Raw genomic sequence first — 144179 nt, forward strand, 5'->3', positions numbered from 1 at the left:
TGCTTGGTTTCGTAAGAATTCCAGTATTCTTATACAGGTATAATAATTAGTTCATGTGAACACTACTGTTAGTAAAATTTAGTAACTACAGTAATTAGTATATTTTAATACTAGTTTATAATAATACAATAGTATTGTATTAGTGTTGGAAATTTCCAACAACTCATATATTCAATTATTTGCTTATTGTACTGAATAAATCGAAGGACCACCCACTTTTGAGAAAAGAGGGAAAACGAATAAAAGTGATCATTAGAATGACACTAGAGAACCAGTGTCTATGGATACTAATTAAATGAATAATCACTTGAAAATAATGAATAGACTGTATTATTAATTAATTAAAGTCAAAGCCTCAAATATCAACATTGGGGGGGGTATTTCTAGAAGTTCATATATATCTAGGAACCAGTGTGGTTCGTCACTAGTTCATTGTTGAGTTAGTAACATAGTAAATCTAAACTACAATAGTTTCAAAGATATGATAACTCAAATTATGAATATTAAAGATTATGAATTACTGAGCAACAGTCAGAGCAAAACACATTAATTACCAACTCATCATTTCTGGCAATAATTTATTCAATGTAAAGATCCTATATGAATTATTTGGAAATCAGTAATAATATTAGATAAATTTGTACGAAATGAATGTCTTAGCTGTAAGACGATTTCTGTAACGCCATTTCGTCATTCGTCCTCGTGGTCACAGGATCCCATTAAAGAAAGAACCCGAGGTGAATATCACGAATGATGAGAAACAACTTGTCGACTCCTCGTATATACGCTGAAATTAGAGAAATTTAAGTAGCATTTGATTAGGCTACGATTTATTTCAAATATTCATGAAAACGGAGAAATTGTTGAAATTCAACTAACGTTGTGTATTAGGTATCCTTGCTGTATAACGACAGACTACTCACAAATATACAATCTAGGATGATGCATCAAACGAGAATGGTATACTTAACATGAGCGTATCAAATACTGAGGTCTGCTGAAACTGCGTCAGCCAGTCCCAGGCGTCCACTGCTGTGTACGTGTAATTACGGGTCGTGGCTTCAATTGTTGACGCGTTATTAACTGGCTGGGCACTATAGAACACGTGAATTAGTAATTGTTAACTGTTAACCGGGTATCAACGTAATTCTTGTCGATAAAAACTCCCCAGTCACTACCACGTGTCTCGCCACTCTTCACGCCAGGGATGCCTCGTGTGCAATGGCGTCTCCGCCTTCCCTCAACCCGTCTCTCGCATTCACCCCAGAAATTATTAATCACGAATAATTCTTTTCCGCGCAATTATGGATGTAATACGTTAATGAGAACTGGGTTGCAATTATAGGGACTTAAATATTATCATATTCTCGTTTAATGGTGTTAAACGAGAAATGGAGAAGATTTTATTCTCTCCATGGCATTCGCACGTAACAGATAAAACTGCTACTTGATAACAATTTCTGTTAATAACTCTCGGTTTTAGATTATCGGGAGTCAAATTATCCGTAGGTAATTATTATACGGAATACTGATAATTTTAGAGAACCACATTCAATTCTCTAACACATTGGTAATAAACGTGTCTAACTAGACATTATCTGACGTAAATGTTGCTACTCTATTTCATGAGAATTCTAGCACTAATACGAAGATGAAATGGTTTAATTTATGTTTACACTACCGTTAGTGAAATTAATAACTACTGTAGTTAGTATATAATGATGATGTATTATTATACAATAGTAGTTTATTAGTGTTGGAAATTTCCAACAATAACCGGGTTCTTCATAATCTCTATGATCCTACTCAAGTTCAGAGAAACCAAATCTTGGTGGGAATATAGTGTAATGTTTAAAGCTAAAAGTAAAATAACACTTAAAATAACCCATTATTATTTTCCCATCACCATTATAATATTTGCAAGTCTATGCGATGTCAACCGGATTGGCGTTGCTAGCCCTTACGCTAGCCTGCTTCACGGATGACGACCACAAGGTGCCTCTGATGAGGTCTTCGTGCGCACTGTTGGTACGCTCAAGCAACAAAATAGGCAACGCCTGACCAGCCCCACTGGCTGTTACCTTCCAGAAACGTAGTCTACAGCGCTCAACCGAAGCGTTCATCTAGTCTCACTGGTTAGCACCTCCGGGAGTGAAGTCTATAGCGCTCAACCAGCCCAGTTGGCTAGCCTTTGCAGGAGTAAAGTCCACAGAGTTCGACCAGCCCACTTGGCTAGTCCTTCCAAAAGTAAAGACCACAGTGCTCGACCAGCCTACTTGGCTAGTACCTTCCAGGAGTAAAGTCTACAGTGCTCGACCAGCCCACTTGGCTAGTCCTTCCAGGAGTAAAGTCCAGAGAACTTGTCCAGCCCAATTGGCTAGCACCTTTAGGTCGACCTACGTCTTCCACTGCCCCGGCTTCACTTACTTCCCTAGCCTGCCTCTGGTTACTCGTTACCTTTCAGCCAGGCAGACTAAAAGATGGGAAACTCCTTTTAATGGGAGGGTCAACTGCTGTAGTTTGGCCCCAGGATTGTAGATGGCGCCAAGGTCTTCGACAATTAGCATGCATGATGCAGTGGAAGGTGAGTGACTGGACGTTTGAATCAAGGAATTTTTATATTGATGTTTATGTTGTTGCAGCCTTAGGCTGGATTCATTGTGTATAATTATATATATTCCAGGGCTGATAGTGACATATTGTATTACAAGATTTAACCCACTAGTGAGGTTGGTAGCATAAGTGGTAAGCCAGGAGTTGGGCTACCACTTGATATAAGCAGCTGATAGAGTCCTGATGGGATTAAATGCAACCAGACTATAATAGCGTAGAGTGTTGGAGTCATATTATTATTCTTGTATGTATGTTCTACATGTTCACTGTCTAAGTAAATGTATATAGTTTCCTGGTGTTTGCCCATGTCCTAGTGAGGCTTCCCAGAAAGTAGGAGAGAAAGAACCACAGCTGTAGACAGGGTGGTACAGAATTTTTAGTTCAAAGAAAGGGGGATTGAGGAGGTCATACCAACCAAGGAGAGAATGCGGAGTCACAACGGCTCGAATTGGGTGTGTACACGTGACAACAAGGCCAGTGTTGGAGCCACACCCCCAAAATGTGTGACGCTGAGCCCCTCTCCTAGAGCAGAAAGCGTACAAGGTGATCTCCTGACCAAAGTACAAGCACTCTACGGGTTTTGGTTGGTTATACGGAAGGGACGTATGCACCCTACCTACAACACACATAATAATATTAGGGGGCCTGTATCCGGGAGAGTAAACTGACACACCCACACCCTGTCCGGGAGTGGATTGGTACACCCTTTGTGGAAATAAGTAGACTTTGTGCCCGCAGGTGTATATTCTATCTCTTGGGAAGACTCACAGGACACGATGGATAAGGTGCAAGCGTTTGTGGCATCAGGCAAGTCTGAAGACTTCAAAGGTTGCATCAGGGATCAGTTGAAACAGATAGCGGAAAGATGTGACATCAGGTTGAAGGCATCTAAAGTGGCTGAGATGAAGGATGAGATCCGAAGGCAGCCGAGAGCCAAGAGTGAAGCGACAGAATAAGGAGCCCAGAAAGGAGCTGAAAGGGGAAAGGAGGATGATGGGCAGGATGAAGTGAGATCCCAGGGAACTAGTAGGAGTAGTAAGAGTAGCCGCAGATAGCCGCTATTTCATCCCAGAAGCAGGAGTAGCCGGAATAGGAGCTTGGAAAGATTGCAGCTAGAGCTCCAGATGCAGCGTGAGGAGAGACAGTTCCAACTGGAAAGGTTGAAGTTAGAACTGCAGATGAAAAATGAACAAGAGAAAGAAAAAGAGAAAGCCGGACTGGAGGTGGAAAAGAGGAAACCAGACTGGAGGTAGAAAAAGAGAAAGCCAGACTAGAGGTGGAAAAAGAAAGAGAGGACCAAACAAATGCAGATAGAAGCAAATAGAACCTTGGCTGAACAAAGGATTGAACAGTGGTTGCCAGAGAGCATCACCCAGGTATCACACCCACCAGATAATATGGTTAGGGAAAAGAACATTCCCCTGTTTGTGCCCGAAGAGGCAGAAAGATTCTTCGAACATTTCGAAAAAGTAGCCAATATCAAGGAGTGGCCACAGGAGGAATGGGCCCAACTGGTTCAGTTGAGATTGACGGGCGCAGCCACTCGTTATTCAACAACATTGTTATAATCTACTTGTTAACGACCTGATGATCCGCTAGTTCAGTAACAATATCATTCTCGATCATGACAAACAAACCTCAGTAGTAAACATGTCTTTTTCAAGAATTTGCACGCATGCACGTTATAAACATCAGCTGTCTTACATCTGCGTTGAATGAGAACTCATAGACACCAAGTCATGGACAGCCAAATCATATGGCCATCAACCACCAGCTGGAGCAGCCTATCCTCCAAACAAAGACCCAAAATTCATTCCATGTAACCGCCAAACCCCCTTTTTATGAATGAAAAACGGTTTACGCATGACTACCAAATGGTGACGTCCGAACACTTCCGAAACAAGTGCTTCGCTGACGACTTTTGTTTGAACTACAATGTTGTAAATGCTTCACCCACATACTACAAATAATTGCCAACATAACGTAGACACCTGGCCTATCCTAACCAGTGCGTAAATATGACCAATATGCTAATATATAATAATATTAATTTATATGAAAAAGATCTTTTTTGAATAAACAGAATGTTAAAATTGATGAATGCCTTTTTGGAGTAGACCGCTGGATAGAATGGACTTAGTTTAAGCACGGGTTGACTGGTGTGTGTGTCAAAGCACGTCTTCGCTCGTCGGTAGTCACTCCCAGTTTCCTTCTAATAATTGCTAATTAACAATCTTTTTCTCTAATCCAAAAGTAAGTATAACGAATGAGTTTCCACCACTCGTTATTCAACAACATTGTCATAACCTTCTTGTTAACGGCCTGATGATCCGCTAGTTCAGTAATATTATCATTCTCAGTCATGACGAACAAACCTCAGCAGTAAACATGTCTTTTTCAAGAATTCGAACGCAACTTCATCGAGTCCCAGACCTAGTTGAATTTATAAGATTAACGAGTGAGTTATTAGCCAATTTACGAACTTAGCACCGAAAACATCTTTCGTAATCATGAAAGGAATGAGAATATAGTCAGAGCCAAAGAAACTGTAGTAGCAATGAATACAAATGTGGAATAACGAGGGCCATCCGAGGATCACCCATATCCTACCCTGTGAGGGGCCCAGGTAATGAACCATGGTTTCCAGGAGCCATTGACCCATCCTAACCACTGATGGATTTCCCTTTGTGCCAGATGTACTTAAGAAAAAACTCCCATATTTATAAAATTTAAAAGATTGCCTTCGTGTGGTAATTAAAGCTCTGATCTCCTAAGGCTAATAAGGGTGGGTTACACTTGACGGGTTCCTCACAGTGTGTACAATATTATTTACCAGAGTGTGAGACATAAATCCGTCCTGGCAAGATCAGTGGCCGACGAAAGCAATCGTCAGCAACTTATCAAAAGAGAGCTTACCAAGTAAGATGTGAACCTGACCATTAGTTACTTAGTAATTTTGTGATAATAATACATTTGCTTGGTGTTGTTTGGTGTTGGATTTATGACTTGTTTTTCCTTAGGAATGGTTTTATGGTAACAACAGTAGCTTATTTACCAACCAGCAAGTATTCTGTAGTTCAGAAAATAGTCCAGCATTAAAGTTCATTGCCAGAGTAGTTATCATTATGTGCCCTTTCTTTTGTGAACGGTGTTTATAGTGCAAAACTGTGTATACAATTAATGTTGAGTTTTATAACGAATAAAAATTATGTTGCAAAGGTTGCAAGTAGGTTTTATAGTGTAAAATAGAATCTATATGAATAAAAATGTAAATGACCGTTTGTTCAAAATTGGTAATCTCTGAAAGATCTTCACCGATTGCTTTGAAATTTTGACACAACGTTACATTCGAATATACGTGGGTTTTTATATACCTACTATATAGATGCCACGCCTGTGACAGGTAAAAACAATTTTTTTTGGGAAAAACAATGCCATCTTTTGCACGTAAAAGCAACACATGCTATTCTAAATATGTTACAATTCCATTTCAATGTTTCTGATGGCATTGATAAATTGAATTTTCATTGATTTTGATTTATTTAATTTTGTTTTAATTATTTTATACCGTTCATTTCGAGAGTATAGTTTTTGTTTATTTTTTTCGTTTTTTTTTTCATTTCGATTTTTTTAGCTGTCCTTATTTTTCAGTGATGGAAACATCAGGTCATTTGCTGTTGTCATTTTTCTGATCGGAACATCAGATCATTTGGGATCGCATAGGTCGAGGGAGTGAAGAATGGTGGGGAGGACAAGGGGGACAGTATTGGGGGATGGTGCAGAGGATGAGGGGACAGTGGTAGGAAGAACAAGAGTATAGAGGAGTGGGGGATGATGGGGAGTACGAGGGGACAGGAGAGGGGGGAATGGTGAGGAGGACAAAGGGATAGCGGAGTGGGGGATGAGGGATTTGGGGATGGTGAGGAGGACGAGGGGACGGGGATGAGGGAATTTTGGGGAGGACGAGGGGACGGAGGAGCAGGGAATAGTGGAGGGGACGAGGGGAATGGTGGGGAGAACGAGGGGACAGGGGAGTGGAGGATGGTGGGGAGGAAAAGGAAACATGGGAGGGGTGAATGGTTGGGAGGACGAGGGGGACGGGGAATGGGAAGTGGTTAGGAGGACGAGGGGATGGGGAAGGGAGGAATGGTGGGGAGGACTGACGGACAGGGAATGATTGATGTGGCTCAGCAACGTGCATGCGTTGCTGAACCACAACAACGCATTGCTGAGTAAAGCGTGTGTATCAATAGTTTTGTTTCTCTCCATAGGTGCATGCGCTGAGGATAAATTCAGCTGCTTGGATGGTTCTAGATGCATACCCATGAGGTGGCAATGTGATGGCGACCGTGACTGCGATGATAACTCCGACGAACTTTCTTGTGGTAAGTCGGGATGTGTGTTGCACTCGAAAGACTTCACTCAGATATCAACATTTATTAATAACTAATATTTCATAAATAATACTTCTAAATATTCTTGGCTTGAAATAGGAGCGGCCAGTACGCTCATTCACGGATCCATAGGTAACTTGACAAATGATTTGTTATTGTTACAATAAAGGAAATGTTAAGTTTACTTCTTAATTTGATAAATCAAACAAAAGATAATAACATTTTTGTCATATATTCTATGTTGTTGTCCTCTTTTCTACTTGCCAGTTTTAGTTGAGCCAATAATTTTGAATACTGTAAATGGGATTAAAATTTGCCACATCTCCAACTATTATCCATGATGCCATAAAGAGAAATATTGTATTATAAAGAAAGCAGAGTAAAATTCATCAGATTGTATATTGCTTCAGAACGAAGGCGACGTGACAGCATCATGCTGCACTGTGTAAATTTATTAAATCAAATTATTCAAATCACAAGGTAAGAGATAGAAATCTTACACAAGTTCAGTGTTGCAAGGTGTGAGACGTTTAAGTTTTGTGCGGGATATCCTGCACTATAAGTGGAGTAAGAGAAGATTATATTGCAAATTGAAAGCGTGAATCCTTTAAGAACGTCCTCTAATATATTTTGTTAAACAGCACGATAGGAATGCTGAAACATTGGGGGTTGGTTAAAATATGATAGATATTTACTTAAGGCTACAGCGAATCCTTGTAAAGATTAAATGACAATACCAAACTTATCTAGTTTAATACACACACACACACACACACACACACACACACACACACACACACACACACACACACACACACACACACACACACACACACACACACACACACACACACACACACACACACATACACACACACACACAGAGGAGAAAATGAACCAGCAATGCTTGATTTGATATTTACCCTAAATCAGTGGGATATAAGGGAAGTCAAGATGGAAGCACCCTTGGGAATGAGTGATCACACTGTATTGAACTTTGAGTACCTTGTAGAGCTATGAATTATTTCCCCCAAAAAAGAACCAGGGAACAAAAAGCTGGCATACAGAAAGGGAAATTATGAGGAAATGAGAAGCTTCCTAAGGGAAATACCTTGGGACACAGACCTCAGAGCTAAGTCGGTACAAGATATGATGGACTATGTCACCCAAAAGTTTCAGGTGGCAGTAAGCAGATACATCCAGGCCCAAAAGGAAAAATCCGAGAAGCAAAAGAAGAATCCATGGTATAATAGGGCATGTATAGAAGCAAAGAAACTGAACAAAAGAGCGTGGAGGAACTTCCGGAATAACAGAACACCAGAAAGCGGAGAGAGATACCAGAGAACCAGGAATGAGTATGTCAGGGTGAGAAGAGAAGCAGAGAAAAGTTATGAAAATGATATAGCAAACAAAGCCAAGACCGAACCAAAGCTACTCCAAAGTCACATCAGATGGAAAACAACAATGAATGAACAGGTAGTGAAACTTAGAACAGGCGAGGACAGGTATACAGAGAATGACAAAGAGGTGTATGAAGAACTCAACAAGAGGTTCCAGGAGGTCTTCACAACAGAACAAGCTGAGGTCACTATGCTAGGAGAAAGGGAAATAAACCAGGCGGCCTTGGAAGGGTTCGAAATTACGAGGGAGGAGGTCAAGAGACACCTGCAGGATCTGGATGATAGAAAGGCTGTTGGTCCAGACGGGATCTCGCCATGGATACTGAAAAAGTGTGCATGGGCACTTTGCTTGCCACTCTCCGTAGTGTACAGTAGGTCACTGGAGACGGGAGACCTTCCAGAAATATGGAAGACGGCGAATGTGGTCCCAATATACAAAAAGGGCGACTGGCAAGAGGCACTGAACTACAGGCCAGTATCCTTGACTTGTATACCATGCAAGGTGATGGAGAAGATCGTCAGAAAAAACTTGGTATCACATCTGGAGAGAAGGGACTTCGTGACAAATCGCTAACATGGATTTAGGGAGGGTAAATCTGGCCTGACTGGTTTAATAGAATTCTATGACCAGGTGACAAAGATTAAGCAAGAAAGAGAGGGCTGGGCGGACTGCAGTTTCTTGGATTGTCGGAAACCCTTTGACACAGCATTGCATAAGACGCTGGTACATAAGCTGGAGAGACAGGCAGGTGTAGCTGGCAAGGTGCTCCAGTGGATAAGGGAGTACCTAAGCAATAGGAAGCAGAGAGTTACGGTGAGGGGTGAGAGCTCCGATTGGCGTGAAGACACCAGTGGAGTCCAACAGGCCTCTGTACTCGGTCCTTTCTTGTTTCTGTTAAATGTAAATGATCTCCTGGAGGGTATAGATTCATTTCTCTCAATGTTTGCGGACGATGCTAAAATTATGAGAAGGATTAAGACAGAAGAGGACTGTTCGAGGCTTCAAGAACATCTAGACAAGCTGAAGGAATGGTCGAACAAATAGTTGTTAGAGTTTAACCCAACCAAATGTAATATAATGAAGATTGGAGTAGGGAGCAGGAGGCCTGATACAAGGAATCATCTCGGAGAGGAAATTCTTCAGGAGTCAGAGAAAGAAAAAGACTTGGGCGTTGATATCACGCCAGACCTGTCTCCTGTAGCCCATATCAAGAGGATAACATCAGCGGCATATGCCAGGCTGGCCAACATACGAATGGCATTCAGAAACTTGTGTAAAGAATCATTCAGAACTTTGTATACCACATATGTCTGGCCAATCCTGGAGTATGCAGTCCAAGCATGGAATCCATATCTAGTCAAGGATAAGACTAAACTGGAAAAGGTTCAAAGGTTTGCCATCAGACTAGTACCCGAGCTGAGAGGTATGAGCTACGAGGAGAGACTTTGGAAATTAAACCTCACTTCACTGGAAGACAGAAGAGATAGGGGGGACGTGATCACCACATTCAAGATTCTGAAGGGAATTGATAGGGTAGATAAAGACTTGCTATTTAACACAAGGGGACACAGGTGGAAACTGAGTGCCCAAATGAGCCACAGAGATATTAGAAAGAACTTTTTTAGTGTCAGAGTGGTTGACAAATGGAATGCATTAGGAAGTGATGTAGTGGAGGCTGACTCCATACACAGTTTCAAGTGAGGATATGATTGAGCCCAATAGGCTCAGGAATCTGAACACCTGTTGATTGACGGTTGAGAGGCGAGACCAAAGAGCCAGAGCTCAACCCCCGCAAACACAACTAGGTGAGTACACACACACACACACACACACATATATATATATATATATTATATATATATATATATATATATATATATATATATATATATATGTATATATATATATATATATATATATATGTCGTACCTAGTAGCCAGAACTCACTTCTCAGCCTACTATGCAAGGCCAAATTTGCCTAGTAAGCCAAGTTTTCATGAATTAATTGTTTTTCGACTACCTAACCTACCTAACCTAACCTAACCTAACTTTTTCGGCTACGTAACGTAACCTCACCTATAAAGATAGGTTAGGTTAGGTTAGGTAGGGTTGGTTAGGTTCGGTCATATATCTACGTTAATTTTAACTCCAATAAAAAAAATTGACCTCATACATAATGAAATGGGTAGCTTTATCATTTCATAAGAAAAAAATTAGAGAAAATATATAAATTCAAGAAAACTTGGCTTATTAGGCAAATTTGGTCTTGCATATTAGGCTCAGAAGTGCATTCTGGCTACTAGGTACGACATATATATATATATATATATATATATATATATATACATATATATATATATATATATATATATATATATATATATATATATATATATATATATATATATATATATATATATATAAGTATATATATATATATGTATATATATAGAACGCACTTCTCAGCTTACTATGCAAGGCCCGATTTGCCTAATAAGCCACGTTTTCCTGAATTAATATATTTTCTCTAATTTTTTTCTTATGAAATGATAAAGCTACACATTTCATTATGTATGAGGTCAATTTTATTTTATTGTAGTTAAAATTAACGTAGATATATGACCGAACCTAACCAACCCTACCTAACCTAACCTAACCTATCTTTATAGGTTAGGTTGAGTTAGGTAACCGAAAAAGGTAGGTTAGGTTAGGTTAGGTAGGTTAGGTCGTCGAAAAAACATTAATTCATGAAAACTTGGCTTAATAGGCAAATTGGGCCTTGCATAGTAGGCTGAGAAGTGCGTTCTGGCTACTAGGTACGACATATATATATATATATATATATATATATATATATATATATATATATATATATATATATATATATATATATATATATATATATATATATATATGACAATGTCAGACCACGGAGGAAAAATGAAACAGGAAATTTCCTGTTTCATTTTTCCTCCGTGGTCTGACATTGTCACATTCTTAATCACGTGTTTATTTTCGTGATATACACACACACATATATATATATATATATATATATATATATATATATATATATATATATATATATATATATATATATATATATATATATATATATATATATATATATATATATATATATATACAACTTTAGAACACTTTCCCACCAGGAGACTCGAACCCTAGCCAGCACAGAAGCCTTCCAGCAACTGGCATAACAGGTACCTGTTATGCCAGTTGCTGGAAGGCTTCTGTGCTGGCTAGGGTTCGAGTCTCCTGGTGGGAAAGTGTTCTAAAGTTGTATACTTCACTCTCGTGTTTAGGAGAGTTGTGCCATATATATATATATATATATATATATATATATATATATATATATATATATATATATATATATATATATATATATATATATATTATTAAATATGACCGAAAAAGTCAGATTAATAATTCTAACACGAATTTTCTCGATCTTTCTTATGTTTCTTTTCACTGTTGATGGTAATTGAAAAATCAATTCTCTAAAATTCATTTTTATTTCTAGTCTGACGCGACACTTGAGCATGTTTCGTAAAACTTATTACATTTTCAAAGACTTTAGTTTACACACACACACAACTATAACTGAATTGAGCTTAAACATCTTCGATTTTTTATACCTGCATTTGGGTGAGGTGAAATGTTACAACAGTTTTGGATGAGGTGAAAACAGACTTTCAACACAAGCCAGAACACGAAACAATGGGTATTGAAGGTAAGAATGGAAGTAATTGCAGAGGGCCTATTGGCCCATATTTCTTGAAGCTTCTATATTGGAGCGTTGTCTTGAAGTGGGTAGAATATAGTTGTGCATTAATTGGCTGTTGATTGCTGGTGTTGACTTCTTGATGTGTAGTGCCTCGCAGATGTCAAGCCGCCTGCTATCGCTGTATCTTTCGATGATTTCTGTGTTGTTTGCTAAGATTTTCTCTGGTGATGGTTTGGTTGTGGGAAGATATTATATGTTCCTTAATGGAACCCTGTTGCTTTTGCATCGTTAAACGCCTGGAAAGAGATGTTGTTGTCTTGCCTATATACTGAGTTTTTTGAGGCTTACAGTCCCTAAGAGGGCATTTGAAAGCATAGACGACATTGGTCTCTTTTAAAGCGTTCTGTTTTGTGTCTGGAGAGTTTCTCATGAGTAGGCTGGCCATTTTCTTGGTTTTTCCGTTAGTTAATAAGCTATCTACACTGAATTTAAATTTTGATTTTAAACTAATAAGTTTCGATGTGACGTCTTTATTCACTAAAGTACCTGTTGATGATCTGTTAGAATTTCTACGTGAGGAACTGCCTAAATATAATTTGAACTTGCAGACCAATAAAGTATTGGAACTTATCAAATTGTGTATAAAAGACAATTATTTTAGTTTTAATGGAAAATTTTTCAAACAAACATTTGGAATGGCGATGGGCAATCCCCTTTCCCCAGTTTTAAGCAATTTGTATATGGAATTCTTCGAAACAAAAATCTTATCCAGGATTACCCCGGCTAATGTAGTTTGGTTTAGGTATGTTGATGATATTTTGTGCTTATGGCCGTGCTTCAAAGACCAGATAGTTTTTCTTAATGAACTCAATTCTTTGATACCTTCAATAAAATTCACTTGTGAGACTGAGGAGAATGGTACTCTTCCGTTTTTGGATATTATGATTCATAGAGTCACTAGAAAGTTCAAATTTAATGTGTACAGGAAACCTACCAACGTGGGGTCGTATGTTCATTTATATTCGAATCATCATAGTAAAGTTAAACAGGCAGTATTTTCAGGAATGTTTCTACAAGCTTTGAGGGTATGCAGCCCTGAGATTTTTGATGAAGAGATTGCTAAAATATATGAAATTGGGAAGAGTTTACAATATCCTAATAGGTTTTTGGATTTCTCGTTTGAAGAAGCCAAGCGTACGTTTTATAATCACGTCCCTAAGACGAAACCGGAAATTATTAACTCATTGGTGGTACCTTATGCGAGTGGACTTGAAAAATTGTCTCTGATTTTTAAGAAACTTAATATAAATTTGGTGTTCACTAATAGTACGATCAAATCCAATTTAATAAAAAACTTCCCTGATACAGCAGGTTGTGTGTATTCAATTCCCTGCAATGATTGTGATTCTGTGTATCTTGGACAAACAGGAAAGTCCTTACAATTGCGGTTGTCACAACATGCTTATAGTATTAGAACTGCCCAAACGTCTAATGCATTGTATCTACATACGAGTTTATGCGATCACAGTATTAACTGGAATGGGGCAAAAAGCATTACCAATTGTGGAGATTTTGTGGAACGGAATTTAATTGAGTCTGCTCTAATCAGTCAGTGTCCAAATCTTCTTAATGTTAGTACTGGAATGTACAAACTTGGTCCATTTTTGAGTTATAATATTGCACAACAGTTTAAGAAAAAACTCTGATTGAGAGGCTTACAATGTCTCATTATAATTTTATATTCATATATTGCGTGTTCATGAGGCTTTTCTTTAATCTTTCATCCTTATTCTCTGACCGCTTAATCCTCTTTGACCATTCTAAGCTAAGCTATACCTGTTTCTGGTTAATTCTTTCCCTAGAGATTGGTTGGTCAGGTGTCGGCCTGTATATCCTCCCCCTTCTCACTTCTCCTCTAGTCAGTCTGGTGTTGACAAAGGCTTCAACAAGCTGAAACGTTCACCTCATTTCATATTTCTCTGTGGATTTTCCGCATAAAATGATCAGTGTTTTGTGATCGTCTAATTGCATATATATATATATATATATATATATATATATATATATATATATATATATATATATATATATATATATATATATATATGATGACATATATATATATATATATATATATATATATATATATATATATATATATATATATATATATATATATATATATATATATATATATATATATATATATATGTCATTTTTCGAGTCCCACTGGAGGGTGTTGTCCAAAGATTATTAATCTTCACTTGTGGTTTATGCAAGTATAGGCTTATAAGCTGGACACGAGTTCTCTCACATTGACAGTGGCTTGATGAAAAATGCAGACTGACCCCACACTCATCTGGTGCCTTCGGGAAGTGGAGATGTTTGGGATATATATCTCGAACTATCTACTTCTTTCGTAAGGTCTGATGGTGTAGTGGGTTCAAGCATACTAGTTATGGCAGCTACTGGAAGGTAGTTGTGCTTTCTCGGTTCGAGTCCCACTGGTGGGCGTTGTCCAAAGATTATTAACCTTCACTTGTGGTTTATGCAAGTATAGGCTTATAAGCTGGACACGAGTTCTCTCACATTGACAGTGGCTTGACGAAAAATGCAGACTGACCCCACACTCATCTGGTGCCTTCGGGAAGTGGAGATGTTTGGGATATATATCTCGAACTATCTACTTCTTTTGTAAGGTCTGATGGTGTAGTGGGTTAAAGCATACTAGTTATGGCAGCTACTGGAAGGTAGTTGTGCTTTCTCGGTTCGAGTCCCACTGGTGGGTGTTGTCCAAAGATTATTAATCTTCACTTGTGGTTTATGCAAGTATAGGCTTATAAGCTGGACACGAGTTCTCTCACATTGACAGTGGCTTGATGAAAAATGCAGACTGACCCCACACTCATCTGGTGCCTTCGGGAAGTGGAGATGTTTGGGATATATATCTCGAACTATCTACTTCTTTCGTAAGGTCTGATGGTGTAGTGGGTTCAAGCATACTAGTTATGGCAGCTACTGGAAGGTAGTTGTGCTTTCTCGGTTCGAGTCCCACTGGTGGGCGTTGTCCAAAGATTATTAACCTTCACTTGTGGTTTATGCAAGTATAGGCTTATAAGCTGGACACGAGTTCTCTCACATTGACAGTGGCTTGACGAAAAATGCAGACTGACCCCACACTCATCTGGTGCCTTCGGGAAGTGGAGATGTTTGGGATATATATCTCGAACTATCTACTTCTTTTGTAAGGTCTGATGGTGTAGTGGGTTAAAGCATACTAGTTATGGCAGCTACTGGAAGGTAGTTGTGCTTTCTCGGTTCGAGTCCCACTGGTGGGTGTTGTCCAAAGATTATTAACCTTCACTTGTGGTTTATGCAAGTATAGGCTTATAAGCTGGACACGAGTTCTCTCACATTGACAGTGGCTTGACGAAAAATGCAGACTGACCCCACACTCATCTGGTGCCTTCGGGAAGTGGAGATGTTTGGGATATATATCTCGAACTATCTACTTCTTTTGTAAGGTCTGATGGTGTAGTGGGTTAAAGCATACTAGTTATGGCAGCTACTGGAAGGTAGTTGTGCTTTCTGGGTTCGAGTCCCACTGGTGGGTGTTGTCCAAAGATTATTAATCTTCACTTGTGGTTTATGCAAGTATAGGCTTATAAGCTGGACACGAGTTCTCTCACATTGACAGTGGCTTGACGAAAAATGCAGACTGACCCCACACTCATCTGGTGCCTTCGGGAAGTGGAGATGTTTTAGATATATATCTCGAACTATCTACTTCTTTTGTAAGGTCTGATGGTGTAGTGGGTTAAAGCATACTAGTTATGGCAGCTACTGGAAGGTAGTTGTGCTTTCTGGGTTCGAGTCCCACTGGTGGGTGTTGTCCAAAGATTATTAATCTTCACTTGTGGTTTATGCAAGTATAGGCTTATAAGCTGGACACGAGTTCTCTCACATTGACAGTGGCTTGACGAAAAATGCAGACTGACCCCACACTCATCTGGTGCCTTCGGGAAGTGGAGAAGTTTGGGATATATATCTCGAACTATCTACTTCTTTTGTAAGGTCTGATGGTGTAGTGGGTTAAAGCATACTAGTTATGGCAGCTACTGGAAGGTAGTTGTGCTTTCTGGGTTCGAGTCCCACTGGTGGGTGTTGTCCAAAGATTATTAATCTTCACTTGTGGTTTATGCAAGTATAGGCTTATAAGCTGGACACGAGTTCTCTCACATTGACAGTGGCTTGACGAAAAATGCAGACTGACCCCACACTCATCTGGTGCCTTCGGGAAGTGGAGATGTTTGGGATATATATCTCGAACTATCTACTTCTTTTGTAAGGTCTGATGGTGTAGTGGGTTAAAGGATACTAGTTATGGCAGCTACTGGAAGGTAGTTGTGCTTTCTGGGTTCGAGTCCCACTGGTGGGTGTTGTCCAAAGATTATTAATCTTCACTTGTGGTTTATGCAAGTATAGGCTTATAAGCTGGACACGAGTTCTCTCACATTGACAGTGGCTTGACGAAAAATGCAGACTGACCCCACACTCATCTGGTGCCTTCGGGAAGTGGAGAAGTTTGGGATATATATCTCGAACTATCTACTTCTTTTGTAAGGTCTGATGGTGTAGTGGGTTAAAGCATACTAGTTATGGCAGCTACTGGAAGGTAGTTGTGCTTTCTGGGTTCGAGTCCCACTGGTGGGTGTTGTCCAAAGATTATTAATCTTCACTTGTGGTTTATGCAAGTATAGGCTTATAAGCTGGACACGAGTTCTCTCACATTGACAGTGGCTTGACGAAAAATGCAGACTGACCCAACACTCATCTGGTGCCTTCGGGAAGTGGAGATGTTTGGGATATATATCTCGAACTATCTACTTCTTTTGTAAGGTCTGATGGTGTAGTGGGTTAAAGGATACTAGTTATGGCAGCTACTGGAAGGTAGTTGTGCTTTCTGGGTTCGAGTCCCACTGGTGGGTGTTGTCCAAAGATTATTAATCTTCACTTGTGGTTTATGCAAGTATAAGCTTATAAGCTGGACACGAGTTCTCTCACATTGACAGTGGCTTGACGAAAAATGCAGACTGACCCCACACTCATCTGGTGCCTTCGGGAAGTGGAGATGTTTGGGATATATATCTCGAACTATCTACTTCTTTTGTAAGGTCTGATGGTGTAGTGGGTTAAAGCATACTAGTTATGGCAGCTACTGGAAGGTAGTTGTGCTTTCTGGGTTCGAGTCCCACTGGTGGGTGTTGTCCAAAGATTATTAATCTTCACTTGTGGTTTATGCAAGTATAGGCTTATAAGCTGGACACAAGTTCTCTCACATTGACAGTGGCTTGACGAAAAATGCAGACTGACCCCACACTCATCTGGTGCCTTCGGGAAGTGGAGATGTTTGGGATATATATCTCGAACTATCTACTTCTTTTGTAAGGTCTGATGGTGTAGTGGGTTAAAGGATACTAGTTATGGCAGCTACTGGAAGGTAGTTGTGCTTTCTGGGTTCGAGTCCCACTGGTGGGTGTTGTCCAAAGATTATTAATCTTCACTTGTGGTTTATGCAAGTATAAGCTTATAAGCTGGACACGAGTTCTCTCACATTGACAGTGGCTTGACGAAAAATGCACTGACCCCACACTCATCTGGTGCCTTCGGGAAGTGGAGATGTTTGGGATATATATCTCGAACTATCTACTTCTTTTGTAAGGTCTGATGGTGTAGTGGGTTAAAGCATACTAGTTATGGCAGCTACTGGAAGGTAGTTGTGCTTTCTGGGTTCGAGTCCCACTGGTGGGTGTTGTACAAAGATTATTAATCTTCACTTGTGGTTTATGCAAGTATAAGCTTATATATATATATATATATATTATATATAGTGTCGGGGTTCACCGTAAGAGGGGCGAGTGACAGTATACACAAGGTCACTCACCATAGCCCTGCGGGTCTTCACTCTATCCTCACGGCGCCACTGTACGCCAGGAGAGTATCCCAGTCAATCCCAATCGGCCTCTGATCGAGAAAGAGTGGGAACACAGCTTGTTCTCTTAACTACTGTGTGCCCGCCCCGGCATGGGCTCTACTACTAACCACAAGGTCGCCAACTGGTGTTTTCTGTGTCCAGTAACACGCCAGTGGTATGGTGGAATTGTGGTAACAGCGGCAAGAACACACTCAATAGATCTGATATCAGGCAGGTATTTATATCTATCACTCTATTTCCTTTCATGTATTATATAGCCACAAGAAATATGGAGGGGATGATATAAACGCCAAGGTATTTTGTGTTTTACTTAAAACTCAAGACATCACATAATTATATCAATAAGCAAACAGCTATCTCATGTGAAAGTCGCTCGTTCTCACAAATAATTATTAACTCGCCAAGCTGGCAATGCTCCCCCTCACGTCAATGTCAAAATCAGCTGGGCGACTCCCACCGCGCGAATGTTCGTTTATTTGTTTGCCTGGCGTGAGGCGCCTGTTTCTTTAAATTCTCAAGGATCACTAAATGTTCAAACACACAATATCAATAGCAATAGAATGTAAATACTTCGCTGCACTGATCCTGAGCTCAATCGAACATTTCTATATTAATGAACACAATAATTCACTATCATGGTATAACACACTGCCCTTCATTTAATGATAACGAATGCAATTATATATTACTGGAGTTCTCAGTAATTCCTTTCATGGCCGAATATTCAATTGATCACTGCACACATGAATGATTATTCAATACACAAGCATAGACATATATATATATAGATAAATCGTGGACATCAATAATAGTAATAATATAGTTACTGGGCACATAGCCTAACACCAAATACTGGTACATTCATATATATATATTCTCTCACTAAATGATCATATTAAAGTCTCATAAAAGACATTATCAACACAGTAAATTCATCAATTACTCCGGGTGCCTACACACACCAATAATAATAATAAATACCATGAGTGCTCTATGTAGCCCCACTCTGCACACTGGTGCCTTACTGTGACATAGGTGAGCCTTGCTCACGACATACAAAATACTCTGGCTAAATAATATAGCTGACTAAAGGGGAATTGGGAGGGAAACTAGAATCACCTACTTCCACCTATCCTCCGGTGAGAGTTGAGTTGTAGCTCCTGGTCCAGGCTCTTGCCTCGTGTAGGGAACGTCCCCACACACACCCTGTCGTGTCCTCCAGGAACTCAGTCAACGTCCCACAATAAACGCGTTGTCTCCGTGTTCTGTCCACTGCGGGTCCGTGCCCCTCCTCCAAATTCATTTTTATTTTTAGTCTGACGCGACACGGGCGCGTTTCGTAAAACTTATTACATTTTCAAAGACTTTAGTTCACAAATACACAACTGAATAGAACTTACGTATCTCCGATTTTATATCTACATTTGAGTGAGGTGGAAGGGGTGATGTGGCATTAACACAAGACAGAACAAAGTGTGGTATTAATAGGGTATTAATTTCATCAACACAAGACAGAACAAGATTATTAATAGGGTATTAATTTCATCAACACAAGACAGAACACGAAACAATGGATATTGAATAGAAGTGTTTGTAGAAAGCCTATTGGTCCATATTTCTTGATGCTTCTATATTGGAGCGGAGTCTTGAGGTGGACAGAATATAGTTGTGCAATAATTGGCTGTTGATTGCTGGTGTTGACTTCTTGATGTGTAGTGCCTCGCAAACGTCAAGCCGTCTGCTATCGCTGTATCTATCGATGATTTCTGTGTTGTTTACTAGGATTTCTCTGGCGATGGTTTGGTTGTGGGAAGAGATTATATGTTCCTTAATGGAGCCCTGTTGCTTATGCATCGTTAAACGCCTAGAAAGAGATGTTGTTGTCTTGCCTATATACTGGGTTTTTTGGAGCTTACAGTCCCCAAGTGGGCATTTGAAGGCATAGACGACGTTAGTCTCTTTTAAAGCGTTCTGTTTTGTGTCTGGAGAGTTTCTCATGAGTAGGCTGGCCGTTTTTCTAGTTTTATAGTAAATCGTCAGTTGTATCCTCTGATTTTTGTCTGTAGGGATAACGTTTCTATTAACAATATCTTTCAGGACCCTTTCCTCCGTTTTATGAGCTGTGGAAAAGAAGTTCCTGTAAAATAGTCTAATAGGGGGTATAGGTGTTGTGTTAGTTGTCCCTTCAGAGGTTGCATGGCTTTTCACTTTCCTTCTTATGATGTCTTCGACGAAACCATATATATATATATATATTGTGGGACATTTGGTGTGGGAACCGACCTGTGAGATTTATATTTATTTAATTTATATGAATTTATATTTACGTTAATTTATATACTTCGATAGCAATTTGTATAATGATAAGTGGACTGTATTTCTGCAATAATGTCATAATCTCACAAATCGATCCTCTACACATTAGGGGGGTTTATTAAATTAATATATATGCAGCCAATCAAACTACAGTAATAGACTACATACATTGAAGAGGTTCCTTATCTTATAGTACAGCAGGCTAGTCCACCAGGTATAACTAGGGTGTAGACACCAAATTATCCTCTTTGAGGTAGCTTCCATCACCCAGTAACTGATGCACAAAGCATATGCTTCCTCGTCTTGACCTGTCAAAAGGGCGCTAACTGTGAAGCCAGATACCTATATATGACAAGCTATATCAGAGAAAATACTGTACATGGAACAATAAAGACCTGGCTTAATTACCTTTAGTTTGAGGCGTGCTCTAACCGGACCACCCTATATAATGACATTAATGGCCATAAATGAAAGATACATGGGTTTCGGAAAGAACACTTAACTTGAATTGTAGACATCGTGTTGGAGATGGTACACCTTAGGTTTCCATAACACTACGTCCAAGTAAAATTAACAGGAGCCGAATTTGCTCCCGTGAGCCTCTGGTCTAGTATCAACAATGGCTGCGTCTAACACTCCATACTATTGACGCCTGGCCGACATTGTCCAGATATGATAGGAGCCGAATTTGCTCCACGCGTCTCGGATGTGACACAACAATGGCTGCCCTCCTTCCCCACTGACGCCTGGCCTACATTGTCCAAATTTCAGAAAGTGATAGAAGGGTCACATTTACTCTACTTTAATATTGATAATTAAGTTAATTTATATAAGATGTTTTTATGATGGTAAAGTCCAAAGACTAATCTATTTAAGAATAATTCCCAGCATAATAGGTGGTGATATATAATAGTATGTGGTGATGATATCCCGTTTTCTTTAGACGGTAATTCCACTACAAGTTACGTTTTCTATGGGTAACTTGTTTATACAACACAGCTCTTATCTGTCTGTATGATATTATTATTAAATAGTGTCGGATTTTCCGACATAATTCCCCAGGGGCTGCTCACGGGTCGAAGTCCTAATTAGAACAGACGAACACCGATACTCCTCCTTCGAATTATTAGATTAATTTGATGTTAGTAGTTAGTAATCACACATTTGTGCGTCTGTTTGTACATTACGGATGTCCCGTACTAGAGTTGCAGGGGTTAGAAGTCTAATGCAATTTCATTTCCCTGTCAACTCTTGAAAGGCTAATATTCAAGCCTAATTACATATTATTTAACCCAGAAGACTGAATGTGATCAAGTACTACAGTCAAGTATGATTCAGGGACTGCAGTGAGATCAGTGACATTTGATATAACTTGAAGTTTCTTCAGGTAACTGGTCACTGATATATAAACACTGAGGCCCATGGAATACATCTTGATTAAATAATAAATGTATCAAATCAGTCATCAGATTTATTGGGGTTTAATTTAGTTAATTGATTCAGAAGATTGAATAGCTCATCATTAAAGTAAAGTATGGTTCTGAGACTGCAGTGGGTTCAGTGACATTGGTCGCAGTGACTTGTAGCTGTTTTAGGCTACTGTTCACTGATTTGCCACTGAGGCCTCATGAACTCATCTCCAGCTTTAAATGATGATACTAACATCAACCTCTGTTACTATAGTCAGCTGTAATCTCCTTAGTATAATGCTACTGGAGAAATATAATCAGCTGACAAATTTAGATTTCTACTGGTATTGTTTATCTGCAGGCATAGGTCTCCTCAGGCTTGATACTGGGCCTGAGAGTAATTTACCTCCTGCAGAGTTTAACATGGTTATGCCCTGATATTTAGTAGGGCTACCGATGAATCGATGACAATAGTCTGTCCCTACAAGGAGACCGAAGTCGTTGAGGTGATCAGACTTAATATTATCTGCCAATTTTATTCCTCTATTTCTCAGGAATTTGGCTGTTGCTCTCAGACCTTGAACTTGTAGGTCTACTGGTATTTTGTCCACCACAATGGCTTGTACTCGACAGACGTACCTGCCTAAACGTACTGATGGTTGTACCACCTGGTAGACTTGAGGTCCTGCATCTGTTACAAACCCTGAGATGTTGAATGACATCTGGGCTACAGGCCTTAATTGTAGTTCATCTGCCAACTTTTTAGTGACAAATGTTCTCTGGGATCCTTGGTCAAACAACCCACGGGTATGGACCTTGGCCCTCTTATTCAGGATGGTAATTTGGGCAGTAGGCAAAGTCGTATTACCTTTAGACTTTGCCGATTAGACACTCTTTGTTTGTTGCACCTTGCAGTACTGTACTGAGGAGGGAATGCTATCTTCCACCTTGGGGTTTGGAGACGTTGTTTTGGTGTCTCTGCACAATGCTGCATGGTGGTGACCTTTGTTACACCTATTACAGATGTGTAATTGGGTATCACAGTCGTTGATGTTATGTTTCCTGAGGCACCTCGTGCAATGTTGCAAATCTTTGAGTCGCTCAACACGGGCGTCACTATCAGGAAAATTAGGGCAGTGGTACATTGAATGTTTCTCATTGCAGAACAAACATGTTCCATAGCTTCCAGTACCCTTTGGTGTCACGTTCTTGGGTGACACAGTAACTATAGGCTTGGAGGGTCCCACTGCATATACGCCCACACTGCCACTGTTCACTTTGGTGTTGAATTATATTGTCTAAATTGATTTGGAGTACCTTTGGTACTCTGTGGTTTACTATTATTGATTTCTGAGGGTTTACTTGGTGGTTTTAATTTGTCATGTGTTCGTAATTGATGAACTACTGACTTTAAACCTTCAGATATTTCATTCATAGATAAGATGCTTTTATTGTAATGAGCACTCATTTGTCTCAATATGTCCCTAGGTATTTTCTCCTGGACAATTATTTTCAAGACCCACTCAGCCCCGTTTGTATCTGCTGTCAGGCTGAGGGCATTGATCAATGATTCTACCTCCAGCTTGAAGACTTGGAGTGAATCAGCTGAAGCCTCCGGTGGGGGTAAATGCAACAGCTCATGAACTAAATGTGATGTTCTTACTTCTGGATCAGCATAATTATCCTTGAGGAGTTTTACTGCCACATCATAGCCGTCATTAGTTAATCTCAGATGGGATACTACTGTTTTAGCCTCACCTGATAATTGGCCTTGCAAATAAGAGAATTTACTACTCTTTGGTAAAGATTGTTTTGAGTCTACAAGGTCAACGAATTTGTTCCAAAATTCGTCCCAATCTTCCTCATCTTTTCCTGAGAAAGTGGGTAAATTAATTGGAGGGAGTCGAGCTTCTGCTTGACTCGTATTAGATGCAACTGTTGTTGTTGTTGCTGTTGCCTTGTTCTGGGCAATTAATTTGACATAAGGTTGTAACGTGGCCTGAGTGTGATCTTCATAATTCGCAAGATCAACCATAATGTCGTCTATTTCTGTTTCTGATAAATTAGTGTTGGCAAGTTCAGCCACATATGTTGCTATTTGACATTTGATTTGCTCAAATTTACCTGCAGCTGCTTGATAATAGCTTTCCAGGTCAGCATAATCAACTGTTGATTATTGTGACAAATCTTCACATTTCTTGATCTGTCTTGTTAAGTGGCCTTTAAGACCTGCAAGGGTTCTTTTCATTCTCCCTGCATTATCCATACTGGCTAGTTGGTAAAGCCTTGTGGGACTTGTACTTGGGCTGCTCATAATACTGAACAAGCACTGATGGTAGCCTAGGGTAAATTCTGCACTCACTAGGCAATAATCCTACCTCTACTAGAGGTTAGCACTTAAAATTAATACACATTATATATATATAATCATACACACTAATGATTTGAGTGATAAACCAGTGTCATGGAAGTACCTTTAGGTTAGCTCTTCTATATCACCCTAGGATGGTCGAGACACTAATTAATCACTCAAAGGTGTAATGATCATAAGTAAATTATTATATATACAACTCAACTCGAGTTGATAAAAATTACACCCAAAATAGGGTCTGGACCATTCATTAATGGTGTTAGGTTGTTCAATATAGTACAACTAGACTATGGTAATAATGGGACTAGGATGAGCAATAATAGTTCAACTAGTCAATGTTAATATCCTACCCTGTTGTGGGTTGGCAATTAGTAAATATTATACTGTGATCACTAGTGCAATATATTAAATAATTCTCTATTTGGAGAAATAATATACACAATTATTGATAATAGCCTCTTTATTAGCCTCTATGAAACTTCTAATATTATCTAGAAGTATTAAATATTATTAGTGACCTCGCGAAATAAAGTCCACAAAATTCGTAGATAATCTCTCGCGAAATGTAACACCACGAAATCCGTGAACAATATTGCGAAGACACAGTCACTAATTTGGCTGGCTTCTATATTAGCGCTGTCATTTCACAGAATAACACGCCACCAATATCTGTGAGTGTGCATGAAACCGCTGACGAAGCTGATCTGAACTGAGCGGGGCACGTGAACTCGCACGAGTCAACGCCGCCGTCATTGACTGCTGGCTTTGTTTATATAACACTGCACTAGTATATTTAATGAATCCACTGGTTAATTGGTTCATCCGGTACTAAGATGACCAAATGTGGGTTCAAAGGATCAAATAATCCGTCATCCGGTTCGAAGATGACCAAATAATATGGGAACCGACCTGTGAGATTTATATTTATTTAATTTATATGAATTTATATTTACGTTAATTTATATACTTCGATAGCAATTTGTATAATGATAAGTGGACTGTATTTCTGCAATAATGTCATAATCTCACAAATCGATCCTCTACACATTAGGGGGGTTTATTAAATTAATATATATGCAGCCAATCAAACTACAGTAATAGACTACATACATTGAAGAGGTTCCTTATCTTATAGTACAGCAGGCTAGTGCACCAGGTATAACTAGGGTGTAGACACCAAATTATCCTCTTTGAGGTAGCTTCCATCACCCAGTAACTGATGCACAAAGCATATGCTTCCTCGTCTTGACCTGTCAAAAGGGCGCTAACTGTGAAGCCAGATACCTATATATGACAAGCTATATCAGAGAAAATACTGTACATGGAACAATAAAGACCTGGCTTAATTACCTTTAGTTTGAGGCTATGTCGTGCTCTAACTGGACCACCCTATATAATGACATTAATGGCCATAAATGAAAGATACATGGGTTTCGGAAAGAACACTTAACTTGAATTGTAGATATCGTGTTGGAGATGGTACACCTTTGGTTTCCATAATACTACGTCCAAGTAAAATTAACAGGAGCCGAATTTGCTCCCGTGAGCCTCTGGTCTAGTATCAACAATGGCTGCGTCTAACACTCCATACTATTGACGCCTGGCCGACATTGTCCAGATATGATAGGAGCCGAATTTGCTCCACGCGTCTCGGATGTGACACAACAATGGCTGCCCTCCTTCCCCACTGACGCCTGGCCTACATTGTCCAAATTTCAGAAAGTGATAGAAGGGTCACATTTACTCTACTTTAATATTGATAATTAAGTTAATTTATATAAGATGTTTTTATGATGGTAAAGTCCAAAGACTAATGTATTTAAGAATAATTCCCAGCATAATAGGTGGTGATTTATAATAGTATGTGGTGATGATATCCCGTTTTCTTTAGACGGTAATTCCACTACAAGTTACGTTTTCTATGGGTAACTTGTTTATACAACACAGCTCTTATCTGTCTGTATGATATTATTATTAAATGGTGTCGGATTTTCCGACATTTGGGGCTTGAATCTAATTATTTAATTATTAATGTAGTAAATTAAATTACGAAGGACCACCCGCTTTTATAGTAAAGAGGGAAACTGAGAATTTCTGATCATTAGATAATTCCTAGATGAACCAGTAACTATGGATAAAATACTAGAGAATATGATCATAGAAATAATTAATGGGCTGTATAATTAAATGAATCAAACCCTCAAACACCTACATTGGGGGGTTATTACTGGAACTCAGTACGTCCAGGAACTAGTGTGGTTCGTTCACTAATCCAAGATTTAATAATCTAATCCTATGAATTATTATGAAACCAATGTCATTACCATTAATGGGAACATAGATTATGAGTATAATAATGATAATCACAATAAACACATGTTAATCCAAAAGGAGTTCTGCATGTAAATAATTCCAGATAATTAATAAAGGAATACAAAGGAATCTTAGCTTAATGACGATTCCTTTGTGTAAGTCACGACGCTTCCTCTAATTCCCTGGGCTCGGCTGGCTGACGAGTGGGATGGATTAACATGGGAGAAGGGGGCAGGGAGAATTCTTCTCACGTGCTGAAAAACAAATATTTACAGTAGCAACTAATTAAACTACTGAATCTCTATGTTCAAGAAATTAATATTAACAGGAGATAATGGGTAATGACCTGTGGTTTGGTGTTCGTATACGTCGTTACGGCAAATCACCCAGCTACTATTCTACACCCTATACGATGCATCAAATAAGGATAAGATACTTAGCTAATATGGGCACTGTATAAGTTTTAAGATTGCCGAAATTCGCGTCCCAGGCTCTGGCTTCACCTATCCTGGATAATGGCGCGCTTCACTGGCTGGTCACATGTAGTCAAGAACCAGATTAAAAAGGTTCCTTATATTACACCGACACCAGTTGAAGATATTATCTGCAAGGTTGTTCACGCCTCACAGTGGCGACTTTCATCTGAGGATGGATAACGTCTACCCTGATGACTGGGCAATGGCGTCTCCTCGTGAGCACGATGCAGACAGGTCTGCTCGAGAGCTTCCCTCCATGTGTACTGACGTGCCCTCCTCTCCCACGCCGCGTCTCGCGTTCATTAGACAAATTATTGTCATGAATATTAGTATTTCTCGCATTTGTGCTTGAAATGTTGGAGACAGGACGGGATTATTATTTAGAAGAGGGAAATATTATTATTTGCCAATTTAGTGATAGTAAACATATAAGGGAGAGGAATTAATGTCTCTCCATGGCATTCACTTGTGACGTTAACTTTTATTACTAGATAACTGCTATGACTCTAACGCTCTATTCGGCTTTTAGTTGGAGGTCAATTTATCTGTAATTAATTATCACACAGAACGCCTTGGTTATAGAGAATCAAATTTAATTCTCATATACATTAAATATAATGTGTTTATTGTAATGAAATCTGACGCAATACTGGCGTCGGGTGACGTGAGAATTCTAGCCTACTGCACAGATGAAATTATTAGTACATGAGAATTCTACGTGGTGTTAATTTTACTTACTACAATAATCAGTAGAGTTAGTAATAATTAATGAGAATACAACAGTGTTGTATTCGGTGTTGGAAATTTCCAACATATATATATATATATATATATATATATATATATATATATATATATATATATATATATATATATATATATATATATATATATATATATATATATAAATATATATATATATATATATATATATATATATATATATATATATATATATATATATATATATATATATATAAATATATATATATATATATATATATATATATATATATATATATATATATATATATATATATATATAAATATATATATATATATATATATATATATATATATATATATATATATATATATATATATATATATATATATATATATATATATATATTGGTGTATACTGGCAGCAGGTTTTCTTTCAAACATGTTTCATTGAATATGACCGCATATTCTGTATTTATTATTTTCTGGTTTAGGGCTTCTATCCCTCTAACTATTTTCTTAGCATCAGGGCTTAATTGGAATAGGAGTTCTCCAAAACTCATTTTCGTACTTTTAAGGTGAAGAAAAGAAGTGATTTACTATAGAGTGTATTACACTTATTTGTATAATTTGCACGACGTTTCGAACCTCCATGGTTCATTCTCAAGTGAACAGATCTTACAATACTAGTTGATTTTATACCCGCATTAGGTCAGGTGATAATACAATGAAGGTGAAAAACATGGGGGGATACATAAGGGATAAACATAGGGGCTGCAGAAGGCTTATTGGCCCATACGAGGCATCTCCTATCTAAACACAAAGATTAATCCAGTGTAATTGGCCTGTTATGTTGGACATTGTCTTCTGTGTTGGCATCGATATGTTCTTGTCTTGTCCTTACTCTCATGGTGGGTAGAGTAAATAGTTCCGTGATTTGGGTGTTCATGGTAGGTCGCTCTATATATATATATATATATATAAAACCATAGAACACTTTCCCACCAGGAGATTCGAGCCCTAGCCAGCACAGAAGCCTTACAGCAACTGGCATAACTGGTACTCCTTTAACCCGCTGCACCACAGCTCAGACCCTTAAAAGAGATGGTAATTTCGGAGTATTTCACCTCCAAAGATCACCATCTCCCAAGGGCAACTAGAGCATAGTGAGGGGCTACTCATGTTCTTTCATCAAATTCCTGTTAATATGGGAGAACTCTGTGTCTATGCTTAATGCACAACTTGCCTAAACACGCAAGAGAGATTATACAACCTTAGAACACTTTACCACCAGGAGATTCGAACCCTAGCCAGCACAGAAGCCTTACAGCAGCTGGCATAACTGGTACGCCTTTAACGCACTGCACCACAGCTCAGACCCTTAAAATATACATATATATATATATATATATATATATATATATATATATATATATATATATATATATATATATATATATATATATATATATATATATTTATATATATATATATATATATATATATATATATATATATATATATATATATATATATATTATATATATATATATATATTATAAAAGTTTGTGAGGGTACCACCTCTGGTGCCAATGTGGGGACCCATAGCCTCGGAGAAGAAAATAAAAAGTATTCAGAGGAGACCTTGTGGTTTCTCACTGAACACTAATATTATCTTCTCCTACCACCCCCATTCTTTTGTATGTACACATATATATTTACTTTATTTGAACTTTGTTACAAAAAAGGAGTTACATATGGGTTACAAAGATGGTTGTCATAGGTTGTCGAGTTCCTCCAGCTCCTCAGATGGCGGGCAGGAACCCTGGATGTGCGCATTTCCACTCCGTATCGCCACACTGAGGCGCTGGAAAAGAAAGCTTGCAGCTCTCGGGTCCCATGTTGTTTCAATGAGCCTAGAACCCAGTTCCTTCAAAAAACTGGTAGCACTTTTACCCCAGGCGCCGAGCGTCTCAGAAGCAATGGGGACAAAATTGTAGTGGTGATCCAGTTCTCTATACTTACGGGATTTGGCTGCTTCCCTGTGGGTGGCAGCGCCACCTGGTTGTGCAACACTGAGGTTAATGTAGGTGTTAGCCAGGGTTGATACGCACGTGTAGTCCCATACCAACTGCTTGCCATTCTTCCAGGGGTTCACTGTGATACCATCCGGGCGACCAATAAGAGCATCAGAGTTACGGGACGTAAGGTAACGGGGCTCTCTTTCAGCTGGGCATCCAGCTGTGGTGAGGCTCCTCTTGATGATGTCGTTAACTTCACTGTGCCTCGAGTGCCATCCCCCTGTGCTTTGGCAGAGTAGGCCATGGTGACCGTACCTGTCAGCCACCACCTCGCCGCAAATACACCTATATCTGGTGTGGATTGGGGCAGCAAGGCGGAGGGCCACAGCAATTCGGAGGGCGTGTGGTGTGAGACGCGTGCCAGTTGCCGACATTGGGGTTGCTAACAGGAAATCCCCTGCATGTGGTGCTGCTACTGCTGTGAGGCGAGCAATGTCGTGTTGTGTTGTTGCAGCACCCAGGCACTCTGCAGCAACTTGGTCTACAATGGGACCATCCCAGCTGGATTGCTTGTGGGATTTTGGGGATGGTGGTTGAGGTGATTGGCCTGCACGAGAGGCCCACTCTGTGGCACAGCGTGTAAAATTGGGATCATGTACACCTGCCAGCTGATGTAAGTGGGCAGGTAGAATTTCCTTCACAAGGTCGTCGGATGCTGATAAGGAGGACAGGAAGGCTGGAACAGCGATTTGCGTTGCTGTTCGAACTCCGAGGCCCCCAAGTCTTACGGGAAGAGAGGCTTGTTTCCACTGTAGGTCATCGAGACAGAGGTTAAGGGCTTTTTCTAGCATTGATTTCAGTAACCGGTCATACTCACTTAGTTTTTGGCTACTGTAAGATGGTGAACACCTCAGAAAGTAGGTTAACCTGGGGAGGGACAGACATCTGGTGATGAGGTAGAGTGCATCATGAACATCAATATCCTCAATCCTCCAATCCATCCTCTTAAGGTCGGCGATTTTCTTATCAAGGACCTCATCGATGGCTTTCAACCCCAGGGGAGTTCCTAGGAGTGTGCTGTCTTCAGGTTTAGTTTTATGGATATTTGATATTTGGCCATATTTGTTTTATGGATATTTATGGATATTTTATGGATATTTGATATTATATATATATATAAATATATATATTATACATATAAATATATATATATATATACATATATATATATAAAAACTAAAAACTGTCCTGGGGACCATTCAGGCTTGTTCGCATATATATATATATATATATATATATATATATATATATATATATATATATATATATATATATATATATATATATATATATATATATATATATATATATATGTATATATATATATATATATATATTATATATATATATATATATATATATATATATATATATATATATATATATATATATATATATATATAAATAAATATGGAAGGGAGTACCACCTCTAGCTGGAAGAAGGGGGACCCATAGCCTCGGAGGAAACCACGCATAACGCATTAGAGGGAATGTTAGGATCCCCTCCAATACAGTTTCTGTGTGCTTTTCTCCTACCACCCCCTTCCTTTTTTATTTTTTGTGCTTTATTATGCATTTGATGGTTACTAGATATACATGGGTTGATACAAAAATAATATTGCAAAAAGGTGCTTAAAGGTTATGGATCTCTTGAAAAACACAACACTGGGAAACATTCATGAATGTCACAGACGGGTTCGATCATTGTTGCAAGTCAAACACTTCTTCGAATTCCTCTGAAGTTGGACTAGTGCCCAAAACGCAACAGGCATTTCCCCTCTGAATCGCAACACTGAGGCGCTGGAACAAGAAACTTTTTGCTCTCTGGTCTTTTGTAGCGCTGATCAATTTGTCCCCCAATTCCTTCAGGAACTTCAATGCACATTTTCCCCACGAACCGAGGGACTCCGAGCCGATTGGAACAAAGCTGTAGCAGTGTGCTAGACCTCTATATTTAATAATTTTCTGCGATTCCCTGAAAGAAGCAGCACCACTGCTTTCACGTGTGCTGTAGTGGAGGTAGGTACTGGCCAGTGTGGCAGCGCACGTGTAGTCCCATACCACTTGCTTCCCATCCTTCCAAGGTTGCAAGGTGACCCCATCAGGGCGCTTCTGAGGGTCGTTAGGTCTGGATAAGTGTGGTTCTCTTTGTGCCGGGCAGCGAGCTGTGGCGAGGCTCCTCTTGATGATGTCGTTGACTTCTTCATGTCTTGCAATTTTACCCTGTGATTTACGACATACCAGACCATGACGACCATATATATATATAAATATATATATATATATATATATATATATATATATATATATATATATATATATATATATATATATATATATATATATATATATATATATATATATATATATATGACGATTATATATATATATATATAAATATATATTATATATATATATATTATATATATATATATATATATATATATATATATATATATATATATATATATATATATGCGAACAAGCCTGAATGGTCCCCAGGACAATATGCAACTGAATATATATATGTATGTATATATATATATATATATATATATATATATATATATATATATATATATATATATATATATATATATATATATATATTAGTATATTTTGGTAGCAGTCTTTCCTGTAGACATATATTATTAAATATGACCGAAAAAGTAAGATTAATAATTCTAACACGAATTTTCTCAATCTTTCGTACATTACGCTTCACTGTTGGAGGTAAATCAAAAATCACTTCTCCAAAATTCATTTTTATTTCTAGTCTGACGCGACACGGGCGCGTTTCGTAAAACTTATTACATTTTCAAAGACTTCACAAATACACAACTGATTAGAACTTGCGTTTCTCTGATTTTATATCTACATTTGAGTGAGGTGGGAAGGGTGGTGTGGCATTAACACAAGACAGAACAATAGGGGATATTAATAGGGTATTAAAAGTATCAACACAAGACAGAACAGAAACAATGGGTATTGAATAGAAGTGTTTGTAGAAAGCCTATTGGTCCATATTTCTTGATGCTTCTATATTGGAGCGGAGTCTTGAGGTGGGTAGAATATAGTTGTGCAATAATTGGCTGTTGATTGCTGGTGTTGACTTCTTGATGTGTAGTGCCTCGCAAACGTCAAGCCGCCTGCTATCGCTGTATCTATCGATGATTTCTGTGTTGTTTACTAGGATTTCTCTGGCGATGGTTTGGTTATGGGAAGAGATTATATGTTCCTTAATGGAGCCCTGTTGCTTATGCATCGTTAAACGCCTAGAAAGAGATGTTGTTGTCTTGCCTATATACTGGGTTTTTTGGAGCTTACAGTCCCCAAGTGGGCATTTGAAGGCATAGACGACGTTAGTCTCTTTTAAAGCGTTCTGTTTTGTGTCTGGAGAGTTTCTCATGAGTAGGCTGGCCGTTTTTCTGGTTTTATAGTAAATCGTCAGTTGTATCCTCTGATTTTTGTCTGTAGGGATAACGTTTCTATTAACAATATCTTTCAGGACCCTTTCCTCCGTTTTATGAGCTGTGGAAAAGAAGTTCCTGTAAAATAGTCTAATAGGGGGTATAGGTGTTGTGTTAGTTGTCTCTTCGGAGGTTGCATGGCTTTTCACTTTCCTTCTTATGATGTCTTCGATGAAACCATTGGAGAAGCCGTTATTGACTAGGACCTGCCTTACCCTACAGAGTTCTTCGTCGACTTGCTTCCATTCTGAGCTGTGGCTGAGAGCACGGTCGACGTATGCGTTAACAACACTCCTCTTGTACCTGTCAGGGCAGTCGCTGTTGGCATTTAGGCACATTCCTATGTTTGTTTCCTTAGTGTAGACTGCAGTGTGGAAACCTCCGCCCTTTTCCATGACTGTTACATCTAGAAAAGGCAGCTTCCCATCCTTTTCCGTCTCGTAAGTGAAACGCAGCACGGAACTCTGCTCAAATGCCTCCTTCAGCTCCTGCAGATGTCTGACATCAGGTACCTGTGTAAAAATGTCGTCAACATACCTGCAGTATATGGCCGGTTTCAAGTTCATGTCGACTAAGACTTTTTGCTCGATGGTACCCATGTAGAAGTTTGCAAACAGGACACCTAGGGGAGAACCCATGGCGACCCCATCTACTTGCTTATACATGTGCCCATCCGGGCTCAAGAAGGGTGCCTCTTTAGTACAAGCTTGGAGTAGTTTCCTCAGAATACTTTCTGGCATGTCAAGAGGAGTACAGGCTGGATCACGATACACTCTGTCGGCTATCATTCCGATTGTCTCGTCCACAGGTACGTTGGTAAACAGCGATTCTACGTCCAACGAGGCTCTTATCCCTGTGGCCCGTGCGCCCCGCAGTAAGTCCACAAATTCCTTTAGAGACTTCAGGCTGAAGGCGCAAGGAACATAAGGAGTCAGCAGGCCGTTGAGTCGCTTCGCCAGTCTGTACGTGGGTGTGGGTATCTGGCTAATGATTGGCCGAAGTGGGTTTCCAGGCTTGTGCGTCTTGACATTTCCATACGCATATCCAGGTTTATATTCCCCAATGATCTTTGGCAGGTGGAGTCCGGATTTCTTGGCGTTCACAGTTTCGATCAGTTTGTTGACCTTTGCTTTTAATTCGGCTGTAGTGTCCTTCGTTACCCTTTGGAACTTAGTTTGGTCAGAAAGTATGATGTTCATTTTCGCCAGATATTCGTCTTTTTTAAGAATGACATATATTGGCGACTTGTCACCTCTCCTGACAACTATCTCCTTGTTCTCACGAAGGCTTTTAGCTGCCGCTTTAAGCTCGGGGGACAGTATGGTGCTTCTGTAGTTGCCTCGATTCTTTCCTCCTTCTGCAATAAGTTCTGCTTGTAAGGTATCTTTGGTAGTGACCTTCTTTTGTGTCTCGAGGTCGAATATGTCGTCCAACAGAATTTCCAACTCTACTTTCCGGGCCATTTCACTCGGTCTGGACATAACATGACAGTTTATGCCCAGATTTAGGAGAGTGACTTGGTCCTCAGTGAGGTTAATTCCTGCAAGGTTCAGGAAGCCATCTCTTGGTCGTGGAATTGCCATAGGTCCTCCATATAATGTTGTTAGTTTCTTGATAATCCTTGTTTCAGTGCTGAGGTGATGTTGGTCTGTGAGGATGTCGAGGTGTTGTTCAATGCGGGTACGGATACTATGGTCGATGTTGCTATTTCTCCACTCGTTTGTAGCATGAAGTAGTTGCGTTTTGTTGTCTTTGATTTCATTCTCTGCCTTGTATATCTGATCACGAATCAGATCCTGGCGATATTTTATCGTGAAGGCTTGATTCCTTGCTGCTGGGTCGTGCACTTTAACATTAGTATATTTTGGTAGCAGTCTTTCCTGTAGACATATATTATTAAATATGACCGAAAAAGTAAGATTAATAATTCTAACACGAATTTTCTCAATCTTTCGTACATTACGCTTCACTGTTGGAGGTAAATCAAAAATCACTTCTCCAAAATTCATTTTTATTTCTAGTCTGACGCGACACGGGCGCGTTTCGTAAAACTTATTACATTTTCAAAGACTTCACAAATACACAACTGATTAGAACTTGCGTTTCTCTGATTTTATATCTACATTTGAGTGAGGTGGGAAGGGTGGTGTGGCATTAACACAAGACAGAACAATAGGGGATATTAATAGGGTATTAAAAGTATCAACACAAGACAGAACAGAAACAATGGTGTTACGGCCCTCTCGGGACGCAACGGGGTTCTTACTCTGATGTCGTTAGAGGAAGATATATATATCCGACCCCAAGCCAGTAGAGGCTTTCAAGGGATGCGATCCGTGACGCAAGTAACTTAAAAGGGAGTAGGGAAAGAAAGCTAAGAACTTAATATAATATAATGTTCACCATCACCATTTAAATATATAAAAGTAAAACGTACACAAGGGGGAGGGGTATTAACACTTTACAAAGGGGATCAACACTGTAGTCTTCTGCTGGAGACTATGGATCCTCGAAGCTAGGTGCTGAGTCCGCGGTGCTTTCTTCGTGGCCTCAAGACGTGTCCTCTGAGAACGCCGAGCCTACCCTGGCCACAGGTCAGCCACTACACAGGTCCACTGGGGGCACCGTCGTGGAGGCCGTCAACCACACGTCCAGCAGGTCTGCTGGCAGGTACTGAGCCACCAAGGCTGGTACGGCCACTCCACGAACGATAAAAGTGGTACGCCCTAGACAGGAGTCTCGTGTGATATCACCAATCACCCTCCTGTCCTCAATACCCCAGTGGATTATCGTCTCCAACCGTCGGTCCCGGGTAAATCCTTTCACTGCCACTCCACTGGCAGGCTTAACACACCACAGTGTTCTTCCGGGGGGACGACGTCTCAACAGCTGCAGCAAACTTCACAGTATGGAGACTGGCTGCCTCGGGTAGACTGACTCCACCTTCAACACAATGGTCCCAGGTCGGCTCTGTAAGCAGACACGTCATCAATAACTGGGACACTAATACACCACACTCACAGGCTCAAATACTAACACCTGACGCATCCAGTCCATAGATGGCGCTGTCGTCGGAGCACCACCTCACCAGAGGTCAGGAGCGGCGGTGTTGAGCGCTGAACCAGACTGGAAACTGGTCCTCGAGGCCAGTACACGCTGTCCTCACTAGGTGTCGTCGTTCGTTTGGCGGGGGTTTCGGGAGCTGACCCACAGATGGCGTGTTTGTCACTGCTCCAGGCTCGGACGCTGGATCCGGGTTCGTAACACCTCCCCACCAAAAGGAATTTGGTTTGGGGTTCTATAAAAAACACAAACCAAATTAGTATGACGACACAACTCCAAATGGACACACATGTTTTATGATCTGGAATAGCGAGGCTGTCTCGTCCACAGAACTGTCCTACTGGGCAATTCCGGCACAATGGCAACTTGAAGATTGAAGGCGATGTCCTGCCTGGCGTAACCTTCCACGTCTTCCACGTCTCCACTGTGATGGCAAACAGGGACATCATCACACACCTCTCTAGTAAGGATCCGTGTAGACTCGATCTGGGGTGACTCGACACTTCCCTGTGTAGTGGCACCGATGATGGCTGATCACAGACGGCATTTCTGGTACCGGTCCGATGGTCCTTCAGGGAGACAGGAACCTGGAATACAGGGGTCTGATAATTCAGAGTGATAGCGACAGTGGGCAAGGCAGTACTTACTACATACTCGTCTACTAGGCCCGCACCTAGTTCCAACAGGGCTGCTTGCACACCGAAGATGGCATTCGCTCTGCCTCCGTCAGGTCGACCAACGTTCCGTATAACGCTGTATTGAGGCTCAGCAATCACGCGGGGGGTGTCAACCTGCCGGAAACAGTCACTCATTTTATCGTCTGTCGTACCTCCTGTATCTACTATCACCTTCCAGGTCCCTCCTTCAACTGCAACACCTGCAGTACAAATCTCCAATCCCTGGGACCTTTTCGCGATGTTCATGGGAGCCATCATTCGTCGGGTCGTCCACCGGTCCTTACTGAGAACACAGAGAACACATAGGAGAACAAAACAAAATACCGGTAGGAAACATTTGGCAATTAGAGGGATAAGTTTCCTGAGCTTGTCATGTCCATAGCCGGCACCATCCACTAGCCTGGCTTGGACAGAAGAGGGCTCTAGACCTTTTGAACACACCTCACATACCTCTGACGTCTGGGGAATCTCTGGCTGGTCCACTACACGCTGTAACTTGCCATACCGCAAGCACACATCCGCCTTTGCTCCAGACTCGTTGGTATCCGTGGGTGTCTGCACACGAGGCCTCTCTTCTAGCTCAGGTACTTCTGCTATCGTAACCTCATGTTCCTTGTTGAGAGAAGAATCAGGAGACACTGCTAGATAACTGTCGATCTGCGGGGGAGAGGACAAATTAGACATGTTCAAATCCGGGTCTGTCTTTACCTGGACATTACCATTGCCTGTTGTCACCTCCGACCTTGCTGTTCTGGTAGACTCGTCCGCAACCTTGGGACGATTGGTGCTCCAATCGGTCACCAAGTCGTTGGCTAGTACCACGTCAATCCCAGCCACAGGGAGGGTATCGACTACTGCCAACTCACATGTGCCGCTGAAATAAGGCGAGTCAAGATGTACTGGCACTAAGGGGGCGATGTACTGCGTCCTTGGAAACCCAACCAGGACAACCTCTTGTCTCCCGTCCACACTTACTCCCTCGGGTATCGAGCTCTTCATGATCAGGGACTGGGCTGCTCCACTATCTCTGAGCACTACTACAGATCTACCAGTATGATCACTCGATACATACCCGCCTGAAGTGTGAGGGGAAAACAATCTGGGTTCTTCCTGCGTCGCCGTCGACTGGCTTCCTGCTGGTGATGTTCCACAGCTCATCAACATCACCTCCCTTCGTGCGCTGTCACCTCTTCTGCCTCGGCATCTAGCAGCTATGTGCCCTTTCTGCCCACAAGTCCAGCACACCATGTTCCTCCTCGGACTACGGTGTTTCGGACTACTAGGACTTGTTCTTCGAGGGCTACCTGGGGGAGTCTTCTTAACACTTTGTGGGACGGGTCTTTCTTCTTCGTCGTGAGGTCTGTCAAACCGGCGCTGGTAATTCCTCGGGACGTACTTAGCAGACGGCCTATGAGTCAGGATATACTCTTCAGCCATGGTGGCTGCTGCACTCAAGGTCTCCACCTGCTGCTCTTCTAAGTATGTCTTGAGGTCTCCAGACAAACAATCCTTGAAGTCTTCGAGCAGAATCAGCTGTTCGAGGTCTTCCCTGGTCTCCACCTTCCGAGAGGCACACCATTCTTGAAAAAGTCGCTCCTTGATCGTGGCGAACTCTGTGAAAGTGTGCTCTGAGGTCTTCTTCAGGTTTCTGAACTTTTGCCTATACGCCTCAGGTACCAATTGGTACGCCATGAGCACAACTTTCTTCACCTTGTCATAATCGCTGGAGTCGTCAAGGGATAACGTAGAGTAGGCAATTTGGGCCTTCCCAGTCAAAACTGACTGTATCATGATGGCCCAATTCTCCCTTGGCCACTCCAAAGAGGCAGCGACTTTCTCGAAGGCTGCAAAGAATTTTGACACTTCCTTCTCATGGAATTTGGGGACCATTTTGATGTTGCGTACCGGATCGAAGCTACTGGTGTCCGTTGTTTGCCTCCGACCACCACCTAATCGCAAAACTTCTAGTTCATGTTGTCTCTCTCTTTCCTCTTTGTCCTGTCGTTCTTGCCTGTCTCGTTCTTCTCTCTCTCTTTCTCGTTCTTCCCTCTCTCGTCTCTCTTCTCTTTCTCGCTCTTCTCGTTCTTGTTTCTCTTCTCTTTCTCGTTCTTCTCTTTCTCGTTTCTCTTCTCTTTCTCTCTCTTCTCTCTCTCGTTTCTCTTCTCTTTCTCTCTCTGCTTTCCTTTCTTCTAATTCTAAACGTCTCATCTCTAATTCTTTATCTTGTCTCTCTCGTTTCTCTTCTCTTTCTAATTCTAAACGCCTCATCGCCAATTCTTTTTCTTTCATCTCCATTTCTTTATCTTTTAATTCTCGTTCCATTTCTAACTTCTTCCATTCAATTTCCCGATTAATTTCCAGGGCACGCATCTTGACTGTTAGGAAGCTGATATTAAGCTCACCTGCATCACTGTCAACGTCACTGCCCTTATCTTCCTTTTCCGTGGAAGCTATGTCTGCACTTTCCTTTGTACTAGGAGTCTCGCCTTCCTGTTTCTCTTCTGCCTTCAGGTGCCGGTGTACCTTGGACAAGATCTCCACACGGGAATCACTGGCGCGGATCTTGATCTCCAGGTAGGCGCTCACTAGTACAAGCTCTGGTTTACTCAGATATTTTAATCTGGCAAGACAATCTTCTCTGTTCAGAAAAGCCTGAACCTCGTCCAGATCATCGATGGTAGCTTTGTCTGCCATTGTCACAGATGGAACACTTAGCACTTAACACTGCTTACACGTTAGCACTTAACACACCGAGCACTGTTCTACGTCAATATGGCCCTTTATCGCACCAAACACTGCACTTGCCAATATTGCACGTAATTACTTCGGGCACCGCACTACCCAATACAGTGCTTCCTCAGACTAACGAACCCCGCTCTATCGAATTCCCGGAAGAGCCGAACAAATTGAATTCGGTACCAAATGTTCAGTGGAACATACAAATGTTCGATTAAGTGAGGAATGTTCGTCCAAGCGGTCACCGAGGCCGAGCGTCAGAGCTGGCTGTCATCAACTATGATTCGCCAGAGTGTAAACAGTTATGTAGTGTTTTATTATCCCTACCCATTGTTTCTAGGGAGAAATGGTGATAAAAATGGTGATAAAATGGTGTCAGGGGGGCATTGGTGAGAGAGTTGTTGTCAGGAGGCAACACGTGCTCCCCCACCCCGACCCTCCTTCCTCCACCTGACCACAGAGACCACTCACTCTCCTCTCGTCGTCAGATGCCAAGAGTCAATTTAATGATAATTATCGCATTATCTACACTGAAAATAGCCTTTTTATTAGAAAAATGTCATATTGGAGCAATAATAATGGTGAAAATTGTAATATATACAGTACATATTTTAAACAGTTTGAACACATTTCCTTTTCACTGAATTTTTAATACAATTGGGGTGTAGATAACAGCTGGCATTGTGTGGCCGGCCGGTCGCTCCCTGAGCCATTGGGGGGGTGGGGGTTGGAGGGGGGGGGGTTGTTTCCTGGATCCCTCCCTCCCTCCCTCTAACAGCCTACGTACTGTACTAATACCTATTTAGAATAAATTTTGAGTAGGCCAATAAAACAAGCACAGGTCGTGTGAACGTTAGGCCTTGGTGAGGTGGCTGGCATCATTTGTGGTGGTCAGGGGAGGCAGGCGGTGTCAGGGGAGGCAGGCGGTGTCAGGGGAGGCAGGCGGTGTCAGGGGAGGCAGGTGGTGTCAGGGGAGGCAGGTGGTGTCAGGGGAGGCAGGCGGTGTCAGGGGAGGCAGGTGGTGTCAGGGGAGGCAGGCGGTGTCAGGGGAGGCAGGCGGTGTCAGGGGAGGCAGGCGGTGTCAGGGGAGGCAGGCGGTGTCAGGGGAGGCAGGTGGTGTCAGGGGAGGCAGGCGGTGTCAGGGGAGGCAGGCGGTGTCAGGGGAGACAGGTGGTGTTAGGGGAGGCAGGTGGTGTCAGAGGAGGCAGGCGGTGTCATGGGAGGCAGGTGGGGTCAGGGGAGGCAGGTGGTGTCAGGGGAGGCAGGCGGTGTCAGGGGAGGCAGGTGGGGTCAGGGGAGGCAGGTGGTGTCAGGGGAGGCAGGCGGAGGCAGGTGGTGTCAGGGGAGGCAGGCGGGGTCAGGGGAGGCAGGCGGGGTCAGGGGAGGCAGGTGGTGTCAGGGGAGGCAGGTGGGGTCAAGGGAGGCAGGCGGGGTCAGGGGAGGCAGGTGGTGGAAAGAGGCAGGTGGTGGAAAGAGGCAGGTGGTGTCAGGGGAGGCAGGTGGGGTCAGGGGAGGCAGGTGGGGTCAGGGGAGGCAGGTGGTGGAAAGAGGCAGGTGGTGCCAGGGGAGGCAGGTGGGGTCAGGGGAGGCAGGTGGGGTCAGGGGAGGCAGGTGGTGGAAAGAGGCAGGTGGTGGAAAGAGGCAGGTGGTGTCAGGGGAGGCAGGTGGGGTCAGGGGAGGCAGGCGGTGTCAGGGGAGGCAGGCGGGGTCAGGGGAGGCAGGCGGGGTCAGGGGAGGCAGGCGGGGTCAGGGGAGGCAGGCGGGGTCAGGGGAGGCAGGCGGGGTCAGGGGAGGCAGGCGGGGTCAGGGGAGGCAGGCGGGGTCAGGGGAGGCAGGCGGGGTCAGGGGAGGCAGGCGGGGTCAGGGGAGGCAGGCGGGGTCAGGGGAGGCAGGTGGGGTCAGGGGAGGCAGGTGGGGTCAGGGGAGGCAGGTGGGGTCAGGGTAGGCAGGTGGGGTCAGGGTAGGCAGGTGGGGTCAGGGGAGGCAGGTGGGGTCAGGGGAGGCAGGCGGTGTCAGGGGAGGCAGGTGGTGGAAAGAGGCAGGTGGGGTCAGTGGTGGAAGGTGTTGTCAGGGGAGGTGGAAGTGGAGAGAGAAGGGTGGTGACCACGCATGGCTGCCAAACCTCTCATTCATACTCTATTATAAATCTCAATCTTAGCTGTAAAATATTTATGCCAAAATATGTTAATTTTCGTGTATTAATATACATTATTAATCATTAACACGTTTTATTGTTTCCTGAAGAAAACAATAGCTGACTTGGCATTGTGGTGTGTATGGCCGGGTACCTGGGGGGTGGGGGTGGGGGGGTCCTGGAGGTGTGAGAGGAGACCTGTCAACCCATCATTTTTTTTTTGTCGGGCGAGTTGAGACGCTTCCAAGCCTGCTGCTTCAATACACGGTGTGGGTGGTGTGGTATGGTGTGGGTGGTGTGGTGTGGTTTGGGTGTGGGTGGGTTGGTGTGGTTGGGTGTGGGGGGATGATGTGGGTGGTGTGGGGTGTGTGGGGGATGATGTGGGTGGTGGTGTGGGGTGTGTGGGTGGTGGTGTGGGGTGTGTGGGTGGTGGTGTGGGGAGTGTGGGTGGTGGGGGCGAATGGTGTTAGTGGTGTTGGGGATGGTGTAGGGGTGTGGGGGATGGTGTGGGTGGTGTGGGGGATGATGTGGGTGGTGTGGGGTGTGTGGGTGGTGGTGTGGGGAGTGTGGGTGGTGGGGGCGAATGGTGTTAGTGGTGTGGGGGATGGTGTGGGTGGTGTGGAGGATGGTGTGGGGGATGGTGTGGGTGGTGTGGGGGATGGTGTGGGTGGTGTGGGGGATGGTGTGGGTGGTGTGGGGGATGGTGTGGGTGGTGTGGGGGATGGTGTGGGTGGTGTGGGGGATGGTGTGGGTGGTGTGGGGGATGGTGTGGGTGGTGTGGGGGATGGTATGGGTGGTGTGGGGGATGGTATGGGTGGTGTGGGGGATGGTATGGGTGGTGTGGGGGATGGTATGGGTGGTGTGGGGGATGGTGTGGGTGGTGTGGGGGATGGTGTGGGTGGTGTGGAGGATGGTGTGGGTGGTGTGGAGGATGGTGTGGGGGATGGTATGGGTGGTGTGGGGGATGGTATGGGTGGTGTGGGTGGTGTGGAGGATGGTGTGGGTGGTGTGGAGGATGGTGTGGGTGGTGTGGGTGGTGTGGAGGATGGTGTGGGTGGTGTGGAGGATGGTGTGGGTGGTGTGGAGGATGGTGTGGGTGGTGTGGGTGGTGTGGAGGATGGTGTGGGTGGTGTGGAGGATGGTGTGGGTGGTGTGGAGGATGGTGTGGGTGGTGTGGAGGATGGTGTGGGTGGTGTGGAGGATGGTGTGGGTGGTGTGGGGGATGGTGTGGGTGGTGTGGGGGATGGTGTGGGTGGGGTGGGGGATGGTGATTCTCGCATCTCAGATTATTATTGACACCAAAAGAGCATGAAAGATATTATAATGAAGCACCACACAACAAAGAAACAAACTAATGTGTCCTGGCATATGTTTAAAAAAAAAAAAAATAAGAAGGTTGTTGGGGCCGGACGGATGGAACGAATTCCGCACTGGAACGAATCGGCTTCGCCCCATATAGTTCGTTCAAGTGAGGACACACTGTATTGCACTGAATCACAGCGAACTCTCCGCTCTACCGTATTGCACTGAATCACTGAGCACCGCACTACTCAATATTGCACTTAATCGCTTAATCAAAGCGAGCACCGCACTGCACAATATCGCACTTAGTCACTGAGCACCGCACAGGACGTATAACGTCACAATCGTCACACAGGGGGAATTATATACAGGGATTACGCCACTTCACCACCCCTGTCAAACATACTTAACAAGGGGACGGATCCCGCTGGGGATGCCAATTATGTTACGGCCCTCTCGGGACGCAACGGGGTTCTTACTCTGATGTCGTTAGAGGAAGATATATATATCCGACCCCAAGCCAGTAGAGGCTTTCAAGGGATGCGATCCGTGACGCAAGTAACTTAAAAGGGAGTAGGGAAAGAAAGCTAAGAACTTAATATAATATAATGTTCACCATCACCATTTAAATATATAAAAGTAAAACGTACACAAGGGGGAGGGGTATTAACACTTTACAAAGGGGATCAACACTGTAGCCTTCTGCTGGAGACTATGGATCCTCGAAGCTAGGTGCTGAGTCCGCGGTGCTTTCTTCGTGGCCTCAAGACGTGTCCTCTGAGAACGCCGAGCCTACCCTGGCCACAGGTCAGCCACTACACAGGTCCACTGGGGGCACCATCGTGGAGGCCGTCAACCACACGTCCAGCAGGTCTGCTGGCAGGTACTGAGCCACCAAGGCTGGTACGGCCACTCCACGAACGATAAAAGGGGTACGCCCTAGACAGGAGTCTCGTGTGATATCACCAATCACCCTCCTGTCCTCAATACCCCAGTGGATTATCGTCTCCAACCGTCGGTCCCGGGTAAATCCTTTCACTGCCACTCCACTGGCAGGCTTAACACACCACAGTGTTCTTCCGGGGGGACGACGTCTCAACAGCTGCAGCAAACTTCACAGTATGGAGACTGGCTGCCTCGGGTAGACTGACTCCACCTTCAACACAATGGTCCCAGGTCGGCTCTGTAAGCAGACACGTCATCAATAACTGGGACACTAATACACCACACTCACAGGCTCAAATACTAACACCTGACGCATCCAGTCCATAGATGGCGCTGTCGTCGGAGCACCACCTCACCAGAGGTCAGGAGCGGCGGTGTTGAGCGCTGAACCAGACTGGAAACTGGTCCTCGAGGCCAGTACACGCTGTCCTCACTAGGTGTCGTCGTTCGTTTGGCGGGGGTTTCGGGAGCTGACCCACAGATGGCGTGTTTGTCACTGCTCCAGGCTCGGACGCTGGATCCGGGTTCGTAACAAATGGGTATTGAATAGAAGTGTTTGTAGAAAGCCTATTGGTCCATATTTCTTGATGCTTCTATATTGGAGCGGAGTCTTGAGGTGGGTAGAATATAGTTGTGCAATAATTGGCTGTTGATTGCTGGTGTTGACTTCTTGATGTGTAGTGCCTCGCAAACGTCAAGCCGCCTGCTATCGCTGTATCTATCGATGATTTCTGTGTTGTTTACTAGGATTTCTCTGGCGATGGTTTGGTTATGGGAAGAGATTATATGTTCCTTAATGGAGCCCTGTTGCTTATGCATCGTTAAACGCCTAGAAAGAGATGTTGTTGTCTTGCCCATATACTGGGTTTTTTGGAGCTTACAGTCCCCAAGTGGGCATTTGAAGGCATAGACGACGTTAGTCTCTTTTAAAGCGTTCTGTTTTGTGTCTGGAGAGTTTCTCATGAGTAGGCTGGCCGTTTTTCTGGTTTTATAGTAAATCGTCAGTTGTATCCTCTGATTTTTGTCTGTAGGGATAACGTTTCTATTAACAATATCTTTCAGGACCCTTTCCTCCGTTTTATGAGCTGTGGAAAAGAAGTTCCTGTAAAATAGTCTAATAGGGGGTATAGGTGTTGTGTTAGTTGTCTCTTCGGAGGTTGCATGGCTTTTCACTTTCCTTCTTATGATGTCTTCGATGAAACCATTGGAGAAGCCGTTATTGACTAGGACCTGCCTTACCCTACAGAGTTCTTCGTCGACTTGCTTCCATTCTGAGCTGTGGCTGAGAGCACGGTCGACGTATGCGTTAACAACACTCCTCTTGTACCTGTCAGGGCAGTCGCTGTTGGCATTTAGGCACATTCCTATGTTTGTTTCCTTAGTGTAGACTGCAGTGTGGAAACCTCCGCCCTTTTCCATGACTGTTACATCTAGAAAAGGCAGCTTCCCATCCTTTTCCGTCTCGTAAGTGAAACGCAGCACGGAACTCTGCTCAAATGCCTCCTTCAGCTCCTGCAGATGTCTGACATCAGGTACCTGTGTAAAAATGTCGTCAACATACCTGCAGTATATGGCCGGTTTCAAGTTCATGTCGACTAAGACTTTTTGCTCGATGAGGACCTATGGCAATTCCACGACCAAGAGATGGCTTCCTGAACCTTGCAGGAATTAACCTCACTGAGGACCAAGTCACTCTCCTAAATCTGGGCATAAACTGTCATGTTATGTCCAGACCGAGTGAAATGGCCCGGAAAGTAGAGTTGGAAATTCTGTTGGACGACATATTCGACCTCGAGACACAAAAGAAGGTCACTACCAAAGATACCTTACAAGCAGAACTTATTGCAGAAGGAGGAAAGAATCGAGGCAACTACAGAAGCACCATACTGTCCCCCGAGCTTAAAGCGGCAGCTAAAAGCCTTCGTGAGAACAAGGAGATAGTTGTCAGGAGAGGTGACAAGTCGCCAATATATGTCATTCTTAAAAAAGACGAATATCTGGCGAAAATGAACATCATACTCTCTGACCAAACTAAGTTCCAAAGGGTAACGAAGGACACTACAGCCGAATTAAAAGCAAAGGTCAACAAACTGATCGAAACTGTGAACGCCAAGAAATCCGGACTCCACCTGCCAAAGATCATTGGGGAATATAAACCTGGATATGCGTATGGAAATGTCAAGACGCACAAGCCTGGAAACCCACTTCGGCCAATCATTAGCCAGATACCCACACCCACGTACAGACTGGCGAAGCGACTCAACGGCCTGCTGACTCCTTATGTTCCTTGCGCCTTCAGCCTGAAGTCTCCAAAGGAATTTGTGGACTTACTGCAGGGCGCACGGGCCACAGGGATAAGAGCCTCGTTGGACGTAGAATCGCTGTTTACCAACGTACCTGTGGACGAGACAATCGGAATGATAGCCGACAGAGTGTATCGTGATCCAGCCTGTACTCCTCTTGACATGCCAGAAAGTATTCTGAGGAAACTACTCCAAGCTTGTACTAAAGAGGCACCCTTCTTGAGCACGGATGGGCACATGTATAAGCAAGTAGATGGGGTCGCCATGGGTTCTCCCCTAGGTGTCCTGTTTGCAAACTTCTACATGGGTACCATCGAGCAAAAAGTCTTAGTCGACATGAACTTGAAACCGGCCATATACTGCAGGTATGTTGACGACATTTTTACACAGGTACCTGATGTCAGACATCTGCAGGAGCTGAAGGAGGCATTTGAGCAGAGTTCCGTGCTGCGTTTCACTTACGAGACGGAAAAGGATGGGAAGCTGCCTTTTCTAGATGTAACAGTCATGGAAAAGGGCGGAGGTTTCCACACTGCAGTCTACACTAAGGAAACAAACATAGGAATGTGCCTAAATGCCAACAGCGACTGCCCTGACAGGTACAAGAGGAGTGTTGTTAACGCATACGTCGACCGTGCTCTCAGCCACAGCTCAGAATGGAAGCAAGTCGACGAAGAACTCTGTAGGGTAAGGCAGGTCCTAGTCAATAACGGCTTCTCCAATGGTTTCATCGAAGACATCATAAGAAGGAAAGTGAAAAGCCATGCAACCTCCGAAGAGACAACTAACACAACACCTATACCCCCTATTAGACTATTTTACAGGAACTTCTTTTCCACAGCTCATAAAACGGAGGAAAGGGTCCTGAAAGATATTGTTAATAGAAACGTTATCCCTACAGACAAAAATCAGAGGATACAACTGACGATTTACTATAATACCAGAAAAACGGCCAGCCTACTCATGAGAAACTCTCCAGACACAAAACAGAACGCTTTAAAAGAGACTAACGTCGTCTATGCCTTCAAATGCTCACTTGGGAACTGTAAGCTCCAAAAAACCCAGTATATAGGCAAGACAACAACATCTCTTTCTAGGCGTTTAATGATGCATAAGCAACAGGGCTCCATTAAGGAACATATAATCTCTTCCCATAACCAAACCATCGCCAGAGAAATCCTAGTAAACAACACAGAAATCATCGATAGATACAGCGATAGCAGGCGGCTTGACGTTTGCGAGGCACTACACATCAAGAAGTCAACACCAGCAATCAACAGCCAATTATTGCACAACTATATTCTACCCACCTCAAGACTCCGCTCCAATATAGAAGCATCAAGAAATATGGACCAATAGGCTTTCTACAAACACTTCTATTCAATACCCATTGTTTCTGTTCTGACTTGTGTTGATACTTTTAATACCCTATTAATATCCCCTATTGTTCTGTCTTGTGTTAATGCCACATCACCCTTCCCACCTCACTCAAATGTAGATATAAAATCAGAGAAACGCAAGTTCTAATCAGTTGTGTATTTGTGAAGTCTTTGAAAATGTAATAAGTTTTACGAAACGCGCCCGTGTCGCGTCAGACTAGAAATAAAAATGAATTTTGGAGAAGTGATTTTTGATTTACCTCCAACAGTGAAGCGTAATGTACGAAAGATTGAGAAAATTCGTGTTAGAATTATTAATCTTACTTTTTCGGTCATATTTAATAATATATATATATATATATATATATATATATATATATATATATATATATATATATATAGTTCCTCCAGCTCCTCAGATGGCTGGCAGGAACCCTATATATATATATATATATATATATATATATATATATATATATATATATATATATATATATATATATATATATATATATATATATATATATATATATATATATATATATATATATATATATATATATATATATATATATATTAGTATATTTTGGTAGCAGTCTTTCCTGTAGAGATATATTATTAAATATGACCGAAATAGTAAGATTAATAATTCTAACACGAATTTTCTCAATCTTTCGTACATTTCTTTTCACTGTTGGAGGTAATTCAAAAATCAATTCTCCAAAATTCATTTTTATTCCTAGTCTGACGCGACACGAGCGCGTTTCGTAAAACTTATTACATTTTCAAAGACTTTAGTTTACAAATACACAGCTGAATAGAACTTACGCACCTCCGATTTTGTTTATATCTACATTTGAGTGAGGTGGATGGGGTGAGGTGGCATTAATAGGGTATTAATTTCATCAACACAAGACAAAACAAGAGGTGGCATTAATAGGGTATTAATTTCATCAGCACAAGACAGAACACAAAACAATGGGTATTGAAATGGAAGTGATTGTAGAAACCCTATTGATCCATATTTCTTGATGCTTCTATATTTGAGCGGAGTCTTGAGGTGGGTAGAATATAGTTGTGCATTAATTGGCTGTTGATTGCTGGTGTTGACTTCTTAATGTGTAGTGCCTCGCAAACGTCAAGCCGCCTGCTATCGCTGTATCTATCGATGATTTCTGTGTTGTTTACTAGGATTTCTCTGGCGATGGTTTGGTTGTGGGAAGAGTTTATATGTTCCTTAATGGAGCCCTGTTGTTTATGCATCGTTAAACGCCTAGAAAGAGATGTTGTTGTCTTGCCTATATACTGGATTTTTTGGAGCTTACAGTCCCCAAGTGGGCATTTGAAGGCATAGACGACGTTGGTCTCTTTTAAAGCGTTCTGCTTTGTGTCTGGAGAGTTTCTCATGAGTAGGCCGGCCGTTTTTCTGGTTTTATAGTAAATCGTCAGTTGTATCCTCTGATTTTTGTCTGTAGGGATAACGTTTCTATTAACAATATCTTTCAGGACCCTTTCCTCCGTTTTATGAGCTGTGGAAAAGAAGTTCCTGTAAAATAGTCTAATAGGGGGTATAGGTGTTGTGTTAGTTGTCTCTTCAGAGGTTGCATGGCGTTTCACTTTCCTTCTTATGATGTCTTCGACGAAACCATTGGAGAAGTCGTTGTTGACTAGGACCTGCCTTACCCTACAGAGTTCTTCGTCGACTTGCTTCCATTCTGAGCTGTGGCTTAGAGCACGGTCGACATATGCGTTAACAACACTCCTCTTGTACCTGTCTGGGCAGTCGCTGTTGGCATTTAGGCACATTCCTATGTTCGTTTCCTTAGTGTAGACTGCAGTGTGGAAACCTCCGCTCTTTTCCATGACTGTTACATCTAGAAAGGGCAGCTTCCCATCCTTTTCCATCTCGTAAGTGAAACGCAGCACGGAACTCTGCTCAAATGCCTCCTTCAGCTCCTGCAGATGTCTGACATCAGGTACCTGTGTAAAAATGTCGTCAACATACCTGCAGTATATGGCCGGTTTCAAGTTCATGTCGACTAAGACTTTTTGCTCGATGGTACCCATGTAGAAGTTTGCAAACAGGACACCTAGGGGAGAACCCATGGCGACCCCATCTACTTGCTTATACATGTGCCCATCCAGGCTCAAGAAGGGTGCCTCTTTAGTACAAGCTTGGAGTAATTTCCTTAGAATATTCTCGGGTATGTCAAGAGGAGTACAGGCTGGATCACGATACACTCTGTTGGCTATCATCCCGATTGTCTCGTCCACAGGTACGTTGGTAAACAGCGATTCTACGTCCAACGAGGCTCTTATCCCTGTGGCCCGTGTGCCCCGCAGTAAGTCAAAAAATTCCTTTGGAGACTTCAGGCTGAAGGCGCAAGGAACATAAGGAGTCAGCAGGCCGTTGAGTCGCTTCGCCAGTCTGTACGTGGGTGTGGGTATCTGGCTAATGATTGGCCGAAGTTTCGTGTTCTGTCTTGTGTTGATGAAATTAATACCCTATTAATGCCACCTCTTGTTCTGTCTTGTGTTGATGAAATTAATACCCTATTAATGCCACCTCACCCCATCCACCTCACTCAAATGTAGATATAAACAAAATCGGAGATGCGTAAGTTCTATTCAGTTGTGTATTTGTAAACTAAAGTCTTTGAAAATGTAATAAGTTTTACGAAACGTGCTCGTGTCGCGTCAGATTAGAAATAAAAATGAATTTTGGAGAATTGATTTTTGAATTACCTCCAACAGTGAAAAGAAATGTACGAAAGATTGAGAAAATTCGTGTTAGAATTATTAATCTTACTTTTTCGGTCATATTTAATAATATATATATATATATATATATATATATATATATATATATATATATATATATATATATATATATATATATATATATATATATATATATATATATATATATATATATATATATTAGTATATTTTGGTAGCAGTCTTTCCTGTAGACATATATTATTAAATATGACCGAAAAAGTAAGATTAATAATTCTAACACGAATTTTCTCAATTTTTCGAACATTTCTTTTCACTGTTGGAGGTAAATCAAAAATCAATTCTCCAAAATTCATTTTTATTTCTAGTCTGACGCGACACGAGCGCGTTTCGTAAAACTTATTACATTTTCAAAGACTTTAGTTCACAAATACACAACTGAATAGAACTTACGCATCTCAGATTTTATATCTACATTTGAGTGAGGTGGAAGGGGTGATGTGGCATTAACACAAGACAGAACAAGATGTGGCATTAATAGGGTATTAATTTCATCAACACAAGACAGAACAAGAAGTGGTATTAATAGGGTATTAATTTTATCAACACAAGACAGAACACGAAACAATGGATATTGAATAGAAGTGTTTGTAGAAAGCCTATTGGTCCATATTTCTTGATGCTTCTATATTGGAGCGGAGTCTTGAGGTGGGTAGAATATAGTTGTGCAATAATTGGCTGTTGATTGCTGGTGTTGACTTCTTAATGTGTAGTGCCTCGCAAACGTCAAGCCGCCTGCTATCGCTGTATCTATCGATGATTTCTGTGTTGTTTACTAGGATTTCTCTGGCGATGGTTTGGTTGTGGGAAGAGATTATATGTTCCTTAATGGAGCCCTGTTGCTTATGCATCGTTAAACGCCTAGAAAGAGATGTTGTTGTCTTGCCTATATACTGTTTTTTTTGGAGCTTACAGTCCCCAAGAGGGCATTTGAAGGCATAGACGACGTTAGTCTCTTTTAAAGCGTTCTGTTTTGTGTCTGGAGAGTTTCTCATGAGTAGGCTGGCCGTTTTTCTGGTTTTATAGTAAATCGTCAGTTGTATCCTCTGATTTTTGTCTGTAGTGATAACGTTTCTATTAACAATATCTTTCAGGACCCTTTCCTCTGTTTTATGAGCTGTGGAAAAGAAGTTCCTGTAAAATAGTCTAATAGGGGGTATAGGTGTTGTGTTAGTTGTCTATTCAGAGGTTGTATGGCTTTTCACTTTCCTTCTTATGATGTCTTCGACGAAACCATTGGAGAAGCCGTTATTGACTAGGACCTGCCTTACCCTACAGAGTTCTTCGTCAACTTGCTTCCATTCTGAGCTGTGGCTGAGAGCACGGTCGATATATGTCCATCTCGTAAGTGAAACGCAGCACGGAACTCTGCTCAAATGCCTCTTTCAGCTCCTGCAGATGTCTGACATCAGGTACCTGTGTAAAAATGTCGTCAACATACCTGCAGTATATGGCCGGTTTCAAGTTCATGTCGACTAAGACTTTTTGCTCGATGATACCCATGTAGAAGTTTGCAAACAGGACACCTAGGGGAGAACCCATGGCGACCCCATCTACTTGCTTATACATGTGCCCATTCGGGCTCAAGAAGGGTGCCTCTTTAGTACAAGCTTGGAGTAGTTTCCTCAGAATATTTTCTGGTATGTTAAGAGGAGTACAGGCTGGATCACGATACACTCTGTCGGCTATCATTCCGATTGTCTCGTCCACAGGTACGTTGGTAAACAGCGATTCTACGTCCAACGAGGCTCTTATCCCTGTGGCTCGAGTGCCCCGCAGTAAGTCAACAAATTCCTTTGGAGACTTCAGGCTGAAGGCGCAAGGAACATAAGGAGTCAGCAGGCCGTTGAGTCGCTTCGCCAGTCTGTACGTGTGTGTGGGTGGAGATGGAAAAGGATGGGAAGCTGCCCTTTCTAGATGTAACAGTCATGGAAAAGGGCGGAGGTTTCCACACTGCAGTCTACACTAAGGAAACAAACATAGGAATGTGCCTAAATGCCAACAGCGACTGCCCAGACAGGTAGAAGAGGAGTGTTGTTAACGCGTGCTCTCAGCCACAGCTCAGAATCGAAGCAAGTCGACGAAGAACTCTGTAGGGTAAGGCAGGTCCTAGTCAATAACGGCTTCTTCAATGGTTTCGTCGAAGACATCATAAGAAGGAAAGTGAAAAGCCATACAACCTCTGAAGAGACAACCAACACAACACCTATACCCCCTATTAGACTATTTTACAAGAACTTCTTTTCCACAGCTCATAAAACGGAGGAAAGGGTCCTGAAAGATATTGTTAATAGAAACGTTATCCCTACAGACAAAAATCATTGGATACAACTGACGATTTACTATAAAACCAGAAAAACGGCCAGCCTACTCATGAGAAACTCTCCAGACACAAAACAGAACGCTTTAAAAGAGACTAACGTCGTCTATGCCTTCAAATGCCCTCTTGGGGACTGTAAGCTCCAAAAAACCCAGTATATAGGCAAGACAACAACATCTCTTTCTAGGCGTTTAACGATGCATAAGCAACAGGGCTCCATTAAGGAACATATAATCTCTTCCCACAACCAAACCATCACCAGAGAAATCCTAGTAAACAACACAGAAATCATCGATAGATACAGCGATAGCAGGCGGCTTGACATTTGCGAGGCACTACACATCAAGAAGTCAACACCAGCAATCAACAGCCAATTATTGCACAACTATATTCTACCCACCTCAAGACTCCGCTCCAATATAGAAGCATCAACAAATATGGACCAATAGGCTTTCTACAAACACTTCTATTCAATATCCATTGTTTCGTGTTCTGCCTTGTGTTGATGAAATTAATACCCTATTAATGCCACCTCTTGTGCTGTCTTGTGTTGATGAAATTAATACCCTATTAATGCCACATCTTGTTCTGTCTTGTGTTAATGCCACATCACCCCTTCCACCTCACTCAAATGTAGATATAAAATCGGAGATGCGTAAGTTCTATTCAGTTGTGTATTTGTGAACTAAAGTCTTTGAAAATGTAATAAGTTTTACGAAACGCGCTCGTATCGCGTCAGACTAGAAATAAAAATGAATTTTGGAGAATTGATTTTTGATTTACCTCCAACAGTGAAAACAAATGTACGAAAAATTGAGAAAATTCGTGTTAGAATTATTAATCTTACTTTTTCGGTCATATTTAATAATATATATATATATATATATATATATATATATATATTTATATATATATATATATATATATATATATATATATATATATATATATATATATATATATATATATATATATATATATATATATATATATATATATATATATGTCGTACCTAGTAGCCAGAACGCCCTTCTATACCTACTATGCAAGGCCCGATTTGCCTAATAAGCCAAGTTTTTCTGAATTAATACATTTTCTCTAATTTTTTTCTTATGAAATGAAAAAGCAACCCATTTCATTATGTAAGAGGTCAATTTTTTTTTATTGGAGTTAAAATTAATGTAGATATATGACCGAACCTAACCAACCCTACCTAACCTAACCTAACCTATCTCTATAGGTTAGGTTAGGTTAGGTAGCCGAAAAAGTTAGGTTAGGTTAGGTTAGGTAGGTTAGGTAGTTGAAAAGCAATTAATTCATGAAAACTTGGCTTATTAGGCAAATCGGGCCCTGCATAGTAGGCTCAGAAGTGAGTTCTGGCTACTAGGTACGACATATATATATGTATATATATATATATATATATATATATATATATATATATATATATATATATATATATATATATATATATATATATATATATATATATATATATATTTTACTATAAAACCAGAAAAACGGCCAGCCTACTCATGAGAAACTCTCCAGACACAAAACAGAACGCTTTAAAAGAGACTAACGTCGTCTATGCCTTCAAATGCCCACTTGGGGACTGTAAGCTCCAAAAAACCCAGTATATAGGCAAGACAACAACATCTCTTTCTAGGCGTTTAACGATGCATAAGCAACAGGGCTCCATTAAGGAACATATCATCTCTTCCCATAACCAAACCATCGCCAGAGAAATCCTAGTAAACAACACAGAAATCATCGATAGATACAGCGATAGCAGGCGGCTTGACGTTTGCGAGGCACTACACATCAAGAAGTCAACACCAGCAATCAACAGCCAATTATTGCACAACTATATTCTACCCACCTCAAGGCTCCGCTCCAATATAGAAGCATCAAGAAATATGGACCAATAGGCTTTCTACAAACACTTCTATTCAATACCCATTGTTTCTGTTCTGTCTTGTGTTGATACTTTTAATACCCTATATATATATATATATATATATATATATATATATATATATATATATATTTATTTTCAAATGTATTATATCATTACGTATTTCAGATTTACATTAATTGGTATTAAATCACTACATATTTATTATTTGGTTATGTAAATAATATATATATATGTATATATATAAAAATTTGTCCCCACATTGGCACCTCTGGTGCCAATGTGGGGACCTATAGCCTCGGAGAAGAAAATAAAAAGTATTCAGAGGAGACCTTGTGGTTTCTCACTGAACACTAATATTATCTTCTCCTACCACCCCTATTCTTTTGTATGTACACATATATATATTTGCTTTTTTTGAACTTTGTTACAAAAAAGGAGTTACATATAGGTTACAAAGATGGTTATCATAGGTTGTCGAGTTCCTCCAGCTCCTCAGATGGCGGGCAGGAACCCTGGATGCAGTGCGCATTTCCCCTCTGTATCGCCACGCTGAGGCACTGGAAAAGAAAGCTGGCAGCTCTAGGGTCCCTTGTTGTTTCAATGAGCCTAGAACCCAGTTCCTTAAAAAAACTGGTAGCACTTTTACCCCAGGCGCCGAGTGTCTCAGAAGCAATGGGGACAAAATTGTAGTGGTGATCCAGTTCTCTATACTTACGAGATTTGGCTGCTTCCCTGTGGGTGGCAGCGCCACCTGGTTGTGCAACACTGAGGTCAATGTAGGTGTTAGCCAGGGTTGATACGTACGTGTAGTCCCATACCAACTGCTTGCCATTCTTCCAGGGGTTCACTGTGATACCATCCGGGCGACCAATAAGAGCATCAGAGTTACGGGGCGTTAGATAACGGGGCTCTCTTTCAGCTGGGCATCCAGCTGTGGTGAGGCTCCTCTTGATGATGTTGTTAACTTTACTGTGCCTCAAGTGCCATCCCCCTGTGCTTTGGCAGAGTAGGCCATGGTGGCCGTACCTGTCAGCCACCACCTCGCCGCAAATACACCTATATCTGGTGTGGATTGGGGCAGCAAGGCGAAGGGCCACAGCAATTCGGAGGGCGTGTGGTGTGAGACGTGTGCCAGTTGCCGACATTGGGGTTGCTAACAGGAAATCCCCTGCATGTGGGGCTGCTACTGCTGTGAGGCAAGCAATGTCGTGTTGTGTTGTTGCAGCAACTTGGTCTACAATGGGGCCATCCCAGCTGGATTGCTTGTGGGCTTTTAGGGGTGGTGGTTGAGGTGATGGGCCTGCACGAGAGGCCCACTCTGTGGCACAGCGTGTAAAATTGGGATCATGTACACCTGCCAGCTAATGTAAGTGGGCAGGTAGAATTTCCTTCACAAGGTCGTCAGATGCTGATAAGGAGGACAGGAAGGCTGGAACAGCTATTTGCGTTGCTATTCGAACTCCGAGGCCCCCAAGTCTTACGGGAAGAGAGGCTTGTTTCCACTGTAGGTCATCAAGAGAGAGGTTAAGGGCTTTTTCTAGCATTGATTTCAGTAACCGGTCATACTCACTTAGTTTTTGGCTACTGTAAGATAGTGAACACCTCAGAAAGTAGGTTAACCTGCGGAGGGACAGACATATGGGGATGAGGTAGAGTGCATCATGAGCATCAATATCCTCAATCCTCCCATCCATCCTCCTCTTAAGGTCGGCGATGTTCTTATCAAGGACCTCATCAATGGCTTTCAACCCCAGGGGAGCTTCTAGGAGTGTGCTGTCTTCAGGTTTAGTTTTATGGATATTTGGCAGAAGACCCTCTATTCCCTCTACGATGAACTGGTTGGAACATATTATTTCACATTTAGAAGGGTTCAGGGTGAGGCCTAAAACTGCACCTTGCTCCTGGATTTTTCTGATGTCCTCCAGGAGGAAGTCTTGGGAACCAGCTAGGGTACCATCATCCAAGAACCAGATGTTAAGCTCACTGGACAGGACCTCTGTGACTTGTTTGATGACTAAGCAGAAAATGAGAAGAGCAAGGGGGTCACCCTGTTGGACGCCTTCTCGCCTTCTTCAATTTCATGTTCGCCAAAAAGTAGCTTAAGGTCCATACTGTAGCATGAATGTACAAAAGGGTAGAGGGAAGGGAAATGACTATGAACCGCACGGAGTACAGCATCCCTCCGCACCAAATTGAAGGTATTTTTGAAATCTAGCTTGATAAGGGCCTTTTCGTCTGTGATGTTGGCGATGAAGGCTCGAGCTGCATGGGCTGCCGCTTCACACCCTTGTGGAATGCCGAACCCGAGCTGTTTTGGCTTCAGCATGTTGGCCGCTGCATCACTAACTGTTCTTGCAGCTGCCTTTGCGACGAGACGCCGGAAAGAATTGCCCACAGCTATTGGCCTGATCCCTCCATCCTTTTTCTTTAGAGCACAGAGAGATGCTCCAAAAAAGATAGGTCTTATGGTTGCTGGTATGTTGCCAGCTAGACATGTGTTGGTGAATCTGGTTAGTTCCACTAAGAGGTTCTTTGCAATGTCACCCAGTGCAGGGTTGAGCATTTGCTTGAGGTGGTTGGGTTTTAGTCCTGTGAACCCACCTGCTGATCCTGTAGGGAAGGACATGGCTGCTTTATGGACCACAGATTCAGCCACCCAGAGAGGTTCTGCTCCGGTAGCCCCCACTTGTACAATGTCGTCCTCACGCGGAGCCCTGGGTGGGTGTTTCTCCCTTAGGGCTTGAGCTGTTGTTGCATCTCTGTCGGCAATTGAGTCCTCACTGGTGATGACTCTTATTGCGCCAATAGTGTTTCCTTCTTCTATTTTCTTGGTGACTGATGTTCTGAATTTTGATGTCTCGGATATGGCACTGTTGCTCTTCCTGCCGTGGGTGTTTCTCGCGCGAGTGGGAAGGCGCACCTGTTGTCCTCCCTGGGAAAATCATTTATAGCTTTGATAACTGAGGCAGCTAAGGTCTTGTCTCTCCTTACAGGGGTGGCTAGACATATGTTGCCAAACAGTAGGAGGTTATGCCATGCTTGGGTCGTTCCAGGAGAGTCGTTGACCTTTCTCAGGAGGGCAGATAATTTGGCTGCTGCATGGGGGCGGGCTGCTTTAGGGATGTGTTGCAAGGTTCTGGCTGATGTTGCTTTGATAGCTTCTAATAAGTTTTCTGTGGGAATGAAGGTCTGGGAGGTGTTTTGCCTTACGGGCGGTGTAGGCTGTTGATTGGTGTTCTCCCTGGGAGGGCGCCCAGAACCCAAACACCTGGCTCCGTTATGGTAATGAATGCGCACATTATCGTCACTCAACCGGATATAGCATACCCGGTCACACGTCTGACATCTGCCTTGTCTACCCCTGCTTGATGGCTCATCCTGGCTTGGAGAAGCCTGGCTGTCTGTTGAGAGCTGCAACATGGGCGGGAAGGTGGACGGCGGGTGGAGACTGGAGGGTGGGCGGCAGTTGTGGGCTGGGGGGATAGTCAGCTGGCCGTGGCACTTACTACTCAGATGAGTGGTAATACATATACCACCTCTATACGAAGTGTGGGTATACACCCACAACACAATATGTGGGTATACATTGGGTGGGTGGGTGGCGTAGACACACATGGGAGCCTCCCGGGTTCTATGGGCGGGTGGCAAGGTGGCCTCGTGGGTGGGGAGGCGACGTGGTGGGGTGGGGAAGGAGGGGTGGGGAAGGAGGAGGAGAGCAGGTACTTCCCGGCCTGGGCGCTGGGTGGGGGCGGGGGTCAGGGCGACACTAACACTGGTATAATTCCCCGTATATCACTGCACAATGATGAATGAATCACACACTTGTAATCTGACTCACTGCACGTGTGATGTACTCACAATATGATAGATATGTTGCGCCAATTATCGCTGACAACGTAACTTGTTCAACAAAACTTTCAAAAAAGAAAAACACAAAACACTATTTGGCACACACGTAACCCCCCACCTCTCTCTCCTGACCACACAACACCCCTCACTCACCCCCACCTCCCCTCACTATGGGAGGCCTGCAGGGTCCATCCTGGCCCCTCACTCCAGCCTCCATCACTCCACACTGCCAACCCACCTGTTTTGATAAGTTTTCACATTAAGAGCAGGCTTTCACAAAAATGCAGGCTAAATCTCACTTGAAAGAGATTACTGTCACAGCCCTCCCCCGAAGCCTGCTCTTATGGGTTAAGTTACTTTACTAGACGGTAGAGTGGTAGGAGTGGCTGCCTCTACCTCGTAGACGCTGGAGAGGGCGTCGGCTATGATGTTATCTGAGCCCTTAATGAAGAAGATCACCAGGTTAAAGTTCTGCAATTACAGAGCCAAGCATAGAAGACGTTGATTGCTGAATTGGGCTTGATGCAGAATTTTTTTTTTTTTTTTTTTTTTTATTTTTACATGCAAAGTATGCAACTTAAATACAATAAAAACAACACAGAATACAGAACAGAACAAAAGAAAACAATAGACCACTGGCCAAAAGGGCCGACAGCATGTCACAATAAACCACAAACACGATAAAGACACAGAAAAATACAGCATACAACAAGGTATAATACAATGGCATACAAGGTAAAATACAACAAGATATAATACAATGGCAAAGTATAATACAATGGCAAACTAGCAAGCACAGGAACATCACAAAACAAAACCGTCATAAAACAAAACATACATCAAAGGCACAACAGGGAACATAACAGTACAAACACAATACATCCCAAACAAAACATAAAGAACAAACACGTACAACAGGTAAAGCACGCCATAACAAACGAAAGGCAAAACAAAATGGCACAACAGACCAAAGAGCACTCGCCAACAGCCTGAAGGGCACACAATATGACATACACAAGCGCATACGACATCCACAACCGAACACACAAATACACAGGAACCGCACACCCACCCACCAGCCATACAAAGAAAACCTACAACATACACCGGAGCACGCAGGAACCGGGAAACAAAACCCACCCCACTCACTAACACACAAACACACCATCCGCACCGCACACAACAGGAAACACAGAATACACAGAAATCATTTTCGAGTAACAGCGTGAGAAATGTACTTCTCCGGGAAAACAGCGGAAGGCTACTTCGCCTTGTAAGCTTCCCAGACCAAATCTTAAAGGTCGGTAGGGTTTTTGATCCCCCTCTCCCGAGGTGGTATCATAAACACAGTGGCAAAAATATATCGGGCGGCATCGGCCAACGCCCGAGGTCACTGACGCAAGTCGCATAACGAGGCCGGGGAGCGCCACCCACGCCCATCGAGGAAGCAGACGACACTGGAGAAGCAGACGAGGGCCGCCGAGACTGCCACGAAGTCGCACACATAGGAGCAGGGGCCGGACGACGAGACTGTAGCACCTCCATGGATTCCGCAGGAGACACAGAAGAGACTGCTGGTGACGGAAGAGGTGGCAAGACCGCTGCCGAGGAAACGGGTAACGAGGAAGGGGCCACAGAACTCTCAGAGCGAGCATCCTTTCTCAACACCATCACCAGGCCACCCCACTCACCACCAACCACAGCAGGGGGAACCACTCCCCACGAAGAACCGGAGCCACCCCACGCAGGCGACGCACCTGAAGCAGGACCCTCGGACACCAGACAAGGAGGGGAGGCCGAAACGCCGGCACCGGCATCCTCAGGCAAATGTACCTCCGCCACCACCGTAGTGTGCACCACATCCGGAGCCACCCCACCGTCAATGGAAGGACGACACTCGTCGAAGTCGCCAACTTCAGCCCACGCAGAAGAACGCTTAGGCTCGGGCCGCACATCATCAGACCCGGAGGCAGGCTCAGCAACCCGCGCAGCACCAGCCGAGTGAACCGACGCACGCCGCAGTACGGCAGCCTCCTCAACCACACGGGGCACCAGGCCAGGCACAGGAGGGAATGCCGGATCCACCTCAGCTCCCAGCACAGCCGGAACAGACGGCGAGGGTGCAGGGACCGGGCCAGACACAGCAGAGGAAGAACTGGAAGACGAGGGGGTCCGAGCAAACGGCAGTTGGAAGAGGCTCAGGGACACCAGCCGGAGCAAGCGGAGCACTAGGTGAGGACACAACCTCCGGAGGAGATGCGGCAACAACAGGGGGCGCAACAGGCGGAGCAACAGCTGATACAGAGGGCACCTCCTCAGCCGAAGAGACGTCCACACCCACCGAATAATCCCCCACAGGAAGGGGCGGAAAATCCTCCTCACTGAAGAGATTCACTGGTGCAACAGGAGGCGCAGAACAGTCAGCAGCCTGATGGCCCAAAAGACCACAACGATAACACGTCCGCGGCTGACGGGCGTAAAACACCCGAACGTTGTACCCCATAAGGCGCACAGAGGACGGAATATCCGCCCGGAGTCTTATGCCCAGGGTGCGAATGTTAGACCTCACACCCTTAAGAGGACTAGAAGACACCACGTTCACCCTCACACTAACAACTGCGCCAAACCGGCCGAAATACCGCTGTAGCAGAGCCTCTGGAAACTCCAAGGGAGCCCCATGCCCACTGATGTAAGTAAGTGCACCACTTCTATCCGATAGGGTTACAGTGCCCGCACCATCTGGCAGGGGTAGTGTCCGCTCCTCGTATCGCCGGAGAAAATCGCGATATGCCACCTCCTCTGCGAACTTCACAATTGCCCTACGGGCCGTTACCAACTCGACCCCATAAATCGCAAACACAGGGACAGAGAGCATTTCACAAGCCAGGGCAATCTCCGGGTAACCAGCCCGCACAGAGAACTCTAGTCCCACAGACTGAGCCCGGACGACAGGGGGTAGAGGGACCCCCATCGTAACTCCACGTCAGCACAGGCGAGCAGAGACACACCCGCCCCCAACCGGCCGAAACTGGCAAACAACACCAACTGCTGGAGCGCCGATGCAACACGTCTGTCCCCTACCGAAGCTAGGGCCAGACTCCATTGATGCAGAAATCGTAGGGGATTGTGGTCTGAGTAGATGGTAATAGACCGATTACCCTGTAGGTAAGGTTCGAAATGTTGTAGGTTCAGGACGATGGAGAGGAGTTCCTTTTCTATGGTGCTATAGTCCTTCTGATGGGGCTTCAACTTGTAGCTGTAGTAGCTGACAGGAAGAACCACTTCGCCACGTTGTTGCATTAGAACGTCCCCGATGCCGGTGCCACTTGCATCGATATTGATGATGAAAGGCTTCTTAATATCTGGAGAGGCGAGAATGGAGATTAGAACATAGCAGAGATTTGAGTTGTTCAAAGGCAACGGTCTGTTGAATGGTCCAATGATACCGTTGCTTGGGGCTGGTCAGATTAATCAGTGGTGTCGCTACCGTACTGAAATTTTTCACAAACTTACGATAGTAAGATGCAAGGCCAAGGAAGCGCAGGAGCTGCTTCCTGGTTGAAGGTTGTGGGTAATGCTGAATGGCTTGAGTATGAATGGCTAAAGGAGCTAGGCTGCCACTTCCTATTACATGACCAAGATAACGCACTTTACCTTTAGCAAAGGTGGACTTGTCCAAGTTGATGGTAAGGCCAGCTGTCAGGAGCTTGGAGAACAATCGTTGCAGCTGGAGCAGATGTTCGTTCCAGGTGTCGGTTGGCACAATTATGTCATCCAAGTAGGCGTAGGTGTGATCTAGGCCATGGATGACGCGGTTGACAGCTCGCTGGAAGGTGGCTGGGACATTACACAGTCCAAAAGGAAGGCGTTCATATCTGTACAGGCCAAAAGGAGTGGTGAAGGCTGATATTTCCTTAGCCCGCTCTGTCAGACTAATCTGATAATAGCCCTTTAACAAGTCAATTTGGGAAAGATAAGTAGCATTACCTACTGCTTCAAGGATATCATCTATACGAGGTAAAGGGTATGCATCCTTGACGGTCACGAGATTCAGTTTCCTATAGTCTGTACATAATCGTACTTTACCGTGAGGTTTTGGCACCAAGATGCAGGGTGAAGCCCAAGGGGACTCACAAGGGGTGGCCAGCCCATGATCCAGAAGGTACTGTACCTCAGCACGCATAACTTCCTTTTTTGTATGGGCTGAGCCGGGTATCAGAAAGTAGCTAGATGTCGTGTTGAACCACATTACATTCCTGGGATCATCGCTGAACATCTTCTGATGATCTTGGAACACTCTGATGAGAGGAGCACTGTTACAGTCCTCAAAATATTTAGGAAGATCTGTAAGAATTTCCGAGTTGGAAGGCACTGACTTAGTGTTAGTGCTTTCGGGAGGAGAAGCAGGGAAGGTCTCACTGTGGAGGTATGGATCTTAAAGAGTGGAGAGAGATACTAACACAGTGGGGGTGTACCTTTATACTTCTTCAAAAGATTGACGTGGCACAACTGTGTCCTCCGCCGCCTATCTGGAGTCTCAAGAACGTAGTTGTAGTTATTTCTGCACTCCTTGATGCGGTAAGGTCTTGAAAACTTATTTTGCAATGGAGAACCAGGGATCGGAAAATATGCTAAAACGAAGTCTCCTACTTTAAATTTCCTGTTTTTACTGTGTTTGTCAAAATGAGTCTTCAACCTATCTTGAGCTTTTAATAAATTATTGTTGGCAAATTTATGTACTCTCTTTAGAATTTGCTTTAAGTTTTGAAGAAACTGGGGCACATACTGAGGGGTCACTGGAGGTGGCATTACGTAGAAAGTCTTTAAAAGCTTTGAGAGAAGTACGGCACTTACGTCCGTAGAGCATCTTATAAGGAGACACTCCTAGAGACTCATTTGGGAGACTTCTGAAAATGCAAATGATGATGTCAAGTTGTTTATCCCAGTCTTTCATAGTTTCATTGCAAAATTTCTTAAGGAGTGATTTTATAGTTTGGTGACTACGTTCAAGAGAACCCTGTGAAGCAGGATGATAGGGGCTGGACAATACCTGAGTAATGTTGAATTCTTCCAGTGTCTTCTTGAAGAGATCACTGGTGAAGTTGGTGCCACAGTCATTTTGAATCTCCCGAGGAAATCCATATTGTGTAAACATCAACAGTTGCTTCACCACAGTAGCAGCCGTAATGTTCTTTACAGGAACTGCTTTGGGGTATCTGGTGGTTGGACACAGGATGGTTAGTATATAAGCGTTGCCAGAACAGGTCCGGGGTAAAGGTCCAACACGGTCTATGATGAGTCTGTGAAAGGGTTCCGAAGGCACCAGGATAGGAATTAAAGGAGCCTTGGGAATAGAGATGTTGGGTTTTCCTGCCATCTGACATGTATGACACTGCTGTACATAAGTTTTTACATCCTTAATTACACCTGGCCAGTAATAGTCTTGTCGGATGGCGTGATAGATTTTATTAAAACCGTAGTGAGAAAGCGCTCCGTGGGCCAGGTGTAGAATATTGAGCCGTAGGCTGGTGGGAACTACTAGTTGGTCGACATTAGCCCAATCGTCATCTTCCGTAAGTATACTGGGTCGGTACCTGCGGTAGAGCAATTGATTCTCTATAAAGAACCCAGGAATACTATCAGATTGAGTCTCGGCCTGGAAGAATAATGGTGTTAATAAGGGATCCTCCCTCTGCAACTTACGGAACTCCAGCATAGTAAGATTCGGTGATAGATTCTGATGGTCTTGAGGGACAGCTGTGGCAGTAGAGTCAGCTGGTTGCGGGCGTGCAGCTTGCGCACGGGTTGTCACCAAAACCGGAGGAGAGACTTCATCACTTTCTTGGACCTCTGCTGGAATATACTTCAGGATGGGGTTTTCCACGACAGAGTTACATACCTGGGGTTTATCCATGATGATCAAGTTGGAAGGCTGTAGATCTTCGGCCAAGTTGTTGCCCAGGAGAAGTTGTACCCCTGACATGGGAAAAGGCTTTTCCCGGATGGCGACTTGGATTTCACCTTTCACGAAAGGACAGTCCAGGTGGACTCTGGCGAGTGGATACGAAGTGGTGGCAGTGAGGTGCTCACCAAATTGATTGGGAGATGGCTTCTTAAATAACGAATTGTAAAAGCACCTATAACAAAAACATAATTGAATCTGCTTTGATACAAATCACAAAAGAAAGTAATTTGAACATTAGCAGGGGTTTATATATACATGTGTGGGCCTGTGTGTGGTTTTGAATGGGAGCTGCATCGGATGGGCCAATAGGCCCTCCGCAGTTTTTGTGCAGCACATATTTGTGTCCACTTATTGCACCTCACCTCACTCCACCATTCTTTCCTGCCCATTTATGTCCAGTACTCGACCTGCAAAACCACTCCTTCTGAAGATGTGTTAATATACGAAAGTACTGAAGGAAATTCCTGTTTCAATTTTCCTCCGTGGTCTGACACTGTCACATTTTTAATCACGTGTTTATTTTTCGTGATTTACACACACACACGTGATTTATATATATTATATATATACATATATATATATATATATATATATACATATATATATATATATATATATATATATATATATATATATATATATATATATATATATATATATATATATATATATATATATATTGTGGGATAGATGGGGCTTGAATCTGATTATTTAAATACTAAAGTAGTAAATTAAACTACGAAGGACCACCCGCTTTTATAGTAAAGAGGGAAACTGAGAATTTCTGATCATTAGATGATTTCTAGATGAACCAGTAACTATGGATAAAATACTAGAGAATATGATCATAGAAATAATTAATGGGCTGTATAATTAAATGAATCAAACCCTCAAACACCTACATTGGGGGGTTATTACTGGAGGTAAGTACGTCCAGGAACTAGTGTGGTTCGTTCACTAATCCAAATAATAATAATCTAATCCTATGAATTATAGTGAAACTAATGTCATTACCATAAATGGGAACATAGATTATAAGTATAGTAATGAGAGTCACAATAAACACATGTTAATCCTGAGAAATTCTGCATATAAGCAATTGCAATAAAATTCATGAATGAATATAAAGAATCTTAGCTTAAAGACGATTCCTTTATGTAAGCCACGGCGTTTCCTCTAATTCTCTGGACTCGGCTGGCTGACGAATGGGATGGATTAACATGGGAGAAGGCGGCAGGGAGAATTCTTCTCACGTGCTGCAAGACAAATATTTACAGTAGCAACTAATTAACTACTGAATCTCACAAAATTTAATCACCGGTCACGTGTAGTCCAGAACCAAGTTAAGTAGGTTCCTTATATGACACCAGCACCAGTTGAAGATATTATCTGCAAGGTTATTCACGCCTCACAGTGGCGACTTTCATCTGAGGATGGATAACGTCAACCCTAATGGCTGGGCAATGGCGTCTCCTTGTGAGTACAGTGTGAGCAGGTCTGCCTCGGAGCGGCTCTCCACGTGCACTGCCAAGCTTCCCCTACCCACGCCGAGTCCCGCGTTCATCAAACAAATTATTTTCACGAACATTAATATTTCTCTCATTTACGCTTGAAACGTTGAAGACTGGATGGGTTTATTATTTAGAAGAGGGAAATATTATTATTTGCCAATTTAGAGATGGTAAACGTATAAGGGAGAGGAATTAATGTCTCCCCATGGCATTCACTGGTGACGTTAACTTTTATTACTAGATAATCGCTATGACTCCAATGCTCTATTCGGCTCTTAGTTGGAGGTCAATTTACCTGCAATTAATTATCATACGGAATGCCTCAGTTATAGAGAATCGAATTTAATTCTCACATACATCGGATATAATGTGTTTATTGTAATGAAATCTGACGCAATACTGGCGTCGGGTGACGTGAGAATTCTAGCCTACTGCACAGATGAAATTATTAGTACATGAGAATTCTACGTGTTGTTAATTTTACTTACTACAATAATTAATAGAGTTAGTAATAAGTAATGAGAATACAACAGTGTTGTATTCGGTGTTGGAAATATCCAACATAACTCCGGGGGGAGGATTCTAGGGTCGTAGTGTACTGTGGTGTACTGACCTATCCCGAAGTGATATTAAGATTAGTACATTAGTATGTTAATATGTTAGTATGTTAGTACACACATAACGAACGTCCCGGATTTATCAAGGACTTACAAGAACTTGAGTCTTGCTATTTACATGTCAAATGAAACATGTTGCTTGTAGCCTACACAATATTTATAGAATTTAACTCACCCAATTTAAACTAACAGAATCTACGGTGATGCGATATCCTGGGTCATAGTGACGTGTAATGTTTTGTTACATGATATCACATCGTAGCATCATCATAGTTATCTAAGTGGGAAGCAAAGGAAATTACTCTTGTTCAGAGTAGTAATAGGCTTGCAAATTCCGCCTACATTGTTGAGCAGCAGCTCTAGTGGGGCGGTTGCTTGGAAGAACAGAATCATTGTCCTCTAAAATTACTGGGGAAACTGGATCTGGCTGATATTCTTGCTCAGTCAGTTCAAGGGGAACCAGCTTCACTAAAGTTTTTAGAGTAGTGTTGCCTCGGCATAAAACTTTAACTACTCTTAGGACACCTTGTCGATCTGGATGAATGGTAACAATTTTACCTATGGGCCATTCTGACCTTGGTCCATCACTGTCGACTAGTACTAGGTCTCCCGGTTTTAATTGCACCTTATTGTAAGGACTCGAAGCTCCGTAGTGGTACTCTCGTAGAGCTGTGAGGTACTCTCGAGTCCACACCTCAATCCACCTGTTAATAACTCGAGAAAGATGCTGGTAGCTTTCCACCAAGTCTCCTCTGGTCACATGGGACGGGTCTACTGGGTCCTCTTCGGCTAAAGGGATGAGAGGGCTCAGTAGACCTCCATGGATCAAGTGAGAGGGGCTCAGGGGTTCTCTCTGGGTGAAATCATCAGACAGGTAGGTGATTGGGCGGTTATTGACTCGCGCCTCGATTTCCACAACAATGGTTTGGAGTTCTGAGTAACTGACCTTTTGTTGGTGTAAAGTTTTCCTTAGACACTTCTTGACTGTGCCTACCATTCGCTCATAGAACCCACCTTGCCAAGGGGCTCTCGGTGCTATGAATTTCCAGTGACATTGCCGTCTTTGTAAGACTGACTGTACTTCTGGGTGGTTCCAGACTTCTCGCAAACAACTTTCTCCTGCCACAAAATTAGATCCGTTGTCCGATATCATTAATCTAGGACACGATCGGCGGGCAGCAAATCTGCGGAAAGCTTGAATGAAAGCTTCAGCACTCATGTCTGGAGTGACCTCTAAGTGTACGCCTCTGGTTGTAGCACATGTAAAGAGACAAATGTACGCTTTCACTGGTATATTATCTGGGTTACCAGTGAGGAGTAAGGCTCCTGTATAATCAACACCAGTGGTTTCGAAAGGACGAAGATGAACCACTCGCTCCTCTGGGAGTGGTGGAGGTCCTGGGTAAGGACATACTCTAGCGTCGTATCTCTTACAGATTACACAAGATTTAATAATTGTCTTAACAGTCTGACGACCTTGGGGAAGCCAGTACTTTTGTCTAAGGTCGGTGAGAGTATCTAAAACTCCACCATGTAATGTACCATATTGATGGTGATGTAAGACAAGAAGTTTAGTGATGATGTGGTGACGAGGTAGAAGAATTGGATTCTTAGTGTCTAAGTCAATTTTTGCATGTAGCAAACGTCCTCCACATCGTAGTATGTTATGAGTGTTGGCATCGTACCAGATGCCTCGAGACTTAGTTAATTTATCTGGAAGATTCTCAAATTCGCTTCCGTATGTCTCTTGCTGTGCACGCTTGATCCAATAGTGGATAGGATTGGGAAATTTATGTCGAATTCCTACTTTAGTAAGGAAATCAAACACGTGCGCAGTCACTCGTAACAATTTGCTTAAGTTAGAATAATGATGAGGATCAATGGCTAATTTTCGTTGAGGTTCTGGTTCTCTCATGGGAGTGGTGATATTGGTCACTATGACTTGTGGCTTTTGTTTGGGCCACTGACCACCAACAAGCCATGAAGGTCCATTGAACCACAACGAAGATTTGACAAGTTCTTTTAATGTCAATCCTCTTGACAAATAATCGGCAGGATTGTCCTTAGTAGGAACATGTCTAAACTTATATCCAGCAGATAAATCATGAATCTCCCTGACGCGATTACTGACGTAAGGAGTTTTGATGTTGTTGTTTCTTACCCATTGTAAGACTGCCTCGTTGTCTGACCACACTACAACTTCACCAAAGTGGATATTATTGAGCGTCTTTGTCAGGCAATGAGCCAATCTTACTCCCACTAGCAATGCAGTCAACTCCATCTGAGGTAAGGATCTCTTCTTGATGGGAGCAACTCTTGCTTTAGATGTGAGTAAAATTGATTGTGCACTATTAACTAAATAGGCTGCTGCACCATATGCTTTGCCAGAGGCATCGCAAAAAACGTGCAAATTGGTGGGTAAGTTTGGTCCTGAAGCATTACGAGGAAACTTCAAAACGCCTAACTGATTAAAATCCGTTGAGAGTATTTGCCATTTGGCTTGTAACTCACTTGATAACGGATCATCCCATCCCATATGTTTCTGCCAGCACTCCTGCATTAGGAGTTTGCCCCTTATTAATATAGGACTAAGTAGGCCTAAAGGGTCAAATGGTTCACTGACAAATGAGAGCAGTGTTCTCATGGTAAGGGTTGAATTATCAGTTTGCACTGACTTGACATTCATCTCGTCAGTGCTGGTGTTCCATTCCACGCCTAGAACCTTTAATTTACTGGGTACCTGATAATCTGGAAATTCTTTCTCGATTACCTGGTTAAGCAGTTTATTATTTGAGGCCCATGACTGTAGAGGCATATTGGCTCCTAACAGTTCACGGTTAGCCTCATGGTAGATTTCTACCAGATCAGCTTGATCATTAGTTGTCCCCTGGATATTGTCGACATACAAGTTGTCGCTAATGGTTGCCTTATAAGGGCTGTTTGATTTCCTCAAATGCGTGTCTAATGTTGCTTGCAAAAGAAACGGTGAGGACGTAGCACCAAATAATACTGAGGCAAACCGATAGGTGATTATTTCACTGTTAGGATCCAGTGGATCCTTGAACCAGAGGAATTTTGTGTAGTCACGATCTTCCTCCTGTAATCCTACTCGGAGAAAGGCTTTGCTGATGTCAGCTGTATAGGCAAAAATGCCTGTGCGAAATTGTAACAACACGTCATGTAGCCTTTGTGTTAGGCTAGGTCCCGTTTGGAGATATTAATTTAAAGACACACTGCTCGGCTTTACTTTAGCACTGCAGTTAAAGACAATACGAATAGGTGTTGTCAATGAGTCTTTCACCACAGCATGGTGAAGTAAATAATGACCTGTTTTTCGGTCATCGTGTTCAACAACTTCAATGAACTTATTGTTAAGTTGTTGTTGGATAAGTTGGTGATACAGGTTTAGTTTGTCTGGCTGCTTCTGCAATCGTGTTAATTGAGACTGCAATTGTGAGGCTGCCATAAAATAATTTACTGGAAGTTGTGGATGATCCAACTTCCACGGGAGTCTTACCCAGTATTGTTTATTTGAGTAGCCAACTGTATCCAGATATTGCTGGTAAGTCCACGTATCATCAGGACTTGGTTGCTCAGGGATGATGCCTAACGTATCTAAATCCCACAAACGATGTATTGGTGGGTCAGACTCAATATCCTCAGATATTTCCCTGAAGCGTAGGGGTGACTGTTCTAAGCCTAGTCACACCACAATTACATTATTGGATTGTTGGTTTGTGGACGTTGGACCTTGTCTGAAAAGCACTGGTCCTGTGAGCAATTTGCCTCCTTAGGACGACAACAAATTCATACCATGTTGCCTAGTGCATCCAGTTATAAATTTGTAATAATGATCCGCGCCTATTAGTATTCCAATATCTGTGAGGCAGTCAGAATTTATTTTATAATCGGCTAGCCTCATGCGGTTTCGTTTAAGGTGTCTCGCAGTGCGAGCTAATCCTGTGACCTGCAGGTCTGTAGGAATCTTATCCACTACTACCGCTTGGATTGGGCTAGTAGAAGATCCTAGTCTTACTAATTCTTTAACTACCTTGTAGTCACGAGGTCCACTATTTGAGAAGAAACCAGAAATATTTAACCTCACACTTTTGGCAGGTTTTAAATTTAACTCATCTACCAACTGTTGTGTAATGAAGGTTTTCTGGGAACCTTGGTCAAAGAGACCCCTAGTGTTAATTCTAGATCTTCGGTTTATTAGTTTAAGTTGAGCTGTAGGCAAAGTAGTATTATTGCCTGACTCAGTAGCAAGTACATTCACTTTGTGATGTACTTTGCAATATCGCACTGCAGTAGAATTAGTAGAATTCTCTCCAGTGGTCATTGTTGGTGTAGAAGATTTTCTACATAAGGCGTAGTGGTGTACACCTTGGTTACAACGGTTGCAGGTACGTAGCGGTACGGCACATTTCTTGAGATCATGAGAGCCCATGCACTTGGTGCACTTGTGCAATTCCTGTAACCTTTTAACCCTAACATTATAAGTAGGATAAACAGAGCATTGATAAGTGGTGTGTTCCTGATTGCAGAACAGACACTTTCTCTGGTTAATAGACTTAGTCTCTTTAGTAGACAAGTCATTGGTTATCTCTGAAGGAGATACTGAATATGTACCTACATTTCCACTTCCTTTCCTAGTGGATGGAGTAGGTTTGGATTTATATTTATTAGACTTACTCTGAGTCTGTTTAGGTTTGACTGAAATATCAGCATTAGTTGGCTTAGACTCAGGTTTAATTTTATCATGAGTCTTTAACCTGTTAACTGTGATCCTCAACCCCTCGAAAATTTGATCGAGAGTAAGAAACTCAGTATTATAATGTGAGCAGAGCTCTGTCAAGACATTTCGAGGTAATTTCCTCTGTAATAATAGCTTGATAGACCATTCAGAACCAGGTATATTAACCTTTGTACCTAAGGCCTTTACTAGAGACTCTACTTCTAGTCTGAAGCTTTGAAGTGACTCTGGTCTACTATTTGGTGCATTCAGATCTAGCAATTGATAATAGAGGGTAGCTATACTTAACTCTTTGTTGCAATAGTTCAACTTCAGGAGTTTTATAGCTTCCTCATAATTACTCTCATTAAGAGTAAGGTTATGTATGACCTTTTTAGCCTCTCCTGTGAGAAGACTAAGTAGGTATGAAAATTTAGAAACCTTGTCTAGAGACTGTTTCTTATGGATGTGAACTTCAAAGGAAGTCCAAAAATTGTCCCAATTTTCTGTATCTAATCCTGAAAATGTAGGCAAGTCTAGAGTAGGTAAACGAACCTCTGGTAATTGATTATTGAAGTGAGACCCAGTGTTACTGGTATTGGATCCAGATTGTTTTGCTAATTTAGATAATTCTATCTTGAGTCTCATCTTCATAATGGGAGATGTCGTCCACAATTTGACTTGCTTCATCAGGATCAGTTTCTACAGTATTTAGCAGATCAAGGTAAGATTGACCTGCAGATCTGACTTGATCAAATTTCATATCAGCCAATCTAACTGATGCCTCTAAGTGATAAGAGTCAATGGGAGTATCTTTAGTTAAGCCCTCAGCCTTATTATTTAATCTGGTCAAATGACCTTTAAGGCCAATGTAGGTTCTCCTCAATTGCTCAGGAGTAGCCATGTTGTGCTTAGGTTCAAACTTCACAGTGTTAGTATATGTATTACTAATGAAGCTTCGGTACTTGTTCATTAGTGAATAAGTAACATTAATTGTAGCCTAATTTAAGGTGGCTACTTTATATTTTACCTCACTTGAGGTTGAATGTACCTACCTACCTAACAACAAATAGCAAGATATTTTGTGCACTGTCTGAACTTCACCATTAGTTAATGGAGATAATCCAGCAATACCCAAAATAGATACACAAAATAATGCATACAAGAGAAATATTATGGAGACACTCCAATCAGAGTTATCTCAAAATTTAATTCCACCCTGTATAGGGTCAGCACAAATAATATAATACATACAACACTGACTAGTTTAGATCTAGTCGTAATAATTCCTAACTAAGAACTATAAAGTTATTTAGTCTGGGCTTGTACCAAATTCAGCACAATCTCAGCCTAAATTCTACCTAATAACATGGGTAAAGATTATTGTGGTGCAGTAAGGTGAATATATTTGTGCTGTAATTTTGTTTTTTTTGTTTTATAAGAGTGCTCTTGCACACACAGGTGAACAATTATGTACAGTTAAGTTTGGCTTGCTAGCCACAGCCGTTTGTGATGGTTGATGGTGTTAATTAACTTGTCAACCACATGCAACCTAGATTCCCCTGACAAGTGTACACCATCTCTGGTCAGGTTCTGTCTGTAAGGTCTGGCCGTAAATTGGATATATGTGGCATCCAATCTCACTCGTTTTTTCAGCCTGAAATTTATGTACTTAGCAGCTCTCAGGTAGTATTCTGGGGTTACTCCCCAACGATTATCTTGACTTGGTTGGCGAGGTTCCACTAATGTGAATACTACTGATTCACTGATGAGCTTGAAAGAAGAAATTATGGCTTTGAGGTGTTTGATCACCTCGGCTGGATGACGAGTGGGGTGGATGTCATTACCACCTAAGTATATAATGGTTAGATGGTGAGGCCACTCTAACGCAGGTGTCAGGGTGGGGTTATTATAAAAGTTATGAGCTGTTGCTCCTGGTGACCTAAAGATTCTCACCTCTGTTTGAGGTATAGGTCTAATTGTTGTGGGTAATTGGCTATGACCCACTAAAGCTACCTTATACATGAGGTGAAAGTAGCAATATGTTAGAGTGATCTAGGCTAACTGATGTGTTACACTGTTAGTTGACACAATTAATTAAATAGTTAGTCTAGCTTCTATCACACAAGGATTAGTTAATAATGGTTAATATTTTAATCATAAATTTAATGCCTATCCGGTTCGATAAGGACCATAATGTGGGATAGTTGGGGCTTGAATCTGATTATTTAAATATTAAAGTAGTAAATTCAATTACGAAGGACCACCCGCTTTTATAGTAAAGAGGGAAACTGAGAATTTCTGATCATTAGATAATTTCTAGATGAACCAGTAACTATGGATAAAATACTAGAGAATATGATCATAGAAATAATTAATGGGCTGTATAATTAAATGAATCAAACCCTCAAACACCTACATTGGGGGGTTATTACTGGAGGTAAGTACGTCCAGGAACTAGTGTGGTTCGTTCACTAATCCAAATAATAATAATCTAATCCTATGAATTATAGTGAAACTAATGTCATTACCATAAATGGGAACATAGATTATAAGTATAGTAATGAGAGTCACAAAAAACACATGTCAATCCTGAGAAATTCTGCATATAAGCAATTGCAATAAAATTCATGAATGAATATAAAGAATCTTAGCTTAAAGACGATTCCTTTATGTAAGCCACGGCGTTTCCTCTAATTCTCTGGACTCGGCTGGCTGACGAATGGGATGGATTAACATGGGAGAAGGCGGCAGGGAGAATTCTTCTCACGTGCTGCAAGACAAATATTTACAGTAGCAACTAATTAACTACTTAATCTCTATATTCAAGAAATTGAGAGTTACAGGTGACAAAATTTAATCACCTGTTATTAGATGTTATCGTGCGTCGTAACGGACAATCACCCAGCTACTACAAAACACTTTAAAAGATGCATCCAATAAAGGGAATATACTTAGCTGATAAGGGCACTGTATAAGTTTTAAGATTGCCGAAATCGCGTCCCCAGGCTCTGGCTAGGCCTATCCTGGATCGTGGCGCGCTTCACTGGCCGGTCACGTGTAGTCCAGAACCAAGTTAAGTAGGTTCCTTATATGACACCAGCACCAGTTGAAGATATTATCTGCAAGGTTATTCACGCCTCACAGTGGCGACTTTTATCTGAGGATGGATAACGTCTACCCTAATGGCTGGGCAATGGCGTCTCCTTGTGAGTACAGTGTGAGCAGGTCTGCCTCGGAGCGGCTCTCCACGTGCACTGCCAAGCTTCCCCTACCCACGCCGCGTCCCGCGTTCATCAAACAAATTATTTTCACGAACATTAATATTCCGTGATTTGGGTGTTCATGGTACATGGAATAGAGCGACCTACCATGAACACCCAAATCACGGAACTATTTACTCTACCCACCATGAGAGTAAGGACAAGACAAGAACATATCGATGCCAACACAGAAGACAATGTCCAACATAACAGGCCAATTACACTGGATTAATCTTTGTGTTTAGATAGGAGATGCCTCGTATGGGCCAATAAGCCTTCTGCAGCCCCTATGTTTATCCCTTATGTATCCCCCCCATGTTTTCACCTTCATTGTATTATCACCTGACCTAATGCGGGTATAAAATCAACTAGTATTGTAAGATCTGTTCACTTGAGAATGAACCATGGAGGTTCGAAACGTCGTGCAAATTATACAAATAAATGTAATACACTCTATAGTAAATCACTTCTTTTCTTCACCTTAAAAGTACGAAAATGAGTTTTGGAGAACTCCTATTTCAATTAAGCCCTGATGCTAAGAAAATAGTTAGAGGGATAGAAGCCCTAAACCAGAAAATAATAAATACAGAATATGCGGTCATATTCAATGAAACATATATATATATATATATATATATATATATATATATATATATATATATATATATATATATATGTGTGTGTGTGTGTGTGTGTGTGTGTGTGTGTGTGTGTGTGTGTGTGTACTCACCTAGTTGTGTTTGCGGGGGTTGAGCTCTGGCTCTTTGGTCCCGTCTCTCAACCGTCAATCAACAGGTGTACAGATTCCTGAGCCTATCGGGCTCTGTCATATCTACACTTGAAACTGTGTATGGAGTCAGCCTCCACCACATCACCCCCTAATGCATTCCATTTGTCAACCAATCTGACACTAAAAAAGTTCTATCTCTGTGGCTCATTTGGGCACTCAGTTTCCACCTGTGTCCCCTTGTGCGTGTTCCCCTTGTGTTAAATAGACTGTCTTTATCTACCCTATCAATTCCCTTCAGAATCTTGAATGTGGTGATCATGTCCCCCCTAACTCTTCTGTCTTCCAGCGAAGTGAGGTTTAATTCCTGTAATCTCTCCTCGTAGCTCATACCTCTCAGCTCGGGTACTAGTCTGGTGGCAAACCTTTGAACCTTTTCCAGTTTAGTCTTATCCTTGACTAGATATGGACTCCATGCTAGGGCTGCATACTCCAGGATTGGCCTGACATATGTGGTATACAAAGTTCTGAATGATTCTTTACACAAGTTTCTGAATCCCGTTCGTATGTTGGCCAGCCTGGCATATGCTGCTGATGTTATCCGCTTGATATGTGCTGCAGGAGACAGGTCTGGCGTGATATCAACCCCCAAGTCTTTTTCCTTCTCTGACTCCTGAAGAATTTCCTCTCCCAGACGATACGTTGTATCTGGCCTCCTGCTCCCTACACCTATCTTCATTACATTACATTTGGTTGGGTTAAACTCTAACAACCATTTGTTCGACCATTCCTTCAGCTTGTCTAGGTCTTCTTGAAGCCTCAAACAGTCCTCTTCTGTTTTAATCCTTCTCATAATTTTAGCATCGTCCGCAAACATTGAGAGAAATGAATCGATACCCTCCGGGAGATTATTTACATATATCAGAAACAAGATAGGACCGAGTACAGAGCCCTGTGGGACTCCACTGGTGACTTCACGCCAATCGGAGGTCTCACCCCTCATCGTAACTCTCTGCTTCCTATTGCTTAGATACTCCCTTATCCACTGGAGCACCTTACCAGCTACACCTGCCTGTCTCTCCAGCTTATGTACCAGCCTCTTATGCGGTACTGTGTCAAAGGCTTTCCGACAATCCATGAAAATGCAGTCCGTCCAGCCCTCTCTTTCTTGCTTAATCTGTGTCACCTGATCGTAGAATTCTATCAAGCCTGTAAGGCAAGATTTACCCTCCCTGAACCCATGTTGGCGATTTGTCACGAAGTCCCTTCTCTCCAGATGTGTTACCAGGTTTTTTCTCACGATCTTCTCCATCACCTTGCATGGTATGCAAGTCAAGGACACTGGCCTGTAGTTCAGTGCCTCTGTCTGTCGCCCTTTTTGTATATTGGGACCACATTCGCCGTCTTCCATATTTCTGGTAGGTCTCCCGTCTCTAGTGACTTACTATACACTATGGAGAGTGGCAAGCAAAGTGCCTCTGCACACTCTTTCAGTACCCATGGTGAGATCCCATCTGGACCAACAGCCTTTCTAACATCCAGATCCAGCAGGTGTCTCTTGACCTCCTCTCTCGTAATCTCGAACTCCTCCAAGGCCGCCTGGTTTATCTCCCTTTCTCCTAGCACAGTGACCTCACCCTGTTCTATTGTGAAGACCTCCTGGAACCTCTTGTTGAGTTCCTCACACACCTCTCTGTCATTCTCTGTATACCTGTCCTCGCCTGTTCTAAGTTTCAATACCTGTTCTTTCACTGTTGTTTTCCTTCTAATGTGACTGTGGAGTAGCTTTGGTTCGGTCTTGGCTTTGTTTGCTATATCATTTTCAAAATTTTTCTCTGCTTCTCTTCTCACCCTGACGAACTCATTCCTGGTTCTCTGGTATCTCTCTCTCTGCTTTCTGGTGTTCTGTTATTCCGGAAGTTCCTCTCAAGGCCATCAGTGAAATAGAAAGAAATCCGAAATATTTTTTCTCCTATGCAAAATCAAGATCAAAAACCACATCTAGTATCGGGCCCCTGCGAAAGGGAGATTGAACTTTCACCGTTGACAACAAAGAAATGAGCGAGCTACTGAGGACGCAGTACGACTCTGTTTTCAGCGAGCCATTAAACACACTAAAGATTGATAACCCAAATGAATTTTTCATGGATACGATACCAATATCAAATCATATATCAGACGTCACCCTATCCCCACTGGATTTTGAAGAAGCCATAAACAGTATGCCTATGCACTCTGCACCAGGCCCGGATTCTTGGAACTCCATATTCATAAAGAACTGTAAAAAAACACTATCGCAGGCCCTCCACATTCTGTGGAGACAAAGCCTAGATACTGGCTTTATTCCTGATATACTAAAAACAGCAGAGATAGCACCACTTCATAAAGGAGGAAATAAGGCAGTGGCAAAAAATTACAGACCGATAGCGCTAACATCGCACATCATAAAATTTTTTGAGAGAGTGCTAAGAAGTAAAATCACAAAATACATGGAATCACAGCAACTCCATAACCCCGGACAACATGGTTTCAGAACAGGGCGCTCTTGCCTGTCGCAGTTGCTGGACCACTATGATATAGCATTAGATGCTATGGAAGACAAACAGAACGCGGATGTAATTTACACAGATTTCGCAAAAGCTTTTGATAAATGTGACCATGGTGTTATTGCACATAAAATGCGTTCAAAAGGAATTACCGGAAAAATAGGCAGATGGATCTACAATTTCCTGACCAACAGAACCCAATGTGTAATAGTCAACAAAATAAAATCCAGTCCATCAACCGTGAAGAGCTCAGTCCCCCAGGGTACTGTGCTTGCTCCAGTACTTTTTCTCATCCTCATTTCGGACATAGACAATAACACAACCTATAGCACTGTATCATCCTTTGCAGATGACACTAGGATCTTCATGAGAGTAGGCAACATAGAGGACACGGCGAACCTCCAGTCAGATGTAGATCAGGTCTTTCTATGGGCTACAGAAAATAATATGGTGTTTAACGAAGATAAGTTCCAGCTCATGCGCTATGGACAAAATGAAAATATAAAAACGGAAACCACGTACAAAACTCAGGCAAATCATAAATAGAACGAAAAGGCAATGTAAAGGATCTGGGTGTACTCATGTCGGAAGACCTTACCTTTAAAGAACACAATAAAGTAGCCGTCACAACTGCAAGAAAAATGACAGGTTGGATAACAAGAACTTTTCACACTAGAGATGCTATACCGATGATGATACTTTTCAAAACGCTTGTGCTCTCTAGAGTAGAGTACTGCTGCACAATGACAGCACCTTTCAAAGCTGGAGAAATTACTGACCTGGAGAGCGTGCAGAGATCCTTTACTGCTAGAATCCACTCAGTAAACATCTAAACTATTGGGACCGACTAAAGAGCCTAAAACTGTACTCCCTTGAGCGCAGGCGGGAGAGGTACATAATAATTTACACGTGGAAAATATTAGAGGGGCTGGTCCCAAACCTGCACACAGAAATAACATCACATGAGACCAGAAGACATGGCAGGAAGTGCAGAATACCCCCGTTGAAAAACAGAGGTGCAACTGGTACTCTGAGAGAGAACTCAATCAACATCAGAGGTCCGAGACTGTTCAACACGCTTCCACTACACATAAGGGGCATAACTGGCCGACCCCTCACAGTGTTCAAGAGAGAACTGGATAAGCACCTCCAAAGGATACCTGATCAACCAGGCTGTGACTCGTACGTCAGGCTGCGAGCAGCCGTGTCCAACAGCCTGGTTGATCAGTCCGGCAACCAGGAGGCCTGGTCGACGACCGGGCCGCGGGGACGCTAAACCCCGGAAGCACCTCAAGGTAACCTCAAGGAAACGCCTTTTTGTTCAGTTTCTTCGCTTCCATACATGCCCTATTATACCATGGATTCTTCTGTTGCTTCTCGGATTTTTCCCTTTGGGCCGGGATGAACCTGTTTACTGCCTCCTGACACTTTTGGGTAACATAGTCCATCATACCCTGTACAGACTTGTCTCTGAGGTCTGTGTCCCAAGGTATTTCACTTAGGAAACTTCTCATCTGTTCATAATTTCCCTTTCGGTATGCCAGCCTTTTGATTCCTAGTTCTTTTTGGGGGGAGATAAGTCCTAGCTCTACCAGGTACTCAAAGTTCAATACACTATGGTCACTCATTCCCAAGGGCGCTTCCATCTTAACTTCCCTTATATCCAATTCATTTAGGGTAAATATCAAATCAAGCATTGCTGGTTCATCTTCTCCTCTCATTCTTGTGGGTTCTTTGGTGTGCTGGCTTAGAAAGTTTCTTGTTGCCACGTCCAGCAGCTTAGCTCTCCATGTTTCTGGTCCTCCATGCGGGTCTCTGTTCTTCCAATCTATCTTCCCATGGTTGAAGTCTCCCATAATTAGTAGTCCAGATCCATTCCTGCTAGCAACAGAAGCTGCTCTTTCTATTATGTTAATGGTGGCCATGTTGTTTCTATCATATTCCTGTCTAGGTCTTCTGTCATTTGGTGGTGGATTATATATGACTGCGACTATAATTTGTTTCCCTCCATTTGTTACAGTACCTGCTATGTAGTCACTGAAACCTTCACAGCCCTGAATATCCATCTCCTCAAAATCCCAGCCTTTTCTTACCAGCAGAGCTACACCACCCCCACCTCTTCCTTCCCTCTCTTTCCTCATAACATACTAGTCCTGTGGGAACACTGCATTTGTTATCGTTTTCGTGATCTGTGTTTCTGTGAGGGCTATTATGTCTGGGTTTTCCTCTAGTACCGGTTCTCCAAGCTCATTTGCTTTATTTGTAATTCCATCTATGTTAGTGTACATCGCTTTGAGGCTCACTTTCTTCTGTCCCTTCTCAAATCGCCTCCTTGGTGAGTGTTCTGCTGGTGGAGGAGGCTGTTCCATGGGTGTGAGGACCTGTGAGGTGGATAACAGGGTCTCAGAGGATACTGGGATGAGGGGCGGGGGATCCAGTGAAAGGGGAGGGACAGGGAGGGTATGGGGTGAAAGGGGAGGGAGGACGGGAAGGAAAGGGGGGGAGGGAGGACTCGGGAGGAGGGGAGGGGTAGAAGGGTGGGGATTGGGTGTGGGGGGAGGGAGATTTGGCTGAACATTTGAGTGGGGGCAGGGAGGGTTTGGGGTAGGGGGGTTTTCTATGCAGAGGAGGGAGGCGGGGTTGTCCTCCCTTCTGGTGTTACTGCGTAGCTGGTTGTGGGTTCCCCCCTCGCCTCTGGGGTGTTGTGTTGGGAGCTGTGACTTCCTGGTTTTCCCCTCTCGCCCTGCGCCTCTTCGTTGCTTCTGCCGCCATGGCTCTCTCCTCCCTTGTCATGTCTCTCTGGAGGAATACATTTTTTAATTTTCCCACGTTTTTCAAGGAGCTCTTCCTTGATAGGATCTTCTCCTTTGTGTTCTCGTTTGCAAACACTATCTTTATCATTCGGTCTCGGTCTTTGTTGTACCAGCCTAGCCTGAAAACCTTCTCAATGCTATGCTCAGCCCCTTCCATGTCTAGTGCCTTTAGTACTTCATTCACTGCTGCTTTGTCCCTGTCATTCCACTCTGTCCTATTAGATCCTTCCTGCTCTTTAATACCCACAGCAACCACTGATCTGTTCCTTTCCAGCAGTTGGCTAGTGGAGCGTGCCGCCTCCTGCGAGGTGGCTGCTTTCATGGCCACCTCCATCACTGCAGTCATTACTTCAGAGTTATTTTTTTTTTTTAGTATTTCCGCAAATGTTGCTTTTATTGTGGCATTCTCATCCAAAAAACTATTACCACCTTCTCCCTGGGTGGTTTTCTGATTCTCAGCCTCGATACCATTCTCTTTGAGGGCTCTAATCTCCTGCTTTGCTGCTATCAGCTCTCTTTTCAGGTTGCTTATTTCGTTCTTCATTTCCTGCATCATATCTTGCATCTCACTCTTGATGTCCTCCAGAAACTGGGCGAACATTTCCTTCATCTCGTCACCTTGGCTCTTTCCTGTTCCCCTGGTACCTCCGGCTGCCATGCTTGACCCTGTTGGGATGGGGGAGGGAGAGAGAGAGAGAGAGGAAGAGAGAGAGAAAGAGAGAGAGAGAAAGGGAGTGATAAAGGGAGAGATAAATGGGTGGGTGGGGGGGGATCCGACCCTTCCACTGAAGTGAGAAGAAAGTAGAAGTGGAAGGGAGGGAGGAGATGGAGAAAGAGGCGGGAGGGAGAGAGAGGAGAGGGAGAGAGATGGAGAGGGAGAGAGTGGGTGAGGGAGAGAGCGGGTGAGGGAGAGAGCGGATGAGGGAGAGAGCGGGTGAGGGAGAGACGGGGAGGAGGTGTGTGTGTGTGTGTGTGTGTGTGTGTGTGTGTGTGTGTGTGTGTGTGTGGGCAGAGAGGGAGGGGGAAGGAAAGAGAGGGAGGGAGAGAGAGAGAGCGAGAGAGAGAGAGAGAGAGAGAGAGAGAGAGAGAGAGAGAGAGAGAGAGAGAGAGAGAGAGAGAGAGAGAGAGAGAGAGAGAGAGAGAGAGAGAGCAGGAGAGAGATAGTGGGAGTGGGAGAGAGGGAGTGGGAGAGAGGGAGAGTGGGGAGGGGAAGAGTGTGTGTATGGGCGATGCGGGGGACTGGGGGTGGGGGGGCGGAGATGGCGACTAGGTCAGGTCAGGTCAGATGGTGGGGTCAAGAGGGGGAGAAGATAGTAAGGTCCTGATCCCAGGTGTTAATGCCTTTTCCCCTGACTGAACAATTGTGTGTGTGTGTGTGTGTGTGTGTGTGTGTGTGTGTGTGTGTGTGTGTGTGTGTGTGTGTGTGTGTGTGTGTGTGTGTGTGTGTGTGTGTGTGTGCACGTGTGTGTGTGTGTGTGTGTCTGTTTTAGCGTGTGCACACTTGTGTGCGTGTATACGTACGTGGGCAGGCGTGCTTGTATGTGTCAAGATATTCCTTATGCGTTACCTCTGCCTAAATGAGCCACTCTGAGATTTTTTAATATATATGATATCCTGAACAAGAATTTGATAATCTTTTACCTCAATCTGTACACCTGATTAATTGACCAGTGAGGGGGTACATACCAGTCTCCTCCCGCTCACACAACCAGATGAGTAAGGGCGATGTATGATGAAGTTGGTTATCCGTCGTTGTCTCCCACTAGGTGATTCACTAAGAGCTGGTAGATTGATGAGGTCGGTTCTTCTCTGTCTACACAAAGCTCTGGAGTCAGTCACTGTATCGTTATGTGACAGTTCACTAATTCACTGTACCACTGATCACAGTCACCACTCAACAGCACAATCAGGTAGTTCCACGGCGGGGCGTCCCACCCGGTCAGGTCACACACTTACATGCACCGGTGATGCCCTAGCTCCACTTTTGGTTTCTTCGCCAAATCTTCGCACTATCGCTAGCGATATGACTATGCTATGTTGCACCCTGCTAGCTACACACTGTGAGAGGCCAAATACAATGATCTAGCCTCTATACTCCTTCAATGTCCTGAGAAATTGACGAATTTCCGCGAACCTCACTAATCACGTGTCTCCTACCGTCTCCCGCGCGCGGGAGTGTGTGTGTGTGTGTGTGTGTGTGTGTGTGTGTGTGTGTACTCACTTAATTGTACTCACCTAATTGTGCTTGCGGGGGTTGAGCTCTGGCTCTTTGGTCCCGCCTCTCAACCGTCAATCAACTGGTGTACAGATTCCTGAGCCTATTGGGCTCTATCATATCTACATTTGAAACTGTGTATGGAGTCAGCCTCCACCACATCACTTCCTAATGCATTCCATTTACTAACTACTCTGACACTGAAAAAGTTCTTTCTAACGTCTCTGTGGCTCATTTGGGTACTCAGCTTCCACCTGTGTCCCCTTGTTCGCGTCCCACCAGTGTTGAATAGTTCATCCTTGTTTACCCGGTCGATTCCCCCTGAGGATTTTGTAGGCTGTGATCATGTCCCCCCTTACTCTTCTGTCTTCCAGTGTCGTGAGGTGCATTTCCCGCAGCCTTTCCTCATAACTCATGCCTCTTAGTTCTGGGACTAGTCTAGTAGCATACCTTTGGACTTTTTCCAGCTTCGTCTTGTGCTTGACAAGGTACGGGCTCCATGCTGGGGCCGCATACTCCAGGATTGGTCTTACATATGTGGTGTACAAGATTCTGAATGATTCCTTACACAGGTTCCTGAACGCCGTTCTGATGTTAGCCAGCCTCGCATATGCCGCAGACGTTATTCTCTTTATGTGGGCTTCAGGAGACAGGTTTGGTGTGATATCAACTCCTAGATCTTTCTCTCTGTCGGTTTCATTAAGTACTTCATCTCCTATTCTGTATCCTGTGCCTGGCCTCCTGTTTCCACTTCCTAGTTTCATTACTTTGCATTTACTCGGGTTGAACTTCAACAGCCATTTGTTGGACCATTCACTCAGTCTATCCAGGTCATCTTGTAGCCTCCTACTATCATCCTCTGTTTCAATCCTCCTCATAATTTTTGCATCGTCGGCAAACATTGAGAGGAACGAATCTATACCCTCTGGGAGATCATTTACATATACCAGAAACAGTATAGGTCCAAGGACTGACCCCTGCGGGACTCCACTTGTGACGTCTCGCCAATCTGAGACCTCACCCCTCACACAGACTCATTGTCTCCTGTTGCTTAGGTATTCCTCTATCCACCGGAGTACCTTCCCTCTCACTCCAGCCTGCATCTCCAACTTTCGCACTAGCCTCTTGTGTGGCACTGTATCAAAGGCTTTCTGACAATCCAAAAATATGCAGTCTGCCCACCCTTCTCTTTCTTGCCTTATTTTTGTTGCCTGGTCGTAGAATTCAAGTAACCCTGTGAGGCAGGACCTGCCATCCCTGAACCCATGTTGATGCTGTGTTACAAAGTTCCTTCGCTCCAGATGCTCCACTAGTTTTTTTCGCACAATCTTCTCCATCAGCTTGCATGGTATGCAGGTTAGGGACACTGGCCTGTAGTTCAGTGCCTCCTGTCTATCCCCTTCCTTGTATATCGGGACTACGTTAGCTGCTTTCCAAATATCTGGCAGTTCCCCTGTTGCCAGTGATTTGTTATACACTATGGAGAGTGGTAGGCTCAGTTCTCTTGCTCCTTCCTTTAGAACCCAAGGGGAGATTCCATCTGGGCCTATAGCCTTTGTCACGTCCAACTCTAGTAAACACTTCCTTACTTCCCCACTGGTAATCTCAAACTCTTCCAGTGGTTCCTGGTTAGCTATTCCCTCACTTACCTCTGGAATTTCTCCTTGTTCTAAGGTGAAGACCTCCTGGAATTTCTTATTAAATTCCTCACACACTTCCTTGTCATTTGTAGTGAATCCTTCCGCCCCTATCCTTAATCTCATAACCTGTTCCTTTACTGTTGTTTTTCTCCTAATGTGGCTATGCAACAATTTAGGCTGAGTCTTTGCCTTGCTTGCGATGTCATTTTCGTATTGTCTTTCTGCCTCTCTTCTCATCCTGACATATTCATTCCTGGCATTCTGGTATCTTTCTCTGCTCTCCAGTGTCCTGTTATTCCTATAGTTTCTCCATGCCCTTTTACTTTGCTGCTTAGCTAGCCTACATCTTTGATTAAACCATGGGTTTCTCATCTTCATTTCTCTGTTTTCCTTTTGGACTGGGACAAACTTGTTCGCTGCGTCCTTGCACTTCTGCGTGATGTAATCCATCATATCTTGGGCCGTCTTTCCCCTGAGCTCTGTTTCCCATGCTATATCTGTTAGGAATTTTCTTATCCCCTCATAGTTTCCCTTTCGGTATGCTAACCTTTTGGTTTCGGTATCCCTCCTCGAGTTCAATAACCCTTCTTCAATCAAGTACTCAAACACCAGTACACTGTGGTCGCTCATTCCTACTGGGTCCTCAAAACCGATTTCTCTTATGTCGGAGTCGTTCAGAGTGAAGACTAGGTCGAGTCTCGCTGGTTCGTCATTGCCTCTCATCCTTGTGGGTTCTCCGACATGCTGGGTTAAAAAGTTGCTTGTCACCACCTCCAATAGTTTGGCTCTCCACGTATCCTCGCCTCCATGCGGTTCCTTGTTCTCCCAGTCAATCTTTCCGTGATTGAAGTCGCCCATGATGAGCAGGTGGGATCTATTTCTACAGGCAGCAGAGGCTGCCCTCTCAATTATAGTGTTAACTGCCTTGTTGTTGTTTTCATACTCTTGACTGGGTCTCCTGTCATTTGGTGGAGGGTTGTATATTACTGCTACTACTATTCTTGGTCCTCCCATTGTTATGGTGCCTGCTATGTAGTCTCTGAACTCCTCACAGCCCGGGATGGCCATCTCCTTAAAACTCCATTCCCTTCTCATGAGTAGGGCCACTCTGCCTCCTCCTCTACCTTCCCTCTCTTTCCTTATTACTGTATACTCCTGGGGAAACACAGCATTCGTTATGATTCCAGAGAGTTTTGTTTCAGTGAGTCCGATTACATCTGGGTTAACTTCTGTGTGTGTGTGTGTGTGTGTGTGTGTGTGTGTGTGTGTGTGTGTGTGTGTGTGTGTGTGTGTGTGTGTGTGTGTGTGTGTGTGTGTGTGTGTGTGTATATATCACGAAAATAAACACGTGATTAAAAATGTGACAGTGTCAGACCACGGAGAAAAATTGAAACAGGAATTTCCATAAGTACTTTCGTATATTAATACATCTTCAGAAGGAGTGGTTTTACAGGTCGAGTACTGGACATATATAGGCAGGAGAGAATGGTGGAGAGACGTGAGGTACAATACGTGGACACTGCAGAGGGCCTATTGGCCTATCCGATGCAGCAACCACACACAGGCCCACACATGGATAATTATAGCACAAAATATTATACCCATTGTTTCGTGTTCTGTCTTGTGTTGAAAGTTTGTTTTCACCTCATCCAAAACTGTTGTAACATATCACCTCACCCAAATGCAGGGATAAATTCAAAGCTGTTTAAACTCTGTTTAGTGTTTGCAGGATATAGCTGTGTGTGTGTAAACTAAAGTCTTTGAAAATGTAATAAGTTATTACGAAATGCATTCAAGTGTCGCGTCAGACTAGAAATAAAAATGAATTTTGGAGAATTGATACTTCAATTGATAAGGTAGGGTTAGTTAGGTTCGGTCATATATCTACGTTAATTTTAACTCCAATTAAAAAAGTTGACCTCATACCTAATGAAATGGGTAGCTTTATCATTTCATAAGAAAAGAATTAGAGAAAATATATTAATTCAGGAAAACTTGGCTTATTAGGCAAATCGGGCCCTGCATAGTAGGCTGAGAAGTGCGTTCTGGCTACTAGGTACGACATATATATATATATATATATATATATATATATATATATATATATATATATATATATATATATATATATATATATATATATATATATATATATATATATATTTTTTTTTTTTTTTTTTTAAATTTTGTGAGGGTACCACCTCTGGTGCCAATGTGGGGACCCATAGCCTCGGAGAAGAAAATGAAAAGTATTCAGAGGAGACCTTGTGGTCTCTCACTGAACACTAATATTATCTTCTCCTACCACCCCCATTCTTTTGTATGTACACATATATATTTACTTTATTTGAACTTTGTTACAAAAAAGGAGTTACATATGGGTTACAAAGATGGTTGTCATAGGTTGTCGAGTTCCTCCAGCTCCTCAGATGGCGGGCAGGAATCCTGGATGCAGTGCGCATTTCCCCTCTGTATCGCCACACTGAGGCGCTGGAAAAGAAAGCTTGCAGCTCTCGGGTCCCTTGTTGTTTCAATGAGCCTAGAACCCAGTTCCTTCAAAAAACTGGTAGCACTTTTACCCCAGGCGCCGAGCGTCTCAGAAGCAATGGGGACAAAATTGTAGTGGTGATCCAGTTCTCTATACATACGGGATTTGGCTGCTTCCCTGTGGGTGGCAGCGCCACCTGGTTGTGCAACACTGAGGTTAATGTAGGTGTTAGCCAGGGTTGATACGCACGTGTAGTCCCATACCAACTGCTTGCCATTCTTCCAGGGGTTCACTGTGATACCATCCGGGCGACCAATAAGAGCATCAGAGTTACGGGGCGTTAGGTAATGGGGCTCTCTTTCAGCTGGGCATCCAGCTGTAGTGAGGCTCCTCTTGATGATGTCGTTAACTTCACTGTGCCTCGAGTGCCATTACCCTGTGCTTTGGCAGAGTAGGCCATGGTGACCGTACCTGTCAGCCACCACCTCGCCGCAAATACACCTATATCTGGTGTGGATTGGGGCAGCAAGGCGGAGGGCCACAGCAATTCGGAGGGCGTGTGGTGTGAGACGCGTGCCAGTTCCCGACATTGGGGTTGCTAACAGGAAATCCCCTGCATGTGGTGCTGCTACTGCTGTGAGGCGAGCAATGTCGTGTTGTGTTGTTGCAGCACCCAGGCACTCTGCAGCAACTTGGTCTACAATGGGACCATCCCAGCTGGATTGCTTGTGGGATTTTGGGGATGGTGGTTGAGGTGATTGGCCTGCACGAGAGGCCCACTCTGTGGCACAGCGTGTAAAATTGGGATCATGTACACCTGCCAGCTGATGTAAGTGGGCAGGTAGAATTTCCTTCACAAGGTCGTCGGATGCTGATAAGGAGGACAGGAAGGCTGGAACAGCGATTTGCGTTGCTGTTCGAACTCCGAGGCCCCCAAGTCTTACGGGAAGAGAGGCTTGTTTCCACTGTAGGTCATCGAGAGAGAGGTTATGGGCTTTTTCTAGCATTGATTTCAGTAACCGGTCATACTCACTTAGTTTTTGGCTACTGTAAGATGGTGAACTCCTCAGAAAGTAGGTTAACCTGGGGAGGGACAGACATCTGGTGATGAGGTAGAGTGCATCATGAGCATCAATATCCTCAATCCTCCCATCCATCCTCTTAAGGTCGGCGATTTTCTTATCAAGGACCTCATCGATGGCTTTCAACCCCAGGGGAGCTCCTAGGAGTGTGCTGTCTTCAGGTTTAGTTTTATGGATATTTGGCAGAAGACCCTCTATTCTCTCTACGATGCCCTGGTTGGAACATATTATTTCACATTTAGAAGGGTTCAGGGTGAGGCCTAAAACTGCACCTTGCTCCTGGATTTTTCTGATGTCCTCCAGGAGGGAGTCTTGGGAACCAGCTAGGGTACCATCATCCAAGAACCAGATGTTAAGCTCGCTGGACAGGACCTCTGTGACTTGTTTGATGACTAAGCAGAAAAGGAGAGGAGCGAGGGGGTCACCCTGTTGGACGCCTTCTCGCGAGTCATCTTCATGTTCGCCAAAAAGTAGCTTAAGATCCATACTGTAGCATGAATGTACAAAAGGGTAGAGGGAAGGGAAATGACTATGAACCGCACGGAGTACAGCATCCCTCCGCACCAAATTGAAGGCATTTTTGAAATCTAGCTTGATAAGGGCCTTTTCGTCTGTGATGTTGGCGATGAAGGCTCGAGCTGCATGGGCTGCCGCCTCACACCCTTGTGGAATGCCAAACCCGAGCTGTTTTGGCTTCAGCATGTTGGCCGCTGCATCACTAACTGTTCTTGCAGCTGCCTTTGCGAAGAGACGCCGGAGAGAATTGCCCACAGCTATTGGCCTGATCCCTCCATCCTTTTTCTTTAGAGCACAGAGAGATGCTCCAAAAAAGATAGGTCTTATGGACGCTGGTATGTTGCCAGCTAGACATGTGTTGGTGAATCTGGTTAGTTCCACCAAGAGGTTCTTTGCAATGTCACCCAGTGCAGGGTTGAGCACTTGCTTGAGGTGGTTGGGTTTTAGTCCTGTGAACCCACCTGCTGATCCTGTAGGGAAGGACATGGCTGCTTTATGGACCACAGATTCAGCCACCCAGAGAGGTTCTGCTCCGGTAGCCCCCACTTGTACAATGTCGTCCTCACGCGGAGCCCTGGGTGGGTGTTTCTCCCTTAGGGCTTGAGCTGTTGCGGCATCTCTGTCGGCAATTGAGTCCTCACTGGTGATGACTCTTATTGCGCCAATAGTGTTTCCTTCTTCTATTTTCTTGGTGACTGATGTTCTGATTTTTGATGTCTCGGATATGCCACTGTTGCTCTTCCTGCCGTGGGTGTTTCTCGCGCGAGTGGGAAGGCGCACCTGGTTGTCCTCCCTGGGAAAATCATTTATAGCTTTGATGACTGAGGCAGCTAAGGTTTTGTCTCTCCTTGCAGGGGTGGCTAGACATATGTTGCCAAACATTAGGAGGTTGTGCCATGCTTGGGTCGTTCCAGGAGAGTCGTTGACCTTTCTCAGGAGGGCAGATAATTTGGCTGCTGCATGGGGGCGGGCTGCTTTAGGGATGTGTTGCAAGGTTCTGGCCGATGTTGCTTTGATAGCTTCTAATAAATTTTCTGTGGGAATGAAGGTCTGGGAGGTGTTTTGCCTTTCGGGCGGTGTGGGCTGTTGGTTGGTGTTCTCCCTGGGAGGGCGCCCAGAACCCAAACACCTGGCTCCGTTGTGGTAATGAATGCGCACATTATCGTCACTCAACCGGATATAGCATACCCGGTCACACGTCTGACATCTACCTTGTCTACCCCTGTTTGATGGCTCATCTTAGCTTGGAGAAGCCTGGCTATCTGTTGGGAGCTGCGACATGGGCGGGCGCTGGGCTGACGCTGGGCGGGCGCTGGGCGGGAAGGTGGACGGCGGGTGGAGACTGGAGGGTGGGCGGCGGTTGGAGGCTGGGGGGGTGATCAGCTGGCCGTGGCACTTACTACTCAGGTGAGTGGTAATACATATACCACCTCTATACAAAGTGTGGGTATACACCCACTACACAATATGTGGGTATACATTGGGTGGGTGGGTAGCGTAGACACACATGAGAGCCTCCCGGCTTCTATGGGCGGGTGGCAAGGTGGCCTCGTGGGTGGGGAGGCGACGTGGTGGGGTGGGTAGGAGGGGGAAGAGCAGGTACTTCCCGGCCTGGGCGCTGGGTGGGGGCGGGGGTCAGGGCGACACTAACACTGGTATAATTTCCCCGTATATCACTGCACAATAATGAATGAATCACACACTTGTAATCTGACTCACTGCACGTGTGATGTACTCACAATATGATAGATATGTTGCGCCAATTATCGCTGACAACGTAACTTGTTCAGCAAAACTTTCAAAAAAGAAAAACACAAAACACTGTTTGGCACACGCGTAACCCCCACCTCTCTCTCCTGACCACACAACACCCCTCACTCACCCCCCACCTCCCCTCACTATGGGAGGCCTGCAGGGTCCATCCTGGCCCCTCACTCCAGCCTCCATGACTCCACATGGAGTGGCCCCACATCCAGCCTCCTGGCCCCACATCCAGCCTCCGCATATATATATATATATATATATATATATATATATATATATATATATATATATATATATATATATATATATATATATATATATATATATATTATATATATATAATATATATATATATATATATATATATATATATATATATATATATATGTATATATATATATATGTATATATATATATATATATATATATATATATATATATATATATATATATATATATATAGGGTGTGAGTTTTCAGTTGCATATATGCCTGGAGACCGTTCAGGCTTGTTTGCATTTGTGTTCCTCACGTGTGCCCCAAGGAATGAGGTGATTTGACAAAATACCATGCCCAAAATTACCATCAGAGTGCCTGAGGGGGGATGGGGAATTAGCCTCGGCTACCATCCTCTTTTGTCCGGTCGTGTTGGTCGAGTGGTTAAGGTGTCCTGTACCCCAGATGCAGAGTGCTCCTGGCAGTATGGGTTCGAGTCCCTTTTGGGGTGTGAGTTTTTCAGTTGCATGTATGCTTGGAGACCGTTCAGGCTTGTTCGCATTTGTGTTCCTCACGTATGCCCCAAAGAATGAGGTGAATTGATAAAATACCATGCCCAAGATTACCATCAGAGTGCCGGCGGGGGGATGGAGAATTAGCCTCGGCTACCATCCTCTTTTGTCCGGTCGAGTGGTTAAGGTGTCATGTATGCCAGATGCAGAGTGCTCCTAGCAGTATGGATTCGAGTCACTTATGGGGTGTGAGTTTTCAGTTTCATATATGCTAGAGACCATTCAGGCTTGTTCGCATTTGTGTTCCTCACGTGTGCCCCAAAGAATGAGGTGATTTGATAAAATACCATGCCCAAGATTACCATCAGAGTGCTGGCAGGGGGATGGGGGAATTAGCCTCGGCTACCATCCTCTTTTGTCCAGTCATGTTGGTTGAGTGGTTAAGGGATCCTGTACATCAGATGTATTGCTTCTACATGGGTAGCATCGAGCAGAGGGTTTTAGTTGACATGGACTTGAATCCCGCCATATACTGCAGGTATGTTGATGACATTTTTACGCAGGTACCTGATGTCAGACATCTACAGCAGCTGAAGGAGGCATTTGAGCAGAATTCTGTGTTGATTTTCACGAACGAGATGGAGACCAATGGGAAGCTGCCCTATCTGAATGTAACAGTCACGGAAAGGAGCGGAGGCTTCCATACTGCAGTCTTCACCAGAGAAACAGACATAGGAATGTGCCTCAATGCCAATAGTGACTGCCCAGACAGGTACAAGAGGAGTGTTGTCAATGCTTACGTCGACCGTGCTCTAAGCCACAGCTCAGGATGGAAAGAAGTCGATGAAGAACTTTGTAGGGTAAGGCAAGTCCTAGTCAACAACGGCTTCTCTAACGATTTTGTTGAAGACATCATAAAAAGAAAGGTGAGACGCTATGCAACCTCTGAAGAGTCAACCAACACAACACTTGTGCCCCTCATTAGACTATTTTACAGGAATTTCTTTTCGTCGGCTCATAAAACAGAGGAAAGGGTCCTAAAAGATATTGTTGATAGGAACGTTATCCCTAAAGACAAAAATCAGAAAATACAATTGACAATTTATTATAAAACCAAAACAATGGCCAACCTACTCATGAAAAACTTCCCAGACACCAAGTAGAACGCTTTGAAGGAGACCAACGTCGTCTATGCCTTTAAATGCCCACTTGGGGACTGTAAACCCCAAAGAACTCAATATATAGGCACCACAACAATGTTTCTTTCCAGGCGACTAACAATGCATAAGCAACAGGGAGCCATCAAGGAACACATAATCTCTTCTCACAACCAGTCCATCACCAGAGAAATCCTAACAAACAACACAGAAATCATCTATAGGTAAGGCGATAGCAGGTGGCTTGATATCAGCGAGGCACTACACATCAAAAAGTCGACACCAGCAATCAACAGCCAATTAATGCACAACTATATTCTACCTACTTCAAGACCCCGAACCAATATGGAAGCAGCAAGAAGAAGTATGGGCCAATAAACCTTCTGCAGTTACTTCCATTCATATATTCACTTATCCAATTTATACATATTGTTTCGTGTTCTGTCTTGTGTTTGTCACCTCACCCAAAACTTTTGTACCATATCACCTCATCCAATAGAGTATAAGTACGAAGAATTTGTGTGTAAATTAAGTCTTTGAAAATGTAATATGAATTACGAAAAGCGTTCAGGCGTCAGACAATTAAAATATGAATTTCGGAGAATTGTTATTTTTATTACCACCGACAGTGAAGAAAAACATAAGAAATATTGAGAAGATTCGTGTTAGAATTATTAATCTTACCTTTTCGGTCATATTCAACAACATATATATATATTATATATATATATATATATATATATATATATATATATATATATATATATATATATATATATATATATATATATATATATATATATGTCGTACCTAGTAGCCAGAACGCACTTCTCAGCTTACTATGCAAGGCCCAATTTGCCTAATAAGCCTAGTTTTCATGAATTAATTGTTTTTCGACTACCTAACCTACCTAACCTAACCTAACCTAACTTTTTCGGCTACCTAACCTAACCTAACCTATAAAGATAGGTTAGGTTAGGTTAGGTAGGGTTGGTTAGGTTCGGTCATATATCTACGTTAATTTTAACTCCAATAAAATAAAAATGACCTCATACATAATGAAATTCGTAGCTTTATCATTTCATAAGAAAAAAATTACAGAAAATATATTAATTCAGGAAAACTTGGCTTATTAGGCATATCGGGCATTGCATAGTAGGCCGAGAAGTGCGTTCTGGCTATTAGGTACGACATATATATATATATATATATATATATATATATATATATATATATATATATATATATATATATATATATATATATATATATAAATATATATATATATATATATATATATATATATATATATATATATATATATATATATATATATATATATATATATATATATATAAATATATATATATATATATATATATATATATATATATATATATATATATATATATATATATATATATATATATATATATATATATTTTCATATTAAAAAAAATGGAAGGGAGTTCCACCTCTAGCTGGAAGAAAGGGGACCCATAGCCTCGGAGGAAACCACGCATAACGCATTAGAGGGAATGTTTAGATCCCCTCCAATACAGTTTCTGTGTGCTTTTCTCCTACCACCCCCTTCCTTTTTTATTTTTTGTGCTTTATTATGCATTTGATGGTTACAAGATATACATGGGTTGATACAAAAATAATAATGCAAAAAGGTGATTAAAGGTTATGGATCTCTTGAAAAACACAACAATGGGAAGCATTGATGAATGTCACAGACGGGTTCGATCATTGTTGCAAGTCAAACACTTCTTCGAATTCCTCTGAAGTTGGACTAGTGCCCAAGACGCAACAGGCATTTTCCCTCTGAATCGCAACACTGAGGCGCTGGAACAAGAAACTTTTTGCTCTCTGGTCTTTTGTAGCGCTGATCAATTTGTCCCCCAATTCCTTCAGGAACTTCAATGCACATTTTCCCCACGAACCGAGGGTCTCCGAGCCGATCGAAACAAAGCTGTAGCAGTGTGCTAGACCTCTGTATTTAATAATTTTCTGCGATTCCCTGAAAGAAGCAGCACCACCGCTTTCACGTGTGCTGTAGTGGAGGTAGGTACTGGCCAGTGTGACAGCGCACGTGTAGTCCCATACCACTTGCTTACCATCCTTCCAAGGTAGCAAGGTGACCCAATCAGCGACCTTCTGAGGGTCGTTAGGCCTGGATAAGTGTGGTTCTCTTTGTGCCACGCAGCGGGCTGTGGCGAGGCTCCTCTTGATGATGTCGTTGACTTCTTCATGTCTTGCAATTTTACCCTGTGATTTACGACATACCAGACCATGACGACCATATTGGTCTGCTATATCAGTTCCGCAGATGCTGTGGAACATTTGGGGCTTGAATCTAATTATTTAAATATTAATATAGTAAATTAAATTACGAAGGACCACCCGCTTTTATAGTAAAGAGGGAAACTGAGAAATTATGATAATTAATTGAGAAAATTATGAGGAAATTGAGGAAATTAATTGAGGAAATTGAGAAATTATGATAATTCCTAGATGAACCAGTAACTATGGATAAAATACTAGAGAATATGATCATAGAAATAATTAATGGGCTGTATAATTAAATGGATCAAAGCCTCAAACACCTACATTGGGGGGGGGGGGGGTATTACTGGAACTCAGTACGTCCAGGAACTAGTGTGGTTCGTTCACTAATCCAATGTATAATAATCTAATCCTATAAATACTTATCAAATCATTATCGTTATCATTAATGGGAACATAGATTATGAATATAATAATAATAATCATAATAAACACATGTTAATCCAATAAACAGAGTTTTGCATGTAAAAGAGTACAGATAATAAATTAGAGGAATACAAAGGAATCTTAGCTTAATGACGATTCTTTAGAAGTTAGTCACGACGCTTCCTCTGATTTTCCTGGACTCGTCATGGAACACTAGGAGTTGATTAACATGGTAAAGGACAGCTCGGAGAATTCTTCTCAAACGCTGCAAAATAAATGTTTACAGTAGCAACAAATTAAACTACTGGATTTCTATGCTCAATAAATTAATATTAATGGTAATGAAGGATAATGACCAGTGATTTATTGTTGTTATACGTTGTCACGACAAGCTACCCAGCTATAAGTCTACACCCTATCAGATGCATCAAATAAGGATAAGATACTTAGCTAATATGGGCACTGTGTAAGTTTAGGCTTGCCGAAATTTGCGTCCCTGGCTCTGGCTTAGCCTATCCTGGATAATGACGCACTTCACTGGCCGGTCACGTGGAGTCACAAAGAACCCAAATTTAACAGGTTCCGTGAATGACACTGAAACCAGGTGAAGGTATTGTCTGCAAGGCTCTTCACGCCTCACAGTGGCGACTTTCTTCTGGAGAATGGATAGCGTTTACCCTGATGACTGGGTAATGGCGTCTCCTCGTGAGCAACACCTGAACAGGTCCGCTCGGGAACGTTTCAACACTTGCACTGGCGTCTTCTCCCACACCGCCCGCGTCCCACGTTTATTAACCAAATTATTATTATGGATATCATCATTTCTCGCGGTTGTGCTTGAAATGCTCGGGTTAGGACGGATTTATTATTTGGAAGAGTTAAATATTATTATTTGCCAGTGCTTTGATAGTAAACGTATAATGGAGAAGAATTAATGTCTCTCCATGGCATTCACGCGTGACGTTAATTTTTATTACTAGATATCTGCTATAACTATAAACTCTCTATTTGGCTTTAGTTGGAGGTCAGTTTATCTGTAATTAATTATCACACAGAACACCGTTTGTTATAGAGAATCGAATTCAATTCTCAGGCACATTGGATATAAATGTGTTTATTACAATGAAATCTGACGCAATACTGGCGTCGGGTACGTAAGAATTCTAGCCTATTGTACAGATGTAATTATTAGTACAAGTGAATTCTACGTTGTGTTAATTTTACTTACTACAATGATTAGTAGAATTAGTAATAATTAATGAGAATGCAACAGTGTTGTATTCAGTGTTTGAAATTTCCAACATAACTCCGGAGGGAGGATTCTAGGGTCGTAGTGTACTGTGGAGTACTGACCTATCATGAAGTTGAGATTAATATTAGTATATTAGTAGGTTAATATGTTAGTATGTTTGTACACACATAACGAACGTCCCGTATTTACCAAGGACTTACAAGAAACTTAAGTCTTGCTAATTACATGTCAAATGAAACATGTGGTTTACAGCCTACATAATAATTAAAGATTTTAAATCACACAATTTAAACAACAGAATCTACTGGGATGTGAATATCCTGGGTCATAGTGACTTGTAATGGTTTGTTACGTGATATCACACCGCAGTATCATCATAGTTATTTAAATTGGAGGTAAAAGGAATTACTCTTGTTCAGAGTTGTAATAGGCTTGCAAATTCCGCCTACATTGTTGAGCAGCAGCTCTAGTGGGGCGGTTGCTTGGAGGATCAGAATTATCGTCCTCGGGAATTACTGGGGAAACTGGATCTGGCTGATATTCTCGCTCAGTCAATTCAAGGGGAACCAGCTTCTCTAAAGTTTTGAGTAGTGTTGCCTCGGCATAAAACTTTAACTACTCTCAGGACACCTTGATGATCTGGATGAATGGCAACAATTTTGTCTATGGGCCACTCTGACCTTGGTCCATCACTGTCGACTAGTTCTAGGTCCCCTGGTTTTAATTGCACTTTATTGTAAGGACTCGAAGCTCCGTAGTGGTACTCTCGTAGAGCTGTGAGGTACTCTCGAGTCCACACCTCATTCCACCTGTTAATAACTCTGGAGAGATGCTGGCAGCTTTCCACCAAGTCTCCTCTGGTCACATGTGACGGGTCTACAGGGTCCTCTTCGGCTAAAGGGATGAGAGGGCTCAGTAGACCTCCATGGATCAAGTGTGAGGGACTCAGAGGTTCTCTCTGGGTGAAATCTTCAGACAGGTAGGTTATTGGGCGGTTATTGACTCGCGCCTCGATTTCCACAACAATAGTTTGGAGTTCGGAGTAACTGACCTTTCGTCGGTGTAAAGTTTTCCTTAGACACTTCTTGACTGTGCCTACCATTCGCTCATAGAACCCACCTTGCCAAGGGGCTCTCGGTGCTATGAATTTCCAGTGACATTGTCGCCTCTGTAGGACTGACTGTACTTCTGGGTGGTTCCAGACTTCTGGCAAACAAGTTTCTCCTGCCACAAAATTGGAACCATTGTCCGATATCATTAATTTGGGACAAGATCGGCGAGCAGCAAATCTGCGGAAAGCCTGGATGAAGGCTTCAGCACTCATATCTGAAGTGACTTCTAAATGTACGCCTCTGGTTGTAGCACACGTAAAGAGACAAATGTACGCTTTCACTGGTACATTATCTGGGTTACCAGTGAGGAGTAAGGCTCCTGTGTAATCAACACCAGTGGTTTCGAAAGGACGAAGATGAACCACTCTTTCTTCTGGGAGTGGTGGAGGTCCTGGGTAAGGACATACTCTAGCGTCGTATCTCTTACAGATTACACAAGATTTAATAATTGACTTAACTGTCTGACGACCTTGAGGAAGCCAGTACTTTTGTCTAAGGTCGGTGAGAGTATCTAACACTCCACCATGTAAGGTACCATATTGATGGTGATGTAAAACAAGAAGTTTAGTGATGATGTGGTGACGAGGTAGAAGAATTGGATTCTTTGTGTCCAAGTCAATTTTTGCATGAAGCAAACGTCCTCCACATCTTAGTATATTATGAGTGTTGGCATCATACCAGATACCTGGAGACTTAGTTAATTTATCTGGAAGATTTTCATATTCGCTTCCATATGTCTCTTGTTGTGCACGTTTGATCCAGTAGAGGATAGGATTGGGAAACTTATGTCGAATTCCTAACTTCGCAAGAAAATCAAACACATGTGCAGTTACTCTTAATAATTTGCTTAAGTTAGAATAATGGTGAGGATCAATGGCTAATATTCGTTGAGGTTCTGGTTCTTTCATGGGAGTGGTGATATTGGTCACTATGACTTGTGGCTTTTGTTTGGGCCACTGACCACCAACAAGCCATGAAGGTCCATTGAACCAGAGCGAAGACTTGATAAGTTGTTTTAGGGTTAATCCTCGAGATAAATAATCTGCAGGATTGTCCTTAGTAGGAACATGTCTGAATTTATATCCAGCAGATAACTCATGAATCTCCCTGACACGATTACTGACGTAGGGAGTTTTGTTGTTGTTGTTTCTTACCCATTGTAAGACTGCCTCGTTGTCTGACCAAACTACAATCTCACCAAAGTGGATATTATTGAGTGTCTTTGCCAGGCAATGAGCCAATCTTACTCCCACCAGCAATGCAGTCAACTCCATTTGAGGCAAAGATCTCTTCTTAATGGGAGCAACTCTTGCTTTAGATGTGAGCAAAATTTATTGTGCACTATTAACTAAATAGGCTACTGCGCCGTATGCTTTGCCAGAGGCATCGCAGAAAACGTGCAAATTGGTGGGTAAGTTTGGTCCTGAAGCATTACGAGGAAATTTCAAAACGCCTAACTGATTAAAATCCGTTGAGAGTATTTGCCATTTAGCTTGTAACTCACTTGGTAACGGATCATCCCATCCCATATGTTTCTGCCAGCACTCCTGCATTAGGAGTTTGCCCCTTATTAATATAGGACTAAGTAGGCCTAAAAGGCCAAATGGTTGAATGAAAAATGAGAGCAGTGTTCTCATGGTAAGGGTTGAATTATCAGTTTGTACTGACTTGACATTCATCTCGTCAGTACTGGTGTTCCATTCCACGCCTAGAACCTTTAATTGACTGGTGTTGGGGTTTCACCTCTCTTCTCTCTAGTCTGGGGTGAGCATTAGTTATGCTCAAGGTAACTCACCGTAGCCCTGCGGGTCTTCACTCGATCCTCACGGCGCCACTGCTCGCCAGGAGAGTCTCCCAGTCAATCTTAACGGCCTCTTATTAAGAAAGAGTGAGAACACGACTCGTTCACATCGACTGTCGTGTGCCCTCCCCAACAATAGGGCTCTACGGTTATCCACAAGATCGCCAACTGGTGTTTTAGGTGGCCAGTAACACCATCAGTGGACTGGTGTATTCAGTGGTAGCCTTGGCAAGGTCACACTCATAGATCAGGAATCAGGCAGGTACTTATTGTTATCACTCTATGTTTACCAGTATAATATAGCCACAAGATCAATGGAGGGGATGATATAAACACAAAGATAGTTTTGTATTTTACTTAAAAATGTATGAAAGATGTCATAAAGGCCAAACAATAATCCATAAATCAACTGATCCTGACGCGGCTGGTAATTCCCACGGATATTATGTGATCATAAGATGGCAACATCTCCCTTCCGCATCAAGTGTCAAGAACAGCTGACCGCCTGGCTTACGCGCGGAAGCTCTTTGCTTGTTTCCTAGATTCACGCGCGCTGTTTCCTTAAGTTCTCCAATATTACTATGAACTCGCACACACGATATTGGTTACTATAGCACGTATCACTTGGTTACACTGTACTCAGGCTCAAACAGTCTTTTCTACAATCAATGCTATAATGACTCACTGAAATTGTCTTACACTGTTATTCATCCAACAATATATTATGAAATATTAACACTGGAGTTTTCAGTACTTTCTCTCGTGGGCGATAACGCAATAATTCACTGTACTCACAAGTGATTCATCACAGCATAAACATAGCATACATAATGTAGACACATCAAATATTAATACATGGAAAATAAATGATTTCTGGGCTCACAGCCTAACTTTCAAATACTGGCATAATATTATATATAATTTACCACTATATGTTCATATCAAACTCTATAGAAAGATATACACAACACAGTAAATTTATCACCGGTTCCTGGTGCCTGTACGCACCAATAATCAACATGAATATTACAAGTACTCTTGATAGTACTGTCTAGCACACTGGTGCTTTACCGTGACATGGGTGAGACCTGCTCACGACATATAAAATCCTCAGGCTAGATAATATAGCCGAATAATATAGCTAACTAAAAAGGAATGGGGAGGGAACTAGAACCACCTACTTCACCCTATCCTCCGATGAGAGTCGAGATGTAACTCCTGGTCCTCGTGTCGGGAACGCCCCCACACTACACGTCGTCGTGTCCTACCGGAGCCTCTCGTCGTCCCACCGTTTAGCGCGTCGTCTCCGTGCCTCCTCACTGCAGGTCCGTGCTCCTTCTTAACTTCTTGAAGGTTGGAGTCGGTCTCCTGGCCGTCGTCTTCTCCCAGCAACGGCTATCGCCTACTTCTCAGCTACAGTCGTCCGGTTTCCCCAAATAGTCCTCTCTTCCTCAGCTACCCAGTGGCTCTGTCAGCCACTACGCTGTCACGAACTGGTGAATTGCCACAGACGTCACATACGTCACTGCACGGCTTCACTGCTACTGGCACAGTACCTGACTGGAGCACTTGTTGCTCAAATAACCGTCAATTCCCTCTTCTGGTTCAACACATGAACTAGGGAAGACTTCTCAGAGTACTGGCTGACTTCAGGTGACGCGTAAATCCACGGGAGCGGGAACAACTGTCCAACTGACAGGACCATCCGTCACACGTCCGACCTCTATGACGTGTCGTGTCTGACTGCTCACGCCAGAGTGGCGCGCTGGCCGGACCCCGTTCCTTCGTGACGTCACTTTTACTATGGGAGGTTTTCATTGGCTCCCGGTGCCACATTGCTGTCGGTGACCAATCCGGTGCCACTGACGTCACACGGTTTTGGCAGGAGATCAGGGAGGTAAGCGCCATCTTGGCTCCCTAAAGGGCCTAAACCACAGGCCAAAATATTAATATTTCACAAATTTCTCGGCTCTCCGAGAACACTTCACTCTCTCTCATATATCAAATTGTAGCCTGCAACGTAGAGAACGCTTGGGAAAAGTAGACATGACTCTTACTGCAGGCGTGGGAGAATTATAAGGGGGGGGAACTCCGTCACATACCCCTCCCCTTAAAATAAGAGTCATGTCTGGTTAGTGCATGCGGGATAGGGCGTCCGCTACTACGTCGTCCTTCCCCTTGATGTGCTTGACCTTGATCCTTGTCAGACTCTCAGTGTCGGTGAGACTGGTGCCGTCCGCCTTGGACCACTTACTTTCCTCCTCCGGGAGTTCTCGTTTCCTCGGTACCTACAGAATCGTCTTCCGCTTGGTTTCTCGAGTATTCGTTCCGTCCTGCTTGGCGGCTCTACCTTCCACAGTGAAGAAAGGTTTTAGGTGGTCTACGTGACACACCTGTTTCTTTCGGGATCCATCCGGCTTCCCAATCTCGTACGACACTGGACCCAACCGTCGCAGCACTCGGTACGGTCTCTTGAACCGCGACCTGGTCACTCTACCTTTACCTGGCAGCACAACCATTACTTGTGATCCGGCCTGAAAATCCCTCTGCGCAGCTCTCCTGTCGTACCACTCCGACATCTTACGTTGCGCCTTCTTCAGTTTTTTCCTAGCCAGTCCCTTCGCTCGAGTGAGACGTTCTCTGAACTTCTGGACATATCCAATCACCGTTCCCACGGTCGCTCCTGGTGTCCATCGTTCCTTCAGCATGAATAGCATGGCATATATAATATAGATAAATGGAAAGTAAGCCTTCTCAGGACCCACACGTCCTCCTTCGGCCTTACTAACCAATTCGGGGCACTCCTCCTGTTGTAACTCTCCGAGACGAGTGCGGTTTACCCCTGGAGAACTGGTGAGGGTCACCTGCAACTCACCATTCGGGCTACTTTCGCCCTCCCCTCGTTCTCCGGTTCCTACGCAGAGGTGATCTGTTCCCAGGCTGTCAGTCGTCTCCTCAGCCCCATCAGATCCACAACCTCCTGGTTCTTCGCGTTGTCTCGGTGTCACAGTACAAACTGGGATCGCCACCGGTGCGATTCCCTTCTCGTCCCCACAGGCGTTCAACTCTCCGCCTGTCTCCTCGTGTTGTTCTTGGCACCCTTCGCCTTTCACGAGATGCGGGAGGACATATCCTCCACACGCGTCATTCCCCAAGATGACCTGTGCCTCCATCTTGGGCATTGATGTACAGACTCCCACCACTAGGGTTTGGCAGCCATATTCGGAATTTAAAGTTACCTGGTGTAGGGGCATCCTCACTGGGCCTCCCACAGTGGCCACCCGTGCCACCCCCACACTGGTACTTTCGTAACCCTCGGGGAACAGGGTTTCACTTACCAGGGTAAAGTCAGCCCCGGTGTCTCTTAGCATCTTCACTGGGATGGGGTCTGCGACCCCCATCCTTACGGTTCCTTGACACACGAATGGGTGAACTTTCTTTTCTCCATTCAGCACGGGTTCATCCCGCACTCCCTCGGCCCTCTGGTCCTCGAACATCACTAAAGCAACGTGTCCCCGCTGCTTAGGGCGTCTGCATTCCCGCGCGACGTGTCCGGGTATTCCGCAGTTGTAGCAGCGGCCCCTCGGCGGAGACCATCCGCCACCGCTCGCCTTAGCACTGCCTCCAGAGGCCGTCGCACCCTGTGTCTTTCCCGCCTCACTTGTCGTTTCTTTCCCTGCAGTAACAGTTCCCGAGCTCTCAGCTTGGTTCTCCCCTATTGGCTCTACAGCACCTTTTGATCCTCGGGTGTTCCAACTTGAGAGGTGGGATTTGGGAGAACTCGCTCCTGTCCTCCATCCATCCGTCCTTCTATAACTCCTATCGTTTCCGACGTATGCGGGTGGTCGGTTCTGTCCCTCTCGGCGTGGGCGTAGGGCTTCTTCTAACATGTCGGCCCGGTCGGCTGCGGCCCTCAGGTTCTTTATGTCCGCCTCCTTTATCCTCATCCTGATCTCAGGAGAGAGCACGGACATAAACTTTTCCATGACCATTAGTTCCTTGATTTCTTCGGCCGACCCCGCTTCTTCAGAGTCCAGCCACTTAAGGAACTTTCTTTCCACGTCCCTCGCCGTCTCCGCATACGATTTTCCTGGCAACCGGGTACATTCTCTAAACCTCTTTCTGTAACACTCTGGCGTGAGTTTAAAGGAACGGAGCACAGCTCGTTTTACCGCATCGTAGTTAGTGCATTCTTGGAAGTCGAGCATATTGAAGGCTTCACGAGCTTCACCTGTGAGCCTCCCTTGGACCAACTCCGCCCACTCCGCCCTCGGCCACCTCTTCATAGCAGCAACTCTCTCAAAGTGATCAAAGAAACTTTCGGATTCACTAGGCACATAGACCGGCAGGTCTCGTTCCCTCACTCGTCGGTCTTCCTGTGGCGGGGCAGGGGCCCCTAGTCCCAGTTCAGCTCGCTTCAGCTCTACCTCCTGGTTGGCTTCTATTTCCCTTTATCTCAGCCTAACTTCTCGCTCGTGTTCTTCCCGGCGTAGCTGTGCTTCTAGCTCTTCGCGCTTCATCTGCGCTTCTCGCTCTTGTTCTTCTTTGCGCTGCTGTGCTTCTTCTCTCCTTCTCTTCTGCTTCTCGCTCCTCACGCTTCATCTGTGCTTCTCGCTCCTCACGCTTCATCTGCGCTTCTCACTCTTGTTCTTCTTTGCGCAGCTGTGCTTCTTCTCTCCTCAGCTGCGCTTCTGCTTCTCGCTCTTCCTTGCGCTGTTGTGCTTCTCGCTCTTCTTTGCGCTGTTGTGCTTCTCGCTCTTCTTTGCGCTGTTGTGGTTCTCGCTCTTCACGCTTCATTTGTGCTTCCAGCTGCAACTTCATTATTTCCAGCTTCACGCTGTGCCTGCTGCCGCTGGATCCCCTGCTGCTTCCACCAATACTCAGGTGTTCACCCTCACTGGCAGGTGTTTGGGGCCGTTCCTCCCCCAAAGCTTCGTCTCGAGCCTTGAGCTGAGCCATTATCTCTAGTCTTCTTTCACCAACTCTGGCAGATTTCAGCTTTATTCCGAAATGATCCGCTATAGCCTGTAACTGTGCCTTGGTGCACTCTTCCAGCACCTGTTCGTCTCTAGAGTCAATAAACCTGGTTACTTTATCACCCTCCATCTTGTGCTATGAGTGATAACCTGCGCCTGATCTCTAACACCACTGCCAAGTACCACCACTGCAACCTTTACTTCGATCGAAATCCTGGCGAGGTCGCCAATGTTGGGGTTTCACCTCTCTTCTCTCAAGTCTGGGGTGAGCATTAGTTATGCTCAAGGTAACTCACCGTAGCCCTGCGGGTCTTCACTCGATCCTCACGGCGCCACTGCTCGCCAGGAGAGTCTCCCAGTCAACCTTAACGGCCTCTTATTAAGAAAGAGTGGCTCTACGGTTATCCACAAGATCGCCAACTGGTGTTTTAGGTGGCCAGTAACACCATCAGTGGACTGGTGTATTCAGTGGTAGCCTTGGCAAGGTCACACTCAAAGATCAGGAATCAGGCAGGTACTTATTGTTATCACTCTATGTTTACCAGTATAATATAGCCACAAGATCAATGGAGGGGATGATATAAACACAAAGATAGTTTTGTATTTTACTTAAAATGTATGAAAGATGTCATAAAGGCCAAACAATAATCCATAAATCAACTGATCCTGACGCGGCCGGTAATTCCCACGGATATTATGTGATCATAAGATGGCAACATCTCCCTTCCGCATGAAGTGTCAAGAACAGCTGACCGCCTGGCTTACGCGCGGAAGCTCTTTGCTTGTTTCCTAGATTCACGCGCGCTGTTTCCTTAAGTTCTCCAATATTACTATGAACTCGCACACACGATATTGGTTACTATAGCATGTATCACTTGGTTACACTGTACTCAGGCTCAAACAGCCTTTTCTACAATCAATGCTATAATGACTCACTGAAATTGTCTTACACTGTTATTCATCCAACAATATATTATGAAATATTAACACTGGAGTTTTCAGTACTTTCTCTCGTGGGCGATAACGCAATAATTCACTGTACTCACAAGTGATTCATCACAGCATAAACATAGCATACATAATGTAGACACATCAATATTAATACATGGAAAATAAATGATTTCTGGGCTCACAGCCTAACTTTCAAATACTGGCATAATATTATATATAATTTACCACTATATGTTCATATCAAAATCTATAGAAAGATATACACAACACAGTAAATTTATCACCGGTTCCTGGTGCCTGTACGCACCAATAATCAACATGAATATTACAAGTACTCTTGATAGTACTGTCTAGCACACTGGTGCTTTACCGTGACATGGGTGAGACCTGCTCACGACATATAAAATCCTCAGGCTAGATAATATAGCCGAATAATATAGCTAACTAAAAAGGAATGGGGAGGGAACTAGAACCACCTACTTCACCCTATCCTCCGATGAGAGTCGAGATGTAACTCCTGGTCCTCGTGTCGGGAACGCCCCCACACTTCACGTCGTCGTGTCCTACCGGAGCATCTCGTCGTCCCACCGTTTAGCGCGTCGTCTCCGTGCCTCCTCACTGCAGGTCCGTGCTCCTTCTTAACTTCTTGAAGGTTGGAGTCGGTCTCCTGGCCGTCGTCTTCTCCCAGCAACGGCTATCGCCTACTTCTCAGCTACAGTCGTCCGGTTTCCCCAAATAGTCCTCTCTTCCTCAGCTACCCAGTGGCTCTGTCAGCCACTACGCTGTCACGAACTGGTGAATTGCCACAGACGTCACATACGTCACTGCACGGCTTCACTGCTACTGGCACAGTACCTGACTGGAGCACTTGTTGCTCAAATAACCGTCAATTCCCTCTTCTGGTTCAACACATGAACTAGGGAAGACTTCTCAGAGTACTGGCTGACTTCAGGTGACGCGTAAATCCACGGGAGCGGGAACAACTGTCCAACTGACAGGACCATCCGTCACACGTCCGACCTCTATGACGTGTCGTGTCTGACTGCTCGCACCAGAGTGGCGCGCTGACCGGACCCCCTTCCTTCGTGACGTCACTTTTACTATGGGAGGTTTTCATTGGCTCCCGGTGCCACATTGCTGTCGGCGACCAATCCGGTGCCACTGACGTCACACGGTTTTGGCAGGAGATCAGGGAGGTAAGCGCCATCTTGGCTCCCTAAAGGGCCTAAACCACAGGCCAAAATATTACTATTTCACAAATTTCTCGGCTCTTCGAGAACACTTCACTCTCTCCCATATATCAAATTGTAGCCTGCAACGTAGAGAACGCTTGGGAAAAGTAGACATGACTCTTACTGCAGGCGTGGGAGAATTATAAGGGGGGGAACTCCGTCACACTGGGTACCTGATAATCTGGAAATTCTTTCTCGATTACCTGGTTGAGCAGTTTGTTGTTTGAGGCCCATGACTGTAGTGGCATATTGGCTCCTAATAGTTCACGGTTAGCCTCATGGTAAATTTCTACCAGATCAGCTTGATCATTAGTTGTCCCCTGGAAGTTGTCGACATACAAGTTGTCGCTAATGTCTGCCTTATAAGGGCTGTTTGATTTCCTCAAATGCGTGTCTAAGGTTGCTTGCAAAAGAAACGGTGAGGACGTAGCTCCAAATAATACTGAGGCAAAACGATAGGTGATTACTTCACTGTTAGGATCCAGTGGATCCTTAATCCAGAGGAATTTTGTGTAGTTACGATCTTCCTCCTGCAAACCTACTCGGAGGAAAGCTTTGCTAATATCAGCAGTATAGGCAAAAATGCCTGTGCGAAATCGTAACAGCACATCATGTAGCCTTTGTGTTAGGCTAGGTCCCATTTGGAGACATTCATTTAAAGACAGACTGCTTGGCTTTACTTTAGCACTGCAGTTAAAGACAATACGAATAGGTGTTGTCAATGAGTCTTTCACCACAGCGTGATGAGGTAAATAATGACCTATTTTTCGGTCATCGTGTTCAACAACTTCAATAAATTTACTGTTAAGTTGTTGTTGGATAAGTTGATGATACATGTTCAGTTTGTCTGGCTGCTTCTGTAGTCGTGTTAATTGAGACTGCAATTGTGAGGCTGCCATAAAATAATTAACTGGAAGTTGTGGATGATTCAACTTCCATGGGAGTCTTACCCAGTATTGTTTATTTGCATAGACAACTGTATCCAGGTATTGCTGGTAAGTCCACGTATCATCAGGACTTGGTTGTTCAGGGATAATGCCTAAAGTGTCTAAATCCCACAAACGATGTATTGGTGGGTCAGACTCAATATCCTCAGATATTTCCCTGAAACATAGGGGTGACTGTTCCAAGCCTAGTCACGCCACTATTATGTTATTAGATTGTTGGTTTGTGGACGCTGGACCTTGTCTGAAAAGCACCGGTCCTGTAAGCAATTTGCCTCCTGCGGACGACAACAAATTCATTCCGTGTTGTCTAGTGCATCCAGTTATAAACTTGTAATAATGATCCGCGCCTATAAGTATTCCAACATCTGTGAGGCAGTCAGAATTTATTTTATAATCTGCTAGCCTCATGCGGTTTCGTTTAAGATGTCTCGCAGTGCGAGCTAATCCTGTAACCTGCAGGTCTGTAGGAAGTTTATCTACTACTACCGCTTGTATTGGACTAGTAGAAGATCCGAGTCTTACTAATACTTTAACTACCTTGTAGTCACGAGGTCCACTATTTGACAAGAAACCAGAAATATTTAACCTCACACTTTTGGCAGGTTTTAAATTTAACTCATCTACCAACTGTTGTGTAATGAAGGTTTTCTGTGAACCTTGGTCAAAAAGACCTCTAGTGTTAATTCTAGATCTTCGGTTTATTAGTTTAAGTTGAGCTGTAGGCAGAGTAGTATTATTGCCTGACTCAGTAGCAAGTACATTTACTTCTTGATGCACTTTGCAATATTGCACTGCGGTAGAATTCGTGGAATTCTCCCCAGTGGTCATGGTTGGTGTAGAAGATTTTCTACATAAGGCGTAGTGGTGTACACCTTGGTTACATCGGTTGCAGGAACGTAGCTGCACTGCACATTTCTTGGGATCATGAGAGCCCATGCACTTGGTGCACCTGTGCAATTCTTGCAACCTTTTAACCCTAACATTATAAGTAGGATAAACAGAGCATTGATAAGTGGTGTGTCCCTGATTGCAGTACAGACACCTTCTCTGGTTAATAGACTTAGTCTCTTTAGTAGACAAGTCATTGGTTATCTCAGAAGGAGACACCGAATATGTACCTACATTTCCACTTCTTTTCCCAGTGGATGTAGTAGCTTTGGGTTTATATTTATTAGACTTACTCAGAGTTTGTTTAGGTTGGACTGAAGTATCAGTATTAGTTGGTTTAGACTCAGGTTTGATTTTATCATGAGTCTTCAACCTGTTAACCGTTATTCTCAATCCCTCGAATATTTGGTCAAGAGTGAGAAACTCGGTATTATAATGTGAGCAGTGCTCTGTCAAGACATTTCGAGGTAATTTCCTCTGCAATAGTAACTTGATAGACCATTCTGAAGCAGGTATATTAACTTTAGTACCTAAGGCCTTTACTAGAGACTCTACTTCTAGTCTGAAGTTTTGAAGTGACTCTGGTCTACTATTTGGTGAACTCAGATCTAGCAATTGATAATAGAGGGTAGCTATACTTAACTCTTTGTTGCAATAGTTCAACTTCAAGAGTTTTATAGCTTCCTCATAATTACTCTCATCAAGAGTCAGGTTATGTACGACCTTTTTAGCCTCTCCTTTGAGAAGACTACGTAGGTATGAAAATTTAGAAACCTTGTCTAGAGACGGTTTCTTATGGATGTGAACTTCAAAGGAAGTCCAAAAATTGTCCCAATTTTCTGTATCTAATCCTGAAAATGTAGGTAAGTCTAAAGTAGGTAAACGAACCTCTGGTAGTTGATTATTGAAGTGAGACCCTGTGTTACTGGCATTGGATCCAGATTGTTTTGCTAATTTAGATTTTGCTAATTTAGCCTGATAATTATATCTTGGGTCTCATCTTCATACTGGGAGATGTCGTCTACAATTTGACTTACTTCCTCAGGATCGATTTCTACAGTATTTAGCAGATCAAGATAAGATTTACCTGCAGATTTGAATTGATCAAATTTCAGATCAGCCACTCTAACTGATGTGTCTAAGTGATAAGAGTCAATGGGAGTATCTTTAGTTAAGCCCTCAGCCTTGTTAATTAATCTGGTCAAATGACCATTAAGGCCAATGTAGGTTCTCCTTAATTGCTCAGGAGTAGCCATGTTGGGCTTAGGTCCAAACTTCATGGGATTAGTATATGTATTACTAATGAAGCTTGGGTACTTGTTCATTAGTGGACAAGTAACATTAAATATAGCCTAATTTAAGGTGGCTATTTACATTTTACCTCACTTGAGGTTGAATGTACCTACCTACCTAACAACAAATAGCTAGATATTTTGTGCACTGTCTGAACTTCACCATTAGTTCTCGTCCGGTTAGCTCTTCTATATCACCATCAGAGTTAATGGAGATTATCCAGCAATACACAAAATAATGCATACAAGAGAAATATTATGGAGACACTCCAATCAGAGTTATCTCAAAAATTAATCCCACCCTGTTTAGGGTCAGCACAAATAGTATAATACATACACTACTGACTAGCTCAGGTCTAGTCGTAATAATTCCTAACTAAGAACTATAAATTTATTTAGGCTGGGCTTGTACCAAATTCAGCACAATCTCAGCCTAAATTCTACCTAATAAGATTGGTAAAGATTATTGTGGTGCAGTAAGGTGAATATAGTTGTGCTGTATTTTTGGGTTTTTTGTTTTATAAGAGTGCACTTGCACACACAGGTGAAACAATTATGTACAGTTAAGTTTGGCTTGCTAGCCACAGGCGTTTGTGTTGGTTGATGGTGTTAATTAACTTGTCAACCACATGCAACCTAGACTCACCTGACAAGTGTACACCATCTCTGGTCTGGTTCTGTCTATAAGGTCTGGCTGTAAATTGGATATATGTGGCATCCAATCTCACTCGTTTTTTCAGCCTGAAATTTATGTACTTAGCAGCTCTCTGGTAGTATTCTGGGGTTACTCCCCAACGATTATCTTGACTTGGTTGGCGACGTTCCACTAATGTGAATACTACCGATTTACTGATGAGCTTGAAAGAAGAAATTATGGCTTTGAGGTGTTTGATCACCTCAGCTGGAGGATGAGTGGGATGGATGTCATTACCACCTAGGTATATAATGGTTAGATGGTGAGACCACTCTAACGCAGGTGTTAGTGTGGAGTTGTTATAAAAGTTATGAGCTGTTGCTCCTGGTGACCTAAAGATTCTCACCTCTGTGTGAGGTATAGGTCTAAGTGTTGTGGGTAATTGGCTATGACCCACTAAAGCTACCTTATACATGAGGTGAAAGTAGCGATATGTTAGTGTGATTTAGACTAACTGATGTGTTACAATGTTAGTTGACACAATTAATTAAATAGTTAGTCTACCTTATATCACACAAGGATTAGTTATTAATGATTAATATTTGTAATTATAAATTTAATGCGTATCCGGTTCGAAGGACCATAATGTGGGACATTTGGGGCTTGAATCTAATTATTTAAATATTAATATAGTAAATTAAATTACGAAGGACCACCCGCTTTTAAAGTAAAGAGGGAAACTGAGAAATTATGATCATTAGATACTTCCTAGATGAACCAGTAACTATGGATAAAATACTAGAGAATATGATCATAGAAATAATTAATGGGCTGTATAATTAAATGGATCAAACCCTCAAACACCTACATTGGGGGGGTATTACTGGAACTCAGTACGTCCAGGAACTAGTGTGGTTCGTTCACTAATCCAATGTATAATAATCTAATCCTATGAATACTTATCAAATCATTATCGTTATCATTAATGGGAACATAGATTATGAATATAATAATAATAATCATAATAAACACATGTTAATCCAATAAACAGAGTTCTCCATGTAAAAGAGTACAGATAATAAATTAGAGGAATACAAAGGAATCTTAGCTTAATGACGATTCTTTAGAAGTTAGTCACGACGCTTTCTCTGATTCTCCTGGACTCGGCATGGAAAACTAGGAGTTGATTAGCATGGGAAAGGACAGCTCTGAGAATTCTTCTCACACGCTGCAAAATAAATGTTTACAGTAGCAACAAATTAAACTACTGGATTTCTATACTCAATAAATTAATATTAATGGTAATGAAGGATAATGACCTGTGATTTATTGTTGTTATACGTCGTCATGACAAGCTACCCAGCTATAAGTCTGCACCCCTATCAGATGCATCAAATAAGGATAAGATACTTAGCTAATATGGGCACTGTGTAAGTTTAGGCTTGCCGAAATTCGCGTCCCAGGCTCTGGCTTAGCCTATCCTGGATAATGACGCGCTTCACTGGCCGGTCACGTGGAGTCACAAAGAACCAAAATTTAACAGGTTCCGTGAATGACACTGACACCAGGTGAAGGTATTGTCTGCAAGGCTCTTCACACCTCACAGTGGCGACTTTCTTCTGGAGAATGGATAGCGTTTACCCTGATGACTGGGTAATGGCGTCTCCTTGTGAGCAACACGTGAACAGGTCCGCTCGGGAGCGTTTCAACACGTGCATTGGTGTCTTCTCCCGCACCGCCCGTGTCCCGCGTTTATTAACCAAATTAATATTATGGATATCATCATTTCTCGCGGTTGTGCTTGAAATGCTCGGGTTAGGACGGATTTATTATTTGGAAGAGTTAAATATTATTATTTGCCAGTGCTTTGATAGTAAACGTATAATGGAGAAGAATTAATGGCTCTCCATGGCATTCATGCGTGACGTTAATTTTTATTACTAGATATCTGCTATAACTATAAACTCTCTATTTGGCTTTAGTTGGAGGTCAGTTTATCTGTAATTAATTATCACACAGAACACCGTTTGTTATAGAGAATCGAATTCAATTCTCAGGCACATTGAATATAAATGTGTTTATTACAATGAAATCTGACGCAATACTGGCGTCGGGTGACGTAAGAATTCTAGCCTATTGTACAGATGTAATTATTAGTACATGTGAATTCTACGTTGTGTTAATTTTACTTACTAAAATGATTAGTAGAATTAGTAATAATTAATGAGAATGCAACAGTGTTGTATTCAGTGTTGGAAATTTCCAACAGATGCACCTATGTTTGGTGAGGATGGGGGCGGCAAGGCTAAGGGCAACTCCAATGCAGAGAGCGTCATGACTGAGGCGAGTTCCCAGGGCTGCATTGGGCACAGCAAATAAAAAATCCCCGGCGTGGGGTGCTGTTACCGCTAGGAGGCGGGCATTGTTTTCAGCATCAGCGTTGTCAATCATTGCTGTGACAGTCTTTTCCATTATGGGGCTATCCCAGTGGGCCTGCTTGTGTTTTTTTGGGACTTGTGGTCGGGGTTGAGGGTGTGCAATGGGTGTCCCATTGTCTGGCTGCTTCGATGAACGTTTGATCATGAGTTCCCGCTGTCTCTCTCATACGCTCTGGTAGGATCTGCCCTACCAATTCGTTGGCTGCTGTACATGAGGATAAGAATGCTGGAAGTGCTACCTCAGTTGCCTTTCGTATGCCTATCCCTCCAAATCTCACTGGGAGTGTTGCTTGGTCCCACTGACTGTCATCTAAATCTAGGTTGAGCGCCTCCCTGAATATTGACCTGAGGAGCTCATCATATTGATGTAGAAGTGGGTTGCCAAAAGTTGGTGCACACCTTAAGAAGTATGTTAGCCTGGGCAAGGTAAGGCACTTTGTGAGAAGGTAGAGGGCATCGTGGGAGTCCAAGTCCCCAATTCTCTCTTCCATCCTCTTTAGGTCTCTAAACTTTTCGTCAAGGACTGCAGCAATGGCATTGTGGCCCAGAGGTGCTCCGAGTAGTGTGCTGTCGGTAGGTTTAACGACTGAGGCTTCTGGTAAAACTGATTTCACTGCTCTCATAATTACTTCACTGGATGCAATAATTTCGCACTTGGAGGGGTTAAGAACGAGACCCATGGACTCCTCCTGTGTCTTCACCAGCTGTAGGTCTTCCAGCAGGGAATCTTGTGTGCCTGCCAGAGTGCCGTCATCCAGGAACCAGATGTTGAGCTCACTGGACAGTCTGGTTGTAATTTCTCGAACCGCTATGCAAAAGAGGAACGGTGCAAGTGGGTCTCCCTGTTGAATTCCCTCTGCTGAGGTGACTTCATGTTTGCCAAACAGGAGGGTTGAGTCTTTGCTGTAGCCTGCTGACACAAACGGGAGAATGCTTGGGCAATGTTCCTGGACTGCAGTGAGGATTGCTTCCCTTTTGACCGAGTTGAAAGCGTTTTTAAAATCTAATTTTACTACTGCCTGGTCTTCAGTAAGAGAGCTAATGTAGGCTCGTGCAGCATGAGCCGCTGCTTCACAGCCTTGGGGGACTCCAAACCCCAGCTGGTTGGGTTGCAGCATGGTGGCTGCTTCCATTCGGATACTTCTGACAGCAGCCCTTGCAACTAGGCGGCGAAGGGTATTACCAACGGCAATGGGTCTGATCCCTCCCCCCTTCTTTTTCAGGGCACATAGGGATGCACCAAAGAAGAATGGTTTGATTTCGTCAGGGATTAACCCGGCGAGGCAGTTGTTGACAAACGTTGTGATTTCTGTCAGGAGCGCTTCTGCAGCTGGGCCAAGAACAGGGTTCACCATTTCCTTCACATGTTGAGGTCTTACCCCTGTGTAGCCTCCTGAGGAGCCCGGGGAAATGAAACGATAGCTTTATAAACCTCTGACTCCCGGAGGACGAGAGGTTCCTGGTTAGGGGCGAGCCTGACCTGTGGGGGAGGTCCACCTACGGCCCTGAGGGGGTGTTTTTCTCTCAGTGCTTGGGCTGTGGTTTCATCCCTGGGCAAAATTTTGTCCTCACTTGTGATCAACCTGAGTGCCCCGACTGTATTGCCCTCTTCAATTTTCTTGCTGAGTTGGGTACCTAATTTTCTGTTGTCGCTGATTGTCGTACTTGGTCTGCCTCGGCGGTGTTTGGTGTGTTTGGGGAGGCGGACTAGGTTGTCAGCCCTAGGAAAGTCCCTAATTGCTTTATTGACGGATGAGGCCAGTGTCTTGCCTCCTCTGTCTGGTACACCTAAGCATGCATTGCCAAAAAGTAACAGATTGTGCCAGGCTTTGATGGTATCAGGTGCATCAAGGTTATTTGACCCTATGTTGACTTTTGCGATGAGGTCCGTGTATTTCCCGGCAGCAAATGGGCAAGAGGCCTTTGGGATGTGGGTGAGTGTCCTGGTTGACGTTGCTTTAATTGCCTCTAGCAGGTCGTCTGTTGCAATGTAATCTGTTGCGATTTGTACTGGTGCAACAGGCTCCTGAGTGCTGCCTCCTCCCACGGGAGGCCTCCCTGACCCAGGACAGTCGCCATGCTGACGTATGACTCTGGAGACCGAGTTGATGCTGATGTTGCTCCCAAAAACACTGCATGTGCCTCTCCTTTGATTGGCTTCGGGAGGGGTGAGCTGGCAGGTAGCGGCTTCTTCTGCCATCCCCTTAGGTGAAGTGACTGTCACCTTGCACTGGAGTATTTGTCTCTCCCTCCTGGCTGGGGGGAACGAGGATGTCCCCTATACTATGCGTCATGTCTGGGCAGATGTCTGGGGTGGGTGGGCTCGTGGGGGTGGTGGGTGGGGGTTGGGAGGCTGCGCTGGCCCTGTCTGGGAGGGGGGCCGGGGAGGGGAAGGCGCGACCACCTGATCGTGGGAGGTGGGGGCGGGGGAGCGGAAGACACTGCACCTCACGGGGGGGGGGGGGGGAGACACTACACAAGTGGAGTGGGCGAGCGGGAGACACTACACTCACTGGGGGGGGGGGGGGGGGGGAGGCACTACACTCAGGGGGTGGGGGGGAGGGTTGATGTGGCACGTAACACTTGGATAATTTCCTTTTGTCACTAAACACTGGTGAATGTGTCCTGGCTCACTGGGTGTGGTGCTCTCAACACGATACTCACAATGGTCCAGTCACCACAGGACTGGACTCAACTTATCTTTTTCAAGCACTTATTGGCACACTGGTGACCCAGTCTCTTGACCCAACCACATGTGTCCTTCCACCCTTTCCTGGTGAGGGAGCCGTAGGGCGTGTGACGTGTGTGGGCGTGGGCTGACGGTGGGCGTGGGTTGGCGGTGGGCGTAGGGTTGCGTGGGGTGACGGTGGGCGTAGGGTTGCGTGGGGTGACGGTGGTCGTGAGGTGGACGATGGTCGTCGGGTCAGCCGCCGGGAGAGGGTAGCTGGGTGGGCTGGCGAGGCCTGTGGGAGGCTAGGGAGAAGGGGGGAGAAGGTGTCCCGGTCACACACAATTAACACAAAGTTTCACAGGTGCATTATGTTTATCACTACAAACTCACCGTTTATCTGAAAAGACGCACACATTCACTTATAAGTCTGCTGGAATACAAGCAGGTTTGTGAGCCTCCCCTTCACTCCCCCCCCCCTCCATATGAGGCCACCTTCCCGCCTGGAGGCTGTTGTTTATGGAGGCACTGAGATAACCCTCAGCCAGGACGGTGTCCTTCCCCTCCCTAGCACGCCTCCCGCCAGGACAACACACCTTTTACAGTTGATTCTGTTGCACTGCTGGAGAGGTAGGCTTCCTCGACCCACTAAGAGTCTTCAGCAGGTATTAACACAGACATGAGTCGATTCTTGACTTCCTCAGGCACTGTTATCCTTGTTGAATGGGCACAAATGTGGGACCCAACCCCCTGCACGACCGACTGTTACGGCAGCTGTTACTGTTCTATATATATATATATATATATATATATATATATATATATATATATATATATATATATATATATATATATATATATATATATATATTTATATTTATATATATATATATAATATATATATATATATATGTCGTACCTAGTAGCCAGAACGCACTTTTATGCCTACTATGCAAGGGCCGATTTGCCTAATAAGCCAAGTTTTCCTAAATTAATATATTTTCTCTAATTTTCTTCTTATGAAATGATAAAGCTACCCATTTCATTATGTATGAGGTCATTTTTTTTTTATTGGAGTTAAAATTAACGTAGATATATGACCGAACCTAACCAACCCTACCTAACCTAACCTAACTTATCTTTATAGGTTAGGTTAGGTTAGGTAGCCAAAAAAGTTAGGTTAGGTTAGGTTAGGTAGGTTAGGTAGTCGAAAAACAATTAATTCATGAAAACTTGGCTTATTAGGCAAATCGGGCCTTGCATTGTAGGCTGAGAAGTGCGTTCTGGCTATTAGGTACGACATATATATATATATATATATATATATATATATATATATATACATATATATATATATATATATATATATATATATAATATATATATATATTATATATATATATATATATATATATATATATATTATATATATATATATATTATATATATATAACTCAAAACTCACACCCCAGAAGTGACTCGAACCCATACTGCCAGGAGCAATGCAGCTAGTATGTACAGGACGCCTTAATGTGCTTGACCATCACGACCGGACAAAAACTGATGGTAGCCGAGGCTCTTTAGCCCATCATCCCGCCGGCACTCTGATGGTAATCTTGGGCATAGCATTTTATCAAATCACCTAATTCTTTGGGGCACACATGAGGAACACAAATGCGAACAAGCCTGAATGGTCCCCAGGACTATACAGAACTGAAAACCCACACCCCATAAGTGACTCGAACCCATACTGCCAGGAGCAACGCAACTGGTATGTACAGGACGCCTTAATCCACTTGACCATCACGTACCAGTTGCGTTGCTCCTGGCAGTATGTGTTCAAGTCACTTCTGGGGCGTGAGTTTTCAGTTCAATATAGTCCTGGGGACCATTCAGGCTTGTTTGCATATATATATATATATATATATATATATATATATATATATATATATATATATATATATATATATATATATATATATATATATATATATATATATATATATATATATATATATATATATATTATTATATATGACCGAAAAAGTAAGATTAATAATTCTAACACGAATTTTCTCAATGTTTCGTACATTACGCTTCACTGTTGGAGGTAAATCAAAAATCAATTCTCCAAAATTCATTTTTATTTCTAGTCTGACGCGACACGGGCGCGTTTCGTAAAACTTATTACATTTTCAAAGACTTTAGTTCACAAATACACAACTGAATAGAACTTACGTATCTCCGATTTTATATCTACATTTGAGTGAGGTGGAAGGGGTGATGTGGCATTAACACAAGACAGAACAAAATGTGGTATTAATAGGGTATTAATTTCATCAACACAAGACAGAACAAGAGTATTAATAGGGTATTAATTTCTTCAACACAAGACAGAACACGAAGCAATGGATATTGAATAGAAGTGTTTGTAGAAAGCCTATTGGTCCATATTTCTTGATGCTTCTATATTGGAGCGGAGTCTTGAGGTGGGTAGAATATAGTTGTGCAATAATTGGCTGTTGATTGCTGGTGTTGACTTCTTGATGTGTAGTGCCTCGCAAACGTCAAGCCGCCTGCTATCGCTGTATCTATCGATGATTTCTGTGTTGTTTACTAGGATTTCTCTGGCGATGGTTTGGTTGTGGGAAGTGATTATATGTTCCTTAATGGAGCCCTGTTGCTTATGCATCGTTAAACGCCTAGAAAGAGATGTTGTTGTCTTGCCTATATACTGGGTTTTTTGGAGCTTACAGTCCCCAAGTGGGCATTTGAAGGCATAGACGACGTTAGTCTCTTTTAAAGCGTTCTGTTTTGTGTCTGGAGAGTTTCTCATGAGTAGGCTGGCCGTTTTTCTGGTTTTATAGTAAATCATCAGTTGTATCCTCTGATTTTTGTCTGTAGGGATAACGTTTCTATTAACAAAATCTTTCAGGACCCTTTTAAGAAGGAAAGTGAAAAGCCATGCAACCTCTGAAGAGACAACTTACACAACACCTATACCCCCTATTAGACTATTTTACAGGAACTTCTTTTCCACAGCTCATAAAACGAAGGAAAGGGTCCTGAAAGATATTGTTAATAGAAACGTTATCCCTACAGACAAAAATCAGAGGATACAACTGACGATTTACTATAAAACCAGAAAAACGGCCAGCCTACTCATGAGAAACTCTCCAGACACAAAACAGAACGCTTTAAAAGAGACTAACGTCGTCTATGCCTTCAAATGCCCACTTGGGGACTGTAAGCTCCAAAAAACCCAGTATATAGGCAAGACAACAACATCTCTTTCTAGGCGTTTAACGATGCATAAGCAACAGGGCTCCATTAAGGAACATATAATCTCTTCCCACAACCAAACCATCGCCAGAGAAATCCTAGTAAACAACACAGAAATCATCGATAGATACAGCGATAGCAGGCGGCTTGACGTTTGCGAGGCACTACACATCAAGAAGTCAACACCAGCAATCAACAGCCAATTATTGCACAACTATATTCTACCCACCTCAAGACTCCGCTCCAATATAGAAGCATCAAGAAATATGGACCAATAGGCTTCCTACAAACACTTCTATTCAATATCCATTGCTTCGTGTTCTGTCTTGTGTTGATGAAATTAATACCCTATTAATACTCTTGTTCTGTCTTGTGTTGATGAAATTAATACCCTATTAATACCACATTTTGTTGTGTCTTGTGTTAATGCCACATCACCCCTTCCACCTCACTCAAATGTAGATATAAAATCGGAGATACGTAAGTTCTATTCAGTTGTGTATTTGTGAACTAAAGTCTTTGAAAATGTAATAAGTTTTACGAAACGCGCCCGTGTCGCGTCAGACTAGAAATAAAAATGAATTTTGGAGAATTGATTTTTGATTTACCTCCAACAGTGAAGCGTAATGTACGAAAGATTGAGAAAATTCGTGTTAGAATTATTAATCTTACTTTTTCGGTCATATTTATTAATATATGTCTACAGGAAAGACTGCTACCAAAATATACTAATATATATATATATATATATATAATAATATATATATATATATATATATAATATATATATAATGTCAGCGTACTTTCAAAAAAGTATATATACATATATATATATATATATATATATTTATATATATATATATATATATATATATATATATATATATATATATATATATATATATATATATATATATATATATATATATATATATATATATATATATATGAATGAAAACTCACACCCCAGAAGTGACTCGAACCCATACTCCCAGAAGCAACGCAACTGGTAACTACAGGGCGCCTTAATCCGCTTGACCATCACGGCCGTCAAAAGGAAGTGATAGCCGAGGCTATTTGAGCCACTTCCCCGACGGCAACTCGGATGGTAATCTTGGGCATAGCATTTCACCAAATCACCTCATTCTTTGGGGCACACGTGAGGAACACAAATGCGAACAAGCCTGAATGGTCCCCAGGACTATATGCGAATGAAAACATTCGCATATAGTCCTGGGGACCATTCAGGCTTGTTCGCATTTGTGTTCCTCACGTGTGCCCCAAAGAATGAGGTGATTTGGTGAAATGCTATGCCCAAGATTACCATCCGAGTTGCCGTCGGGGAAGTGGCTCAAATAGCCTCGGCTATCACTTCCTTTTGACGGCCGTGATGGTCAAGCGGATTAAGGCGCCCTGTAGTTACCAGTTGCGTTGCTTCTGGGAGTATGGGTTCGAGTCACTTCTGGGGTGTGAGTTTTCATTCGCATATAGTCCTGGGGACCATTCAGGCTTGTTCGCATATATATATATATATATATGTATATATACTTTTTTGAAAGTACGCTGACATTCTGACAATTCTGGTGGTTGTCTAGGGTCTAGGCGCCCACCCCGGTGCAGTGACAATGGACAACCTGCTGCAGGAGCGAGGAACAATACCTTCCTCAATTTTATTTCAGAAGACAATCTGCTTGAAGCGGTCAAAGCGACGTCCACCAGGACATTGCCTCACATCCCCAAGGCTGCCCGTCACCAACCAGCAACTAAACTCACAAGTCTGCCGTCAAAGGTCAACAATGCTCCTAGAACTATTGGAGCATGACTCAATCTCCTACTTTTTGGGAATGCATGCCTAGCATTACCGCCGAGGAGAGACAAGTCATAAGCACCCTAAGTAATCAGGGCACTTAATGAATTCCCCAGAGCAGACAACCTGGTCCGCCTCCCCACTCGTGCCAAGAACACCTGCCACAGGACGACCAACAATATCTCACCCGAGAACCATAAAATGAGAGCACGGATCACCAGGAAAATAGAAGAGGACAATACCATAGGTGCCATCAGAATCATGACCAGCGATGACACTATTGCCCCGAGGAACGCCACGACAGCAGAGGCTCTACAAGACAAACACCCACCCAGAGCTCCAGACAGCAGCAGGGATCCCTAGGAAAACAACACTGGCATAGAACCCTTGTCTGTTCGAGAATCTGAGGTGTACAAAGCAGCCATGTCTTTCCCAACAGGTTCAGCAGGGGGCGTTACAGGCCTAAGACCCCAACACATCAAACAAATGCTGAACGCGGTGCTTGGAGATGCTGCAAAGGACCTTTTAGAGGAACTTACCAGATTCTCCAACATGTGTTTGGCTGGCGGCATCCCAGAGAATATCAGGCCTCTCTTTTATGGACCAACACTCTGTGCTCTAAAGAAGAAGGATAGGAAAATCAGGTTCATTGCCGTTAGCAACACCCTTCGACGCCTCGTTGCTAAGGCTGTAGTGAGATCTATCAGCCAAGAAGTAGCCACTTTGCTGAAACCTAATCAGCTCGGGTTTGGGATCCCCCTAGGCTGTGAAGCTGAACCACAGCAGCACGTGCTTACATTGTTGATCTCACGGCCCAAAAGGCACTAGTAAAGCTTGACTTTAAAAATGCTTTCAGTCAAGTCAGACGAGACGCTGCCCTCAGGGCTGTAAACAACCATTTCCGTCCCCTCTACACATTCATCCGATCGTGTTACAGTGAGGAATCTAAGCTTCTTTTTTGGGAGCATGAAATAGACTCCAGTGAAGGTGTCCAACAAGGTGACCCCTTAGCCCCCCTCCTTTTCTGCTTAGCTATCAAAGAGGTCACTGATAGTTTGACAAGCGAGCTAAACATCTGGTACCTGGATGATGGCACTCTCGCCGGCACCCTAGATACTATTTTAGAGGATATAAGGAAAATCCAGGCGCAAGGAGCAGCCTTGGGCTTCATTCTCAATGCATCCAAATGTGAAATAGTCTCCCGCAACCCAGACATCACTGGCCAAATAAAAAAGTTCATCCAGACATTCTCGTTGTCAAGCCACCTAACTGCACCCTCCTGGGTGCTCCCATTGGCCCGCAAGATATCGAGGAGGTCCTGGATGTAAGAATCACTAATCTAACGAGAATGCTGAACAGGACTGACGAGACCGATGCCACTTGATACTCTCTTCCTCCTCACAAGGTGCCTATCTCTCCCTAAGTTGACCTACTTTCTGAGGTGTTCTCCATCCTACAGCAGCCCTAAATTAAATGTGTATAACACCCTTCTGAGGTTCATGCTTGTGAAAGTCCTTAACCTTGTCGGAAAATCCGACAGCATTTAATATCATACAGACAGATAATAATTGCTGCTGTATTGTATAAACAAGTTACCCATAGAAAACGTAACTTGTAGTGGAATTACCGTCTAAAGAAAACGGGATATCATTACCACATACTATTATAAATTCTCCACCTATTATGCTGGGAATTATTCTTAAATACATTAGTCTTTGGACTTTACCATCATAAAAACATCTCATATAAATTAACTTAATTATCAATATTAAAGTAGAGTAAATGTGACCCTTCTATCACTTTCTGTCATCTGGACAATGTAAGCCAGGCGTCAGTGGTGAGGGAGGGGCAGCCATTGCCATTGTTGAGACTTAGACCAGAGAGGCTCACGGGAGCAAATACGGCTCCTGTTAATTTTACTTGGACAAAGTGTTATGGAAACCAAAGGTGTACCATTATCAACACGCTGTCAACAAATCAAGTTAAGTGTTCTTCCGAAAAGCATTTATCTTTCATTTATGGCCATTAATGTCAGTGTATACAGGGTGACCCGATTAGAGCACAAGATAGCCTCAAACTAAAGGTAATTAAGCCAGGTCTTCGTTGTTCCATGTACAGTGTTCTCTGATATACCTGTCATATAAAGGATTCTGGCTTTACAGCTAGCGCCCTTTTAACAGGTCAAGACGAGGAAGTATGCTTTGTGCATCAGTTACCAGGGTGATGGAAGCTACCTCAAAGAGGGAAAATGTGGTGTCTACATCCTGGTTATACCTGGTGGACTAAGGCCTGCTGTACAAATCAGATAAGGAAACTCTTCAATGTTTAATAATGTGTAGTTAATACTGTAGTTTGATTGGCTGCATATATATAAATTAAATTAATATAAACCCCCCTAATGTGTAGAGGATCGATTTGTGAGATTATGAGTTTATTGCAGAAATACAGTCCACTTATCATTATACAAATTGCTATCGAAGTATATAAATTAACGTAAATATAAATTCTATATAAATTCATATAAATTAAATAAATATAAATCTCACAGGTCGGTTCCCACATAATTTGGTCATCTTCGAACCGGATGACGGATTATTTGATCCTTTGAACCCACATTTGGTCATCTTAGTACCGGATGAACCAGTTAACCAGTGGATTCATTAAATATACTAGTGCAGTGTGATTTATACAAAGCCAGCAGTCAAAGACGCCTGCGTTGCCTCGTGCGAGCTCAGGAGCCCCTCTCAGTTCAGTTCAACCTTAGTCAGCGGTTTCATGCACACCCACAGATATTTGGTGGCGTGTTATTCTGTGAAATGACTGCGCTAATATTGAAGCCAGCCAAAGTAGTGGCTGTCGTGTCGCGAGATTATCTACGAATTTTGTGGAGTTATTTCGCGAGGTCACTAATAATATTTAATACTTCTTGATAATATTAGAAGTTTATAGAGGCTAATTAAGAGGCTATTATCAATAATTGTGTATATTATTTCTCCAAAATAGAGAATTATTTAATATAAATTGCACTAATGATCACAGTATAATATTTACTAATTGCCAACCCACAACAGGGTAGGATATTTACCATTGACTAGTTGAACTATTATTGTTCATCCTAGTCCCATTATTACCATAGTCAGTTGTACTATATTTAACAACCTAACACCATTAATGAATGGTCCAGACCCTATTTTGGGTGTAATTTTTATCAACTCGAGTTGAGTTGTATATATAATAATTTACTTATGATCATTACACCTTTGAGTGATTAATTAGTGTCTCTACCATCCTAGGGTGATACAGAGGAGCTAACCTAAAGGTACTTCTATGACACTGGTTTATCACTCAAATCATTAGTGTGGATGACTGTATATATATAATGTGTATTAATTTTAAGTGCTAACCTCTAGTAGAGGTAGGATTATTGCCTAGTGAGTGCAGAATTTTACCCTAGGCTACCATTAGTGCTTGTTCAGTATTATGAGCAGCCCAAGTACAAGCCCCACAAGGCTTCACCAACTAGCCAGTATGGATAATGCAGGGAGAATGAAAAGAACCCTTGCAGGTCTTAAAGGCCACTTAACAAGACAGATCAAGAAATGTGAAGATTTGTCACAAGAATCTCAAGTTGATTATGCTGACCTGGAAAGCTATTATCAAGCAGCTGCAGGTAAATTTGAGCAAATCAAATGCCAAATAGCAACATATGTGGCTGAACTTGCCAACACCAATTTATCAAAAACAGAAATAGACGACATTATGGTTGATCTTGCGAATTATGAAGATCACACTCAGGCCACGTTACAGCCTTATGTCAAATTAATTGCCCAGAACAAGGCAACAGCAACAACAACAACAGTTGCATCTAATACGAGTCAAGCAGAAGCTCGACTCCCTCCAATTAATTTACTCACTTTCTCAGGAAAGGATGAGGAAGATTGGGACGAATTTTGGAACAAATTCGTTGACCTTATAGACTCAAAACAATCTTTACCAAAGAGTAGTAAATTCTCTTATTTGCAAGGCCAATTATCAGGTGAGGCTAAAACAGTAGTATCCCATCTGAGATTAACTAATGACGGCTATGATCTGGCAGTAAAACTCCTCAAGGATAATTATGCTGATCCAGAAGTAAGAACATCACATTTAGTTCATGAGCTGTTGCATTTACCCCCACCGGAGGCTTCAGCTGATTCACTCCAAGTCTTCAAGCTGGAGGTAGAATCATTGATCAATGCCCTCAGCCTGACAGCAGATACAAACGGGGCTGAGTGGGTCTTGAAAATAATTGTCCAGGAGAAAATACCTAGGGACATATTGAGACAAATGAGTGCTCATTTCAATAAAAGCATCTTATCTATGAATGAAATATCTGAAGGTTTAAAGTCAGTAGTTCATCAATTACGAACACATGACAAATTAAAACCACCAAGTAAACCCTCAGAAATCAATAATAGTAAACCACAGAGTACCAAAGGTACTCCAAATCAATCTAGACAATATAATTCAACACCAAAGTGGAACAGTGGCAGTGTGGGCGTATATGCAGTGGGACCCCTCTAAGCCTATAGTTACTGTGTCACCCAAGAACGTGACACCAAAGGGTACTGGAAGCTATGGAACATGTTTGTTCTGCAATGAGAAACATTCAATGTACCACTGCCCTAATTTTCCTGATAGTGACGCCCGTGTTGAGCGACTCAAAGATTTGCAACATTGCACGAGGTGCCTCAGGAAACATAACATCAACGACTGTGATACCCAATTACACAACTGTAATAGGTGTAACAAAGGTCAGCACCATGCAGCATTGTGCAGAGACACCAAAACAACGTCTCCAAACCCCAAGGTGGAAGATACCATTCCCACCACAGTACAGTACTGCAAGGTGCAACAAACAAAGAGTGTCCAATCGGCAAAGTCTAAAGGTAATACGACTTTACTTACTGCCCAAATTACCATCCTGAATAAGAGGGCCAAGGTCCATACCCGTGGGTTGTTTGACCAAGGGTCCCAGAGAACATATGTCACTAAAAAGTTGGTAGATGAACTACAATTAAGGCCTGTAGCCTAGATGTCATTCAATATCTCAGGGTTTGTAACAGATGCAGGACCTCAAGTCTACCAGGTGGTACAACCATCATAACGTTTAGGCAGGTACGTCTGTCGAGTACAAGCCATTGTGGTGGACAAAATACCAGTAGACCTACAAGTTCAAGGTCTGAGAGCAACAGCCAAATTCTTGAGAAATAGAGGAATAAAATTGGCAGATAATATTAAGTCTGATCACCTCACGGACTTCGGTCTCCTTGTAGGGACAGACTATTGTCATCGATTCATCGGTAGCCCTACTAAATATCAGGGTATAACCATGTTAAACTCTGCAGGAGGTAAATTACTCTCAGGCCCAGTATCAAGCCTGAGGAGACCTATTCCTGCAGATAAACAATACCAATAGAAATCTAAATTTGTCAGCTGATTATATTTCTCCAGTAGCATTATACTAAGGAGATTACAGCTGACTATACCAACAGAGGTTGATGTTAGTATCATCATTTAAAGCTGAAGATGAGTTCATGAGGCCTCAGTGGCAAATCAGTGAACAGTAGCCTAAAACAGCTACAAGTCACTGCGACCAATGTCACTGAACCCACTGCAGTCTCAGAACCATACTTAACTTTAATGATGAGCTGTTCAATCTTCTGAATCAATTAACTAAATTAAACCCCAATAAATCTGATGACTGATTTGATACATTTATTATTTAATCAAGATGTATTCCATGGGCCTCAGTGTTTATATATCAGTGACCAGTTACCTGAACAAACTTCAAGTTATATCTAATGTCACTGATCTCACTGCAGTCCCTGAATCATACTTGACTGTAGTACTTGATCACATTCAGTCTTCTGGGTTAAATAATATGTAATTAGGCTTGAATATTAGCCTTTCAAGAGTTGACAGGGAAATGAAATCGAATTAGACTTCTAACCCCTGCAACTCTAGTACGGGACATCCGTCCTGTACGAACAGACGCACAAATGTGTGATTACTAACTACTAACATCAAATTAATCTAATAATCCGAAGGAGGAGTATCGGTGTTCGTCTGTTCTAATTAGGACTTCGACCCGTGAGAAGCCCCTGGGGAATTATGTCGGAAAATCCGACAGCATTTAATATCATACAGACAGATAATAATTGCTGCTGTATTGTATAAACAAGTTACCCATAGAAAACGTAACTTGTAGTGGAATTACCGTCTAAAGAAAACGGGATATCATTACCACATACTATTATAAATTCTCCACGTATTATGCTGGGAATTATTCTTAAATACATTAGTCTTTGGACTTTACCATCATAAAAACATCTCATATAAATTAACTTAATTATCAATATTAAAGTAGAGTAAATGTGACCCTTCTATCACTTTCTGTCATCTGGACAATGTAAGCCAGGCGTCAGTGGTGAGGGAGGGGCAGCCATTGCCATTGTTGAGACTTAGACCAGAGAGGCTCACGGGAGCAAATACGGCTCCTGTTAATTTTACTTGGCGAAGTGTTATGGAAACCAAAGGTGTACCATTATCAACACGCTGTCAACAAATCAAGTTAAGTGTTCTTCCGAAACCCATTTATCTTTCATTTATGGCCATTAATGTCAGTGTATACAGGGTGACCCGATTAGAGCACGAGATAGCCTCAAACTAAAGGTAATTAAGCCAGGTCTTCATTGTTCCATGTACAGTGTTCTCTGATATACCTGTCATATAAAGGATTCTGGCTTTACAGCTAGCGCCCTTTTAACAGGTAAAGACGAGGAAGTATGCTTTGTGCATCAGTTACCAGGGTGATGGAAGCGACCTCAAAGAGGGAAAATGTGGTGTCTACATCCTAGTTATACCTGGTGGACTAAGGCCTGCTGTACAAATAAGATAAGGAACCTCTTCAATGTTTAATAATGTGTAGTTAATACTGTAGTTTGATTGGCTGCATATATATAAATTAAATTAATATAAACCCCCCTAATGTGTAGAGGATCGATTTGTGAGATTATGAGATTATTGCAGAAATACAGTCCACTTATCATTATACAAATTGCTATCGAAGTATATAAATTAACGTAAATATAAATTCTATATAAATTCATACAAATTAAATAAGTATAAATCTCACAGGTCGGTTCCCACAAACCTGCCATTGGACGACTCTCAGTGGGAACAAGCAACCCTCCATATAAAACTCGGCGTCCATGGTGTCCGCACAGCCTCCCAGATTGCTCTACCAACCTTCGTTTCTTCCTCCCATGCCTCGCAAGACCTCGTAAGAGATATCCTACCTGAACCCCTGAGTGATTCAGCAGGAATACACGATCCTGCTTTCACTGGATGTTCAAATCAGTGGGATGCGCTTGCAGCCCCATCACCTATCATAGAACAAACAAAAACACATAAACATTCCAGCTGAGACCACCCACTAGCAGAAAAAATAGTTGATGCCATGCTCAACACCGAAACATCAGACAAGGAGGAAACCCCCCACAGAGCAGTGCCTGTCCCCCATGCAGGGGAGTTTCTCCTGGCAGTACCCATGTCGACAATGGGAATAAGTGTAGATCCAGAATCCATTCGTGTAGCAGTGGCCCTCTGCTTTGGTGACAAAATTCACACTGAATGCAAGTGTATTTGCAACAGGTTGGAAGCAGACCAATATGGACTGCATGGGTTGCATTGCGGAAGCACAAAGTGCTGGCATGCAAGACACAACGAGGTCAGTGACATCATCAAGAGGAGCCTCGTCTCAGCTCAGTGCCCAGTGAAGAGAGAACTTCGCATCCTAGGGAACCAAAACCCGAATTACCCCGTGCTTTGTCCTGATGGCGTCACCATATACTCATGGTAAAGAGGCAAACAGTTGGTGTGGGACTACACATGTGTATCCACCCTGGCTGACACCTACATACACTTCGGTGCTGCTCAAACAGGTTGGGCAGCGAACCACAGGGAAATAGCAAAATTACTCAAGTACAAGCGATTGGAAGGTAATACACCTTTGTTCCCATAGCATCTGAGACGCATGGCCTCTGGGGCAAGAGTGCTTTGGGATTTCTCAAGGAATTGGGCCCTAAGCTCATTCACGTCACCAGAGTCCCAATGGCTGCCAGCTTTACTTTTCAGCGCCTCAGTGTGGCGGTCCAGAGGGAAAACACCTGCTGCATCCTTGGTTTGTGTCTGGAAGCAGAGGAGCTTCAAGAGATCCATAACCTTTAAGCACTCGTTGTGTCAACCAATGTATATATTGTAGCCTTGAAAAATATAATAAAGCAAAAAAAACAAAAAACAAAAGGAAGGGGGTAGTAGGAGTAAAGCACACAGAAACTGTATTGGAGGAGACCTAAACATTCCCTCTAATGCGCTATGTGTGGTTTCCTCCGAGACTAAGGGTCCCCTTCCTCCAGCCAGAGGTGGTACTTCCTCCCTTTTTAATATATATATATATATATATATATATATATATATATATATATATATATATATATATATATATATATATATATATATATATATATATATACAATCTTTGGACAACACCCACCAGTGGGACTCGAACCCAGAAAGCACAACTACCTTCCAGTAGCTGCCATAACTAGTACACTTTAACCCACTACACCATCAGACCCTACAAAAGAAGTAGAGACTTCGAGATATATATACATCTCAAATATCTCCACTTCCCGAGTGCACTAGACAAGTGTGAGGTTAGTCTGCGTTTTTCATCAAGCCTCACACTTGTCTAGTGCCCTCGGGAAGTGGAGATATTTGAAATGTATATATATCTTGAAGTCTCTACTTCTTTTGTAGGGTCTGATGGTGTAGTGGGTTAAAGCGTACTAGTTATGGCAGCTACTGGAAGGTAGTTGTGCTTTCTGGGTTCGAGTCCCACTGGTGGGTGTTGTCCAAAGATTGTTAATCTTCACTTTTGGTTTATGCAAGTATAGGCTTATAGCATGGACACGAGTTCTCTCACATTGACAGTGGCTTGATGAAAAACGCAGACTAACCTCACACTTGTCTAGTGCCCTCGGGAAGTGGAGATATTTGAGATGTATATATATCTCGAAGTCTCTACTTCTTTTGTAGGGTCTGATGGTGCAGTGGGTTAAAGCGTACTAGTTATGGCAGCTACTGGAAGGTAGTTGTGCTTTCTGGGTTCGAGTCCCACTGGTGGGTGTTGTCCAAAGATTGTTAATCTTTACTTGTGGTTTATGCAAGTATAGGCTTATAGCATGGACACGAGTTCTCTCACATTGACAGTGGCTTGATGAAAAACGCAGGCTAACCTCACACTTGTCTAGTGCCCTCGGGAAGTGGAGATATTTGAGGTGTATATATATCTCGAATATATGTATATATGTCTACTTCTTTTGTAGGGTCTGATGGTGTAGTGGGTTAAAGCGTACTAGTTATGGCAGCTACTGGAAGGTAGTTGTGCTTTCTGGGTTTGAGTCCCACTGGTGGGTGTTTTCCAAAGATTGTTAATCTTCACTTGTGGTTTATGCAAGTATAGGCCTATAGCATGGACACGAGTTCTCTCACATTGACAGTGGCTTGATGAAAAACGCAGACTAACCTCACACTTGTCTAGTGCCCTCAGTAAGTGGAGATATTTGAGATGTATATATATCTCGAAGTCTCTACTTCTTTTGTAGGGTCTGATAGTGTAGTGGGTTAAAGCGTACTAGTTATGGCAGCTACTGGAAGGTAGTTGTGCTTTCTGGGTTCGAGTCCCACTGGTGGGTGTTGTCCAAAGATTGTTAATCTTCACTTGTGGTTTATGCAAGTATAGGCTTATAGCATGGACACGAGTTCTCTCACATTGACAGTGGCTTGATGAAAAACGCAGACTAACCTCACACTTGTCTAGTGCCCTCGGGAAGTGGAGATATTTGAGATGTATATATATCTCGAAGTCTCTACTTCTTTTGTAGGGTCTGATGGTGTAGTGAGTTAAAGCGTAATAAATATGGCAGCTACTGGAAGGTAGTTGTGCTTTCTGGGTTCGAGCCCCACTGGTGGGTGTTGTCCAAAGATTGTTAATCTTCACTTGCTGTTTATGCAAGTATAGGCTTATAGCATGGACACAAGTTCTCTCACATTAACAGTGACTTGATTAAAAACGCAGACTAACCTCACACTTGTCTAGTGCCCTCGGGAAGTGGAGATATTTGAGATGTATATATATCTCGAAGTCTCTACTTCTTTTGTAGGGTCTGATGGTGTAGTGGGTTAAAGCGTACTAGTTATGGCAGCAACTGGAAGGTAGTTGTGCTTTCTGGGTTCGAGTCCCACTGGTGGGTGTTGTCCAAAGATTGTTAATCTTTACTTGTGGTTTATGCAAGTATAGGCTTATAGCATGGACACGAGTTCTCTCACATTGACAGTGGCTTGATGAAAAACGCAGACTAACCTCACACTTGTCTAGTGCCCTCGGGAAGTGGAGATATTTGAGGTGTATATATATATCTCGAAGTCTCTACTTCTTTTGTAGGGTCTGATAATGTGTAGTGGGTTAAAGCGTACTAGTTATGGCAGCTACTGGAAGGTAGTTGTGCTTTCTGGGTTTGAGTCCCACTGGTGGGTGTTTGGCCAAAGATTATTAATCTTCACTTGTGGTTTATGCAAATATAGGCCTATAGCATGGACACGAGTTCTCTCACATTGACAGTGGCTTGATGAAAAACGCAGACTAACCTCACACTTGTCTAGTGCCCTCGGGAAGTGGAGATATTTGAGATGTATATATATCTCGCAGTCTCTACTTCTTTTGTAGGGTCTGATGGTGTAGTGGGTTAAAGCGTACTAGTTATGGCAGCTACTGGAAGGTAGTTGTGCTTTCTGGGTTCGAGTCCCACTGGTGGGTGTTGTCCAAAGATTGTTAATCTTTACTTGTGGTTTATGCAAGTATAGGCTTATAGCATGGACACGAGTTCTCTCACATTGACAGTGGCTTGATGAAAAACGCAGACTAACCTCACACTTGTCTAGTGCCCTCGGGAAGTGGAGATATTTGAGTTGTATATATATCTCAAAGTCTCTACTTCTTTTGTAGGGTCTGATGGTGTAGTGGGTTAAAGCGTACTAGTTATGGCAGCTACTGGAAGGTAGTTATGCTTTCTGGGTTCGAGTCCCACTGGTGGGTGTTGTCCAAAGATTGTTAATCTTCACTTGTGGTTTATGCAAGTAAAGGCTTATAGCATGGACACGAGTTCTCTCACATTGACAGTGGCTTGATGAAAAACGCAGACTAACCTCACACTTGTCTAGTGCCCTCGGGAAGTGGAGATATTTGAGATGTATATATATCTCGAAGTCTCTACTTCTTTTGTAGGGTCTGATGGTGTAGTGGGTTAAAGCGTACTAGTTATGGCAGCTACTGGAAGGTAGTTGTGCTTTCTGGGTTCGAGTCCCACTGGTGGGTGTTGTCCAAAGATTGTTAATCTTTACTTGTGGTTTATGCAAGTATAGGCTTATAGCATGGACACGAGTTCTCTCACATTGACAGTGGCTTGATGAAAAACGCAGACTAACCTCACACTTGTCTAGTGCCCTCGGGAAGTGGAGATATTTGAGTTGTATATATATCTCAAAGTCTCTACTTCTTTTGTAGGGTCTGATGGTGTAGTGGGTTAAAGCGTACTAGTTATGGCAGCTACTGGAAGGTAGTTATGCTTTCTGGGTTCGAGTCCCACTGGTGGGTGTTGTCCAAAGATTGTTAATCTTCACTTGTGGTTTATGCAAGTAAAGGCTTATAGCATGGACACGAGTTCTCTCACATTGACAGTGGCTTGATGAAAAACGCAGACTAACCTCACACTTGTCTAGTGCCCTCGGGAAGTGGAGATATTTGAGATGTATATATATCTCGAAGTCTCTACTTCTTTTGTAGGGTCTGATGGTGTAGTGGGTTAAAGCGTACTAGTTATGGCAGCTACTGGAAGGTAGTTGTGCTTTCTGGGTTCGAGTCCCACTGGTGGGTGTTGTCCAAAGATTGTTAATCTTCACTTGTGGTTTATGCAAGTATAGGCTTATAGCATGGACACGAGTTCTCTCACATTGACAGTGGCTTGATGAAAAACGCAGACTAACCTCACACTTGTCTAGTGCTTCGGGAAGTGGAGATATTTGAGATGTATATATATCTCGAAGTCTCTACTTCTTTTGTAGGGTCTGATGGTGTAGTGGGTTAAAGCGTACTAGTTATGGCAGCTACTGGAAGGTAGTTGTGCTTTCTGGGTTCGAGTCCCACTGTTGGGTGTTATCCAAAGATTGTTAATCTTCACTTGTCGTTTATGCAAGTATAGGCTTATAGCATGGACACGAGTTCTCTCACATTGACAGTGGCTTGATGAAAAACGCAGACTAACCTCACTTGTCTAGTGCCCTCGGGAAGTGGAGATATTTGACATGTATATATATCTCGAAGTCTCTACTTCTTTTGTAGAGTCTGATGGTGTAGTGAGTTAAAGCGTACTAGTTATGGCAGCTACTGGAAGGTAGTTGTGCTTTCTGGATTCGAGTCCCACTGGTGGGTGTTGTCCAAAGATTGTTAATCTTCACTTGTTGTTTATGCAAGTACTGGCTTATAGCATGGACACGAGTTCTCTCACATTAACAGTGGCTTGATGAAAAATGCAGACTAACCTCACACTTGTCTAGTGCCCTCGGGAAGTGGAGATATTTGAGATGTATATATATATCGAAGTCTCTACTTCTTTTGTAGGGTCTGATTGTGTAGTGGGTTAAAGCGTACTAGTTATGGCAGCTACTGGAAGGTAGTTGTGCTTTCTGGGTTCGAGTCCCACTGGTGGGTGTTGTCCAAAGATTGTTAATCTTCACTTGTGGTTTATGCAAGTATAGGCCTATAGCATGGACACGAGTTCTCTCACATTGACAGTGGCTTGATGAAAAACGCAGACTAACCTCACACTTGTCTAGTGCCCTCTGGAAGTGGAGATATTTGAGATGTATATATATCTCGAAGTCTCTACTTCTTTTGTAGGGTCTGATGGTGTACTGGGTTAAAGCGTACTAGTTATGGCAGCTACTGGAAGGTAGTTGTGCTTTCTGGGTTCGAGTCCCACTGGTGGGTGTTGTCCAAAGATTGTTAATCTTCACTTGTGGTTTATGCAAGTATAGGCTTATAGCATGGACACGAGTTCTCTCACATTGACAGTGGCTTGATGAAAAACGCAGACTAACCTCACACTTGTCTAGTGCCCTCGGGAAGTGGAGATATTTGAGTTGTATATATATCTCAAAGTCTCTACTTCTTTTGTAGGGTCTGATGGTGTAGTGGGTTAAAGCGTACTAGTTATGGCAGCTACTGGAAGGTAGTTATGCTTTCTGGGTTCGAGTCCCACTGGTGGGTGTTGCCAAAGATTGTTAATCTTCACTTGTGGTTTATGCAAGTAAAGGCTTATAGCATGGACACGAGTTCTCTCACATTGACAGTGGCTTGATGAAAAACGCAGACTAACCTCACACTTGTCTAGTGCCCTCGGGAAGTGGAGATATTTGAGATGTATATATATCTCGAAGTCTCTACTTCTTTTGTAGGGTCTGATGGTGTAGTGGGTTAAAGCGTACTAGTTATGGCAGCTACTGGAAGGTAGTTGTGCTTTCTGGGTTCGAGTCCCACTGGTGGGTGTTGTCCAAAGATTGTTAATCTTCACTTGTGGTTTATGCAAGTATAGGCTTATAGCATGGACACGAGTTCTCTCACATTGACAGTGGCTTGATGAAAAACGCAGACTAACCTCACACTTGTCTAGTGCTTCGGGAAGTGGAGATATTTGAGATGTATATATATCTCGAAGTCTCTACTTCTTTTGTAGGGTCTGATGGTGTAGTGGGTTAAAGCGTACTAGTTATGGCAGCTACTGGAAGGTAGTTGTGCTTTCTGGGTTCGAGTCCCACTGGTGGGTGTTATCCAAAGATTGTTAATCTTCACTTGTCGTTTATGCAAGTATAGGCTTATAGCATGGACACGAGTTCTCTCACATTGACAGTGGCTTGATGAAAAACGCAGACTAACCTCACTTGTCTAGTGCCCTCGGGAAGTGGAGATATTTGAGATGTATATATATCTCGAAGTCTCTACTTCTTTTGTAGAGTCTGATGGTGTAGTGAGTTAAAGCGTACTAGTTATGGCAGCTACTGGAAGGTAGTTGTGCTTTCTGGATTCGAGTCCCACTGGTGGGTGTTGTCCAAAGATTGTTAATCTTCACTTGTTGTTTATGCAAGTACTGGCTTATAGCATGGACACGAGTTCTCTCACATTAACAGTGGCTTGATGAAAAATGCAGACTAACCTCACACTTGTCTAGTGCCCTCGGGAAGTGGAGATATTTGAGATGTATATATATATCGAAGTCTCTACTTCTTTTGTAGGGTCTGATTGTGTAGTGGGTTAAAGCGTACTAGTTATGGCAGCTACTGGAAGGTAGTTGTGCTTTCTGGGTTCGAGTCCCACTGGTGGGTGTTGTCCAAAGATTGTTAATCTTCACTTGTGGTTTATGCAAGTATAGGCCTATAGCATGGACACGAGTTCTCTCACATTGACAGTGGCTTGATGAAAAACGCAGACTAACCTCACACTTGTCTAGTGCCCTCTGGAAGTGGAGATATTTGAGATGTATATATATCTCGAAGTCTCTACTTCTTTTGTAGGGTCTGATGGTGTACTGGGTTAAAGCGTACTAGTTATGGCAGCTACTGGAAGGTAGTTGTGCTTTCTGGGTTCGAGTCCCACTGGTGGGTGTTGTCCAAAGATTGTTAATCTTCACTTGTGGTTTATGCAAGTATAGGCTTATAGCATGGACACGAGTTCTCTCACATTGACAGTGGCTTGATGAAAAACGCTGACTAACCTCACACTTGTCTAGTGCTTCGGGAAGTGGAGATATTTGAGATGTATATATATCTCGAAGTCTCTACTTCTTTTGTAGGGTCTGATGGTGTAGTAGGTTAAAGCGTACTAGTTATGGCAGCTACTGGAAGGTAGTTGTGCTTTCTGGGTTCGAGTCCCACTGGTGGGTGTTGTCCAAAGATTGTTAATCTTCACTTGTCGTTTATGCAAGTATAGGCTTATAGCATGGACACGAGTTCTCTCACATTGACAGTGGCTTGATGAAAAATGCAGACTAACCTCACTTGTCTAGTGCCCTCGGGAAGTGGAGATATTTGAGATGTATATATATCTCGAAGTCTCTACTTCTTTTGTAGGGTCTGATGGTGTAGTGAGTTAAAGCGTACTAGTTATGGCAGCTACTGGAAGGTAGTTGTGCTTTCTGGGTTCGAGTCCCACTGGTGGGTGTTGTCCAAAGATTGTTAATCTTCACATGTTGTTTATGCAAGTATAGGCTTATAGCATGGACACGAGTTCTCTCACATTGACAGTGGCTTGATGAAAAACGCAGACTAACCTCACACTTGTCTAGTGCCCTCGGGAAGTGGAGATATTTGAGGTGTATATATATCTCGAAGTCTCTACTTCTTTTGTAGGGTCTGATAATGTGTAGTGGGTTAAAGCGAACTAGTTATGGCAGCTACTGGAAGGTAGTTGTGCTTTCTGGGTTTGAGTCCCACTGGTGGGTGTTGTCCAAAGATTGTTAATCTTCACTTGTGGTTTATGCAAGTATAGGCTTATAGCATGGACACGAGTTCTCTCACATTGACAGTGGCTTGATGAAAAACGCAGACTAACCTCACACTTGTCTAGTGCTTCGGGAAGTGGAGATATTTGAGATGTATATATATCTCGAAGTCTCTACTTCTTTTGTAGGGTCTGATGGTGTAGTGGGTTAAAGCGTACTAGTTATGGCAGCTACTGGAAGGTAGTTGTGCTTTCTGGACTTCGAGTCCCACTGGTGGGTGTTGTCCAAAGATTGTTAATCTTCACTTGTCGTTTATGCAAGTATTGGCTTATAGCATGGACACGAGTTCTCTCACATTGACAGTGGCTTGATGAAAAACGCAGAATAACCTCACTTGTCTAGTGCCCTCGGGAAGTGGAGATATTTGAGATGTATATATATCTCGAAGTCTCTACTTCTTTTGTAGAGTCTGATGGTGTAGTGAGTTAAAGAGTACTAGTTATGGCAGCTACTGGAAGGTAGTTGTGCTTTCTGGGTTCGAGTCCCACTGGTGGGTCTTGTCCAAAGATTGTTAATCTTCACTTGTTGTTTATGCAAGTACTGGCTTATAGCATGGACACGAGTTCTCTCACATAAACAGTGGCTTGATGAAAAACGCAGACTAACCTCACACTTGTCTAGTGCCCTCGGGAAGTGGAGATATTTGAGATGTATATATATCTCGTAGTCTCTACTTCTTTTGTAGGGTCTGATTGTGTAGTGGGTTAAAGCGTACTAGTTATGGCAGCTACTGGAAGGTAGTTGTGCTTTCTGGGTTCGAGTCCCACTGGTGGGTGTTGTCCAAAGATTGTTAATCTTTACTTGTGGTTTATGCAAGTATAGGCTTATAGCATGGACGCGAGTTCTCTCACATTGACAGTGGCTTGATGAAAAACGCAGACTAACCTCACACTTGTCTAGTGCCCTCGGGAAGTGGAGATATTTGAGGTGTATATATATCTCGAAGTCTCTACTTCTTTTGTAGGGTCTGATGGTGTAGTGGGTTAAAGCGTACTAGTTATGGCAGCTACTGGAAGGTAGTTGTGCTTTCTGGGTTTGAGTCCCACTGGTGGGTGTTGTCCAAAGATTGTTAATCTTCACTTGTGGTTTATGCAAGTATAGGCCTATAGCATGGACACGAGTTCTCTCACATTGACAGTGGCTTGATGAAAAACGCAGACTAACCTCACACTTGTCTAGTGCCCTCTGGAAGTGGAGATATTTGAGATGTATATATATCTCGAAGTCTCTACTTCTTTTGTAGGGTCTGATGGTGTAGTGGGTTAAAGCGTACTAGTTATGGCAGCTACTGGAAGGTAGTTGTGCTTTCTGGGTTCGAGTCCCACTGGTGGGTGTTGTCCAAAGATTGTTAATCTTCACTTGTGGTTTATGCAAGTATAGGCTTATAGCATGGACACGAGTTCTCTCACATTGACAGTGGCTTGATGAAAAACGCAGACTAACCTCACACTTGTCTAGTGCTTCGGGAAGTGGAGATATTTGAGATGTATATATATCTCGAAGTCTCTACTTATTTTGTAGGGTCTGATGGTGTAGTAGGTTAAAGCGTACTAGTTATGGCAGCTACTGGAAGGTAGTTGTGCTTTCTGGGTTCGAGTCCCACTGGTGGGTGTTGTCCAAAGATTGTTAATCTTCACTTGTGGTTTATGCAAGTATAGGCTTATAGCATGGACACGAGTTCTCTCACATTGACAGTGGCTTGATGAAAAACGCAGACTAACCTCACTTGTCTAGTGCCCTCGGGAAGTGGAGATATTTGAGATGTATATATATCTCGAAGTCTCTACTTCTTTTGTAGGGTCTGATGGTGTAGTGAGTTAAAGCGTACTAGTTATGGCAGCTACTGGAAGATAGTTGTGCTTTCTGGGTTCGAGTCCCACTGGTGGGTGTTGTCCAAAGATTGTTAATCTTCACATGTTGTTTATGCAAGTAAAGGCTTATAGCATGGACACGAGTTCTCTCACATTAACAGTGGCTTGATGAAAAACGCAGACTAACCTCACACTTGTCTAGTGCCCTCGGGAAGTGGAGATATTTGAGATGTATATATATCTCGAAGTCTCTACTTCTTTTGTAGGGTCTGATGGTGTAGTGGGTTAAAGCGTACTAGTTATGGCAGCTACTGGAAGGTAGTTGTGCTTTCTGGGTTCGAGTCCCACTGGTGGGTGTTGTCCAAAGATTGTTAATCTTCACTTGTCGTTTATGCAAGTATAGGCTTATAGCATGGACACGAGTTCTCTCACATTGACAGTGGCTTGATGAAAAACGCAGACTAACCTCACTTGTCTAGTGCCCTCGGGAAGTGGAGATATTTGAGATGTATATATATCTCGAAGTCTCTACTTCTTTTGTAGGGTCTGATGGTGTAGTGAGTTAAAGCGTACTAGTTATGGCAGCTACTGGAAGGTAGTTGTGCTTTCTGGGTTCGAGTCCCACTGGTGGGTGTTGTCCAAAGATTGTTAATCTTCACTTGTTGTTTATGCAAGTACAGGCTTATAGCATGGACACGAGTTCTCTCACATTAACAGTGGCTTGACGAAAAACGCATACTAACCTCACACTTGTCTAGTGCCCTCGGGAAGTGGAGATATTTGAGATGTATATATATCTCGAAGTCTCTACTTCTTTTGTAGGGTCTGATTGTGTAGTGGGTTAAAGTGTACTAGTTATGGCAGCTACTGGAAGGTAGTTGTGCTTTCAGGGTTCGAGTCCCACTGGTGGGTGTTGTCCAAAGATTGTCAATCTTTACTTGTGGTTTATGCAAGTATAGGCTTATAGCATGGACACGAGTTCTCTCACATTGACAGTGGCTTGATGAAAAACGCAGACTAACCTCACACTTGTCTAGTGCCCTCGGGAAGTGGAGATATTTGAGGTGTATATATATCTCGAAGTCTCTACTTCTTTTGTAGGGTCTGATGGTGTAGTGGGTTAAAGCGTACTAGTTATGGCAGCTACTGGAAGGTAGTTGTGCTTTCTGGGTTTGAGTCCCACTGGTGGGTGTTGTCCAAAGATTGTTAATCTTCACTTGTGGTTTATGCAAGTATAGGCCTATAGCATGGACACGAGTTCTCTCACATTGAGAGTGGTTTGATGAAAAACGCAGACTAACCTCACACTTTTCTAGTGCCCTCGGGAAGTGGAGATTTTTGAGATGTATATATATCTCGAAGTCTCTACTTCTTTTGTAGGGTCTGATGGTGTAGTGGGTTAAAGCGTACTAGTTATGGCAGCTACTGGAAGGTAGTTGTGCTTTCTGGGTTGGAGTCCCACTGGTGGGTGTTGTCCAAAGATTGTTAATCTTTACTTGTGGTTTATGCAAGTATAGGCTTATAGCATGGACACAAGTTCTCTCACATTGACAGTGGCTTGATGAAAAACGCAGACTAACCTCGCACTTGTCTAGTGCCCTCGGGAAGTGGAGATATTTGAGATGTATATATATCTCGAAGTCTCTACTTCTTTTGTAGGGTCTGATGGTGTAGTGGGTTAAAGCGTACTAGTTATGGCAGCTACTGGAAGGTAGTTGTGCTTTCTGGGTTCGAGTCCCATTGGTGGGTGTTGTCCAAAGATTGTTAATCTTTACTTGTGGTTTATGCAAGTATAGGCTTATAGCATGGACACGAGTTCTCTCACATTGACAGTGGCTTGATGAAAAATGCAGACTAACCTCACACTTGTCTACTGCCCTCGGGAAGTGGAGATATTTGAGGTGTATATATATCTCGAAGTCTCTACTGCTTTTGTAGGGTCTGATGGTGTAGTGGGTTAAAGCGTACTAGTTATGGCAGCTACTGGAAGGTAGTTGTGCTTTCTGGGTTTGAGTCCCACTGGTGGGTGTTGTCCAAAGATTGTTAATCTTCACTTGTGGTTTATGCAAGTATAGGCCTATAGCATGGACACGAGTTCTCTCACGTTGACAGTGGCTTGATGAAAAACGCAGACTAACCTCACACTTGTCTAGTGCCCTTGGGAAGTGGAGATATTTGAGATGTATATATATCTCGAAGTCTCTACTTCTTTTGTAGGGTCTGATGGTGTAGTGGGTTAAAGCGTACTAGTTATGGCAGCTACTGGAAGGTAGTTGTGCTTTCTGGGTTCGAGTCCCACTGGTGGGTGTTGTCCAAAGATTGTTAATCTTCAATTGTGGTTTATGCAAGTATAGGCTTATAGCATGGACACAAGTTCTCTCACATTGACAGTGGCTTGATGAAAAACGCAGACTAACCTCACACTTGTCTAGTGCTTCGGGAAGTGGAGATATTTGAGATGTATATATATCTCGAAGTCTCTACTTCTTTTGTAGGGTCTGATGGTGTAGTGGGTTAAAGAGTACTAGTTATGGCAGCTACTGGAAGGTAGTTGTGCTTTCTGGGTTCGAGTCCCACTGGTGGGTGTTGTCCAAAGATTGTTAATCTTCACTTGTGGTTTATGCAAGTATAGGCTTATAGCATGGACACGAGTTCTCTCACATTGACAGTGGCTTGATGAAAAACGCAGACTAACCTCACTTGTCTAGTGCCCTCAGGAAGTGGAGATATTTGAGATGTATATATATCTCGAAGTCTCTACTTCTTTTGTAGGGTCTGATGGTGTAGTGAGTTAAAGCGTACTAGTTATGGCAGCTACTGGAAGGTAGTTGTGCTTTCTGGGTTCGAGTCCCACTGGTGGGTGTTGTCCAAAGATTGTTAATCTTCACTTGTTGTTTATGCAAGTATAGGCTTATAGCATGGACACGAGTTCTCTCACATTGACAGTGGCTTGATGAAAAACGCAGACTAACCTCACACTTGTCTAGTGCTTCGGGAAGTGGAGATATTTGAGATGTATATATATCTCGAAGTCTCTACTTCTTTTGTAGAGTCTGATGGTGTAGTGAGTTAAAGCGTACTAGTTATGGCAGCTACTGGAAGGTAGTTGTGCTTTCTGGGTTCGAGTCCCACTGGTGGGTGTTGTCCAAAGATTGTTAATCTTCACTTGTTGTTTATGCAAGTACTGGCTTATAGCATGGACACGAGTTCTCTCACATTAACAGTGGCTTGATGAAAAACGCAGACTAACCTCACACTTGTCTAGTGCCCTCGGGAAGTGGAGATATTTGAGATGTATATATATCTCGAAGTCTCTACTTCTTTTGTAGGGTCTGATTGTGTAGTGGGTTAAAGCGTACTAGTTATGGCAGCTACTGGAAGGTAGTTGTGCTTTCTGGGTTCGAGTCCCACTGGTGGGTGTTGTCCAAAGATTGTTAATCTTTACTTGTGGTTTATGCAAGTATAGGCTTATAGCATGGACACGAGTTCTCTCACATTGACAGTGGTTTGATGAAAAACGCAGGCTAACCTCACACTTGTCTAGTGCCCTCGGGAAGTGGAGATATTTGAGGTGTATATATATCTCGAAGTCTTTACTTCTTTTGTAGGGTCTGATGGTGTAGTGGGTTAAAGCGTACTAGTTATGGCAGCTACTGGAAGGTAGTTGTGCTTTCTGGGTTCGAGTCCCACTGGTGGGTGTTGTCCAAAGATAGTTAATCTTTACTTGTAGTTTATGCAAGTATAGGCTTATAGCATGGACACGTGTTCTCTCACATTGACAGTGGCTTGATGAAAAACGCAGACTAACCTCACACTTGTCTAGTGCCCTCGGGAAGTGGAGATATTTGAGTTGTATATATATCTCGAAGTCTCTACTTCTTTTGTAGGGTCTGATGGTGTAGTGGGTTAAAGCGTACTAGTTATGGCAGCTACTGGAAGGTAGTTGTGCTTTCTGGGTTCGAGTCCCACTGGTGGGTGTTGTCCAAAGATTGTTAATCTTCACTTGTGGTTTATGCAAGTAAAGGCTTATAGCATGGACACGAGTTCTCTCACATTGACAGTGGCTTGATGAAAAACGCAGACTAACCTCACACTTGTCTCGTGCCCTCGGGAAGTGGAGATATTTGAGATGTATATATATCTCGAAGTCTCTACTTCTTTTGTAGGGTCTGATGGTGTAGTGGGTTAAAGCGTACTAGTTATGGCAGCTACTGGAAGGTAGATGTGCTTTCTGGGTTCGAGTCCCACTGGTGGGTGTTGTCCAAAGATAGTTAATCTTTACTTGTGGTTTATGCAAGTATAGGCTTATAGCATGGACACGTGTTCTCTCACATTGACAGTGGCTTGATGAAAAATGCAGACTAACCTCACACTTGTCTAGTGCCCTCGGGAAGTGGAGATATTTGAGTTGTATATATATCTCGAAGTCTCTACTTCTTTTGTAGGGTCTGATGGTGTAGTGGGTTAAAGCGTACTAGTTATGGCAGCTACTGGAAGGTAGTTGTGCTTTCTGGGTTCGAGTCCCACTGGTGGGTGTTGTCCAAAGATTGTTAATCTTCACTTGTGGTTTATGCAAGTAAAGGCTTATAGCATGGACACGAGTTCTCTCACATTGACAGTGGCTTGATGAAAAACGCAGACTAACCTCACACTTGTCTAGTGCCCTCGGGAAGTGGAGATATTTGAGATGTATATATATCTCGAAGTCTCTACTTCTTTTGTAGGGTCTGATGGTGTAGTGAGTTAAAGCGTACTAGTTATGGCAGCTACTGGAAGATAGTTGTGCTTTCTGGGTTCGAGTCCCACTGGTGGGTGTTGTCCAAAGATTGTTAATCTTCACATGTTGTTTATGCAAGTAAAGGCTTATAGCATGGACACGAGTTCTCTCACATTAACAGTGGCTTGATGAAAAACGCAGACTAACCTCACACTTGTCTAGTGCTTCGGGAAGTGGAGATATTTGAGATGTATATATATCTCGAAGTCTCTACTTCTTTTGTAGAGTCTGATGGTGTAGTGAGTTAAAGCGTACTAGTTATGGCAGCTACTGGAAGGTAGTTGTGCTTTCTGGGTTCGAGTCCCACTGGTGGGTGTTGTCCAAAGATTGTTAATCTTCACTTGTTGTTTATGCAAGTACTGGCTTATAGCATGGACACGAGTTCTCTCACATTAACAGTGGCTTGATGAAAAACGCAGACTAACCTCACACTTGTCTAGTGCCCTCGGGAAGTGGAGATATTTGAGATGTATATATATCTCGAAGTCTCTACTTCTTTTGTAGGGTCTGATTGTGTAGTGGGTTAAAGCGTACTAGTTATGGCAGCTACTGGAAGGTAGTTGTGCTTTCTGGGTTCGAGTCCCACTGGTGGGTGTTGTCCAAAGATTGTTAATCTTTACTTGTGGTTTATGCAAGTATAGGCTTATAGCATGGACACGAGTTCTCTCACATTGACAGTGGTTTGATGAAAAACGCAGGCTAACCTCACACTTGTCTAGTGCCCTCGGGAAGTGGAGATATTTGAGGTGTATATATATCTCGAAGTCTTTACTTCTTTTGTAGGGTCTGATGGTGTAGTGGGTTAAAGCGTACTAGTTATGGCAGCTACTGGAAGGTAGTTGTGCTTTCTGGGTTTGAGTCCCACTGGTGGGTGTTTTCCAAAGATTGTTAATCTTCACTTGTGGTTTATGCAAGTATAGGCCTATAGCATGGACACGAGTTCTCTCACATTGACAGTGGCAGATGAAAAACGCAGACTAACCTCACACTTGTCTCGTGCCCTCGGGAAGTGGAGATATTTGAGATGTATATATATCTCGAAGTCTATACTTCTTTTGTAGGGTCTGATGGTGTAGTGGGTTAAAGCGTACTAGTTATGGCAGCTACTGGAAGGTAGATGTGCTTTCTGGGTTCGAGTCCCACTGGTGGGTGTTGTCCAAAGATAGTTAATCTTTACTTGTAGTTTATGCAAGTATAGGCTTATAGCATGGACACGTGTTCTCTCACATTGACAGTGGCTTGATGAAAAACGCAGACTTACCTCACACTTGTCTAGTGCCCTCGGGAAGTGGAGATATTTGAGTTGTATATATATCTCGAAGTCTCGACTTCTTTTGTAGGGTCTGATGGTGTAGTGGGTTAAAGCGTACTAGTTAT

The sequence above is a fragment of the Procambarus clarkii genome, unplaced genomic scaffold (genome assembly GCF_040958095.1).
Source record: "Procambarus clarkii isolate CNS0578487 unplaced genomic scaffold, FALCON_Pclarkii_2.0 HiC_scaffold_99, whole genome shotgun sequence".
NCBI lineage: Eukaryota > Metazoa > Arthropoda > Malacostraca > Decapoda > Cambaridae > Procambarus > Procambarus clarkii.